At 35.5% G+C, this 110,579-nt stretch overlaps 2 protein-coding genes and 4 long non-coding RNA genes across 8 annotated transcripts; 1 reads left to right on the forward strand and 5 right to left on the reverse strand.

Annotated features, from left to right (window-relative positions):
• Nucleotides 1–20,835: 20,835 nt before the first annotated feature.
• On the reverse strand, nt 20,836–28,452 carry LOC147842653 (uncharacterized). Of its 2 annotated transcripts, XM_087264835.1 has the most exons (3): nt 28,025–28,452; nt 25,337–25,494; nt 20,836–25,180 (listed from the first exon to the last, which is right to left on the reverse strand). In XM_087264835.1, the coding sequence occupies exon 3, from the start codon at nt 24,969–24,971 to the stop codon at nt 23,469–23,471; it is 1,503 nt and encodes a 500-aa protein (XP_087120961.1). In that variant the 5' UTR covers nt 24,972–25,180; nt 25,337–25,494; nt 28,025–28,452; the 3' UTR covers nt 20,836–23,468. The 2 variants fall into 2 exon arrangements, with proteins under 2 accessions (XP_087120961.1, XP_087120960.1); XM_087264834.1 differs by having other exon boundaries at nt 20,836–25,494.
• A 250-nt stretch (nt 28,453–28,702) lies between these two features.
• Nucleotides 28,703–106,499, reverse strand: LOC147842654 (uncharacterized). The gene is made up of 2 exons (XR_015498019.1): nt 106,353–106,499; nt 28,703–29,221 (listed from the first exon to the last, which is right to left on the reverse strand). It is a non-coding gene; the product is annotated as an uncharacterized LOC147842654 (long non-coding RNA).
• Nucleotides 32,781–37,505, reverse strand: LOC141375640 (uncharacterized). 2 transcript variants are annotated; one of them, XR_015498017.1, is made up of 3 exons: nt 37,403–37,505; nt 33,405–33,546; nt 32,781–33,063 (listed from the first exon to the last, which is right to left on the reverse strand). It is a non-coding gene; the product is annotated as an uncharacterized LOC141375640 (long non-coding RNA). The 2 variants fall into 2 exon arrangements; XR_015498018.1 differs by lacking the exon at nt 37,403–37,505 and adding an exon at nt 36,843–37,071 and having other exon boundaries at nt 32,797–33,063.
• Nucleotides 36,589–105,577, forward strand: rhocb (ras homolog family member Cb). The gene is given in 5 exon segments (NM_001002445.1): nt 36,589–36,649; nt 96,178–96,335; nt 97,797–97,917; nt 99,878–100,008; nt 105,022–105,577. Coding segments are annotated over 4 exon segments (582 nt in total). The 5' UTR covers nt 36,589–36,649; nt 96,178–96,179; the 3' UTR covers nt 105,196–105,577.
• On the reverse strand, nt 53,109–55,425 carry LOC147835655 (uncharacterized). Its single transcript, XR_015498015.2, has 7 exons — nt 55,310–55,425; nt 55,004–55,041; nt 54,687–54,706; nt 54,448–54,507; nt 54,020–54,136; nt 53,810–53,914; nt 53,109–53,231 (listed from the first exon to the last, which is right to left on the reverse strand). It is a non-coding gene; the product is annotated as an uncharacterized LOC147835655 (long non-coding RNA).
• Nucleotides 75,879–88,163, reverse strand: LOC110440015 (uncharacterized). The gene is made up of 5 exons (XR_015498014.1): nt 88,114–88,163; nt 87,228–87,369; nt 84,197–84,263; nt 83,183–83,333; nt 75,879–77,795 (listed from the first exon to the last, which is right to left on the reverse strand). It is a non-coding gene; the product is annotated as an uncharacterized LOC110440015 (long non-coding RNA).
• Nucleotides 106,500–110,579: the final 4,080 nt, after the last annotated feature.

Genomic DNA, 110,579 nt, shown 5'->3' on the forward strand with positions numbered 1-110,579 from the left:
ATCAAATCAAACTTAAAAGTGATCCCTGGGCCCATATGGAACCTGTGCATGCAGAATTCCGCAGACTTCTGCAGATATTTAGCCTATTCCAGGGGTCACCAATCTCGGTCCTGGAGGGCCGGTGTCCCTGCAGGGTTTAGCTCCAACTTGCCTCAACACACCTGCCTGGGTGTTTCAAGTATACCTAGTAAGACCTTGATTAGCTTGTTCAGGTGTGTTTGATTAGGGTTAGAGCAAAAATCTGCAGGACACCGACCCTCCAGGAACAAGTTTGATGACCCCTGGCCTATTCAGTCTATTTATTGACTTTTGTAAATAGGTGTAAATTTATTTTTGATCAGTTTTTAAATTAATTTCAGTAATATTATTGACTAATATGAAAATGTTCATATGATTTCATTACAATACAGTTTGTAAAGTAATATTCTTTGTCTTTTTGTAGAAACATTATATGAGACTTGCTTTGTTATACCAAATAAGTGGATCTAGTTTGGTTTGCACTGTGAACATTAAATAAAAATTAAAAAGGTATTATTTTTCATTTCATTTATTAAAATTTAGTTATGCTACTCCCAAAATCATTCCACATAAATTCGCAATTTTTTTACACAATTCTTCGCAGAAATAGCAAATAATGTCTGTAGAATCTGTCTGGCCCTAGTAATCACTGATTTTCCAGGGGTCACCACAGTGGAATGAACTGCCAATTACTATGGCATAGGTTTTATGTGGCTAATGGCTTTCCAAATGTATGAGAAACACCCACATTCATTCATTATGGGCTATGGCCAATTTAGTTTGATTCACATACTGCATGTCTTTGATGTGAAGGAAACCGGAGAACATGCAAACTCCACACAGAAAGGCCTCCTGTCCCAGCCAGGACTCAATCCGGTGACCTTCTTGCTGTCAGGCGACAGTTATAACCATTGAGCCATCATGCATTTCCCTATGCACAACAGTGTGTTATTAAACAAGTAAAAACCTGACACCCAGAGAGATTCGGAGAAACAGGATAACATTAGAGTCCAGAATGAACCATTAAACCGAGGATTACTAACACAGTATAATAAATGAACAAAATAAGAGTCAGGTGGAAGTAATCAAACATGGCAACAGAAAGGAAATAAAAGAAGATACAAATGATACAAGAGTCAATGGAAACTAACCAGAGTCCAAACTAAACTTGACTTTTAAATTACATTTTAGTTTCATGCATATATTTTTCCACAAACGTTTGTCAAACTCACTCTTTCAGACCTTTAATTTAAGCAAAAGGACAAACGGAGAGTGAAAATGTCATCGTAGACAGTTTAACCCCTGCAGTCAGACAGTAAAGGATGGTGTTGATGGTGGTGTGTCAACCCCTCTGTCAACACTCATCAGGGTCAAACTGCCATCCACAACACCTCTGCGCCAATATAGACACTTCAAATCAAGAGCTACACATGCAATTAATTAACCACGCAAACTCTCTGAGCCAGCCTTCTGCCTTCATGTACTTCATGACACAAATAATAAGACCAAAGCTGTTTGTCAGCTCACTTTCAGGCGGTTTCATTACAGTAATTTGATGACTTGCGTACTTAAACTAATCATATAAACAGCAATAATAATTCTATGCATGTTGGGATAACTAAAGTCAGACGAATAGAGAGAAATCACAAAAATAAATGAATATTTTCTTTAATTTAGATTCATTCAAGTTTAAAAATCTTTAAAAGAGTGTTTAAGTAGTTCACCTGCAATTTCAGTCATATGCTTTTATTACCAAATTATCGGTGTTATGCAATTTTTGCTTAATGTCAAGGCACCTTTATTTCTGAAGTACTTCCTCTCATTTTTCACAAAAGAGCGGGCACAGCCATTTATAAATCGAATGTGTCTGGCTGGTGTCATCTGCTTCCAGCTATTTTTAGCTGTACAAAACAGCTTGTTATGCTGCTTAAAATTGCATTTCTTATCAGATTTTAGTTGACATATTAATTATTCGCACACTCCACATATTGTAATAAAGCATTTTAATAAAACGTTGGAATAATAAAAATATTAAAGCTGAACCACCAGTATTGCTTGAGCTTAAAAATCTGCAATAAATGAAGGGTTATTTTCAAATCCAATTAACATTCAGAATGACTAACTTTGACTGGGCTAATAAACATAGATTTAGCCAATATCATTATATAGTTAAGATTTGACCATCAATAAAAAATGTAAGTATATATACAATAGTTTTGCTGAATCTGACTGGCTAATAGTTATGCAATATTCTGCAAATAAAAGCACTCGTACCGCCTCTTCGCCCATGTGTATTACTCCGCCCACAGACAGCAACAAGCAGAGGACACTCTAATATTGCTGCTATTGTACAACATAATGTACCTTTGTGGCTTTTTTAGTTTAGAGTGTGGTTGTTTACATTGTAACTATGCAGTTTATTTATAAGGATAGTGCCTATTTTAAAATGTTTATAATTTTAGACCATCGGAGTCCGTGCATCGGCCTCCATTAGCCTGAACAGACCAAAGAAATCTGCGCAGGACTAAATTTTGAATCCCGCTCCCGCCTGCACCCGCCAGGTTTTAGTTCGAACCCGACCGCTCCCGCTTATGTTTAGCATTCGTTGTCCCGCTGCCCGACCCGCTCCGTTTTCTACCCGCCACGCCCAATCCCGCTAATGAGCGAGAGGAGAACAAAACCGAAAACCACCCAGCTATATAGTCCAGACAGCCTATTACAAACTCTCTGTATAAACACACACACACATACACACACAAACCTCTCATTCGCGCACACACACATACACATACAGCAACAAACAAGCTAAATGCAGCATCACGCTGTCTCATTTACACACATACACACGCGTCCTCGCGCGCTCAGGAGTCGGGAGCGATATTGTTAGATCACCTGCTCCTGTCCAAAAATACACCAGTTTCCGACCACTCCCGCGCTTTATTCGGAAATTTATTCCTGCGCCAAAAGAAAACTAGTCAGGTCCTATGGCTCCTGCGGTAAAGCTGCAGAAATGCAGACTTCTAGACTAAAGAAAGTTACGTATGACGTTCCGCCATAAGATGACAGAGACTGCATAAAAAGTCCTTAAAAGAGAAAAACAGCATTTTCTCAGTGCAAGTTTCAACAGCTGAACAAATCATTATAAGGCAGGTAAGTGACATTCTGAGTTTATCACTTTCTTTTGTATTTTGCAGTGCTGTATTTATACCACAGAAACTGGTAGTGTTTGCTTTGCTCCTGCTTTTTCAGGGTTAATTATTGTAAATTCCCAATTGCAACAGAGAAATCTCTGTAGATTGCTGGCAATCCATGCTGTTCAACCTTATAATCTTAAAATGTGAGCAAAAATGACCTGTTTTCTCATCACTTTAAACATTAGAATCATTCAAATACTAGCTCTAAAATGATATTTGTGAAGTAGCAACGGATTCTGCTGTTCTGACGGTCAGCTCCAAATGTGAAGGAATTGTGGAAGAAAGTAGTTCCTCATTCAAAACGGTTTTTAAACTCTCCATGTTTCATTTTCTTTTCATATACACGATTGTGTCGTACTGTTGTATAAACGCAATATCACACTCGTAGCAGTGTGATATGGCTGTATATTGTAACTGGTGAGACACAAAGGCACTCGGTCTGTACAGCCATATGACACTCGTGTGATATTGCTCATATATATTTTTAAAATTATGTTAAAAAAACTGTTACCAGACAATAATTAGTTAAAGCTACTTAAAATGTTTTGTAATTCATAGTTTTACTGCTGAATTCAATTTATCAACCAATCAGTTAATCGATCAATCAATTAATCAATCAATCAATAAATAAATAAATCAATCAATCCCTATTGATATAGCATCTTCCTACAACCAAGGTTGACCAAAGGGTTTTACACCAGTATAAACAAATAATACAACACAATTAAATCAAACATTCTATTGCTTATTTTCTTATAGCAGTTAGTGACTCAGGAGTCTTGCCCATAAAATAAGTTAATCACAATTTAGATTGTTTCAGACAAGCTTTACTGTGGTAAAAAACATATCACAAGACCCGTTGACTATTATAGCTCAATTTAGTTCAGAATAATTTTAAACCCCAAAACATTTAAATAATGGCATTTGATTAAGGTGTGAATAAAATCATGCATAGTAAGACATTAATATGTGCTTTATTAGTAGTTATATGCAAGTTAATAAACATGTGAGAAATGGTCCCCATGTTAATTGCATTACCAAAGCTTTCATTACAAAAACGTTCCATGATTATTACAGTCCAGATATATTTTACTGAAGATTTTCTTAATATTAATTGCCTAACCTTTATTTTACATATTGTTAAAAGAGGAACTTTCCAGAACAGTTTGGAAACACTGACATCAATGTTGTCAAGTCGGTTCAGAGTGGATTTAATTCAGCTTAATAAGAGTTTGTCAATAACAACCTTTTTTTGTCTGTTTTTGAGGATCTTTTGAAGTAACATCTCATTTGAAATGAATCCCACAGAAACCCAAGTTTTAAAACTTTTAATATATTTCTAGTTATCGTCCTTGGTGAGAACAACCCGTAAATCTCCTGAGCTGAATGAAGAGAAACCTATGAAAAGCAGGATTGTATTTCTGCTTCAGCCCAATCAATGAGTTTAAAGGGAGGAAGGGGAGAAAAGTTCTTTGCGCAATTAATAATTCAAGCAGTGTTGTTGTGAAAACCTTCCTCGGTGTCACCAATTATTGTATTCTTACACCTAAGCCAAGCAGCCCCACCACTTGCTCTTCAGAGCATGCAAGTGAAAGTGTGAGATCAATCAAATCTGTTGCTTTGAGATTTAATTAATGTGGTGTGCATACAAACTGTTAAAAGATTTATGACAAAATTCAGAATCTTCACATGTACTGACATGCATACTTTCAGCTTCTAAAGATTTATTTTGATCATTAAAATGATCAGAAGTGACAGTACAGTGTCATGTTTGGTTTCTGCTCTTTAAATGTTAAGATTGTACTGTGTTAGTTATTTATGAGCTGCGTGGAAATGCTCCCTATCTACAATTTAGTGTGTTTATAGCTTTATTGCTCTTTATATTCATTCTTTATAGCCATACACATTAGATTAGTGCAGTTTCACTGCTGTCTGAATTCTAAGTGAAAAATTCTGTATATCTGAAAACGCATACTCATTTGAGAAGGTATATTCTGATGAAACAATTTTGCAACTGCTAAAAAAGCATATTCTATAAACTCTAAATATCTGTAGTGTGAAAGTAATATGAACTTATGTCCATATGTAATATATAATATGTAATTTGGACTTTGACAGGTAGGGTTTTGCTCACTTGTTTTGCTCACAATGTTTACTCAAAAATTCTAGTTTTACATTTATAATTAAAGGCAGGTTTACCTCAATACTCAGCTTGAGGACTAACTGGAAACTCCCCAAAAATAATATTTAAATAACGTATTTTTTCAAATCTAATCTGTTCTTGTTTGGATTTTTTTTTTTCAATTATTTACATGAATATTTTTTTATTCGTTTTAATGAATTTTCTGTTCATTTTATTGAATTAATGAATTTCCTGTTATAATTAATAAACAAATGTGACAATAGTGTTTTTATTCTTTATTTTTAAATAAAATGAAAAAGTAAATGAAAAGCCTGACAATCTACACTGTAAAAAATGCAGGGTTCCACACAATTCATTCATGTTGTCCCAACACAAATTGATTAAGTAAACACTTTTAACAAATTTATGTGGATTGAACGTAAAAATTAAGTTGTCCCAATAAAATCTCAAGAATTGTGTTGTTTCAGCTTATTATAAATAAGTAGTTTCAATGAGCAAAAAATAAATAAATAAATAAAATAAAATTTGTAAAGTCTATTAGTAACCAAATTATTTTAATCAATATAGCAAATGGCCAATGATATATTGTTATTATGATTAGTTGTGTATAATATATAAATTTGGCTAATTTTCATAAAGCCAAACAGGACATATTTTAACTGGGTAGGTTTGAAAAATTCATATGATTAAGATGACAATTTTGCAAAGAACCATGTATGATAACCTTGGGAACCCAAGATGTTCCCAAATTCCAGAAGTTTGACAAGAGGAGAAATGGTCGGGCCAACCTAAGTCTGTTTCACTCGAGGTTTTTTATCCTTCACTTCTGCCAATTGGTGAAGTTTTTTTCCTCGCCGCTGTCGCCACTTTCTTGCATGGTTCAGGGCCTGTAGAGCTTAAACTCTGAAAACTGAACTGACGCCGTTTCAAATCACTAAAATCTTCTATGTGAAGTTGCTTTGACACAATCTATATTGTAAAAGCGCTATAGAAATAAAGGTGAAGTGAATTGAATTGAATAACTTCACTGACACTGATAACAATATGTTTATTGTATATCAGTCTTGTAATAATCTACTTCAGGGTTTTTTAACAATGCGTATTTCAGTCAATGCCCTATAAAGGGTTAAAGGGATTGGTGAATGGGCGAGCAGTTTTAGATACTGTATGTTTACTCAATGGTTCATTGATTGTGTTCACCTGTGCCTGGTTTAGTACTTTTCACCTTGTGTTTCCATATCATCATTAGTTAATTCAGAGTATTGTCCATTATAGACTGAATAGGTAATCTTAACATGTCATGTGTGCTAGATATTCTATCCGTGGTTGTTTGTTTACTTAGTTTATTGATAAATTCTTGGATTTTGTTCACCTGTGCCCGGTTTAGTTTCTTGTCATCTTGCATTTACCATCAGTTAAGTCAGGTTATTGTCCATTATTAACTGAATATGTAACCATAACATGTCATGTGTGCTAGATATTGTTTCTGTGATTGTTTGTTTCTTCTGTTGTATTGATAAATAAAATAAAAATATTTAACATACTCAATATAATACATCAATACAAACAATAAATGAACGATGAGCTCCAAAATCAAATTCAAGTCTCATATTTGAGGTTTTGTAGACTAGCTATAAATTTGTTTACAAATAATAAAATAAATATAACGTTTTGTATTGCTTTGAAAAGTCTGCATTTGTAAAGCACTTCATACAATGAATTGTTTGTTAGTAATGAGCAGACTGTTCTCTGTCAGTAACATCACATTTACATAAATAAGAACATAATGTCTAATAACAGATGGCCAATCAAGAGGTTTCGTTTATTTATTAATGTTATTGCTTTGATTTCCAGGTGTTAAATTGAACTGGTTTAACCTCCAAACTAACAAAGTATCAAACACTAAGCTAATACAGAAAACAGAAAAGACACTCGTGATGGCTTTCATTTTAAGATGTTTTGTATACCGAATTGCTTACATTGAAAGTTATCTATCTCCCAATATCCTGCTGTCAGGTTTCACGTCCAGCAATATCTCACAATAATTAAGAAAACACATGGGGCCGGAAAGTGCTTCGGCAATTGTTTCTTTATTCAGCTTTAAGTGTTTACTCAAATGTCTTAATTTCTCAGAGAAGAGATTTCTAGGCTTGTTCCATATAAAACAAGAATCTGAATCAAATTAGAGCTAACAAGGGCTGTTTTAGGGTTCTAGACATTATTTTAATACCTTGTTGTTTTCAGAGAGGTGCTTCAGGACAGATTGTTAGCAATTGTCTAGCAATTTACCTTCGTTAGCATTAGCAACTCAGCCCAGAATAATCCAGTGTTGGCATGAACAATTTAACAAACCTCAGCACATCCCTTTCTGCCATCTGTCTTATACTCACCTTGTATTAAACACACACCCACAAACAAAAACACAGTGGAGTAAAGAAGCTGAAGCTGAAGTTTAGATATGTAATAAGAATATTACATAAAAATGTGAGTGTGTGTGTGTGTGTGGGGGGGGGGGGGGGGTATTTATTGTGATGTGTGATTTATTATTAGAACACTGCATGATGTAAAGCAATATAATCTTTGAAAAATGGTATAGGAATACAACTTGTAATTATTTTTTCCCTAATTGTTTACCTGCTCTTGCTTGTTTCCATCTTGTGTATTTAAGCTTGGGGTTTCTTAAATTTTTGTAAAGCCGTCTATGTTAAAAGTATGTTTAGATGCTTCAGAATGTTTATTAAAATCTATATTCCTTATACGTTGTGTGCTTTTCTGGATTTGTTTCTAAACAATATTTATGGGTATATAGAATTACATTAAATAAGGCACTCTATTGCTCATAATATATCTCCATTAAGATGTTATTATTGTCTTCTATTAGTTGTCCTGTAGGATGGTCGGGACATTTCAAGCTTTATGGTCAGGCTTCACTCTATACAGACCACAAACATTTGTAAAAGCACACACAAGAAAGCTGTTCTTTCCAAACAGATGTGTGTGCGCGCCAAGTGAGTGCTTTAATAGAGGAATGATGTGATGTGATGCACAGACAGATACTTCAGTTGCTGTCAAGATAAACAGCATCTCATGATTCACACACACAAACACACATGCACAGTCTGATACTGAAACGCTATCATTAAAGTAACCGATTTTATCTGAGACTGAAAGCCTATGTCTGTGTGTGTGTGTGTGTGTGTGTTTAAGAAAAGAATATGTTATATGTGTGTGTGTGTGTGTGTGTGTTTCAGACCGATAACTGATCATTAATGTTTTAAAATCAGTTACAGGAAGGTAGCATATTTTAGCATACGAGTTCACCGAGTTCCTTTCCGCTCATTCTTTTCCCTCATTAGTAATGATATCCAGGTCCTGTCGACAGTCACCATGTGCATGTCAAGATAAAGCACACTATTAGAAAACAGCCGTATAAAGAGCAGTAATGCACACACAGCTTTAGAAACCCACAAGAATTGCAGTTTTTTTTTTTTTTTTTTTTTGCCAGTAAAAAGTTGAAGAAACTTGAAATAATTAGAAATGGCCAACTAGCCTGGATATTTCATACTGACACTTTGTTGTTAAAAGTGTCATAGAATGCATAGATGCATGTTTGAAAATATTCTCTGATATCTACATAGTGGCATTTGGCTTAGGAAAGGGCAAAAAAATCTCCAGAAAAGATTTTATAGGCCCATCTATATTCTTAACAAATTGTCCCTAGAATGAAAACTCAGTGTTTACCTTATTTGGAAAGGTCATGAATATTAATGAGCTCTACTCTCCGCTTATGTCTCTGATGCTCACACAGCATGAGGTACTCTAAAATACACGTGCAAAAGAATCATACTTAGCTGTCAAAAAAGATTTGAACAAACTGAGTTGTCAAATGAGAATAGGTTCAAATCAGGAGCAAGTGACATATCTTTAACTAAAAAGTCTGCTCCTCTATTATCTCTTTTCTGTTATGTGTTGTGAATCAAATATAGACCTAGTTTATACCCAACAAATGATACGAAAAAAGATTTAGAGTTGTATTTTGTAGATTTAACGTACATGAAAACGTAGGTATGAATCAATATCAACCTCTGCGTAAACAGATGAGTTTTATAGTTATTTTTTTTATATTTATTTTTTTATAGTCAATTATTTATTGATATACTATAGGGGCGATGCAGTGGCGCAGTAGGTAGTGCTGTCGCCTCACAGCAAGAAGGTCGCTGGGTCGCTGGGTCGCTGGGTCGCTGGTTCGAACCTTGGCTCAGTTGGTGTTTCTATGTGGAGTTTGCATGTTCTCCCTGCCTTTGCGTGGGTTTCCTCCGGGTGCTCCGGTTTCCCCCACAGTCCAAAGACATGCAGTACAGGTGAATTGGGTTGGCTAAATTGCCTGTAGTGTGTGAATGTGTGTGTGGATGTTTCCCAGAGATGGGTTGCGGCTGGAAGGGCATCCTGTGTAAAAACCTGCTGGATAAGTTGCCGGTTCATTCCGCTGTGGCGACCCCGGATTAATAAAGGGACTAAGCCGACAAGAAAATGAATGAATGGATAATATTCTATAACTCAAAATTTCAGCTGAGCTGAAATTTCACAATAAGCACATTTAACTGAGTATTGAGGTAAACCCGCCATTAATTATAAATTTAAAACTAGAATTTTTTGAATAAACATTGCAAAGTGAGCAAAACCCTACCTGACAAAGTTCATATTACATATCAAAATATTCAAACAAACCTTGTGCTGAATAAACGTATAGTCTTTACAGAATTGTGTGTAAATAAATAAGGAGGAATGGAGGAGGGGGAGCACATTTATAATTGTTGTAATCTCTCCAGGAAATATTGTGGCTAATCAAAGGCTGCTGAGAACATGCATATTAATGATTAGATCATCAGTCTGTGACTGGCCTGTTTTTCACAAGGATCTTACACTCACTAGATTTAGGCTACATGACGGTATGTCATTTCCATGTACTGAACTCTTATTCAGTTACACCTATAGGCATATTTAGATTTTCATTTTAAACCCTCCAGTTTTTGTTTGATTATTTTTAAAGAAATATAAATATTTATAAACGCTTTACATGCACTGTGTTAGTTTCTTGTGTATTTTTTAGATGAAAAAAAGTCAATTTAGATTTAAAAAATTACCTTTTATTAACTTATATTCATAGATATATTGGTGACCAAAAATTATTCTAAAATACATTTCCCATATTCAACCCAATTTTGGGACAGAATTTTGTTATTAAAGACGAATTTGATAAAACATGCAACATGAATTATTTATTGATTTATATTTATCTATAAATTGAACATTTGGGCAAGTCAATTTTATAATTTTTTTAACATTCATTTATGTTGTTTTCTTATAAATAAACTAGCAGGTTTCATTAAATTTGACTGTTTTAAGCATTAATATGCTGTGCTGGAGATGCTGCTCTAAAACTACTCATCAGTCAAACTACCCTTTTAAATGAGAACTCTGTAAAAGCTACTACCTTAAGAGTAGGAGTACATTTATTAAAACAAACTTTTTTCACAGTAACATATATTACAAATAGGTGATTAAGTATTCATGAAGAAGGTTTTACATAAAATATTCAGTACTTAAAACAGTGCAAGGCTTTTGATGTTAAACCTTAATGTTTTATTACACACAACAGGCTGTCAAGAGTCAAAGTACAAAATTGCAACAAATGTACCATTGCACTAAGAAAATGCAAGTAATTTTGATTAAACAAATTAGCACCTCCTCAAGAAAAAGAAAAAAAAGTAAAGTTATGCCAGTCTGACCTCACAAGGAAACATACTTAAAAGTATTTTACGTTTTGTCAGTATAATGTTTCATTCGTATAAATTCACATTCAGGTTCAGTCAAACGAAAATGTACGATTTTAAAAAGGAGGCGTGGCACCTATCCTCACCCCTAAACTCAACTGGCATTGGGGCAATAAGCAAATTGTACTAAATTGTATGGATGAGGTTGTACAAACTCGAATTAGTTACTTAATCAAAAAGTTACAAATTGCCATGAGATTGCATTGGCTATGCAGTAAGTTATAGTATTTAAAAGTTGCATTGTGACAATTTTTGTATATTTTACAGTAAAAGCTCTAGCCAAACTAGATTACATTAAAGTTGCCATGGGTAATTTCCTAATTTCTTTCATAATTTGTAAAAAATAAACAGAAAAACATCACTTTGAATTGTATAAACTAATGCAGTATAACTTTTTAATGACTTCACTTTGGTAAGAAATATATTAAACCCTCACACAATGTTCTTACTTAATGTTAATAAAATAAAGTATATAGAATACTTTATGGATTGCATTTTGGATATAGCTATACCAATAGATGCCTGTAAAACACTCATTTTGTATGTGATATAGCTACACTTCTAACATTTATGTAAATTACACAGTATTTAACTGTAATATTGTATTTTACTGTAGCACAGTTATGCCAGCCTGCTCTCATGAGGAAATGTAATTATTTGATGTTTTGTCAGCTTAGTGGCTAATTTGTACAATCAAAAATATATATATATATATTTTTGCTCGTTCAAACTACTTATTTAAAATGAGCTGAAACAACATACGTCTTGAGATTTTATTGAGACAACTTAAACTAAAATTTTTATGTTCAATCCACATAAACTTGTTAAAAGTGTAACTTAATTAATTTGTGTTGGGACGACATGATAAAATTGTGTGGAACCCTGCATTTTGTTAGTTTATGAATTCACATTTGAGCGAAAATGTATGATAGCCGGAGGCGTGGCACCCAATACCACCCCTAAACCAAACCGTGATTGGGGGATAAACAAATCATATTAAATTGTACAAATGAGGTTGTATGAATTCATACAAATTAGCCACTGATTTAAAAAGTTACTAATTGCCTTGCGATTGCGTTGGTTTTGCAGTGTCATTGTAGTTTAAAGTTGCATTGTGAAAATTACTGCATATTTTACAGTAAAAATGCAATACGGTAAATACATGTACAGCAAGATAGATGATGATGTAAATGTAAATACAGTATTTTTGCTGTAATTGATTTACTGCTATTGGCGAAGTAAGTTGTTAACAGTGTATTGTCAAGGTATTTGCTAGAAAAAAAGTTTATAAGTTAAGTTTATAACCAACTGAGCTACTGTCAAGCTATTTGGAAAATGTAGTTACACTAAAGTTAAACAACAAAAATGATAATCACTTATTATTAATAACTGATAATAAATTATTTGTATACCAATGGGTTTAATACAGGTAATTCTCACTCAGAGAATATGATTTTTTTAATCATGATTAACATTTAAATGCTATATAATTTGCCTATTTAATCACTTTCAATTAAGAATTTTACAAGTGACAACCATTCTGTCTTTTGTATTGTGATGCTTTCAGCAGACTCATCCATGCTAATATTCTGCCTCATCTCGTCCCATTTTCACAGTGATCCACTATGATTTAACAAGGTGTGACAATTTAAAACACATCTACAATCTGAATGTCTACCATTGTGTTTGTGTGTGTGTGTGTGTGTGTGTGTGTGTGTGTGTGTGTGTGTGTGTGTGTGTGTGTGTGTGTTTGCATGCATGCAAGATGCTTCCTTTCTGCTCTAACAAACAGCAAAAGCATCTTTCCCTCCATTTATATGACTCATGTTGTTTGATATTCAACAAACCGCCTCCAAAAACTGACATAATGGCATTCTTACACACACATACAGATAGAGAGAAAGAGAGACAGAAAGAGAGAAGTGGGGAAGACTGGCACTGCTAAAATACCAGCATTAGCATATGAAAGCTGCATCTGCGTGTCTGTTTATGTCTGCGTTGTGTACGGCGCTTTGCTGTGTGTAGTAATATTTTACTCTGGGCTGAACATGGCTGTGCGTGAGTCACATTGAGCTAAAGGTGAAGTCTCCTGGGACTCCTCAAAAAGCCTGTCCGCTCACACACACACATCGACACACTCAGACAGTATAAACCATGCCAACATCTGCCTGACAAAAGGGCATTTGTGGAGGATAGACATTCATCAGCATACCAGGCTTATGTCCAATTATTCTGGCATCAGGATCATGTAATTCATGGCTTCCTGAGTCAGGAGCTGGAGCTGTCCACTGCACTGTGGTGCTGAAATCCAACAGGAGGCGCCTGCAGGGTTTTGGCATGGTCAAAGAAAGTGTATGAGAACCATGAAGGGAAAAGCTTCTCTTCATATTAATATTTTAGGGTAAATGTTAAATGTTTTATAACCGCACAAAGAGAATGGTGCCCTAACTGGTTATATTTCTTTTTGTAGTTCACAGACTTGATGTGACAAATGGATTTTAAAAAAAAGTGGAAATATGACTTGCTTTTACTTTCAGTCACTTTGACTCAGGATCACATACTGAGATTTATTCACCAAAAAGGATGTCTCAGACTTTTCTAATTGTGTAAAAGTTTACTGCAAATGGTCTTTTGCTTTTGCGATTTATTTTAAAAATTTAATTCAGGGGTGTCTAAATTTTTTCGTATGAAGTGCCAAAAACCAAATTTTACTGACAGCTGCCGGTCAAAGAAAAATATACCAAACTAGATTACATTAAAGTCGCCATAATTTCTTTCATATTACAAATAAATGGAAAAACATCACTCTGAATTAGATTAACTAATGCAGTATAACTTTTTAAATGATAACTTATTGCAATAAAAACATAAACATTCACATTTAAAACACAGTGAAGTTCAATGCTGAATACACTAGTCAAGCAGAATCTGCCTTTGCCTTGATTTGCTCAAAGTCTCAGCATTGTCCACTATCTGTCGGGGGACAGTTTGTACATTTTAAACTAAATTACAGCATTTAAGTTTAAACATTTGGTCACACTTTTTTTTTGATGGGCGTTTGTTGAATTTAAGTTACATTGCATCTACATGCCAACTTATTCTCATTAGATTATAAGTAGACTGTTAGGTTGGGGTTAGGGTTAGTGTAAGTTGACATGTACTTGTAAAGTTTCTTATAATCAGTTAAATGTCTGTTGAAGGAGCAGTATCGACAGTCTACTAATACTCAAATGGACCATCAAAACAAAGTGTTACCAAACATTTAATTTAATTAATGTAGCTTAATAATTAAACAAACAAAGAAAACATGACAATCTCTAAACCATCTACATCATTCTGCCTCTCTTCTAAGATAGGATGGTGTGCCAAATCAAAGGTTACCATGGGCCAACTTTGGCCCGCGGGCCCTAGTTTGGGCATCTCTGTCTAAGTGGTTTAATGAACAACCAGATCAAAATATCAGTTTTCTCAGTTCTCAAAAACAAACAAACTAAAACATTTCGGTGAAATATTCTTTAAGAAAAATATTGGTTTCTTAAATTTTAAGTGATCTAAAGAAGAATAGAAATGTACGTGTTAAATATTCTATCAAAAATAGTTAACATGTTTTTGTAGGTTTTATTGGGGGGCATTAACGTAAAATGTTTACTGTTTTTACTTTATTCATTTTACATTTTACATTGACTTAGGAATCCAAATAGGGTCAATTTGGCCCCCCACATAGCATCTGTACCCAGAAATAAAATATTCAATTTAATTCAGGTTTATTTATATAGTGCTTTTACAATGTAGATACATAGAAGTTTTAGTAAATTGAAACTGTGTTAGTCCAGATTTCAGAGTTGAAGTTCAGTTTAGTTCAGTTCAGTGTGGTTTAATTTTCACTGCTGAAAATCCAAACACTGAAGAGCAAATCCACTGATGCGCAGCTCCACAAGTCCCAACTTAGCAAGCCGGTGGGGACAGTGGCAAGGAACAAAACTTTACCAATTGACGAGGTGGAGGAAAAAAACATTGAGAGAAACCAGGCTTATTTGAGGATAAACACCGCTGGAGGCTGGAGAACACTGGACGTCCATCGTAGAGAACTCCAGGTGAGAGTAGGTCACTGACGGGAGGTCAAGCTGGCCCACGGAATCAATGCGACGACTCGTCTGTGACTGTTGTCATTCAGGAATTAGTCTCATGCACTCCACTCCTCCATGACCACCACAGCATCAGCTCAGGATATGGCCTGGTCCAGGATTGTGGATACCTTGACATAATTTCTTCACAGGTCTTGAATTGCATCAGTAACACTGCATAATCTCTAGAGGCCTCGGGATGAGTATCCCAGGTGGAAATAAGGAATAAAGAAAATAATTAGCATAGCTGATGTTCATAGTGTATTTAAATGAGATGCACGAATGAAGTGCTATATTATAATGAAAGTAATAGTTATATAGACAAGCATAGAAACAAGCATGTAAATCATATGAGTATTTCTAACAAAATGTGTCCCACAGGTGGTTTGTCAATCCTACTCACCTGTGTGGCGCACATTTATGGATCATACTGTTACAGTATGTGATGAATTGAGTGTATGCTAGACTAAAAAGTTAGGTGTTTAATCTAGTTTTGAAGTGAGAGAGTGTGTCTGAGCCTCGGACATTATCAGAAAGGCTATTTTAGAGTTTAGGAGCCATAAATAAGAAGGCTCAACCTCCTTTAGTAGACTTTCTATTCTGGGTACTACCAGAAGCCCTGAATTTTGAGATCTTAAAGAGCGGGTTGGATTGTAGCGAGGTTGGATTGTAGCAAATATAACATGATGGCAGACTATCTGTTCAATTGCTCAGGATGCTGCCTTTCCCTAGTTATGATTCCTGCATCTCACAGGCTTTCCACCGCAAAACTCAATTTCATTTAGACACTAATCTCCTAATATCGTTCCTTTCATATATCCGTCCTTCTATTGTCTCATCCTTCCATCACTGCATCCTCCCTTCTTCTCCTTATCCTCTCATTCTGCGCGTTTACCTAATCCGTCTCTTGTTCTCCAGCTTGTGGCACGAGGCGGCTGTTTCTGCGTTCCGGTTTCTCCATAATCCAAAGCATTTCAGGAAAAAACAACTCAAATCTGGGATTAAGTTTTTGGTGGCCTTGTGGTGGAAGACAAATCTCTCTCTCGCTCACTGTTTATCGCACTGCTTTCTTCACAAAAGCAGCTTTTGTACTTATCAGGATAAAATCAAGCGAAGGCATTTGAAAGTCTGGGGGGTGAAACGTACACACACACACACACACACACACACACACACACTCTCTCTCCTGTGGGACTCACATGGGCAGCTTTTAATAAAAGAAGATGCTAGTGGACTTATTTTCTTATAAGAATCTAAAACAAAGAGCACATTCATCCAGAGATCAGATGGATTATCAAGACAAACAGACCATTTCATTGGATAAATTGGTTGAAACATGGGACTTTTAAGATAACAAAAGTTATGATCTTAACTCTCAGCTTGTTAGGGGAAACATTCAGATCAGTTTGGTCAACATGCTCAAAAAATATCAGTTAAAAGCAACAGCATATGAGTCAATGAAATTATATTTGTGTACATATTAAAATTAGTGCTGGGCAAAGATCAATTTCATCCAAAATAAAGGTTTGTTTTGACATAATATATGTGTGTGTGCTGTGTATATTTATTATACATATAAAAATACACACATGCATGTACAGTTGAAGTCAGAATTATTAGCCCCCATTGATTTTTTTTTTTTTTTTAAATATTTCCCAAATTATTTTTAAAAGAGCAAGGAAAATTTCACAGTATGTCGATAATATTTTTTTCTTCTGGAGAATGTCTTATTTGTTTTATTTCGGCTAGAATAAAAGCGTTTTTAATTTTTTTAATTTTTCAATTATTAGTATCTTTAACTTTTTTCAAAAGTCTACAGAACAAACCATCGTTATACAATAACTTGCCTAATTACCCTAACCAGCCTAGTTAATCTAATTAACCTAGTTAAGCCTTTAAATGTCACTTCAAGCTGTATAAAAGTGTTTTGAACATTGTTATTAAAATATTATTTACTGTCATCATAGCAAAGATTTAAAAAAATCAGTTATTAGAAATGAGTTATTAAAACTATAATGTTTAGAAATCTGTTGAAAAATAATCTTCTCTTCATTAAACAGAAAAATAAACAGGGGGGCCAATAATTCAGGCGGGCTAATAATTCTGACTTCAGCTGTACATAAGGAATATAATACACACACGTCTACAAAAAAAAACAAAAAAAAAAAACATTTTGTTTAAGATTTGACTATTCATCATTAATCATTGCTCAGCACTAACTAAATTGCAATTTTTACATTCAGTCACTTGAAAATACATATTACTATGATGAGCTTTATGCAAAAAGCCTTGTACTTACGAGAATAAAATAGCGAAAAAATTACTTTGTAACTAATTAATTAATTAATTAAATGTAACTATTTGTTAAATGTTGTTATTAACCGTGTTTATATCCTACAAAAGATATTAAATTTCTATTTTACTGTTATTTATATTATTAATGAAAATAATAATTTGGATCATGATAAATACTTAAAAATATGGAAAATATATTTATTTCTGTTTTGCGAATAGCTTAAAGTTTAGGGGTGCAAGAAATGCATTTGCTATTGTGTTATTCCCAGCAGACACACAACGTCAAAAGATGTTAATATTAGGTTAGATTTAGGTCACAAGCTTCTAAGACAATGTTATTTTGACATCCAAAACCGATGTGAAATGACGTTGATATTTTGTTCATTTTAGGGCGTGTTGGTAAGTGACCAAAATCCAACGTCGAGCCAACATCTTAAACAAACATCATATTGATGTCAAATACTGACATTTATTTGTCAGGTGTGGCAACCAAAATCCAATGTCTGATAGACTTAATATTGGTAACGTCCATACAACGTCAAGCTGTAACATCAATAGACCAATAATCCTACATTGGACATTGACGTCGGCCTGATGTTTGGTTCTGATAACCCAGTGGGTTCTATGCACAGCTAGAGTTTTAAAGCCAATGATAAACTTCCGGTGAAAGCTTAATGTGACTATTTTCAATTTCACAAGCTTGTTTTTACAGCATTGATCTAGTATGTAATTAAAATACATTTAGTGGAACAGACTTAGGCATTCATTTAGTTGTTCAAGTGCTAGCGCAGTCAGTAGCAACAGACTAGCACAGAAATTATATTGAAAATACCCAGGTAAAATGAACTGTCATATTTTAATGGTGGGGGGAAATGGAATTTAATGCAGTGTGTTTTTGTCCAATCTGAGACCCACTTTACATAACATCACATCACATAATCAGTGAAGATCACAGATTTTTTTTTAAAAATCTGATTTTAAACATGACAATTTTGTAATGGAAAGAAGCCATTTCGCTGCCTGGCTGAAAATTAAAAGTCTGTGTGCATATAGCCCATTTTCATTTCCACCTGAAATGCAACATCCCATAACATTGGGGTACAATGTCAATCTGATCTCATGTTGATGCCCTGTGCCTGCTGGGTTTCTTCTTTGGTTAAATGCATGACATTTACAGTTATTAATTTTAACATAAAAACATCAAAAAGAACTTTAAACTAGAACTTTTATTCCATAAAATAACCCAATATACCATTAAGCACTTGCAGACATAAAAAAAGAGTATTTCACAAACCTTTCAGGCTGCTTCCATTATATCATCTAGGTCATTAAAGTCACGGGAAAAAACACTCACGCTTTTGCACAAAACGCATAGTGAGAGCACTTGAGCGCCTGCCACTTCAAACCCTCAACTGTGCTAAAATGTCCAAAAATAATCCGTCTCCAGCTGTTAAAAGTCAACTACCGGCTCACTCACAATAAACCCACCTGTGTGGCATTCATCAGCATCAACACAATGCAACAGCCACGCTTTTTTATCTGCAGACATCTGTTCTCAGCCCTCTCTGCCTGCACTGCTTTTATGGATCTCTAATTTAATGTGTCCCTTCTGTTCTGCAGTATAATATCACACACAGCACTGCTTACAGCTGGATCATCATCACTTAACAATGGGCAATTATCTCAGCTCCAACCAGCTGCACTCTCCAAAGGACAAAGAGGAAATCCAAACTGTCCAAAAGCTGCTAAACAACACGTATTACTGAACTTCGGAAAGAATGACTTTTGCCCACCAATTAGCGGTAACCATATGTTGCCATGTTACTCATTTATGGAACTGTAACTGCTGTTGATATTAGTCTTTTGGCACCTCAGGGTATATTTCTAATAAGCACCACATAATAACATAAAATAATATGTTTAATCACTAATATGAAGTTATCATGCAACCTGTATGAAATACCAGGTACATTGTTCAAACATCTGGATCTGAAGCCACAGAATTATCAAAGAGAGAAAGAGAGAGAGAGAGATTGCACATCTGTCCTGTATAAATCTACTGCCACCTAGTGGTTTTCATTGTAGTTTTGTAGAGCAAAATGTATTATAGTTGTTTTTTCAACTGCTAACAAGTAGCTTTGCTTTCATTTAATTAGAATTGGTTATTAAAACCAATTTACAACACTATTATATTTATCTCAGTTCATTAAAACAAACTTCTGTTACAAAACACAACCCATTATCACAACACCATTCAATCTTAAAACCATTAAATGCATTTATCAATTGGAATTAATCATTATTACAATATTATTGATTTAACTGTGTTTTTGAAAACTGATGAAAATTTTGATTCATTGGATTGGAAATGAATTCAGTAATGTTCAACTTAAAATATTTATAATATTATGTCTAGGGGCCCCAACAGTGCGTGGGCCATTAGAATCATCCAACCTAGGCTCATTCTAAAAACGTACCGCTATAAACATTTATGGAGAGTGCCAAATATGTCCCAGGAGGTTCATTTTTATTTTATTTTATTTTATTTTTTTGGACTTTTTGTTTTTGTGAATTCAGCAGAGGCCGCTCTGTAGGTTTTTTGAGATCTCAAATTTCTCTAGCAAGTGCCATTTGCGCCTGCTGTTCTCACGTAAATCCACCAGAGGCCGCTGTTGACTGACTGACTGACCCACCCTCCTCCTTCCCTAAACCCAACTAATAGTGTTTTTAAAAGCACCGATTGATCCTCCCACCCACTTCCCTAAACCAAACCAACAGTTTTAAAAAGCAATCCAGAATGAAAAAGCCCTCGTCTGATTTTTTTACATTTTTCAGATTATACCACATATACCAGTTTATTTACTTGTTTATTAAATTTTTTTACTTTTGTCTTTGTCTTACCCACTTTCTAGAACCGTTATTCACCAAACTCAAACGCCGTCCATAAATACTTGTAAGAATCAGCTCTTTGGTTTAAATTATGTTTAAACTTTGGGGATTCGAATCAAAGATTCGAACATGATTCACATAGAATTATTTAAAGCTTACACTTAACTTAAGTATTTGTCCAGCAAATAGAACGTTTAGTGTAAAGCAATCCTGTATTATATTATTACGTGGCCAACAATAACAATATAAAAACAGTATCTAATTATTTAATAAGCAAGGTAGCAGTATCTGAAGCTGAGGCATTAACTTATAAAGCACACAACACACCAACACGGATCTTAAAACGAAACAAAAGTTTATTGCTACTCTATAACACAAAGTACTAATCTACGTAAAACAAACAAACGCACATACATACACACACGCACAAGCAGTTTGAGGAGAGTTTTGACTGAGTGGATTTAACTTCTAGCCTTTGCTAAGTTCTTAGCATTGCTACCTGAGAGAAACCATAAAAGCAGAGAATTTCGCTATTCTTTACTACTTAAACATAATTCACACCAGATTCAGTAATGGGTAGAAACCTTGTTTGTGCTACTTGCGTTCTGATGTAATTTGGTTTCCTCGACTGGTCCAAAGGGAAATCCCGGCGAAGCTGATTGGTCAGCGTAGCAACTTCAGTGACGTGATGGAATTCCCTTGTCGGTGAAGAGGGGTTTCCTTAGTCGGTTGCTAGGGATACGGATGTTGGACAAGGCGGCGTTCGAAGTCCTTCCTGGGTTCCTGTAGTTATGATGAGTTTCAGAGTTTGGATGTGTTGACCCAATGGCTTGTTATTGAAGCGGTTGCACAAGCAGATCGGGGGTCGAGCCGGCAGCAAGTGAAGGTCGCGGTCTGCTCCGTGATGTAACGAGGCTTCCGGCGAGGCGATGTAACGGCCACAGCACGAGAAGAGCGACGTCCGGGCAGCGACGGCGGTGACGACTGGCAAAGATGACCGGCAAAAGACGACGATGAAATTCCTTTGTTCAAAGTTTTATAGGCTTTGGTAGAGGCTGGGTCTACACAATACTTGTCCAATCAGATAAGGTGCGGGGTGGAGTCACACCCCAATTCTGCCCTCTAGGAGGCCGGGTTGACACCTGGTGTGGGTGCTGCTTTGATAGCATAGTGGTTAAAATAAAGTCTTATAACATCGACACTTTTCATAGTATGGTTTCTTTATATAAACCAATGCATTTGAAATGTTCCTAGCTTTCAATCGATACCAAACATGAAGTATTTCACAAACATTCTGTAGATTTCATTTGTCACTGAGGGCTATTACTCAATAACTATCCATAACAGTTTTGTTAAACACATGGAACATGTACACACAAAAACCTACAGAAACATAAAGCAAACATACATTACTCAAATAAACTGTTTTACTTAAATGTCCATTAAACTTTGGAAGTGTTTCTGATCGCTTCTGTGTCTGCCTGAGAATGTGTATTCCTTGCAGACGCCAAAGGGCACGCGAACCAAAAGGTACTTCTCAAAAACCGGTTTGGTGGGTTTTTGATTGTAGAGCCTCTTATTGTTTTAAGGTGTAAAGTTAATTAACACGCAACTGTGATGTTGACTGGCTAGTTATCCTGTGGATTTGCCTTTTGCTGGGTGCCTGTGGATTGCTTTGAAAATGAAATCAATCTCAGACTCGTAGGCACCAACCAATCTTTTAAGGATAACATGGTCTGTGGCTTGTTCGGTTCTGTAACGATCCGTTGACTCCCCACATCCCCCATTTGGATGGTGATGTTCCTGGCATGAACATCGGCAGACACTGGAACAAGAGGCATAGGTAGAGAGAGAACAGACACACAAGACACAAACCACATTTCCATTCCATAGACTGAGTTCTGGTGCAGGTTTTAGCTTAAATTGTTCGGGTTAAGAACACAAGGTGTAGTGTAACATTGCCTGAAATAATTCAAATTTAGTTATTTAGCTAGTTTACTTCATGGCGAGTATGGAGTGGCGCTAGCTTCAACTTAAATAAGCAATAATTCTGCAGCAATTGACACTAATTTGGGAAAAGGAGTCAATCCTACTTTTAGGCCCTGTGCATGAATTTGCAGGAGTTCCCTGTAGAGGGGACTGGAACTGCAAATCAGTTAGGGAGAGAGAGAGAAAGAAGGAAATCAAGAGGCATAGTGATGTAACAAAACAAGGTAGGTTAAAAACCAGCAATAACAGTGTTGCATATGTGGAGTGGCTCCTCTCTTACTAGAGGTTGTTCTAGCAGTGCTGTAGAGGAGAAAGTATTAGTGTTGTGTTCAACTAGGTGTTCCCTAGAATGTCAAAGGTTATGTTAGTATGTAGAGGGTAGAACAGTTGATCTGTGTCAAGTTGTGGTCCTCCCCCATTTGTTGTTCAATGATGATAGAGCAGTCAAATGTTCATCCAGTAACGGAGGTAGCGGAGTTTGGCATGGGTCAGGAAGGGTTTCAGGACTGAACTGAGGTTTGTCGGAGAAGTGGCAGACGACCCGAACGGCACTTTTGGGAGCCTAAGGGCTTTCATCTGCAAGTGTTTGTTGGTTCAGGTGATTGTTGCTTCTCCGCTCGGCGACTAGTCAGGCTGAATCTGCTTTTTCCTTTTCCCATTTCCTGTCCTCTTCTATGCATTTGAGAAACTCTTTCATCATCAATTTTACCAGTTCTTGAGGGTCAAATCCCGGTGGGGCATTTTCCTCTTGCTGGGATTGATTCTGAGCGTTGTCAGGGTGGAAGTTTTTGGAGTACCTTCGTTGACTCCTTGGACTTGATGATCCAGGTTTTTGATGTCTTCCCTTAGATGGTGACCAGCTTTTGTTTGACCCCCATTGGTTTCTTTCCCGGTGGTGTTCAGGTGAGCGTCGTTGTCCACGCGGTCCATCCCAGTGACTGTTCCTTTGTTTAGGTCTTGTGTCATCGTAGGAGTTCCGTTGTCAATTGGACGAAGACGCATTCCACGCTGGGGATGGTGGTCTCACGCTGTTTGGGCATTGGGCACCCTCTAGTGCCAGTTCTGGATTCTGGGTGTTAAAGTCAAGAACTTTTGCAGTTTTAGTGTTCTTCTCTAACACCATCTTTTGTTTGTCGTGGGCTTTCTGTGTCAAATCTCGCAATTGCTGGATGCTCATTGTTCGTGGGCATGCGAGGAGTACTCCGAGATGTTGGCTTACTGCAGGATGGAGGTTTCTCAGGAAGAGAATCTTAAAGTTCAGGTCTTCTTCCATATTCGGTTCGTAGCGAGTTCCGAAAAAGGCTTGCCTGAGTCGGTTGTAGTAAGCATGTGGGGACTCATTGCGAGCTTGTTTTGTCTCCAGAGCACTTAACAGTCCTTGATCTGATTCAGGGTTTGCAAACTCTCTGATGAGGGCTTCTTGGAGCAAACGGTAATCGTTCTTTACCTGAGCCGGCTGTCGGTCCAGGAAGCTGCGCACCTCAGTGCTGGATGTGGCTCGAAGCAAATACAGTCTTTCTTTATTAGAGACATTAGGTCTCATTTCCAGATGGAAATCAATGTCTTGCAAATAAGCGTGGACCTCCAAACCACCTGACACACTTGGATTAAACTTGCCAATGTTTCTGGCCAGCTTGTCAAGGTCTTTAAGGTCCAGACTGTATGACGATCTGTGACTGGCTATCACAGGCTCTCGTCGCTGTGGGGTAAGGTAAGGCTCTTCAGAAGGTGTTGGCGAAGATCTTCTGCATGGTTTCTCACCTCTTTCAATAGGTGAGAGCTCAGGAACAGGGGATCCTGTCCTGCTTGGCAGGGGCGAGGCTGGTGCACATCTTGTCTTTGGAGGTTCATAGCGCAGTGCATAGGCATGCCTGAGTTCACTGGCGGACTCCTCTTTGATGTCATCCACTTCCTGCATTAGTCTGTCGATCTCATGTCTTGCTTCGCTCAGGTGAGTTTCAAGGGCTTTGATTCTGGCCTTCTTGTCTCTTAAGTCCACCTTCGCTTCCTTCAGTAGCTGTTCAGCATAATCTAGCTTGTTAGCGACGTCAGCGTGGTCTGCTCTGGCTTGTTCTCTTTCTTCTGTGACGGCTGTTAGGGCTTCTTGTAGTTTGTCGATCTCCTCTGTGGTACCTTCATCCACCTCATGTGGTTGTTGAAGACGTTCCTGAGCCTCTAGCTCTAGCTGCTCGGTGCGGGCTTGCAGGCGTGTCAGCTTGTGTTGGAGTTGGGAGGCGTGTCTGTCACTCAATTTGAGGGTGGCTATGAGTGTGTGACTCAAAGTACCAGTGATTTTGGCCAGCTCCTTGTGGTTGAAGCTTTGACTTGGGTCTTGCTTCATGATGCTGTCTATGTTCTCATCCAATTGGTTTTGCGTCAGGGGCTGCAGTGTTTCGGCAGCTTTAGGGAGGAGACTGCCTGTTACAACGCTCAGCCATGTTTCCAGGTCCTTCCAGTGGCCAACAGGATCTTTGGAGTGAGCCATGTTTTGCGGCGGGGGGAGGACTTAGGATTTTAACTGACACAGACCTTGAAGAGAGATAGAGAGGAGAAAGAAAAAAAACAAGGTAGAACAATGCAAACAGAAAAGGAGAAATGTTAATGTGCAATGTTAAGTGTGTACTAATGTTGAGTTAAGTGTGGTTCTCTGGAACTGTGGTCCTCTGGTGGGTACGCGTGTCTAACTGGTAGTCTCTGTGGAAAGAGTCAGTAGCACAGACACAGTGAGAGAACAAAGAAAACAAAAGTGATAAGGAGACTAAGGAGTAGGGTGAAAATCTGTAGTTTCCACTTTCCTAGAGAGAGGGTTCCTTTAGCTTTTGTTAAATATAAAATAAGATTTCTAAATACCAGGACTGAAGTTGCTATTAACTTTCTTCTGAAGTGACAGAAAGTAGGACAACAATAACAGTATTGGCTTCTGAATAGGATTGACTCCGTACACCAAATAAATTGTTTCTGGATGCGTGTTTAGAATTGGATCTAACGACGCCTATCCTCTTGTTGACCTGATGAGTGAGAAAGGAGGGGTGAGATCAGACAATTTTAACAATTAAAAGTGTTCAAGTGTCCCAAACATCTATTAAATGTTTCTAAAATTCTCTGCTTTTTGACTCTCACAAGCACAATCCTTAAACCAGCATCAATAGTCCAGTAAAAGAAGATAGTTGAAAGAGATAACAAAGGAGTTATTTTCTCTTAGCATTAGGTGTAATTAAGGATGTCAAAACAATGGCACTGTTGAGTTGATACTTCAAGAAGTGTTGGTTTTATAGTGTTGTATAGTAACCGCTTAGCCTACGTAGTAGAAAAATGTAATTTTCCTTTTGAATTTTGGCTAATTGGAGGGCTACTGCTCTAAGACTAGGCTCAATGATGACTTAGGTTGGTACTTAGGTTGGACTGTCCAATTGCATCAATAAAGCAGCAGGGGGAGCACTGTCTGTTAGCAGGCTTAAAATAACTAAATTTAATAGACTAAATTCAATTTTGAATTGAACTTAACTTTAAATCTTTAACGTGGTAATAACTTTTATAAGTTATCATTAAGATTGATAAGAACACTTATGACTAAATTAAATGATTAATTATTGCTAAAATGATAAAGCCATGCATAAATGAACCTTTAATGAAATTAAAATTTCAAAACAATGAAGTTGGTTAGAGTAACATTTAATGCAGTTTATCATTAAATTAAACAATTATAATTCATTTAATCAGTGAGTCTTATCCGTATAAATAAACAGTTATAGGAAATGGGTGTTCCTAGATGTTGATGAATGGAAAAAGTATTTATACTTGTACAGGTCAGAGAGCATTAATTTATAAAATAAAACCAACAGCTTATGTGAGTTCAAACTGATTAAATTCAACCGGCCAGGTACAGCAGGAAAAACAAAAATAAAAATAGTAGTGATTAAACTCAGCAGTTAGATCGTGCACACTTTGATTAACTTTGCATTTGTTAACTTTTCCAAGGTGAGTAAAGAGAAATAACTGAGATGCAAGAGTTATTTCAAACATCAGCCATACAATGCATTTAAGACCACTAAATGCTACGTGCTATCTATTAGCCTTCGCTGCTACTGGAAATGCATAGACTTCAATGCAAACGCGTTAGCGTTAGTTTAGCTTAGCTTCACGCTATGCTCTTTGTTTACAATTCAAGCTGGCGCTGGCGCTGGCGGGCTGCACATGCACTCTTGAATGTAATTCCGGCAAGTCTCTCTGTACTTCCGGACCAAGGTTGCTGCTATGGCAACGACCACAAAGTGGAATAATAGCAAATTTCACAGTATCACTTGAGATGACGGCGCATCTCACACTGTTCAAGCAAAAAGCACTAGTTAGATTTTCTATCTTAACAGTACTGAACGATTCTCAACTTATGAAAGTGAGATAAAATTAATCAACAGGATTTCTTAGATTAATACAAATCGTGACAGAGATATGGGGGATCTCAGCACTCTGTGTTAAGTCTGTCTAGACTGCAAACACATCCGTGGATTCAAACCACAATTTCAATTGATCAATTTCAAAACTTCTCCTATAAACTACGCTAGGCAGCTCTCTCTGAGCACAGCGTTTTAAATAATTTACTAAGTCTTAGCAAATTACAGGGCAACAAGAATTTAGTTAGCTATGCTAAATCGGTTACCAGGAGAAAACACAGCTGAGTTTCCAGCCGGGAATCGCGGCGTACGAAATCATACTGTGAAGGCCTTATATAACGTTATGAGATAAGCACAAAGGAATACGCTTTGTCTTTCTCTACATGCGCTTTAGAGCGGCTTACAGTTTGTCTCGGCGGACAACTTAAATGAAGTTTTACTTTCTTAACAACAGTAAATGCAGTCAAGCAATAAAACAAATGGTACCACAATGAAATTGTGCAGTAGCAAAACTTTTGTTCCCTCTAATCTATTCTTTCCGGACAAAAATAGAAAAGAATTACAACGTGATTTCTGGGTTTTGTGCTTTAAAAGTTAGATCTGCGTGCCCGCATTCTCCACCACTATGTAAGAATCAGCTCTTTGGTTTAAATTATGTTTAAACTTTGGGGATTCGAATCAAAGATTCGAACATGATTCACATAGAATTATTTAAAGCTTACACTTAACTTAAGTATTTGTCCAGCAAATAGAACGTTTAGTGTAAAGCAATCCTGTATTATATTATTACGTGGCCAACAATAACAATATAAAAACAGTATCTAATTATTTAATAAGCAAGGTAGCAGTATCTGAAGCTGAGGCATTAACTTATAAAGCACACAACACACCAACACGGATCTTAAAACGAAACAAAAGTTTATTGCTACTCTATAACACAAAGTACTAATCTACGTAAAACAAACAAACGCACATACATACACACACGCACAAGCAGTTTGAGGAGAGTTTTGACTGAGTGGATTTAACTTCTAGCCTTTGCTAAGTTCTTAGCATTGCTACCTGAGAGAAACCATAAAAGCAGAGAATTTCGCTATTCTTTACTACTTAAACATAATTCACACCAGATTCAGTAATGGGTAGAAACCTTGTTTGTGCTACTTGCGTTCTGATGTAATTTGGTTTCCTCGACTGGTCCAAAGGGAAATCCCGGCGAAGCTGATTGGTCAGCGTAGCAACTTCAGTGACGTGATGGAATTCCCTTGTCGGTGAAGAGGGGTTTCCTTAGTCGGTTGCTAGGGATACGGATGTTGGACAAGGCGGCGTTCGAAGTCCTTCCTGGGTTCCTGTAGTTATGATGAGTTTCAGAGTTTGGATGTGTTGACCCAATGGCTTGTTATTGAAGCGGTTGCACAAGCAGATCGGGGGTCGAGCCGGCAGCAAGTGAAGGTCGCGGTCTGCTCCGTGATGTAACGAGGCTTCCGGCGAGGCGATGTAACGGCCACAGCACGAGAAGAGCGACGTCCGGGCAGCGACGGCGGTGACGACTGGCAAAGATGACCGGCAAAAGACGACGATGAAATTCCTTTGTTCAAAGTTTTATAGGCTTTGGTAGAGGCTGGGTCTACACAATACTTGTCCAATCAGATAAGGTGCGGGGTGGAGTCACACCCCAATTCTGCCCTCTAGGAGGCCGGGTTGACACCTGGTGTGGGTGCTGCTTTGATAGCATAGTGGTTAAAATAAAGTCTTATAACATCGACACTTTTCATAGTATGGTTTCTTTATATAAACCAATGCATTTGAAATGTTCCTAGCTTTCAATCGATACCAAACATGAAGTATTTCACAAACATTCTGTAGATTTCATTTGTCACTGAGGGCTATTACTCAATAACTATCCATAACAGTTTTGTTAAACACATGGAACATGTACACACAAAAACCTACAGAAACATAAAGCAAACATACATTACTCAAATAAACTGTTTTACTTAAATGTCCATTAAACTTTGGAAGTGTTTCTGATCGCTTCTGTGTCTGCCTGAGAATGTGTATTCCTTGCAGACGCCAAAGGGCACGCGAACCAAAAGGTACTTCTCAAAAACCGGTTTGGTGGGTTTTTGATTGTAGAGCCTCTTATTGTTTTAAGGTGTAAAGTTAATTAACACGCAACTGTGATGTTGACTGGCTAGTTATCCTGTGGATTTGCCTTTTGCTGGGTGCCTGTGGATTGCTTTGAAAATGAAATCAATCTCAGACTCGTAGGCACCAACCAATCTTTTAAGGATAACATGGTCTGTGGCTTGTTCGGTTCTGTAACGATCCGTTGACTCCCCACATACTTTTAGCTACATAATTCGCGATCTCCAGAAATTTATATAGGGCTACATTTTCAGAATAAGCATGTTGAAATTGTCCTAACTAAAAGAAAGGGCTAAACCCATAATGTGAAAAGAAGTCAGGGTAAGGCAGAGAAGGAAGTATTTTAGTTTGGAGGACGGTATAGTTTTCTGCAGCAGGAAAGCTTTGTACTCTTACACAGACAGTTCTGTTAATGCAACTGTTTATCAGAAGTTCCTTCAGACAAATGTGATTCCTTCTCTGTGTTCATCTGCCAGCAAGTTTAATGCAAGACAATGACTCCTGTCTCACAGCAAAAGAAGTAAAGCAGATCTTTGAAGGCGAAAACACTGAATTAATGAAATGTCTAACTCGGTGTCCTGATATAAACCTGATTTAAAGTCTGGAAAAATCATTGAGTGCTATCACCTTCAGAAAGTTTAGTTGTAATCATTCTTTGTGCTACAATTGTCTATTTTCTGTCAATGTGGTGTGCTTTCCACAAAATTATTATTATTATTATTATTATTATTATTATTTTATTGAAGGGCTTGGTTATTTTGTAAAGCCATGTCTACTTCCTTGGTATATCCCCAACCAAAACCCCTTGAATGATGAAGATTACATTATTTATGTGAAAGTCAAGTGTTTTTAAATTGTTCTCTAATTGTTATCTCCACCATATGTATATATCCCAACATACCATAGTCTCACACAGGACAAATGTGGTCTCAGATATTGTAAAATAATTGACTGTTGTGTCTGTGTTAATTAAAACAGTTTAACTCTAGTTGACACATTTCACATGTTGTTTAAATTATTTTGCCACAGATTGTCTTACATATGGAGATAACATGCTTGTATACATACAGTGAGTAAAGTAAGTACTAAATATGTCATCATTTTTCTCAGGAAATATATTTCTACAAGTTGACTTGAAAATTTAATTAATAAAGCTAGTCATTAACAACCAAAGTACACATACACATAAATGTGTAATAAAATGAAATGACAGAAAAAGTATTTAACACATGAAGAAAGAGAAGTGTAAAAAGGCATGGAAAGCCCAGACAGCAGCTGAAATCTTCTCTCATTGTAAACTAATGTTAGCTGCTTACATTGTAAAAAAACCCTGGGTTCCAGAAAATTCCTTCATGTTGTCCCAACGCAAATTGATTAAGTTAACTGAATTGTTTCTTTTACAAATATAAATAGATTGAACATAAAACAATTAAGTTATCCCCAAAACAAACTCAAGAACTGTGTTGATTTACTACATTTTAAATAAGTAGCTTGAACAAGCAGAAAAAAACAATTTTAAGTGTTGGTCCCAACACCTACATTACCAAGATTACCACAACACAGCCAAGAAAACGTTCACCTGGTTTCAGAAAACAAAAAGATGCTAGAATGACCTCAGATTTTCATTCATTAATTTTCTTGATGGCTTAGTCCCTTTATTAATCCAGGGTCGCCACAGCGGAATGAACCGCCAACTTATCCAGCAAGTTTTTACGCAGCGGGTGCCCTTCCAGCCACAACTCATCTCTGGGAAACATCCACACACGCATTCACACACACACATTCATACATTAGGGACAATTTAGCCTACCCAATTCACCTGTACTGCATGTCTTTGGACTGTGGGGGAAACCGGAGCACCCGGAGGAAACCCACTCGAACATGCAAGACAACATGCAAACTCCACACAGAAACGCCAACTGAGCCGAGGCTCGAACCAGCGACCCAGCGACCTTCTTGCTGTGAGGCAACAGCACTACGTACTGCGCCACTGCTTCGCCCCGTCTCAGATTTTGTAATGCTCAATCATTCCATTGTTCATTAATTTTCTTTTTGGCTTAGTCCCTTTATTAATCAGGGGTCGCCACAGCAGAATGAACCGCCAACTTATCCAGCACATGTTTTCTGCAGCAGATGCCCTTCCCCATCACCCACCACCTATCACTGAGAAACACCCATACACTCTTACGTTCACACTATGGCCAATTTAGCTTATTTAATTCACCTAAAGTGCATGTATTTGGACTGTGGGGGAAAACGGAACACAAGGAGAACATGCAAACTCCACACAGAAATGCCAACTGACACAGCTGGGGCTCAAACCACCGACCTTATTGCTGTGAGGCGATCATGCTACCACTGCGCCACCATGACGCCCTCATTCCATTGTTATATCTTTTTTTCAAGATCATTTTGTTTTGTAACATCACGTCACACTGTATACAAATATAAACTCACAGCTATTTCATTCGCCGTTCATCCTTTTGAAGAATTTAAATCGTTGATACACTGTTAATCAGTGCAATGCACTTTATGTTGATGGACAGTACTAGATGGTTTCCGGTAACCTTATATATGTACGTATCACATTAGACAATACTGTATATACATATGCAATAACTGAAAACATAGAGAAAACCTTTGTCTGCATGCAGCAGCACTTAACTTTTGTGATGTTTTCATTCTTTGCAAATGTTTTGTTCTGTTTACTTTCCCCGAGGATGGTGCCAGTTCTGTCTCTGCATTTCACATTCTCTCTGCATTTCATATCTTAATAACATCTGCCTGAAGCTGAACAAAGACATTTTTCAGACATTTAAATTGATAATTGCAATCGAATTGCTGAGAGATATATGGATTGTATATTCTTAAGGGAGATAGAGATGAGAAAATGAATGTTGATGATGAAAACAAACCGAAGAAAATAAGGTTTTGTTTGTTATTATTGACTTTATCACTTCTTACCCACTGCCACATAGCATAATGTTTTAGAGACTAATTACAGTATGGCTTATTGTTGAAATGTTTTTGCAATTTGTTTGACTTACTATTTGACAGTTTAACTGGTACACTGCACATATAGGGGCGGTATCTTTTTAAAAGGTACAAATTTGTACCAAAAAGGTCCATATTAATACCTCAAGGGTACATGTTAGTACCAAAAAAGTATAAAAGTGCTTTTATTAAAATTTGTAGGCACTATTATTAACATTTGATGTATCAATATGGACCCTTCAGGTACAAATATGTGCCTTTTGAAAAGATACTGCCCCAGTGACAGCTCGCGTACCTTTATTTCTGAGAGTGCACAATACTTATCATTTATTTATTTTCCTCCGACTTAGTAATGAACTGCCAACTCATCCAGCACGTTTTATGCAGTAGATGCTTTTCCAGCATTCATGACAGTATTTATTTAATTTGGGTGACACTGTGGATCAGTGGTTAGCATGATTGACTCACAGAAAGAAGATCGCTGGTTTAAGCCCCTGTTCTTCCCCTGTTGGTGTGGGTTCACTCCACTGTGGTGACCCCTGATGAAGAAAGGAAAATTAAAGAGTTATTTATTCAAATTTGTTAATTAATGAAAATAAAGGAGTTAATTTATAGTTTGTGTTAGCTCATGGTACAATAATAACAAGAACAATTTTGCATTTAAATTTTGAACTATAATCAATAAATGCTGTATAAGTACATTCATAGTTTATTTGTCGTTCATTCATAGAACCTTATTATAAAATATGACCATTTTTTTTTTTGTCACATTCAACCATCCTCCATACATAGCGTTTTATTAAATAAAATTAATATTATTACATTTCCCTTGAACATTTCACATAAAAATTGCTATTTCTGTGCATAATGTATGAATGTATGAGTATTCATAAGCTCCATCTCTTGAGACAAGAAACTTAAAACAGAAGAATATGCAGAGAATATTATGCAAACAATCAAACAAACATTCCTTGGTGTACTTATTTGTTTAGATGGGAGTCACTTTTGAACAGCCTTGAAATCATCTTGAGTTTGGTGTTATCAAGCCTAAAGGAAAATCCATTAATAAAGGTGTTTAGACACGTACAGTAACAAACGTACAGTAAAGTATGCATCAAAAAGCAATTTCGCTCCTGCGTCAGCTTGTAATTACGCTAGACTGCCTCTAGATGTCACTAAACTCTCTTATTTTTAAAAAAAGATGAGAATTCACTGACGGGGACACCCAAGAACACACTCAGGAGGAACAAGTTGTACAGACAAAACTGTCAGCAAGTCATCTTAACGTTTGTTTACCTTAAAAAATCTTCTTTTAAATAATTAGAAGAGCTTTCTTCTTCAGCACTACGTAGATCAATTAGTTACAGTGATAAACATGATGACGTTACCTTTAGAAACGCCTGCAAATGATGTTGCTACTTTCAGAAATGGAAGAGCAGATCTTCAGGCCTTGTTCATCATTGGATGTCTGCAAATCTGCTGTTGTTGGATAAGCCCAAAATGGACATTAGATTGAGCAAGTCAATTAGCCTAGCAAGAAAACAGAAAACAGGCGGTCAAAACCCTTATAGCCAACTCAACTGCAAAAGCTAATATTGCACTTTCAGTTAACACAATTAGGATATCTTCAATATTGTCTTTATGGCTATCGGTCAATAGCAACATACAACCTGTTTAATTAGAACATGACAATTTCCTGTTTTATTACTGCACACCAGGTTGTCATCTTACGGAAATATAAAGTCATCACATCACACGAGATTTTGTAGTTGTACTTACATAAACAGTGGTCAGCAAAAGCAGATGCGAGCAATAAAAAGTTATATTTTATTACATTTGTAATTATTAACTTGTTCAGTCGAATAAGCATTATTTTTAAACTTCTGTTTTAAAAGTTGCAGTGCTGCAGTAAACACCTTTTCATGGGGTCTCTGCATTTGCTGTGTAAGGGGAAAGTGGTTTATAGTATATTCATATATTCATGGTTTCTATGGAGGATTTTCCATCAGATAATCTTGGTTTCTCACTTGGGTAGAAAATAGGCTTGTTTAACTCGGCTAATTCCTTTTCAAAGCATCATAAAATAGGAGTTGTAAGTTATACAGTATGCATTGCATACTGTAGGTTATATAGACTCTTTTCAAATGATACAAAAATTCTTTAATTAATTGCAATGCAAACCACAAGCTAATGTTTATCAAGGTTTGGCTGTAAACCACAAATCTAAATTCACACACGTTATCTCCTTATTGTAAAATTGTAATTTGTATTGTAAACTCTATTACTTGAAAACTCAATGACAGTTCAGTTTTGATACACAAAAAGATCTTCATTGCTTTATTGTGTATCTTTGTTATCAAATGGTCACAAAATGTGACATACAGTTTCATATTTCAGCACATATTGCCTTTTAATACATCTTTTTCAGTTAAATCATGATTTAATGTGTGTTTACACTGGTAATTTGTAATTCATATATCTCGCAATAATGAAAAACACAAATTACTTCACATTGATCTATTTCTACACCTGCATTGAAATGCATGGATCAAACACTGAAATGCATGGGATGAATACTATGCTGAGAAACACCAGACATATTTGCATACTGTCCTTTTTGAGTTAAATCCTTTGTCCTATTGTTATTTGGTTAATTTGGTCCATGCTCATGTTCATTCACTCCAACCGCCAAAGAATGTGTGAAGCAGACTTTTCATCATTCTCTGTCTGCTATAGTGATAACAAAGGCTTCGTGTTCAGATTTAGTTGAATACACCAAACTAATTAGGTTTTTGCACATTGCAACTAAGATTCATCATAAAAACTTATTTAAGAATAACTTAAAATAACTCGTGTTTACAAAAAAAAACACACACTAAATGTTCATATACAATACAGTTTTTTCTACATTTTTAACAAAACACTGTATAATATCTTATAACACCAATGCCAGTGGTTCACTACTGTATATGATTCACTCACTTGTTCTCAGCTTGTTACGAATCGGATCCTCTCAAGTGAGCTTGGATGAATGAGTCAGTGAGTTATTCACTCAAGAAATGATTGGATTGACTTGTAAATGATTCATTCAAGCAGTTTTTATGGGCCATTTGACTGACATACAAAGAGATTCGACTTTTTTTCATTTATTTGTATTATTTGTCTTTATGTATGTAATTGCATTTGATCTACCTCTTTACTCTAATAAAAAGTGTTTATGATTCAATTAAAAGAGTCATCTCTTAAGAGACATTTGTTTATGAATCAGAATAAACTAATTGTGCTGTTTGTTTATGATCGTTTATGATTCACTAAAAAGAACCAGTTCATAAGAGTCATTTGTATGTAAATCATGTCTTAATTTTCATGATCGATTTCTGTCCTTTCCATACAAACTTATTGATTAACCTTTTCTGATTTGATTGATTCATTTGTTTAATAAATCAGACCAGGGTGGCGCGGTGGAGTAGGTAGTGCTGTCGCCTCACAGCAAGAAGGTCTCTGGTTTGAGCCTCAGCTGGGTCAGTTGGAGCTGGAAGGGCATCCGTTGTGTAAAACATGTGCTGTATAAGTTGGCAGTTCATTCCGCTGTCACGACCCCGGATTAATAAAGGGACTAAGCCAAAAAAAGAAAATGAATGACTGAATGAATGAATCAGACCACATATGGCCATTTATGATTCAATTAAGAGCCAGTTCGTAATAGCCATTTGTTCATAAATCTGAATAAACTGAATGTGCTGTTTGTTCCTGATCGTTTATGATTCACTAAAAAGAATCAGTTAAGAGTCATTTGTTTGTGAATCATGTCTTGTTATGATTGTTTTCTGTCCTTTCCATAAGAGCTTATCGATAAACCTTTACTGATTCGAATATGATTCATTTGTTCATGAATCACACACATTTGACTGTTTATGATTCAATTAAAAGAGTCCATTTTTAAGAGCCATTTGATAATTAATCAGAATAAACTAATTGAGCTACAGGTTTTTGATCGTTTAAGATTCACTAAAGAGAACCAGTTTATAAGAGTCATTTCTTTGTGAATCATGTCTTATTTTTCATGATCATTTTCTGTCTTTTCCATAAGAACTCATTGATAAACCTTTTTTTTTTTATTGATTCATTTGTTCATAAATCAGACGACATATGACCATTTATGATTCAATTAAGAGTCAGTTCATAATATTTGTTCATAAATCAGAATTAACAGAATGTGCTGTATGTTTCTGGTCGTTTATAATTCACTAAAAAGAACCTCGTCATAAGAAAAAAAAAATAGAAGATTCGACTCTTAATAATCCTTTATTCACGAATCCCAATGAACTGCATATGGTGCAGTTGGCACTCAATCAACTGGTCCTCCTTGCTCTTCGCCCACACCTCAACCCCCTGCCGCCTTTCATGCCAATGATGTCATTCTATCTTAACGGCTTAGGGGCGGAGCCACAGAAGGCAGCTCCGCCCTCTGAGCCAATCGCGATTGAGCACAACAGCTCCAGCAGCGCGTGTCCAGAGTCTGTGGGAGGATCTAACGGCAGCGCTCCGCTCCTCCACCGCCAGCAAACACTTCAACACACTGCGCCAAGCAAAATCGAAACCTTCAGCGCTGAAACTTCTGTCCGATAACAAGGTAAGAGTTAATTTATAAAGCACCGCGGGCTGGCATTAGCTCCGATTAGATACTGGATCAAGCAAGAGGCATTTTTAACGGCCAAACACTTCTGCAGAGAGCAAAGAAGTAGGTGTTGGCTTCAGAAAAGCGTCTTTTATGAAGATCAACAACTTGACGGGTTTCTTTAAAAGCGCAGAAAGCGAATACAGACCTGTTTTAATTGTGATCTAAGAGGACTCAAAAGCGTCGCTGAAGTTGCTGTGTGTTTCGTGGCGGTCACCACCTGTTTTCAAGCGCTGCTTGGTAGGGCAGTGTTTGTTTTTGGCCACAGCTCTAGATTCAGATGGATTTGGCTTGGAGTGAGACAACACCCCTGTTGAACACCCCACACCGTTGTTGTTAAACATTATTAGGTTATAAATTAGTTCAGAAATATCAACATAACCATAGACTTGGCTATGAACACATGCGATACCGTTCATTCATTAGTAAAACTTGAGGATGAAAGACCGCGCCTTGAAACAAAACAACTTACGTTAACTTTCAGTCTGTTTTTGAACTTTGCAGCACAAAGTGTGTGATGAATGATATCAGGCTAACTTACAAATGTGTGCACTATGCGTTCATCCTAAACTTTTAAAAAATGTCAGTGACGTGGTGCCTAATTTAAATGATTAAATCATTTTCTTGAAGGGACTATTCAAATTGCCACATTTTTTTCTAATGGCTGCTTACAGATACCTTTGAGGAAATACTGAAATATGCACTTACCTAAGTTGAATTATATACTCTTCCTAATTTATTTTTTAAAGCATATTTATGCTTACGTTACATTTGATCACGTCTCCCTGTTGAACGCCGCCATGTTGGTGTCACATGACATGCTTTTAGATAAGTTGCATTCAGGTCATATTTTGATTAATGACCATAACTAACGTTACAAGATTCCGACTAGTAAAAATCGTGATAATTTCTCACATTTTTTTAGAAGTGTGAACTTAGTTTCAGAGAGATTATGTAATAAGATCTAGAACATATTTATATAGTGCTTGCAGTTATTTATAATGATTGACTTTATAGGCCTGGGCCGGTAAAAGATTCTGACGGTATGATAACCTTGGATATAAATATCATGGTTTCATGTTATTGTGATTACTGCTCTAAAATATATTATTTTTAATTTTCTGAGTAAAAAACAAAATTTTTTCCCCTTTGTACAAAACATTTTATTTTGAGAAACAATTTAAAAAAAAAATTGGAGAAGTAAACAAGTTCATGTCGTTAGGAAAAGTATAGCAGAAAATTGGGCGGTTTTAAAACCTTGACTTTTCCAAACCGTGGTATATCTTGAAAATGGTTATGGTTCCATGCCTAGTCACTCACAGCCTTGTTTTCTTCAGTTTTAAATGGATGGTTCACCAATGAGTTGAATATCTTTAATTATGCTCCCTCATGTTGTTACAAACCCCTAAGACTCTCATTCCAGTATGTTTGTAACACAAATTATTATTGTTGATAAAAATCACAGAGCTCTCTGACCGTCCAGACAGCAGGCACCATGAAACATTTAATGCCTAGAAAGATACCAAGAACATGAGGGTGTGTATTTGATAGAAGAATTTTCATTTTTGTGTGATTTACTATCCCTTTAAACACAATATGAAGGAAATAATTTGCCCATTATATCAGTATATAACATATAGAAGGTGGCACTATGGTGTAGTGAGTAGCGCTGTCACCTCATAGCAAGAAGGTTGCTGGTTCGAGCCCTGGCTGGGTCAGTTGGCATTTCTTTATGGAGTTTGCATGTTTTTCTCATGTTTGCGTAGATTTCCTCCTGGTGCTCTGGTTTCCCCCTCAAGTCCAAAGACATGCGCTATAGGTGATTTGAATAGGCTAAATTGTCTGTAGTGTATGTCCTGGTCCACCCGGTTGGGGGTTAAGTGTTGGACTAATGACCCTCCTCATAATTATGAGATATTACGGAACACCAACATGGTGCGGCTAAATATCGACTTCGATATATGTAAACGGCCCAGGGAGTAAGTAGCTAACAAATAGAACAAGGCGTCAGTTGATTCTTTCTTTTTTGTGTGTGTCACGTTGTATCCTGTGTAGACAGTATCCATAAAAATAATGTTTTTTATTGTTGTGACTTGTGAGGCATGCCACTCACATCTGGTGTTGACATGGTGTAGGATCTTAAGATCCATACAGCTGACTCTGGTTTATGGACATTTGTATTATGAAAAAAAGCAACCATAAGATTAAAATCTTGCAATTTGAAGGGATTGTTTATGTTAAAACGTTATGTTATGTTTTATTTAAAAATGCTACTTTTTAACTTCGTAATCTGAAAACTAATTAAAAGTAGAAGGTTCCGTACAGACATTAGCTTATACATTATCCTTGATCATTCAATAACTTGTAATTAATTAACTGCTATTTTTATCTGTATAAAAAAACATTTAATAAGCCATCACAGAATAGATTTTCAAGAACCTGTTATTATCATCTGGGATTTCCTTGTTTGTCCTTGACCCAAGAATGTTTTGGTCAGAAACAGCTGCTCAGTTTTGTCGGCTACTGAAAGCGAAATGTTCATCTGTTTCATTTAAAAACTTGTTAGACAGGAATGATTCAGGTGTTTGTGTTTGAAGCAGTGCCTGTATGAAAACTTCCTTGCTTGTGTAGTTGTGTTCGGGAAGGAAGCTGCAGGAATTTCCGAGGTATTCTATCTGAGAAATACCACCTCCACATTAGGACGTTGTTTACATCTCCAGATATTTTTGGCTTTGATTCAAAATGTAAAGACCAAGCATTTCTGGGACTGCTAAAGAGTCAAGCATGAATTAAAATGACTCGCAGCCTAACTATTTACCAATTATTTTAGATTTTTTAATCTGTTGACTGTGAGGGTATATTGATTAGAATGTCTCAGTGTGCCAGTCAGGATAAGCAGGCAGTGCCAACAGGTGTGTGCCAACAGCCACAACACACTCTTTTTATGAGAGGTGCAGGTCGATATCTGGGTCATTATTCAGTTCAAACATCAAAGTATGGCTCACCCGTTTGATTCAGAAGCGGCCTTCAGGGCCTTAGTGGACATGAAGCTATAGATAGCAAGGTTTTGTGATGTAAACTCTGCCCATGCTAAATACTTGTAAAATAATAAAAACTGAGCTGACATTCTGTCTATTAATGAATTATTTATGTGTTTACTGAGTGTTAAAGGACAGGGAGGTTTGTTTGTTTATGTTTGTCTTTCATAGGCAGCATGTTTTAGAGAGCTGTTTCCTGCATGCTAAAATCAAGTAGTCCTCTGGGCCGTTTTCTTCTCCAGATGTGTTATCAGGCCGTTTGTGAAGTAGAGGAATGCTTGCTTCCACCCTATCCAATTTTCTTCAATTTGTAAGTTAGAAGTGTGAAGTTTTTTTTTTACCACCAAGTGCCATAAGTAATGGATAAAAAAACAAGTTTTAGACTTTTTATATTAAGTGCCCATGTTATGGAAAAAAAAAGTCTCGAACAACAGACTAATATGCAAACAGGGTCAAATACTTTTTTTAATTGTCTTTTAATATGCATTTTTATTTACCTAGTTATCCCAATGACTCCTTTATGTTTTGTTCAGCGAATAGTTTTCTTTTGTTGAAAGACGGCATCTATATTGGGCTATGGTAATTTCAAGACTGATTTGAATCCAATGTCTTTAGCTCTTAACATTTACTTGAGATATTACTGACTGGTTATGAGGATACCCATTGGGGGTCCATTCTTTGTAGCTCATTAAAAAAAATTTAAGATGATCTTTCAGATCATTGATGTTTTAACCCTGTGTGAACTGATATTTGGCTAATAGTTCTTCAAAAATGTTGTGAATCAGATTAAATTGTTGGGATGAATTGGTTTGAGATTGTGTTTGGTATGTGCTCGTGTTTGATGTGAGGGACAGGTCAATTGATATTCAAAAGCATGATTAGCAAATGATTAGAAGTATTAGCAGCTTAATGACATCATCTCATTAATTATCATTAGCCATTGTAGCAAAATTACAAAATTTGTTGTAAATGACAGAGTTTGTTAAATATGATATTCAAGAACTGTCCACATTTGTTTTGGGCTATTTGTACAGGCCTTTCACATTTTTTGGGATTGCATTCAAGTTTGTTAATCCCGTGGCATGAAGCCTCATTCACACTACAAGCGACTCGCAGCGGCAAAGCAACAAGTGAACACTCATTTAATTGGGCAACTTCCGGCAACTTCCATCTACGTCAGTGACCACGATCATTGGCAACCAGGTGGACATGTCGAGCAACGCGACTAATGCAGAGTTCAGACTGTATGATTTTTATAGTTGTGGTGTCACAAATGTTTTCTCACTGCATGACTATCTGGGGTAGTGTTCTTTCTGTGCTGTGTTTACACTGTAGGATGGATTGGCTACAGGGGGTTTCTCACTGCATGACTTTAAAATTTTATCTACACAAAATGCATGTGAGCTTGAACTACATGCCAACTAGAAATGGTGGATGCGGTTCTCCCGTTACAGGACACTTTCAAAACTAGGGCAGCTGAAGCTCCACAGAAAAAAAAAAAAATTAAAAAAAAAAAATATATATATATATATATATATATATATATTACAGTATTATCCCCTTCAATACATGTCTTATTTCTATAAAAATTTTGGATCAGTTTTTAAAACTATAACCTACCTTTTTCTATATTGTAGACAGCAACAATAAAAAACACACATCATACTCTGCATTTCAGTTATTTTATTCAACTGACTTTTTTACCAAAACTAAAGAGAAACATGGCTTCTGGTGTGTGACCCCCTATACTCAATCTGCGCTCAGGTCTCTTCTCTAGACCGCAACTCCTTGCAGCCATAACCAATCAAATATCAGACCACCGCCCAAATACCAGCATGAGCATAACCAATCAGAAAGAAAACAGTTTAATTTTAGAGCCAATTGATCATTGCTTTCATGCTTGATCATCTCTGATGCAATAGAGTAGTAGATTAATCAAATAATTGTGCAAATCCCTAAATTATAATAGAAAGAATCGCAGACAACTTTGTCCAAGCTATGTCTCAAAACCAAACACACATGAGAAGTGACATGAAAGCAATGCAAGGTCACGTAATGTATCTTTCGTTATTAACTAAGTAATGGAAAAAGAAGATTTTAGTGGGGCAAGAAATTTACTTATTTTGCTCACCTGGCTTTTTAAGAGAATTAGCAATTAATCCTCAATTTTTTTTTTAATTTTTGACCTGGTAGTGGTCATGCTCAGATGACACATCAAACAGGCATGCTCCTGTCAAATGTCCACTAGGTTTCCCTACATTTCTTGGGGCCAAATAAACTAAAATGAGTGCTTTTGACTTCTCCCCAACCTCCTGCTGGCCTGCAGATACTAGTGGATGCTGCTGCACTTATTGTCTGTAGGTAATCAGCGATGTTATTTTCAATCCGAACACATTTCACACAGTATGATTTGAATTGCAGACAGGTCCAGATATTTAGCATGCCAAATATCTCACAGGCGTCGGCGACTCATCTGCGATTCTCTCCGATGGCGTCTTTGATAGTTCACACTGTGTGAGTGTCACTCGCGTGAACGAGCACCATTTTGCATGTGATTTCAGGTATTTGTCTGCGATTTCTCAAAACCTGTGGTCGATCAGGGCTAAAATCATTCAGTCTGAACTCTGAACTCGGCATATGTTGAGAATCCTTTAACTTTATACAAATGAAGAGCGACTTTCTTGAGCGATAGGCAATAGGAGCACTATTAGAGCTCACGTGATCCTCTCTCTGCTTGCTCAGAGGCTGGTGTATTCTTCGTGTTGTAGACCTACACAGTCCTGCATTTGCAGCTGATTGCCACCCAGAGCGACAGTCAGTTAAAAAGTCACTGCTTATGCGAATGACTAAGACATAGCTGTTTAAATTGATTTAACATCAACAAAGCATTTTTGATATTTGAGAAGTGTCTGTATCTCTTGTGCTGCATCAAATAACCATCATATTAGCTCTCAACTTCCCATCAATTATATGATTATTCCATAAAAAATAAAAAAAACTCTCAAAGAGAATATTACCAGAACTTATGTTAAGCTGCTTTGACTCAAACGATATTGTATACAGTAAGTGCTATATAAATAAACATGAATAGATACGAATTAAATATTAGCCATGCCTGTAATCATGCACTTTTAGAAATTCTACCAAACTGGTGTGAAATCTTTTTAAGGTACACATTTAAGTTCTACAGCTCCAGCCAGGTATATTAAAAGTATAATTCTCTACCTAAGGTGTACATATTAGTCACTAAAAAGTACAAAGAAAAGGTACTACACTTGACCTTTTGTGGCAACTTTTTACTTTAAGTGTAGATTAATATAACAGTTTTAATTTTAATTTATAAAATTAAAAAAAAAAAAATTGTTGCAATATTTTTATTGGCCCTATAATGATAATTTATACAACACTCTTGTACGAAATGTCAGCAGGTACATAAGTATAATTGTTGCTTAAAATGACAAAAATAATCTAGTTTATATGAAAAACAGGTTTGAGCTCATAGACCTGTTGCTATGACAACAACTCTTGGATGAGTTTTGAAGAACGAAACTATCCTGGATTGTGTCATCATCAATATTGTATTTTTGCATGTTGGGGTTATTTGTCTGACATCAGGCTGCACAATGTATCGTTTGAGCATAGATATTACAATTATTAGATAATTTATTAAAAGTTAAAGCATTTAGATATTGTTTTAAAATAGTTTATGCAATAATGACCATCGATGTTGTTTTTTTTTTTTATTCTCTACCCGAATACTGTCAGACTCTCCAGAAAACCATAAAGTACCGTTTATTTGAATTTTATTTTTGCTTTGTTGTTATTGTATGCTTGCCTTATAATTTATTATTATTTTATGCAAACACACTGTATAGAAAAAGATTTGATCAGTCCAATTGATCTAAATAAATGAAATCTTTCCAAATAGAGCTATTCAATATATGTTGTGAAATTTTATTGCAATATGTATTCAGGAAACAAAATATCACAATGCAAGACCTTTCCACAAAAGAGACCTCAATTCAGCATTCACATATACTGAGAGAGGCAGCTTCATTGCTTCAACTGAAAAGACTTAAAATGTTATGAACTTATCCACATTGAGTTGTTGAAACCTCTGGATAAATTAAACTGCCGTGGGACAGATACGACTGGTGGGCCATAACACCATACTATTTAACAAGGGTCCTTGAAATCGTCAATGTCTGCTCCATTCAAATTTGAATACAGTACTTTTTTCATGTGAACTGCTTGTAAAACCTTCGGATTTCATGGGTTTTTGTTCTGGGAAGTTGAGACCCTTCAAGAATGAATCGTGAGGCTATATTGGTGGACATAATAGACAAAAAAATTCACACCAAGCTCAAATTTAAGGCACATACACACCTCATTTTAATAGTTAATGTTTGAATGTCTCACTTAAAATTATTGTTACTAATCGATTACATTAATTTTAAATGAATGTAGTTGCACTTTGAATGACCCAAGTTTGAATCCTGATTCTTTGGCCTGAATAAGGTTAAAAACCCCCTTGATTCAACAATAGGTCAACAATAGGTCAACAATATTACAGCTGGATTTCAAGTGTTGTGCAGAAAAGGAAACCAGAAATAAATGTTTTTTATTGTTTATTTTTAAGCTCTCAATAGCTTACTGAAATTTACTGAAATCTCATTCAGTAAATAAGTAAATATAAACAAACAAAACCACGGCAAAAACAACTGGGCATGTCCTGACTAGCATCTGCCAACTTTTTTCCTGACTGCTTAAAGATCATAATGTTGTGTGTGATGTCACTGATTTTGAGTTATTGTGCATGGGAAGCTATTTTCGGGTCAGTGTGAGCCTCTGGGCTACACTCCATTTAGTCTCTGATGGCGATTTGATCGTGTGAGAAAAAGGGGAAAAAAGAAGAGAGGACAGTCTTTAATTAGGACACCCTCTTTTCTCCAACTCCCTCTCTCTCTAGGAACAAGAACAAACATTCAAGTAGGTCAAACCCTTCTGCATTTTCTGTCCTTTTAGTATTGAGTAATCTGCCCATTCTATTTAGCTATAGCGTGAGTCTTTTCTTTTTTCTTTCTTTCTTTCTTTCTTTCTTTCTTTCTTTCTTTCTTTCTTTCTTTCTTTCTTTCTTTCTTTCTTTCTTTCTTTGAAAACAGCAATCACACTCACTGTTTAGAAATGTGCTGTTTACATTATTTACACGCACACAATATTAATCTTTGTTTCCATTAAACTTAAGCACAGGAAGTTTAATTAAAGTTGTGCTATATTCGTTCCAGATTGTTCCGCCTTGATGTGTGTGTGATACACTAGAAGTGTTTCCTCTCTCAGTGTGATAAGGAAGCCAAACATCGGGGAGGCCTCAGGAGGCCTTTAAATTAGAGTTTAATCTTCTGTGCTCTGCTCTATTCTGCCGTGTGGAGAATCTGATCTAAGGATCCGCTTCTGCTCCACAGAAGCGTGAGGCAGTTGTGTGTCGTTTGCTGTTGATTGGCTATCACCCTTGGGGTCAATGAATCCTGTAATAAAAGTGTTGCTGTAGCAATCGGACAATCTGCAGCAAGTGTCGCTGGGATTGTGCTTCAGCAAGTGGTTTGTAAAATACCTCATATGGCTTTCCTCACACAACACACACACACCCATTGTCAAAAAATATTGTACTCTGTAAAAAAAAAAAAAAGAAAAAATGAAATCCAAAATATTTAAACCCTTTTTTATACACAGAAATTGTGTAGATTAATTGTTGGTTGTTGTGACTAGTGTGAGGTAATTAATTATAGATTAATGTGGCTGAGAGCAGATTACACCAAATGTGTTTTTTTTTTTTTTTTAATGTCGCTAGGCAATTAAATGAATGAGTTGCGTATTGTACACGAGTATTGCTGTTGATTTTGGTATAATTTTAATATTGAATAATATTGTGATATTCAAGATTTGTGAAGTTATACAGCTCTGGATAACTCAAAACCGTAACCACTAGTTTTTTTCCTCTATCTTCAAAATTTTCTGTAGTCATTCTGACAACACAAACACTGCTGTCACCTCAACGGAAACCCCGCCTCTGCTTTCATTTAATTGGAGAATGAAAAAGATGACTGACGTAGCGCATTTGGAGTTGACTTTTTTTTTTTTTTAATTGCTCATGGCACTATGACAAAAATGCGAGGAGCAACCGGCAGTTCAAACACAAGGTGTGCAGGGCACATAAGCAGCGTGCAAAATGCTTGCTGTCATTAGTAAATCATGTAAATCAATCTGCACCTCTCAACGCAAAAAGTGTGTTTGGTGTTATCGGCCCCTTAATATAAATTTGTTGTGGTATATTTTGTTGTCATAGCTTATCTAGAGTTATTGGGTAACGTTAACAACAAAAATGTGCAATTTTCTAAGCAGATTTTCACCTGAAATTTTATAAATCAGATTATTTATAAATCAATGAGTTATGGAGGATGGGTGCTTTAACTAAAGAATATGATTGGTTACCAACCTCATAGATACCTTCAGTCTATCTGTATTGGTTTATACAGGGTTTCCGCGGTAGTAATGCACAGATCAGCTGAAATGACACCTAAATCCGCGGCTTCATACTAATCATCCACCGCCACCCGCCCACACATACACCCGCCCACCCAACCTGACCTGATCGTCACTTTAATAATTTTAAATCTTTGTATAAATGTGTCTGAATGTAGAAGCAGCCTACTTAAGCAATGCACTGCTTTTTTGTGCTTTAAAATTAGAGGTGTGAACCTACACTGGTCTCACATTTCAGTTACGATTTAGTAGTTAGTTTCAATTCGATATCACGGTGCATTGACAATGCTTTCCATATACAGTTTTATATTGTCTTCACAGCACAGCAATTCTTGTTTTAAAATGTATAAATATATTTAAATTTATAAACTATTTGTAATACGGTTTTGTCCTTTTAATACAAACTGTCAGATATATAAAAACGTACCTTTAAACAACACGAGCATTTATAGCGAATAAACAAAGCTAAATATCCCACTCACTTTCTGAGCCTTGTCTACCAAGTTCTTTTTTTACACCCCTTTGATTGGTCACACACTCAACAGAAAGGTTTGTGATTGGCTCTTATGCGCTGGCGCTCTTCACAGATGAAGATTTACAGATGAAGCAGCGGCGATCACAGCTGCTCCATGATGGACGCAGTGGAGAAAACTCTGCAGACACATGCTCGTGTCTGGATCCAGAAGTAACACTATAACAGCCGAGAGGAGAGGAAAGGTCACGTCAGCAGGTCAAATGGGCCACAGTGAGATAGAGAGAGAGAGAGAGAGAGAGAGAGAAATGGAGTTTACTTTCATTCTCTCAATCGCAGTGAATTAGGGGCTTCTGCTGTAAGTGTCAGTGAAAGATTGTCCAGCAAACACACATGCAGTGAAATTGTGCACAGTTTCTGCGTTATTAAGTAGTTGGAGCATTGTAAATACTCCCACTCGCCTCCATCGCCATAGTAAGCTACGGCTAAATAGCTCATATGAGATAAATGACGTCAGTACATAATAACCGTTTATGATTATTACTGAACCCATACTAAATTGTCCGCATCTGCATCGCGGTGCACCGAAGAAACAATTAATTTTGACGCATCTATTTAAAATACAACATTTGAATGTGAAAAAGGGGCTGCATTGTACAATGCAGTGATATTATATAGTTTCAAAATACAACATCTTAACATTTTAATATTGAAAAATACAGCATATGGGCTTTATATGCTGTCTTGTCATCACTCATGCTGCAAGTCTCTCCGGCCCCTCATTTGGGAGGCACTTCATGAACTGGCCCTCATGACAAACTAATTAAATAACCTCGCCATAGAGCGAAACAGATGGCTAAATAGGATAATGCAAGTTTGCTTACTCCTGGTTGGAGAAAAATGAGTGATTTGAAACCACTAAAAACAACCACGAAATTTATTCTTTCATGGTTTGTTTCCTCCGAGCGTATCTAAGTTCTGTTGCATGGTTGTGCACCATGCATTTATTTAACTACAACTGATTATTAGCAACCGTTTATTAAGTTAAAAGTTTAAAACTGATAAAAACTTGAAGAAGCGATGAGGTCTTAAAATATTCTGAGAAGGTCTTTAAAAAGTCTTTCAAATGTATCGAACTTACCTTTAAGATCCCTGCATATACCCTGTTATAAGTTACACTTGTAAATCTCTTTCTCTGCCTATGGAGAAAATGTATGCTATGTGTACTACCTGACTTTTGCACTCTGTAAAGTTCAAAATATACTTCTGCACTCTATGAAAACCTGATAACTATTTTCAGCTTCAGAAAGCTTGCACTGCATGCATGCATACAGTGTCTGTGGGAGGACCAAGCTCCCAGAATGAATAGTTAATGCATTACTGTACACTGTTTTATTTAAGGCTGTGTCATTATTACGTTGCTTCTTGTAGTGGATGTTAATCTGAACCATAAACATTGGTTTAATCTGTTATCTTTTTAATTCTGTAGAGACTTTGTACCCTCGACGTTCAGCTTTGTTTGCCAGACAAATTACTTTGATTAAAAGCTCAAACTGTGACAAACCAGCAAGTTTCTCTCCACCATAACACTTTTTATATATTACATATTATTGCTTCTGTGAGATTAATCAGTGACCAATAAAAACTCAGATTAGACACCATAAAGAATGACCCAGCTGCTGTTGAAAAAGGCAATTCAATTCCAATCAAACATCTAGCCAAAGCAAAACAATGTTAGCCTTTAAATGAGATTTAAAACCAGTCTTTTGTGTCTCAAACGTGTCTGTGAAGTTTCATGTCAAAATACCCATCAGATCATTTATTATACCTTGTTGAAAATGTCAATTTTTGGGTCAGAGAGAGTTGTAACTGTTTTTGCACCTATGCCTTTAAATGAAAATGTGCTGGTTCTCACCGCCCACTCTTGGGACATATCAGAGAAGGATAACCGGGGTCGGATGTCAGGATAACTACAGCAAAATGACAGACAGCAACTGAGACAAGATGAAACAGATTCCCACAGTCATAAATACCACAGAAAGATGAATGAGCCACACACAAGTGCTGTTACACATACAAATGCACATACACACAGGCAAGTGCACATATGCTGTGGTGTTTTTCCTCATCTACTCGCTGCAAATGGGATGGGATGTTAATCAGATGGGTAAATATGCTACAAAAAGACAAAAATAAAGTGAAAAGATGTACTTCTACCTGTAAGCAAATATAAGGTGCAGGAAGTACTTAAACGTACAAATCATTGATACTAAATATGAATCATTGAAGTCGGATGGCATGATTTGTTAGTAAGGGCTTTATTATGTCGCTAATTTTGCCACTTTTGTTCTCTATCATACTGCTAAACACGTAGCATTTTCAGACATCATGCCTGGCAAAACTAATGTGATGGACATTTTACATTGGTGGAGTCTGCATTTTTGTCTTCAGACTAACCGCCATCATCGATTGTCTGCACATGAGCACAACCCTCACATGTGCAAGGATATCAAGTATATGACTATATTGTATATGATATAAACTGTAGCCCAATGATACTATTCAAAGAGGTAAAATAAGCAGCAGCTTCTAGTTTGCTATTAACACTTAAAAATAAGAAGACAAAGTAGCATGAGTATTGTCAACAGTAACATTTGTCATAAAGCGAATTGGTGGTCCAATATGGACATAATTACACATTGGTCCAAAAAAAAAAAAAACAGATTCTCAGAACCCATCCCTATACTTAAGCAGTTTTAATTTAAAATAAATACAACATGTAAAATATACTAATTGTCCCTTTATTATTTTTTTTACCCTATAGATTTCTATAACTAATGGCTTAGCTTACCTTGGGCCAAATTCTGGAACACTAAGAGGCCAACACACACACACACACACACACACACACACACACACACACACACACACACACACACACACACACACACACACACACACAAAAGTTTATATGGTTAAGCTGAAACATTCTTAACCTGCCAGCAAGTGTGCAGATTCCACACAGTCCCGACCTCCCATAGCCTTCATAGACTGAGTTAAAAACAGATGAGAGCTGTCTAGAGGTCAGAGATTTATTAGAGAATAAAAAATTATTTAACATCTGCATTTATTAAATGGTTAAATGTGCTCCAAGATAAGCATCTTTAATTGTTGCACACAACAGTGAAAGCAACAGGGGATGAGCTATTTGTGTTTGACTAGCTGTTCTCTAAACTCTGTTTTCTTCTCTAAATTGCTGTGAGCATGTTACACGCAACTTGCCATATTTTAAAGAATTCATATTGATTTGGAAAGACTTTGATGGGGTTAAATGATGACGGAGGTTTTATTTTAGGTTGAAATATTGTGAGTACATATTTTTATTCATCCTTGCTGTGTTTTCGGCATCAGAGGCACTCATGGGTGTACAGTTACACAATGTATTTATGTTTGTGTTCTCGTTATAGAGCTCCTATTTTGCCCCTTTTTTTAAGATTTAAAAAGTCTTTTGTGTCTCTAGAATGTATCTGTTTCAGTTCAAAATGCACTTTGAATTGTAGCTGTTTTTTGTCTGTGCTTTTAAATGCAAATCAGCTACGAAGGCTATTCAGTCTCATGTTCTTGCGCTATGTTTAGGTTCGCTGTGTTATGATTGGTTCCATATACTGCGGGAAATTCAGGCTGTTAGGCAATTTAGAAATCATGCATGTTCTAATCGCCATCTCGATACGGTTTCAATTAATCACACAGCCCTAGTGTGCGCTTTGTTTCACTTTTACTGCTCAGTGCGCTTCATGTCATGGCTGCCGTGACTTTGAGGAAAAGAAAACGCGCGTCCTCTCTGGTAAACACACAGTTCACGGTGCACTCTCATTTGATTTTGGGACTGTAAATACATTATTACATAAAGACATAAATTAAAATTTTTTTTGGGTGAATGATACCTTATGTGACTGTTTCAACACCATTTAGAGGTGTCTATGTTGCTGAGCAACGTATATAAAACAATGTGAAGACTTGTGTGATCACCTTTACGCTTCTCTCCTGATCTTTAAAAAAAAATAGGCTGAATCATAGAAATGCTGGATTAAAATCGTTTGGGGGTCCAATCGATATCGCAATCTTTTTTTCGATTAATTGTGCAGCCCTAGTGGGCGGGGAAATTTGCACTGCTACTTCATAATGGGATGGGCTCCAAAATCAGTTGAATTTTTATTCTAGTGTGATTTAATCAACCAGAGGCTGGTTTTGCATGATAGGTGCCCTTCGATACATTTTTAGTGTTTCAGAATTTTCTCTGTGGCGATGACATTATTTATGTTTTGGGTAATAAATGGAAAAATAATGACTCAAACACTGGCTATTTCCACTTATTATTATTATTATTATTATTATTATTATTATTATTTTGTAGATATTCTACTATAAAACTTGTCTAAATGTAGCCATCTACTGCAATTTCTGTAGCCAAATTCGTCAGTGTTTTGTCAATGAAAAAATGAAAAACATAATATTTGAAGCAGATTTTCCTGATCAGTGGCTGTGTTTGCTGATTCAGACCAGCACCTACTAGACAAACACAGCAAGAGATTCTCCTTATCTGAAAGTGCTTTTGTGCTTCAATCAAAAAGTAAGGCAAGTAAGACAAAGATAAGAAATGGTGGAATTAAGAATCTCGGCTGAAGCTTGTGGAGGAACTTTCATCGAGCAGGAATGAGATTGACCTAACTGCATGGGGTCATTAAACACACAGACACATCTGCAGGACTTTTCACTGGTTAAATTCAGTTTTTCCTAAACTTTTTATTATTTTTTTATCTTGTGATCCAGTGTGGAAAGAAGTGTGTACTCCTCTGTTTGTGCGAGGTATCTCAGTCTCGAAGGCTCGCCTAATGATCTCCACAGGTCATTAATTGTGAGATTAACTCTGAATTGATGGCAGAGCTTCACCTTATTAAATAAATGCTTATAGCCCATTAAATATTTCTAATGTGCTCCAGTGGGTTTAAATATATTGAGGCTCCAGTCAGCTTTCCTGAAAAGAGAGATTCGTCTTCTTTACCTGTTCAGATGCATATCATTTATAGTGTAGCAAGATTCCTGCTGAAAATGACTTGGTCAGCAAATGCATCATGATTCATTTTGAGGCTGACTCTGTTTACATCATGTAAAAAGATACACATTAAATTTTTGAATGTTCTCTTTAGAAACACAATGTGCTTTCCTAGTCAGATGCAAACAATTATTTTATAAGGTCTGTATAGTCAGGGTAAAATAATATCCATTCATTCATTCATTCATTTATTGATTGATTTTCTTTTCGACTTAGTTCATTTATTAATCAGGGGTCGCCACAGCGTAATGAACTTCCATTTAAAGAATATGCTGGGATTTATTTTTACATTTTGGATATTTAATTTGTGTTGTTTGGATTTAAAATGCAATTGTATTTTATGTTATTTACACTGTAAAAAATTTGACCTTAAATTCACAGTAAATTACTGGCTAATAATTGCATTACTTTCACAGTAAATTACTGTATGTAAATTCACAGTAAATTATTGTGAGGTAGTTCACAGTAATTTACTGTGGTTTTGTCACATTAAATTATTGTGAAATTACAACCATATATTGTAACTTTACAGTAGATAATAAAGTCCGTTACTGTGATTTCACAGTATTATCTTGTAGAATTAACTATATTTTACTGTGAATTTGCAAAACGATTACTGTGATTTAGCAGTAGGTTGCGGTTTAAATACCTGATTTAACTGTAAAGTTACAGTTATATCCCGGATTACTGTAATTTTACAGTTTGGTGCTGTAAAATTTCAAAGCAATTTTAGGTCACACAAAAATGAAAATTCTATCTTGATTTACTCACCCTCAGGTTGTTCCAGCTCTGTTAAAAATGATTTTTTTGTTAAACACAGGAATAAAAATATCAAATATTCCTCTTTGTGTCCAAACAACCCGAGGATGTGTAAATGACGACAGAATCTTCATTTTTGGGTGATCTGAGAAGACTCTAAAATCAAAATAAAAACAAACACACATACATTTTTACAGATTTATTTAACAGCTTAATGACATCTGTGTAAACATTTCAGAAAACTTTCAAAAGGTGAAGGTGAAGCCTCAAAAAATACTATAAGAACATATTAATAAAAAAATCTGACATCATATGTAGCATACATATAAAAAGCAGTGCTTCAGAGTGCGCTCTCTCTCTCTCTCATTATATATATATATATATATATATATATATATATATATATATATATATATATATATATATATATATATATATATATATATATATATATACACACATGAGAGAGAGACAAAACTTCTTGCTAAATTAGGCAGTCGTCTATTCAAGGTCAATCATTTTCCTGATAATTTTACACACTTGCTGGTTGATGTGTCTTCTCTGCTTCTTTGACTTCGTCTGTCTTCCATCTCCAAACTGGTGCCCAAAAAGCACCTATAAGCAAAAGGGCAGACAAACAGTTAGCTTCATACAACACTACTGGGACACTACTGCTGCACTACAGAGCAAAATTACTGTTAGCTCAGTTTGAACATGCTGACAATACTGTAGCTCAGTCAAACTGCAATCATTTAAACAAAAACATCTGAAAAACATTTCCATCACAAACACACATTCAAGAACAGTCCAACAACAAATAGTGGTTTTAATGACCTAGGCAGAGCATTTTAAAACAGTTGATTTGATTTACACCTGTTGTTTACAGACTATAATCTAATGCTGGGTTCACACTTATTGCAAAGTTAACACATGCATCACAGTACTTGCTGTTGAATACTAGCAGGATGTTTCTTGCATCAAGCTCATTTTTCATGATTTAAATATTAGGAAAATTTTGCAAAAAAAACTTAATTGAAGTGATACAGCACTTGTGTTGTATTAATTTCAATCAAGTTTTTTGCAAATATTCCAAATATTTTTCAATGTTTTTTGAGTTTCACTTAATTTGTGCTGCCCAGTAAAAATTTCCCACTATTTATGCATTTGCAATGACTTGCATGTAATCCACTCACCTGAAAAGGTAACTTCACATATGGTATAAGAGCCCCATCCTTTTAAAGACAGCTTCCCCTCTGGTCTCCAGCAACAGACAAACAAATTGTGTCTGCAACACGGCCCTTTATAACAAGGGGACAAGGGGAGTCATGACTTGTGCTCCTATACATTCCTTGTTTAACCCCCCAAAACAAGCCCTCAGTTACAATATTTATTGTAGACATTACCTTAAATTCCAGAGTGCAAAAGGCATCTTCAGCATACTTCAGTTTCAGACCAGATCCAAAGTCAGTTGTGAAACCCAGGTGAGGTCCCATGACCACTCGACCCTCCAAGGAATAAGACTAAAAGGGGGAAAGAAGGACTAAATTAGAGGTGTTTGTGAATAATTAAATTTGTTTGTAGAAACAAAGTTGACATTCCATGCTCTGCCTATTAAAAACCAAGCAAACAAACACACATGCCCAGTAAAATTGCTCATAAAAATAAAAACTATAGTTTAAAAAAATCTGTGTCTAATATTTACTTCTACTGGAGGTACTGGTGGAACTACTGGAAGAAGAAAAAGAGTTTGTACAAGAAACTGCTCACAACAAATCTGTGAAAAACTTGACATTTAAAAATCTAATAAAAATGACAAAGGCATCAACATTACCTTTAATAATCAAGCGATGGTTGATTGGTAGCATCAGTGTTTCAACATCAATGGCTGTGGCTGCAAAAAAATATGAATATAAGAGTAGAATAAGACTCAACCTAACACACACACACACACACACACACACACACATATATATATATATATATATATATATATATATATATATATATATATATATGTTTAGATTGTGATAATGAATTTAGGTTATATTTGTGTGCTCAGAATTTACTCACCTCACACTATTCAGGTACACCTGAACACCAAAAAATAAAATCTACAGTTAGTGACAATATACAATTAGTTCTCATTAGTAAATGTTAGCACAGCATTAACACCAGTGAGAAATATACAATATGTACTGTGTTAGTGTTAGTTTAAAATACAACTGAATTGTATTATAAGCCTCATTTAATAAAACAGTTAAGACTTGTTTCATAATGAGTTTAGTTTATTTAACTAGCTTAACGTTACAGTGAACAAAATTAACGTAACTTACATGATGGTGACTAACGTAACCGTAACGTTAACTTAAGTGAAGGTCAGAGCTTACCTTAACGTTAGTCATTTCACCTTTACTTCAGTCTTGTACTGAAACAGAAAATGCAGTTAACAAGAAGTTAATTAAAGAAAATTCCCTTTCTTTTTTCAGGAACTAACGTTAACGTTATGCTAATAACGTTACCTCAGAAAACACTACAATCACCATCTGGCGTTGTTTTAAAAAAAGGCGCGCTTAAACCCTGTACGTGCGAGTACAACTAAAGTACTCGGTAAATTCCTGTTAAATGACATGCACTATACATAAATACACATACAACAATCATTTAACGGACAAAAATCATATTTTAACACTTACCGAGGATGATTCCGTTGGGTGAAGAGACGACGCAGGTGTTGTCTGTGGTGATGGCGCTTGTTTGCGTTCGAGTCGAGTCAGTTCTGTTCAATGAATCGGCTCCTTTAAGTGAACAGTAAAGAGTCGAATTCGCTTGAAAACGATTCCGTTTTGTATAATATTGTAAGACGCAAACATATAATTCATTAATATTTCATCATATTGCTTGGTTCGTGTACTGCTTGTACACGAATTGCTTGTTGATGACTATGAGCTTATGAACACGTCTGATAAAATATCTGAATCTGATTCAATGTCACACGAGTCCTGAACCGAAGCAGTGCAAAAGTAATATATTGATTGAAATATAAAGTTAATTATTTTCTTCGCCATTCAAAATATTACATATCTCTTCAACAATAAGAATAAAGTTCGTTTGGAGTGTATTGAGAATTATTATTTTTTCCTCCCAGGATTCATTTCGCACCAAGCTGCATCAAGCTGTAATGGTGGATGAGAAGGCACATACTATTGCTTGTAATATGTAATGAAATAAAGTTTTAACACTTTTTCATGCGAGAATGTAGTTATTCAAAACTCAAATCTGTGGATTGTTAGTAAAGATTGTGTGTAATTTTAAGTGTGTTTTGCCGGCAGCGGAGATCTATGACCTCCAGGCGTTAACGGCGCTCATTACTCATGTATCCGCCGAGAGGCGCCTGTCTTCAGGCTAGACATTGGGACAATTGCCCCGTCTTCGATGGCTCTATATGCGTCCGAAAATGAAGTTTTAACTGTTTTTCATGCTAGAATGTAGTTGTTTAAAACTCTAATCTGTGGTTTATTCATATAGATAAAAAAATAATAACTTATATATATATTTAATTCTGAGATTAGTGACCTCCAGGCGATGACAGGTGCCCAATACTCATGAAACCGTCTAAAGCAGACATTTACCCTGACATTGAAATAATTGTTGGCTGTTTAACAGCCTTTGGTTTCATTAATTAATTACTTTTTATTCCAGTTTATTATGTTTTGGCTAAGCACACAGTTGTTCATTAAATATTATTTCCTATTCTATGTTAACTGTATAAAATTAAATAAAGGTGCAGTACAACCAAAAAGATGTTGGTAACCAAATCGTTTTGGGGGCTATAACATTCTGTTATTACCTGTTAAAAGTTCATTTGTATTAATTTCTACGTTGAGTTAAAAAAAGGTTTGAATTTCTATAACTAACGTGCAAAAGATATAGCCCTTTTCACAGTAATTTGCTGTAATCATGCTACCTGCCGTAATTTCACAATAAAATTATGAATACAACATATTACTGTGAATTTTTCAGTTAAATACTGTGAAGGGATACTAATGTAATTTACTGTGAAAAATTACAGTAACTTGTTGTGAAAACCTGGAAATTTTTTACAGTGTACTTGGATTATATATTATAACCCTAGTAAAAATAAACAAATAATGATCAGAAGCAGCTTTATAGAAAATAATGGATAAAACAGATAAAAAAAATTGGGAAGAAAAATCACTAACAAAACAATTTGGAAGCATTGTAAATAATGAAAGAATAATTCGTCGTGGCAAAGTTTAGAGCACATATTTGATGCATAAGAAGTTAAAATGCACCTTTAAATCTATTACTTCTTACTAAAAGGAAATTGTATTTAAGTTGTATTATTAAATTTTCAAGTTAAAAATAATTTAAGGGTTTTCTCTAATTTTTCTAATATTTCCAGCCAGGTTTTAATGAACTTGTAATATTGTTTCTATTTTTTGTTTCTGTATTATAGAGACTCTATATTTCTATATTGTTTCTATTCTTTGCAATAAATACTGCTTGTAAACTCATTTATTTCTATATATATATATATATATATATATATATATATATATATATATATATATATATATATATATATATATATATATATATATATATAATGTAATTCCAGTTATTATTAATAAAATAACTGTTTTTTTGCTGGGGTGTATTAAACACTGGTTACTGTATGTCAAAATAAAAAAGCATGACACATTATGCAGCTCCTACTGCTTCACAAATGAATCTCACAATATTTTTTTCAGTCAAAATAATTTATTTTTAATCTTATTTTGTTAAAATCCTAGACCATATTCTGCTAATTTCTCCCAAAATAACACATTTTCTGAATATTTACTTGCAGGTCATTCAAGATACATTTGACTCTCATCTTTAGTTTGTTGAGGTAGAAATAAAGTTTTTGACGGAAAGCACACTAAATCTGCATTTAAAAAAATGGTTCAACCCCATTTATTTACATTTTATATACTTTTTCTTAGGCTAAAGCAAGAAAGTCATACAGCCCTTTTCCACAAAGGCATTTTAAGTGCTGGTCCACCGCACCAGCTATGAATAAAGAAAATTAGTTCTTATTGTAAGCAAGAGCTATTCAATTAATTGAAATACGATTTTGATTTCCATTTTAGTCTCCAACATTCATGAAAAATATTAATCAAGATAAAATGATTTCCAACAGTCCATACTTGTTCCTTTGCAAAGTAGCATCAAAACATGAGCTAGGAGAAAGAACCACTTGCACTGGGGGTTGAGGGTGTCCAGTATTGTGAACAGAACATTTTGAGTATAATTTCTGAAATGACAGCAGAATGCAATGCTGAACATGTTATTTTTGCATGCAATTTCTGTCTATTAAAACTATGGTGTGCTGCATGAATTTGTTGTATTGTTAGCTTGAATTGGATGCTGATGAGGTTTGCAAAAGTGTTAACAGTAATAGCAGCACACAATTGATGTGTTTAAAATTGGCACTAGACATGGACCGGTATAAGATTCTGACAATATGATAACCTTGAAAAAAATATCACAGTTTCACAGTATTGTGATTACTGCTCTAAAATATATTCTTTTTAAATGTCTGGGTAAAAAACAAAAAATTTTCCGCCCCTTTGAACACGATATATACTATTTTGAGAAACATTTAAAATATTTTGGAGCAGTAAACATGTCAGGCTAAATAATGAAAATGAATAATTGACTTCGGCCTTCTTCATTAAATTCAAAAACACAGATTTATTTACAATTTAAAATGGCTATTTGAATATCATTTCAACTGGAGATACTGTTGTTTAAAAAAAAGTAAATAAAAATCTTACACGTACCTAATAGGCACGGTATTACAGAAAATTTTGATGGTATTAAAACCTTGACTTTTCCAAATTGTGGTATAACTTGAAAGCGGTTATTGTCCCATGCCTAATTGGCACTTCCACATTTGTGTTGAAAAAAGATGAAATTTTAAAGTGACATCATGTCCAACACATGGAATATCAAGATCAGCCAGCTCTGAACCAGCAATAGCGCTAGCTCAACTTTCAAGTTCATGCCAGTGAAAATTTTGTAATATACATCTCGTATGACTTGAGGCAGAGTAAATAAACAGAAAACTTTCATTTTTGGTTGATGTACTCTTTTATGACCGCCTTCCGGACTAGTCGATTTTGACAATATGTCTTTTTGCTCATTGGTAGTAAACAGGGTCATCGTGCAGGCAGCTGGTTTGAGCCTCAGGCAGAGACTGAATGCTGCAGAGTGATTTTACAGCTTGCCCGTGAGGCTCAGACACATGTTTCACAGAGCTTTCAATGCCGAGACTCCCACTGCAGGCATCATATATTCACATCGTCCTCCAGTGCTCGTATCACCCACAGCTTCCTGGGGAATCACAGGAACCAGGCCAGCGGGCATCGCTCAGCACCGGTTCATTTTTCTCATGTACCCGATCTGTCTGAGGTCTTTGTGTGAGCAAGACAGAGACTGAGAGTGAGTTTCTTGGTTCAAGCGTTACAGTGTCCCTCTGTGAACAGGCAAACTGATAGATGACTGCAGGCTCAATGGAGGTAGCAGCTAAAGAAGACCCTTGCGGCCAATGTTTATCAAAGCAATAAATAAAATGAAGGAAAAAACAGAACATTTTTTTTGCCGGATTTACTAAACATGGCAATGTATTGCAAGTGTTCAGTTTTATAAATGCTCATATTGGAGAGCAAAGTTTTGCAAGTGTAATAAAAAAAAATAATAATAAATTAAATAATTCTAGCGGTTCATTTCTCCAATGTGATAATCTCTACTGTAGTGCGAATTAGAATATGTTTTTAGGGCATTAAATAATTGTGTGATTACTCAGTCTCCCTCGTCATATTGCCTGCTTTATTAGGGGTCGCCACAGCTAAAGGAACCGCCAATTACTCTGGCTATTGTTTTACACAGCAAATGTCCTTCTAGCCACAACACACTCTCCCATTCACAGTGAGTTGATTAGTCAATTTAGTTTATCAGATTCACTTGTACCACATGTTTTTGAATTAGGACTGGGCGATTTGGCCTAAAATCAAAATCTCAATACTTTTTTTGCCCTTATAGTTCACTGACAGGTTTTGTACAGTGAGAGATTTTTAAATGAAGGGTGCATTACTTTAATTATTGAATGAAATAGCACTATCTACTATCTATGATTATGTATTGACAGGATTTATACTGTTATGGAAAGCCTGAAAAAGTCATGAAATTTTGACATGGAATTTTCCAGGCTTGGAAAAGTTTTGCCAAACAAAAAAATCCACAAAGTTTTGGAGAAGTCATGGAAATTAGTGTAACAAATATCTTTATACTTGAATTAGGGCTGCACTGTATTGCAAAAATCCGCCATTATCATAATTTTGTATTTCTGTGATATATATTGCGAGGTGAATACAAATTCACCAGATAATTTAACAGGTTTATTTGACTGATTGGGATTATGTAGAGGGGTGAATCGCAATGTATAACAAACAAATTACAGGCATAGATAAATAGAATAAAGATAAATTTGAATGATAATTTTCAGGCATTCACTATTCGGTTACAGATATTGAATGATCAACACTGCATAGTCTTCATTGTATATTATTTCTTCTTTATTAAAGTTACAAAAATGTCTTGTGACTGGATGTTTTAAAATTTGAAGTATTTAAACGTTTGCACAGTCACAGGTCTTAAAGGGACAGTTCACTCAAAGATTAAAATGTACTCACCATTTACTTACACTTCACTTGTTTTAATACTATAGGAGTTATTAAATTATATTCTTTTTGTAAAAAAAAAAAAGAAAAACCATAAATGTTGAAACAAGTGAAGAGTGTGAAAATGGTAAGACATTTTTGGGTGAACTATCTCTTTAAAAATGCATGCAGATTATAAACTTTTACTCCAGTATGATTAAACTGTACACATTGCGATATTGATGCTGAAACGATATATTGTGCAGCCCTAACTTGAATATAGGTTAGTTGTTTTTACTTGTATTCTGTCCTTGGCCAAAAACTTGCTCTCACATTTTTAGTGCTGTGTAAGCATTATCAAAATCAAGTTTACATAGATATAAAAACAAATTTAAACACAATAGTTTGTTGCGTGTTCTATAATAGCTGTAAAATCATGGAATTTTAGTAGTAAAAATATGTATGAACCCTGATTGAACATCATCGTTGAACAACTGAAAATTAAAACACACTACCTAAAACCAGAGATGATCAAACTGGGGCTCACATTGTAACCATTGTAACCTTTGATATGGCCCATCATCCCATCTGAAAAAGGAGTATGACTGATGGGCAGGGTTGGGGCGAATGATTTTAACAGAGATTGTCATTTCTAGTTTAAAATGATCTTTTTTGTTTGCTTTATTGCTGAGTGCCTAAAAAAAGCCAACTGAAGTTAATAGTTTCATTTAAATGTTAATTGTAAATACTGTGTAAAACTGTAAATAGTCGCTGGACAAATCGAGAACAATGCAGAAGACGTCTGTGAGCAAATCAGGGCAAAATCAGGCACAGCTTGACTAGCGTAACCCCATTCTGTTATAAATTAGATTGTTTTTACTGTAATAAGTTCATTAAATAAAAAAAAAATGTATACTGCATTAGTTAATACAAAGCAACATTTTCTGGTTATTTTTAAATATTCTAAAATAAATTACGAAGTACCCATGGCAGCTATTTTTACCTTCCGGTTGGGACTTGACCAGTTTCCTTGCTATGAGGTGACAAAACTAACCACTAGCCATTGTGCTGCCGAATGTGTGATTTAATTTATATCAAAAAATAAGGTCAAGTTCAGATGCAAAAAAATAAAAAATAAAAATTGCATCGATGTTTCACTGTATGTAAATCCTCAGAGTTTTTAAATGTATCAAATGATTTGGGTTAGAGTAAAGGGGAAAATAATTGTGAAGGCAGAAGCTGTAGTAAATCTGATTTCATGTCTCTGCAATCTCTGGAAATTATAGGTTTACTTTGTATTTAAGGAGAGAAAAAAAATGACCAGACAAATAAAGCTCTTGTCATTTGTAAAGGCTGCCAGTAACAGCTAATATGCTTGGCAAATATGACAAAAAATAAATCTGAAAAGACATGAGATTGACTGAAGTACTTTGTTTTGGTAAGCTTATTTAAATAGAAAACCCGAGTCAAAAATAGAAAACTGGGGGTGCAGCTAGAGGCGATTGCATTATTCCTTTTATAAAAATGTCTTTTGATCAAGCTTGTTTTTCTTTTAAAGCATCACATCAGTGGAATTTGATTCCACAATCTGTTTGAGAATGAATCTTTTAAGTCCTTTAAGTATAAATTTAAGTAATGGCTTCTTAATAGTCAACACTGTAAACACTAGGTTTTTTTGATTTTGTTGTGGTTGTTTTTTGTCCTTCAAAAATTACCTATGAAAACTAGTTTTGGGCTAATTTGGGTACAGTTATGTTCTTGGGGAAAGTTGATTTAATGTACCCTGTACCTTGTTGTGAAATAAATAAACATATATTTGATTGATTGATTGATTGATTGATTGATTGATTGATTGATTGATTGATTGATTGATTGATTGTATTTTCAAGATCAGGCAACCTTCCAATCTTCTATTGTCTACTTTTGGTGTGTCTGTCTGAATTGTACCCCATGGTTTGGGGCACCATTGTGCTTTTCTTCTGCTACTGTAGCTCATCTGTTTCAAGGTTTGATGCGTCGTTTCTGCAAACATTGGCTTTAAAGAAGTGTTTTTAGAAATTACTGTTGCTTTCCTATCAACTTTAACCAGTCTGGTGGTTATTATTCCCTGAGCTCTGGCATCAAAAAGGCATTTCTATCAACAGAAACGTTGCCGGCTGTATATTATTTTAAACAACTTCTAACTTTACTTTCTAAACCCTAGATATGTTTGTGTTTTGTAAACCCCAGTGTCTGCTGTTTCTGACTCTGACCAGCCCCCAAGGCAACATCAACCATCCCATGTTCAAAGTCACAGAAATCACCTCTCTTTCCTTATTCTGAGACTAGATTAGAAATGGGTACTAACGAGCAGCTGAACAGATATATCAATAAGTACTGTTGGAAAGTTTGAAGGGTTTTTTCCCCTTTAAATGTAATGTCTATTTTAAAAGTCCTTATATTTACTGAGAGACAAACAGGAAACTAGTTTATCGACAAAGGGCCTTTAGGATGCTTAATGGCCAAATTAAAAGCACATTAAGATCACTGTGAAGTTCACGTGTTTCTTAATTTGATATCATTTGCCAAGTTGTCACAAATCTGTCATGAATATTCAATATGCCACCCAGCCATATTAAATACTCATTAATCCACGGCTGCTGTGGCTCAAGGTCAATTGCAAGCATTTAAAGTGTCCACTCGTTCACTGCACACCCCTGAAACACTCTCCCGGGCCATGTTTAGTGTGTGTGTGTGCGCGTGACATTTCTGTGGTGGGTTTGGAGAGAAGGCTGTCGTGATGGACCGGACTCAATTATCCCATAATCCCTTATGGAAATCTTTAAAGCAGAAAGACTAAAACCTCTCCTAAATTCAATTTAAATCTCATTCACTTTCCATATCCAGGTTGTATCGAGCTGTTATAGCTTCTTATCAATCATAATGAAACCCGCTTTTTCTCATTTTCTTCTGATTAACTCCTGCTGATTCAGCACAAGGCTCGACTTGACTGGTTTTTGATTTTTGTGGATGTTAGAGATGTTGAAAATGACATTTTATAATGGACTAATCATTGATTGATGAAACTATATACTATATACCTGTATACTGGTCTCACTGTTTGCTTCAATTTACAATTTTTATGTCATAAATGCATTCCACAATGGGCTGCATCCCCAATTTTTAATTTTACTTCACATGTACATCATTTTATCTTTATATACAAGCAGTCAGAAATATGATCTCGGCCTTTAATTACAAAGAAAATTTCTTAGAAAACACTCTTCTTAAATGTGTGGTACATAAGCAACACATTCAGCAGTGTGTTATGCTGCTCATTGAGTGGGAAAGTTGGGGGATTTTTATAGTTTGCAGTGAGAGGGGATCTTGGGTTCTAGTGTGTTGTTAGTCAATGTTGGTGCTCTGTAAAAAATATTAGTTGACTTTACTTAAAATGAGTAAACTAGTTGCCTTACATTTTTTATGTAAATAAACGGTGCATAATTAAAAATATTTAGTTACTGTAAATCAACTTAAAAGTTCAGGGTTACAATGGGTTTACATCCTTTTTTTAAGTGGTCAACTTGTCGCTTTTAATAGCGAGTTCAGACTGCATTATTTTTTGCCCCGATTTTGCCTCGCCGACAGGTTTTGAGAAATGAGTAACAATCACACAGTGTGAACTATTAAAGTGACGTGATCTGAGAGAATCGCAGTTGAGTCGCCGACACCCGTGAGATATTTGGCATGCTAAATATCTAACTCAAGTTAAAAGCGTTTATTTTTGGTCTACTTGAACCCAAGAAATGAAGGAAACTAATGGAAGTTTGGCAGGAACGACTATGTCTTTTTGACATGTCATCTGAGCAACACCACAACTATGTCGAAAAAAGCAAAAAGTTTGAGTACAAAAAGTACTTTTCTACTCCACTAATGGCTTCTTTCTCCTTATGTTGTTAATAACAAAAGATATACTTCATGACCTTACGTTGTTTTCATGTCACCTCTTGCATGTTTGGTTGTGAGACGTAGTTTGTAGACCAAGACACTGTTGTCTGTGATTTTTTTTTTTTTTTTTTTTTTTTTTTTTCTGTGAAATTTTTGTACCCCTTTGTTTCGAGTGTGGTCCTGAAAAATCTCCAGTTTCAAGGGCTATCCAGCTCTCCCCTTAGCCCTAAGCCTTCAAGCTAAAGAGAATTGGGACACCCCTACTCCTTTACAAGAACTCACAAAACGAGGGGTAGGGGGTTAGATTAGGCTAGTAATAGATACCAAATAGTCCTTGTCTTTATTGGCATCATGATGCACCATAGAAACTATTTTTACACCCCTATTTCATTGAAGTCTAGTTTTAATGTCAACGTGTCTAGTCTGCTAACCGGCTAATCATATTGAATAAAATTAATATGTCTGATGTTAATGACATCCTTCAATATGCCTCCCATGACAGCTAAAGCTGGCAAAATAATCCAGATGTTCTCCGCATTTATCCCGGGGAGGGGATGGACGTCCAGCGTTATCCAGCCTCCATTGTCTAGACTGCAGCTCTGCACAGAAGTTGGTTTCTCTCAAGGTTTTTTCCCCCTCACTTTTGTAAATTGGTGAAGTTTGTTCCTCGTCACTTTCGTCACTGGCTTGCTTAGTTTGGGACTCGTGGAGGTGCGCATCGATCGATTTGCTCTTCAGTGTTTGGACTTTCAACAGTGAAAATTAAACCATTCTGAACTGAACTAAACTGATCTCAACTCTGAAAACTGGACTGACACAGTTTCAATTTACCTCTATGTTGAGCTGTTTTGACACAATCTACATTGTAAAAGCACTATAGAAATAAAAATTAATTGAATTGTTTATCTGTCTGCAAATTGAAATTAATTGAAATCCAAATATCAATATATTAAATAAAATCTAAATATTTGCCTTAGATTAAGATAAATAAGTAAGAGCTAAATAGAAATATAATAAACAATAAAAAATAACATAAGAAATGATAAAAGCTATAGGCAAATTAAAAAAGAAAAAAACTGACAAAATAAAATGATGCAAAACGACAAACTCGCAGTGAAAATGTATATAAAATATATTCCATGCAAACTATTTTGAATTGTCACTATTTTATAAATAATAAATGTATTTACTACGATAGTATATCTATGAAAAAAATACATTTATGTAAAAAATTTTATAATCTAAAAAAATGGATTAAGTGCTTTAATCCAAGATGCACCTGTGGGATTTCACATGGCTGAAGTCTATTGATTTAACAGAATGTTTATGAGGCTGTATGTGAAGAGGAAGGGAGTTGTCAGAGCAGGAAGTGATCTCCTTCTCTTCCTGCCTCCAAAAATTGAGGAAATGTTTCCACATTGTGCCCTCAGAGACGTGACAGCATTCCCAGAGCAGACAAAAAGAAATTCCCAGGAATAAATATAGATTTGCTTGGTTTTTAATATCGACTGATTGGTTGTGAATTGAGACATCATTTTTGCTAAGCCAGTGGTGTTTAGGAATGGGCAGAACTGGGTGTGTTTGAAGGACTTGTGAGATGATGGCAGCAAAGATTAATGTGTGTTCATGTGAGAAACCAGGCTGCCGGATCCAAGAACGCATTTCTCTCTCCACTCCAGGGATGTGCGTTCAAGAATAGCACTGACCTGCTTCGGTTCTTTTCTCTCTTTGAATGTGTCCTGTGATTTGTGAAGCTCAATGTGTGTGTGGGGGTATGTTTGAGACTCCACTGTCAACTTCCTGCGAGCATAATGTCCAAATGTGTCATTATGCAACTACACAGTCTTGACTAGTTTAAAATGGTTCAAAAAATTTTGTGAGTCATTCAGTAAGTCTGTCAGTCTTTTCATTTAAAGGTACATACACTACTTTTAAAAAGTTCTTTTTTTATGCTCACCAAGACTTTTTTTTTTTTTTTTTTGGTAAAAACAGTAAAAAAGAATAATAATTTGAAGCATCATAAAGTTCATAAATTTTAAATAAAAATAGTTGGATGTATTTTTTAGCATTGTCATTGATATGTGCTCATCTGCAATAGATGAAGTGCAATGTCAAGTCAGGAGTATATTTGAGTCAGAACAACTGTTCCAAACACATTCATTTACACTAATATGTTTCAGATTTAAAATGCACAAGTTATGCTACGATTACAACATCCGTCTACATTACGCTGGAGTTTCAAGCGCCAAAAACCAGCAGTTTAAAAATGCTGAAGAGGCTGTTTTCCTTTTAAAATGCTGCTGCTCCGTTTTAGTGTGGATGGGCGGAAAACGGAGACCTCTGAAAATGGATGCAGGCCTGCAGACATTCGACTATAGGATTGTGGCTTTTCCCTCAATATTAAGTAGACTGCAAACAGTTCTGTCTTGCATCCTTTCTATATAACATCCTGGCTACTGTTTCACTTTCTTAACAATAAAATGAAAACATGATATAAAGAACTGCTTATTTTTCTGTTGATATACTAGCAACTTGACAAAAACCAAACATTTTGAGGCGTTGTGTAGCTACATATTTATGTGACCATCATCTTCACTGTATGCATATTTATAACAAAACGGAGCCTATAACATTACTGCCTTTAGGTTTCATTGAATACAAAACATACCCTCTTTTGCTGAATATCAATTTTAATAATCAATAAGGGCTATTATAAAAGTAAAACATACAATAAGTTTGAACAGTATAGGAGATAAAGGCAAGCAATCAGTCAAATGTGCAGAATCAGTGTATGCAGTTTAACCTAACTTGTCTTTGAGCTCAGCCAAAACAGGTTACCTGAGAACAAGTAAAAGATTCAAAAGACTAAAGTCGGAGAATATGTAGCTACTGTAAACCTTTCAAGTGAAATTGAAACATTCAAGAAGCAGACATTTTGATATTTGGAACTTAAAAGTTGATTGTACTTATTTATATGAGGAAGACAATGTTTTATTTGTGCCTGTGTGTTTTTAGACTCCCCAGAAAGTTGTTTATATATTTGTATTTGGCAGTCACAAAGTTTATATTTTGTTGTATGTTATATTGCATAAATTAAATTGCGCTAAATGATATAATTGTAATTTTAAAGACTTTTTATTCCACTTATTATATAATGCTAGAGTGACGATATAATAGCATCACAATATAATACATGCTTCCAAAGAACACATACTTTTATAATAATTTTATTCTCAAGAATATTTAATTTAATTATAGCCAATTTAACAACTGAATATATAGGCTTTGAAATCAGAATGTGAAAGTGCATATACTAAATTATAAATTACAAAAAAAAGTGCAAGGTAAAACGTAACAGGCTGTGATATCTGCTACCAGATATATTTTCAGTATTTTCAGTCATCAGACATCCACATAAAAACATAATAAAGTAATTTGTAGTAAACACTAAGCAACAATACAGTTAGCCCACGGTTCAATACATACCACGTTTTTTTTAACACGGTGTTCAGTTCGGTTCTCATGGCTTGACACTTTTTTTTTTTATTCTACAGGCAGTAGGAACAGTAAGAGCTTACGGAGAAAAAAATAAAACAATTTATTGCAATACTCATTTTGTTTTAAGCCAGGAAAAGTACACTAGTTCCTAGTGTATTGTATAAAAAAATGAACACTGAAATCTCACAGCTGCTGGTGGCCCATGTACAAACTGGGGAACACAAAGTCCTACACTTTAAAAATAAACATACATGTGAAGTTAATAAAGATAAATTGGCCTATTTAAATTAACATATTTGTACTTAAGTAAACATGAATAAACCAGACTGTAGTCTGTAACGCGGATCAAGTGCTTTTATAAAACGACGAAAGCCCACATCTCCAATCACCGAAAACGGCTGCAAATCTTTAGCAATAAACACCTGCACTGCCTTTGTTATTTTTATGTGTCTCTCGGAACCAGTTGGGGATGTTTGCTCAAAAGATTCAGCGAGGGATTATTGCTATTTGGAGGACTTTATTACCTTCTTTGCTAACCTTGCTGGGTGATGGCGCTGCAGATGTGCAGTCATTGTTATATTTGTAAAACAATGCTTGCACACAAATTTTTGTTTAACATTTTTTAAATTTATTTTTTTATTATTGGCATTATACTTACCGGCAAAATCGAAATGTCCTTACACTGCAGATTTGAAAGATGCCGGCGCTTCCTCGTACTGTTGCTTCACATCGCCGGCGCTTTCTTGTACTGTTGTCTCAACCTCACTTTACCACCGCTCGCAATGTTAAATTGTGGAATGATGGTCAAGCACCCTCTAACTTTGCTGTTTAAGTCATCTGGTGGAATTGTATTGCAATATATATTTTTCCAAATATCTTTTTTTTTTATGTTTTCAAAATACTTGTGATATCATTGCTGAATTTTTAGCATAATTTCTTGTACTTTTTGTCATTAATTGTTTACTGACTTGGAGCTCGATTTATTTATTTTAAATAAAAAAAATCTGTATTAATGGATGAGTAAAAGCTTATTTGTTTTTTGAAAATCTTTACTGTTGAAACTAGTGTAAAGTTGAAAAAAAAATGTAAATGCTTTCTAAATTAAAGGTAATATTAACCAAGGTAAATAATCATTAAACATTAATAAATGCAGCGGTAATTGTCCAAATAAATATGGTATTTGTTAAATTTATGTTTATAATACATAGAATTGCCACAGTAAATGTATAAAATAACGTGATTTTATGTAGTATGTTTGTTTATTTCTTCTTTGCCACATCTGATCTTTGCACACAGGCTACTATATACTGAGTAATACTGTATAGAAGTGCTTCTGCAACACTATATGCAAGCATGTCCTGCTTAAAAGTGGACAGCTGGTCGGATTGGCACTATTTAAAGAAAAATGTGTGCCTGTTAGTGTATGTTCTTTGGCGGTGACGTTTTTGGGCCATCGTGTCCTTATTATTATTTTTTTCTTCTCCTCCAAATTGCAGGAAAAAGGTGGGGCAGGATAGTTCCCCTTTTACTTTTATACTGTATTTTCCATTTTTACACTCTGAAAAAGACTGCTTGTTTGTGTCTGTGTTGATGTTCCCAAATAAGGCCTTAGACAAAATGTGCTCTCTTTTTCAAGTGTGATGTTCATTTTGTAGGTCAGTTTGGTCGTTGATCAGCATTTTTGCATCTGATTCTGCATAAATGCAGGATTGACCTTGGAATAGTTTCTGCTGGACTGTTGTGTTTCTCGCGAAGCTACATAGGTTCATTTTAGACAGTTATTAAGGGCCGAGCAATGGTGTGCAGGCCCTATTGGAATTGCACCATTCTTCTTCTTTCTTCTTCTTTCTTTTTCTTTCTTCCTCTTCTTCTTTCTTCTTCTTTAAAATATATCACTTTTTTGCTGGTCTAAACATGCTACGTTTGTTATTGGTTTCGGAAGTGTGTGTGGCAAATGGCTCTACAGCGCCACCTATGGTTTGACAGAGTGGCCCCCGTAAGTCCTGCTAGGGATTTTATCCGACCAACACCAAAATTGGGTGTTGGAATCTAAAGGCCTTGATTATTAAATTGTGAAGATTTTCAATGAAGGGCATGTCTGAGGTTGCCTCACAAGCTTGTATGTTTTGCCACGAAACAGGAAGTTGTTATTACTCAGACATGCATTGTCGGATATGCCTGAAAATTCACGTTCGATGAGATTCCTCTCCTGAAGACATCTATTTGCCAATTTTGAATTACAGACATGGCGCCACCTGCTGAGAGAAGCAAGTTTGGCATAAATCTGTGATTTTTTTTTTTTTTTTTTTTTTCCTCAGGTTTTTAAAATATTTATCAGCTTAATTTTTTATTGTCCACTGTTAAATGAGCGACCTGATGCAGCTGCTAAGGATACTTTGAAGCAAGTGGTGAACAAATGGAAGAACAAATGGCAAATTCAAAGCGGTGTTGTCGCGCGAGTTCTTATCAGCTGTGTTGTCGCGCGCGTACTGAATAGCGGTGTTGTCAGCACACTGTTCAGATTGATGCAGACATGAGATCTCTATCTTACCCATGGTTTGTCCTCTCAAGTGGGGGAAAGACAATGCACAACGTTACCCACTGCTGTCAACCTGGGCCAAGTCATATCTCTCTTGTCCCAGAAACCTCAGTCCCAAATGAGAGGGTTTTTTTTCTGTTGCAGGGGACATTGTAAATGCCCAGAGATACCAGCTTTTACCAGATTATATTTATATGATAATTTTCCTTTAAACCCATCTCTATCTAAGTGAGTGAGTAATTAAATGTTGAATGTGATGAGTTTTCAACAATACTAAATTAAAAACTTTATTTTTTTTACATGGTTTAATATTTTTTTGTTATTAAAATTGAAGTTCCTGTTTCAAAGCTTACAGATAGATGGCTAATTTGTATGTCATTGACACTTTTGGCACTTTTTTGGAGTATTTTCATAAGTTTTGTTTTTTCCTGTAAATGATTCAATAAATACCGTACCGTGACATTCATACCGAGGTATTACCGTACCGTGAAATTCTGATACCGTTACATCCCTAATGTTTACATTTTAAACAAATGGCAAGTGGGAGTAGTGGAGTAGTGAGGTCAATTGGAAAATAATACATTATATGAAATCCAACCTGAAATCTTAGACAGAATTTCAAGACATTTTTAAGGCTAGATTTGATCAAAACACGTTTTACTGAACTGTCCTGCGTTTAATGATTCCAGAAGCCTTTTCTTACGAAATGAACTAGGGATGCGCAATATATTGGCGGCCATATTGTTATCGGCCGATAAATGCTATTTTTAAGATTATCGTTATTAATCTGATGTCTAAATAAGGCCGCTATCTTTAAGCCGATAAATTACGTAATTGTACAGACATGCCTGACACACACGCGTGGGCGGAACTTGTTTAAACTTGTCCAGTGCACTATAATGGAGCTTTCCTCACACTGTTTATTCCTTCAAAGTCCGCTGGGCATTAATAGCTCAGTAAGTAACCATGTTCGTTATCATTGTAGCTGTTTGATTGAGTGCCATTGTGTATTTTACTTTAAATCACCTCAGGAAAAATAGTACATGTGTAAACATCACAGCACCAGTGCACATGTGCTAAACAACTTGTTGGGCTGTTTGTAATCTAATATGATTATTTGTTATTATCAACGTGTTTCTTGCCATGTGTTGTTGATGTAAGATTGTATTCAGTTTGATCGGAATATTCATATTGATTATAACAAGCCCGCGTGAGGACTGTCACCACACACACACACACACACACACACACACACACACACACACACACACACACACATACCTACTTAACAAACCAATGAGGACACATGACTCAACACCCTACCTTTGGGGACTACCCTTTCTGAAGGGTCTAGAGACAAAAGAAAGAAATGACTGCACTACTAAAAATGTGCTTATTATGAATATCAGTTGATATTTGCAAAAAATTACTTCTATAAAGACCTGACAAATTACCTTCAAAATGAGGACAGTATTTTATAACTCACCTTTGGGGACATGTACACAAACTCCGGTATAGTCACACTTTGAGGACCGCAGTTATACACAAACTCAGGTTAAAGTATACTTTAAGGACTCAGTTATCTGAATATTTCTAATATAATATTCTTAATAATTATAATAATGTTAGTGCAGAGAGACATATGATAAAGTAAATAAGATCACTGAAAATAGACAATTACATTTTTTCCTTCACAAATAACTCAATCTGGTGTCAGAAGGTCATTTGGTGTCAAGTATTTTTTCATGAAATGACATATTTCTCTCATAAATAGTATGTGACAGACAGCATGTTAGCAGAATAATACATACAAACTAATTTTAAAAAACAGTAAGGGAGAAGTAAATGGATGACCTTACAGTGAGTTTATGAAGCTCAATAGACACATTATTATCCAATGATATGAGAAGTGATGAAACTCTACTGATAAGTCATATGATGGTTAATATAGTACACCTCAAATCCATTCACACTAAAACCCATACTGTATAAAACAAGGGTTGTGAAGTTCAAATTCATATACACTACCTACTTACATGCGCCATAAGACACGTTTCTCAGTGAAAACAATTACTGTGAAAGTCTTTATACAAATGATCAGTTGAAAGAGGAGTGTCTATAATTAATTTAGTTTAGACTACAGTGGAAATACACATATTTGAGGACTCTGTTGATACACACACACACACTGCTTTAGCTACACTTTGAGGACTCTGGTGATACACACACGCCTACCTTTGGGGACTCAGTTGATACACACATACCTTTGGGGACCTTGGTGATACACACACACTGCTTTACCTACACTTTGAGGACTCTGGTGATACACACACACCTTTGGGGACCTTGGTGATACACACACACTGCTTTAGCTACACTTTGAGGACTCTGGTGATACACACATACCTTTGGGGACTCAGTTGATACACACACACCTTTGGGGACTCTGTTGATACACACATACATTTGGGGACCTTGGTGATACACACACACTGCTTTAGCTACACTTTGAGGACTCTGGTGATACACACATACATTTGGGGACCTTGGTGATACACACACACTGCTTTAGCTACACTTTGAGGACTCTGGTGATACACACACACACCTTTGGGGACCTTGGTGATACACACACACTGCTTTAGCTACACTTTGAGGACTCTGGTGATACACACATACATTTGGGGACCTTGGTGATACACACACACTGCTTTAGCTACACTTTGAGGACTCTGGTGATACACACATACATTTGGGGACCTTGGTGATACACACACACTGCTTTAGCTACACTTTGAGGACTCGGGTAATACACACACACACCTTTGGGGACCTTGGTGATCCACACACACTGTTTTAGCTACACTTTGAGGACTCTGGTGACATACACACACACACACCTTTGGGGACACTGGTGATACACACACACTGCTTTAGCTACACTTTGAGGACTCTGGTGATACACACACACACCTTTGGGGACACCTACAATGATAAACACATAAGAAACAAAGATGCATTAATGTCCTGTTTAGATGAGAGAAGGACCCCCGCGGATGACTATTTCTCTGTGATAGAGTTTTATTTGTCCATGTTTTGTTCAGTTGAGTGCGGCAGGTCTGATCATAGTCACATAAGTGATAATCAACAAGCTTACATTTGTATTTGCTAAAATCTAACACAATGTTGTGCTTGGAATAATTCTGTTTATTGTTTTCTGAGTTTCATTTTAGACACAGTTTTGCTGACTTGTTGCAGCCATGGCTCTAATTGTATTAGATTTTTGACTAGACCTACAGACAAAACTATTGACTGAGCTCAGTAAAATGTTCTTTGATTATTTATTAATAATCTGTTTAATAACTAAAGCCAAAACAAATGGTAAAATAGTAGTTGTAAATTTATGTAATATGGTTTAAACAATTAAATAAAACATTTTAAATATATAAATATAATATATTTTAAAATAAATAGGTCATGTTTTGAATAACACCCATGTCCATGTTTATCATTCCATCGAATTAAACACAAATAAAACAAACATATTTATTTCAGGGTATATACAGAACTTCTTAAGTTGAATTTAATACCTTTTACTACCTTTTTTAATACCTTCAAAAAAATGTAATACCAGCACGACTTAGAGCTGCAACTGTAGTGGCGTAAATTAAATCTTTCTAAATGCCATAACATATTGCAGATAACATATACATTTAAGTAAAGCAGAGGGATTAATCTAGATGTCACAATGGGCCTTTGTTCATAGTTTTTAATCAATGTTATGCATGTCATTAATATCAATAGCCGCTCTTCTAAGAACAGTTCAGTACGGTTATGGTTGTTTCTCCACTGAGCCTGGATCAGTGCGGCACAATTACAAACCGTTCTCAGCACGGTTAGACAATCGTGCTGAATCAATGATGACAATAATACTAACAAAGAATTACATTTGTGATTATCATGCTGCCTTGAATGTGGGTTATCTGCTATATAAAGTCCTACTGTTACTTCATGAAGAATAAATGTATAGTTTACATCAAACAAAAATATGTTTTTTTATATGCGAGTTAATTTAATGAATAATATTTCTACTACAAAACAAACAAAAGATTATAATAAATCATTCAATTCAAGGCTGAAAGCTGCAAACAGTCATCAGTAATTAAATAGAAAAAGAATATACATCTCAAAAAAAAAGTCTCACTTCTGCCACTCTTTGAAAGTTTTGATTTTGGTTTGTGTCATTGTAAATGCTCACACTAGTTATGAGCTGATTTACATTTTTCTGTGTTTGTGGAATAAAGCAGGCGAGTCAGCCGACCCAATAAATGAGCAGGCAGAGCAGGATTCTCGCGATGACCAACAGCGCAATGCGGTTCTTTGTTATGAGCTGCAGTTTCAGTGTAAACTTAGAAGGCCTGCTTCTTTGGCTATGATGTGTACAGTATTAGATTTTACATTTAGCGGACATTTGCGCTGAACACGCAGTGAATGCAACGCATCCAGATACGGCCACCTTCTCCGAAAACACTCGATCTCGGTTGGTGGATCAACATTCACCACATGATAGTGGTCATCTGTGCCATTATTTGTAACTTTAGGTGGGATTTGCAAACCTGTGTACTTTTCACTCTTCAGGCGTTTGCAATTCCTGCAGTCACAAAAGCTCCCTGTCACCTGACAGCGGAAAGCCTTAAGTGATTGACTGCTAATATGAACCATTATAATGGCAGGGAAAAGCATTTCAGCACATCTTTAGAAAAAATCTAAGAAGGTCGCACTACAACCATTATATGCAGTCGCACACATGCTCCCAAATATATTATGAGGTTGCATAGCTTAATTTTTGGGCGCATATGCAACCAGAATAGTCACAATTTCGAGCCCTGGTGTGTTGACGTTGCGGCTTTGTTGCCAAGTTACCATACCACCTCACGATATCGCTCCGGTCCTACTCTCAACATTTAAATAAATCCACGCAAATTTTAGAATAAAGGCCTGTACTCAACATAAACTGAAAATGTATCTAAAAATCTAAAAATTTATCATGAGCTCGAAAATTTAATACCTCGTCAGATGACATTAACTACTTTTTAATACTTTTTAATGCCCTTAATTTTGACTAATTTCATTTACTACTTTTCACAACCCCCGCGGACACCCTGTATATTCTGGGTATTTGACAAATCAGTAAATATATGCACTAAAAACAAATTTAAAAAGTCCATTGGCTTCCTTTACCCGTAGGCAAAACTAAAATAGGCTATTAGTAACAAATATAAATAAAAGATGAAAAACTTTTTGTGAAAGCAAGAGATAATCGTGTGAGAGTGCTGTTATAAAAGGAGTCTCAGGTGACCAACAATTGTGCATTACTGCAACACCATTTATTCCAGAACATCTGAGCCACTTTCAGTTCTAAAGTTTTCATTTTTGGTTTTATTCTATTTTTTTAAATCTATTTAAAGCTGCAGTAGGTGATCATCTTCAGAATCATGTGTTGTGCTGGTTGAAAGTCTCTTCACAGTCCAAAAGTAAAGATTAAAGAAAATGATCTAAATGTTTTTATATGTATTTTTATATTCTGGGTAAGGCATAAAACTAAAACATGTTCATCCAATTAAATATTGTCGGGCTGACAATTCCCATAATTCTGATAAGCAGCTCAAACTGTCAGCAAATGTAGATTTGAACCACTGGGCATCTCTTCATGCAGATTCACCATTTGCGTGTGGATGCGTGCATGTGCGCCGCGCGTTTATGTGCAGACGAGCAGTCACAGTTGCAAATCAAATGCTGAATAAAAACCTGTTAAACTCCTGAATCAATATTGGAGTGAGTTTTGCACGCTGGAAGAAAAATAATACCATGACTGAAGTATTTCTGTTAGGCAGGTCATGTTCTGTGTTGAACTCTTTTAGTCACGCAGAGCTGATGTAGATTGTGTTGTTATGAATGGGTTATCTGCACAGAAGTGTTGTTCAGCCACTGAAATCTCCCCGTGAAAGATTGATGCGACTATTTTCAGCTTCATAAGGTCCTTTTACAGCGTTGATAAAGTAGATTTATATTTAGTTTAACAACAAAACATCAGTAAATAGAGCTATTCGGCCTAGCCTACTTTACTGAGCTGAAGATGCTTTTGTATTTATATTGGGTCATTTCTGAACAATGACAGCCTGTGATGCGCTCTTTATATTGTTCACCACTACTCTGAATATTCATGTGAAATAGCATGCAAGTATGGTTTAGTAATAAGTGTAATTCCTGCACGCCACCGGCTAAACACTAGCTACATTTCTAAATGGTGAATGACATGATCTAGTGGGTTGTCCACTGCCATCTTTACGATGAGCATTCGTGTTTCAGAGGCGTGGCTTTGGATGGCAGGGGAGGGACTGTGTTTCAAAGATATTATGCCAAGCGGTTAGCATTTTGGCAGATCACCTACTGCACCTATAACTTGTTTGGTAAATAAATCCTGTTTTGTTATTTAGCTTATTATTTTTAAGGAACAGTGAAGTTGCATATTAACTTGATATGCAAAGAATGGGAAATAAATTATTTTTGACATGCTGATTTTGGTAAAAAATTGTGAATATAGGTAATACTCGCCTTGCAATTTTAAAATCATTGTTTTTTTTTTCTTTGAGCAGGCAATTTTTAATTTAAATGATTGCTGCTGCAGTCTGAAAGTGTCGGTTAGGCAATGCTGACGGACACAGCTAAAGCTGGACAAATTACAGTTAATTGATTATTAATTCTGATAAGAATAACATCAAAAACAAGATAATATTAATAATAGGTCTTTTATTTAAAAATGAATTTAACACATGTAATAGGTCTACATAAGTGTGAAACGAACCAAACATCATCTTTAAAATAGTCAGGCCTCAGCTCTCTGTGATATCTCTTCCTATCATCGATACACAACACTAGTGTCAATCGGCACAACCCTATCTTGTAGTAAACATAACTCCAAACTGCAATATGGTCATTTAAATGTTGTTCGCGCATCGACGTTCAGGGGTTCGAATTGAGATCGCCATCTTTTTACGATTAACTATGCAGTCCAACTATCACTTGCCAGTAATTAACCAATCTTTTATAGTAAAATCTGTATGTGTACTATTGGTCATACTGTATGAATTAACTCCAGAATATCTGGCATGTGAAAATACATAATTGAGCTATCCTTTCATCTTTAAATAAATTGCTTTAAGACACAATTGTATGATGTTATATAGTTAGAACTAGATTACATTTTAAATAAACCTGCCAAAGGGTCTGTCTTACCTTGTTCTGGTTACTCTGCCCTGTTCACTTAGCAGCAAATATCACTAGATAGGCTACCTGGTGCCTGAATGAAAGGGTTACCGTCTTATTCCCTGATCTTCTTGCTTTGTCTGACTGTTGTGGCTCAGTTTGTTTGTGAGGATCACTCATCTTCATGTTGTCCAAAACAGGTGAGAAGACAGAAGCATTATGGGACTGGATGTCAGAAAAAAAACAGAGAATATCGAAATCAGAAATATTTGTCAAGACAGAACAAGTATATTCTTCTTTTTCTATATTCAGGGTTTCTGCAGATATCATAATGTCAAATTTAAGACTTATTAAGACCTTTTTAAGACCATTAAGTATTAAATTTAGGACCTATATCGCAATATCAAAAACACGCATACACATAAAGAGATCAGAAGAAGAAGAAACCGACAGTAAAATCTGACAAATAAACAGAGAAGTAAAAAGCTTCTGGAACTAGGTCATATCATTAATATCATTCAGGATAATCGTTTTTAATTATTTTATAATTAATTATAAAGATTTTTATAACCATTCAAGATTTTTTAAATACATTTTTTATCTAAATGATGCATCACATGCTTTTGTTCATATCTCAGACAGTTCTACCCATTAAAGTTAAATATTAATGGCAACAGATCTTGGGTTGCTCTACAATTATATTTTTTATTAAGGCAGAAATAAAAACAGAAAACAAGTACACTCACTAAAAATATTGAGGTTTTTTATTTTTTATTTTGCCCACTCAACAATTCACACATCACTTTCTGACTAGTTTAGTTATCACCAATAAAGCCTAGAAATTGGGCATCAATATACTGTAAACTGATACATATATTTATATATTCCTTTCCAGTTGAAGTCAGAATTATTAGCCCCCCTGTTTATTTTTCCCCAATTCCCGTTTAATGGAGAGCAGATTTTTTTCAACACATTTCAAACATAATAGTTTTATGAACTAATCTCTAATAACTGATTTATTTTCTCTTTGTCAAGCTGACAGTAAATAATATTTGACTAGATATTTTTGAAGACACTTCTATACAGCTTAAAGTGACATTTAAAAGCCTAATTAGGTTAATTAGGTGAACTAGGCAGGTTAGGGTAATTAGGCAAAATTTTGTTACTTAATTTTAGTTTGTAACTTGTAAATTGTTTTAAATTCGAGGTTGTAATATAGGTCTATACATTAGTGTAAAACCTATGAATGATGGAAAAACATATTCTGTAATATTAAAACCAACTGGGTCTCCACTTTTGCATGGCCTCTTTTTTTAAACAAACTTATCCCTCAGGTTTTTACAAACTTTTACAAAAACTGTCCTCCTTTCTTACTGCTTTTGCAATTTCTAGCCAAAAAGTATTGGTCATCTGGTTCTACTTCTCCCTATGATCACGCATGGACTGATCATAAAGAAGATGTGTGTATAGGGCTGGATGATATGACAAAAATTTATATCACGATATACTTCTTAATTTCGGTCGATATGATATCATTTCGATATCGATATGGACAATATTAAAAAGACATTAAAAAACTGCCAAGAACGCACACAATAGATGTCTGTACCTACAAATATCTGCAAACTGAATTTGCAAAGTCTATAATACCTCCAGGCTCTTATAACTTTTCTTTTAATAAAAAAGTTTAAAAAAATTTTAATTGTTCACTTTTTAAAATGTTAACTCTCTTTTTTGTATTTAGCCTTTACAGACAGACATATATATATAGACATATATATATATATATACACACAGGGCTTTACATTAACACCCCCCAACCTGCCAAATTCAGGTAGATTTCAGCTTTGGCGTGTTAGACAGTCACTCCCACAAGCCACTTTGGCTGGTTGAAAATATTTTTTTTTCAATTTTGTAGTTTTCCTAAAAGCAGGGTTCGACAATATAAGGATGACCCAATATGCATGCAAATGTGATCTTATAATCAAGAAGTAAAATAATTGTGATCACGCGAGCAGAAGAAAGCAAGTGAATACCAAATGAGAGGATGATCATTAGCCACGACAGATTACTGTAAATATTTTTGATACATGACAATAGTTATTTTTTAAAAGTCAATTGCTTTTCTTTCTTTTTTAAGAAATGTTTTATTAAATAAAAAGTATAGTATACAGCTATATTTTGCTTGTTTTGACACATTAAAAATTTGTGTCTAAGAAATAATTATTGTTTTGTATGGTTATAGAGATACATTTGGTAAATCGTTAATTTTGAGCTCTAAAAAAGTCATGCTAGTCGTGCAAACAATGAAACCATGACTCCTTTGCTCATGCTCATTGAGCAAGCTCATACTCGACACACAAAAAGTGAAATGATTGAGGACAAATGTGGACATAACACAAAATTTAAATCCAGTAATTTTAGCATGTCAATGTCAAACTTATGCATATACAATATCTTTTTCCAACAACAAAATTGTGGATAGTAAAAATGCAGAGTGGCTAGTAATGTTGGAAATCTACTAGCCACAGTGGCTGGTGATCAAAAAAGTTAATGTCAAGCCCTGTATATATATATATATATATATATATATATATATATATATATATATATATATATATATATATATATATATATATATATATAGTTTGTTCATTCACATCTGTATTCAGGGCACACTTCAGGGCAAACTTTCTGCCACGGAGCTAACCAACTGCTGTGCTAGGCGCTGGCAGCGTGTCTGTGATGTCACATGCGTGATGACGTACATCATGCTCTTTCTGATGGCTGAGCACTGACCGTCACTCAGTGACAAATGATGCAATCTAGGGATGTAACGGTATTGTAAATACCGTCATACCGCAATATTAATTTTTTCCGATATTAGCGTAGTCGCATGACTCGATAAAACTATAGGTCTTCTGAGAAAATTTGCTCAGGCGAATGAAGCGAACGGGAGGTAGCGAAAACTACAATTCCCATCAGCCCAGGGGTTGCCATCATTCTTTGCGGTCTGTTGTCGCTACAGATCCAGTAATGCGGAAATGGAGTGTGCTGCTAGATGCGAGGATGAAAAAGAGCTGGAAATGATCGAACATAAAGCAGGTGTTGTCGCCGCACGCGTACTGAATAGCGGTGTTATCGCGCGTGTACTGAATAGCGTTGTTGTCGCGCGTGTTCTGATCAGCTGTGTTGTAGCGCGCGTACTGTAAAGCGGGGAGGGGGGGTTGAGCGCGGATACTTAAGAGCGGTGTTGTCGCTCGCCTACTGAAGGGCGGGACGGAGGGTGTGTTGCATCGCGGGGGCACTTTTGATCATTTTGGAAGGGCACTTTCTATGCAAGACTAAAAAGGGGATGTGCTCTGCACAGGTTGAGCCCTATGTGTGCACGTGCCTGCAAGTCGAGGAAAACGACTAAAAACAGTCATGGGGACTGCAGAAACACAGCACACTGTTCAGATTGATGCAGACATTGACTTGTACCGCAAAGAGACCTCTATCTCACTCATGGCTTGTTCTCTCAAGTGGGGGAAAGACAATGCACAACGTTACCCACTGCTGTCAACCTGGGCCAAGTCATATCTCTCTGTCCCAGAAACCTCAGTCCCAAATGAGAGGGGTTTTTTCTGTTGCAGGGGACATTGTAAATACCCAGAGATACCAGCTTTTACCAGATTATAGTTATAAGATAATTTTCCTTTAAACCCATCTCTATCTAAGTGAGTGAGTAATTAAATGTTGAATGTGATGAGTTTTCAACAATACTAAATTGAAACTTTATTTTTTTACATTGTTTAATATTTTTTTGTTATTAAAATTGAAGTTCCTGTTTCAAAGCTTACAGATAGATGGCTAATTTGTATGTCATTGACACTTTTGGCACTTTTTTGGAGTATTTTCATAAGTTTTGTTTTTTCCTGTAAATGATTCAATAAATACCGTACCGTGACATTCATACCGAGGTATTACCGTACCGTGAAATTCTGATACCGTTACATCCCTAATGCAATCTATAAGATCTTATAAATATATATATATATATATATATATATATATATATATATATATATATATATATATATATATATATATATATATATATGCAAATTTATATCGAAATACCGGAAATGAGTTTAAAACTCATATCACGTTACTGAAAACAATTCTATAGCGATATATATTGATATGTAATCATTGTCCAGCCCTAATGGGTGTATGCATGCATCAAGTTTATATATGCGCAAGTTTCATACATGTTTTGAACATAGTATAGGTTTATATGCAAGTAATTTATATGCTTGTGTTGATAAGCAAAGATTAATTTAGATCCTACACAGCGCCTCATAGCCATCTGTGTCGGGAAAGTGGATGGTGAGGTGACAGGTTGACTTAAACTGAAATGATGCCTCATCTTCTGTCATTGCTTCTGACTCTCAGTATGTTCTATCGGGTGGAACAGATTTGATGTGTTTCCGCTGTTAGTCGGCAGACTCTGCACCACTCTACCGCACATTTTGCAGAGCACCGAAACTATACGTTTATCGAAACTTAAAAAGCTGAATCACTTCCACACCACTGCATTCATCTTTCCTCTCTCATCAACTAATTTGTCTGCATTCTTAGTTGTGGAAGCTTGTTCATTCACATCAGTATTCAGGGCACACATTTTGTAGCATTTTGTTGCATTCTGCGACGGAGCAGCTTAACTAACTTCTGAGCGCTGGCAGTGGCAGCGTGTCTGTGATGTATGTCATCACGCAAGTGACATCACGCTCATTCTGAGCACGAAAAGTCATTCAGTGACAAATGATACAAGGTATAAGATCTTATCTATAATAAAACAGATGTATGCAAATGTATATCGAAATACCAGAAATGGGTTTAAAAATCATCACTGTTATTGAAAAAAATCTATTGCGATATATATTGATATCGAATTATTGTCCAGCCCTATGTGTGTACAGTCATACCTGTTTCAGACAAAATCTCTTCAAAGTGTTTCATATTTAATTCAAATCAAATGCGGCACCGCACGAACTGAAAAAACATTTTGTGAGCTCTGCCAGCCAAAATCATGTCGCGGCGGACCTCCATAAACAGTGATGACATCACATTTACCGCGCGCACTGAGTTCAATAACAGAAAGCTGATTGGCAATTGTCGGTATAGGGCATGTCGGTCTTATTTGTAGTTGTAATATTGCAAATTACAATTGGACTAGTGAAATAAAGAACTACAACACCCTGAAAACCTAGCAACAACAACAAAAAAAGAATTTAAATGAGTTTTAGATGTAGCGTTACATAGACATCGCAAAAATAAGACCTGTGCAAAAATATTTTAGACTTAGAATAGTGAATTTAGGACTTTTGAAGGCCCTAAATTTCGATTTTTTTTAATTTTAAACTTTTTAAGACTCCGCGGAAACCCTGTATATTCCTTCTGACCAGACTTTCTACTTATACATGTCAGTCAGTATTGCTATTTTGACTGTCAATATTACAGAATAAAGCATCCGTATAATTATGGTTGAATTTTATGTTTCATAATATAGACAATTGGTAAGTGAACCTACTGATTTCTGTAGACTCATACTACTGACCCCTACTCACCATAACCAGAATCTCCATAATTGTAGGTTATATCTTCTCCTGGAAGTATGTTGCACACAGCAAAGATATGATTTTTATTTTGCAGTTAGGAGCTTTGTGGTCATCATTTACAAGTCTCCCAAAAGACCCATCTTCTTTCGATGCATCCATGCTGTAAAACATAAAACAATCACTAAGCATAAAATACAAACAATTTTTAAAGTTTATACATTTAAGATGTACTATTTTTTTTTCTGTGACCATCTTCAAAGAGGTGTTAACAATAGCCGAGTATCGAGAATGAATTCTATTTTAAAACTTGCTAATTATTTCACTAAAAACTACAGATTTGATTAGAAGTGTTAATTTACATTTCACTTCTCAATTCCTGTAATATATTTTTTATGTCTGTGAGGAACATTTTTTATGAAATTGCAATCAAATATGGGAACTGATTGTAATCAGAATGATCAGAATCAGAAATACTTAAATTTTGAGACGCTTAATATATTATCGGCCATATCGATATCAGCCGATAAATGCTATTTTTTTAATGTTATGGTCATCAGTCTGATATCAAAATATGGCCGATATATTTAAGCTGATAGATTACAGAATTGCCTGCCTTGCACATGCGTGGGTCGAACTTGTTCAGAGTTGTGCAGTGCTTGGACATTATTGTTGGGTGATACACAATTTTCATATCATCCACCTTTGAGATCACCTATCATGATACTATAGCATAGGCCAGGGGTCACCAATCTTATTTCTAGAGGTCCAGTGTCCTGCAGGGTTTAGCTCCAACTTGCCTCAACACACCTGTCTGGGTGTTTCAAGTATACCTAGTAAGACCTTGTTTAGCTTGTTCAGGTGTGTTTGATTTGGGTCAGAGCTAAAATCAGCAGAACACCAGACCTCCAAAAACAAGTTTGGTGATCCCTGGCATAGGGCACGGCAGTGTTATGTTTGCTTATTTGCTCACTTATTTAACCACATCTAAACATATTTAATAACCTTTCGGCTAATCATACTCACCACCCAAACTTGTACTCAAGAACAAAATCCCCTCTGAATAAAGCTTCAGTGGTGAAAACTCATCCTCCTAAACAAAAGACGTTCATTAGCTGCATTTTGTTGAAAATTAATTATCATTGGTACATAATTGCATTTTTAGAGTTTGCATTAAATTCTACTGACTTTTGTGTTTTTATTTGAACTAATTGTTCTACTTGTCCTGTATGCTTCTCAAGCTTTATGAGAAGTGTCATTCATGTCTTTTTAGGTGCACTCAAAGGGCAATCACCTGTTATGTCATGTCATTAAGTTTTTGATTGTTAGCATGATGTAGGCCTTTGAAATAATATTTATACAATATAGTTATAATGACATGTATAGATGATTAAACCAGTGTGTTTAAACTAGTTTTAAATTTGTTTGTTTTTGTAGTTTAGGCCAAAACAAATGTTTGTTGCAATTTTAATAGTTTAAGTTCATTTGATTGACTATTTAAAAATCTGTGGATATTATCAATGCATTTATTGGATAAAATAACATTGCTACCTTTAAGTCCCCATCCCCAGAAGTGATTAAGGTTACACAGTCATATATATAAATGTGTAAAAGATGAAGCACTATGAATATATATTTAAAAGAAAATATGTCAAATAAATGATCAGATCTCTGTGTGGAGCACTGGCTGTTGTCAGACTCCTTGTGCAAACAAAAATTTCTCTGAATAATTACAATATATAGCTAAATGTATTTGAAAACATAGACATACTATTGAAAATGAATACTTTAATTCATTAGAGTCGTACTTCTGTGGGTATTTTGGTTAAAGTAACCTAAAAGTAATACAAAAGTAGTGTAATGCATTTCTGAGATATTAATATTGTCATGTAACCAATTACAAAAAAAGAAATGGCAGTAACTTTTAATATATATATACTGTAATGCATTACATTTTGGAAGTAACTTGCCCAACTGTGTTCGCTATTGTTTGTTAGCACAAAGATTAGATATTAACGGGGATTTGGAACAAAATTGTTTATGCACAATGGGCTCTCTGCACAGCTAGAGTTTTAAAGCCAACGATAAACTTCCGGTGATAGCTTAATGTGGATATTTTCAATTTCACAAAGTTGTTTGTACATCATCAATGTTGTAATGTTATTACAATACATTCAGTTAAACAGACTAAAGCATTCATTCAGTTGTTCAAGCGTAAAATTAGATGAACGATGGTATAACCACTAGCGCCGTCAGTATAGCAAAAGGCTAGCGCAGATATTCCATTGAAAATACTGGGTAAAGTCTAAATCGAATACGTGGCCGGCTGGTATGTGCTATGCACATCCATATAGCAGCATTTTTATGACATTGTATAATAGGCGATGCGGTGGCACAGTAGGTAGTGCTGTCGCCTCACAACAAGAAGGTCGCTAGTTCAAGCCTCAGCTGGGTCAGTTGGTGTTTCTGTGTGGAGTTTGCACGTTCTCCCTGTATTCGCGTGGGTTTCCTCGGGGTGCTCCGGTTTCCCCCACAGTCCAAAGACATGTGGTACAGGTGAACTGGGTAAGATAAAAATTGTCTGAAGTGTATGAGTGTGAATGAATGTGTATGGGTTTCTTAGTGATGGGTTGCAGCTGGAAGGGCATCCGCCGTGTAAAACATATGCTGGAATAGTTGGCGGTTCATTCTGCTGTGGCGACCCCAGATTAATAAAAGGACTAAGCTGAAAAGAAAATGAATGAATGAATGTATAACAATAATGAATATTTTTACAGTACTGTGACGGTTGGGTTTAAGGTTGGGGTGGAGGTAGGCTTTAAAAAATAAAATGTATTGGGTATTTTAATAGATAGCAGCATAAATAATACTCAATACAACTACTGTTTTTACGTTACTGTGACAGTTGGATTTAGGGTTGGGGTGGGGATAGACGTTAATAAAATACAACAAATGTGAAATTTAAGAAATAATATAAATACTTTTCGTTAACTTTCGGCTGCAACCATATCTGATCTAGCAACAACCAAAATACAGGGTAAAAAAACTGTCATATTTTAAAGACATGGCGGGGGGAAATGGACTTTAATGCAGTGCTTCTTGTCCGATCTGAAACCCACTTCATATCATATATATAACAGGTAGTGAAGATTACTGATTTTTAAAGAGATCAGATCTTAAACGTGACAATTTTGAAATGGAAAGATGTCATTGGAAGCCATTGGAGTGCCTGGCTGAAAATTAAAAGTCTGGTAATCTGTAAAATATTTTACAACATTACAGATACATTAAAAACTAATTTAAGTGTGTGTATGGTTTGCATTGGTTACTTTAACAATTATAATAGCAAAAATAATTAATGTAGTGCTTTGTTGTATATACATGTTCAGAGTTAATAAATGTTTCAACCCAATTTAATTGCAAAAGTATGATAAAGTACAACAGGTAACACTTTAAAATAAAATTAATGGATTAAAGTCAACGGTAAGAAAAAAGCCAGATTCATTACAGTTACTGTGTTAATATAGGATAAAATAATACAACTGAATATTATTAGTTATTATCCCCATTTAGTAAAACGACTAACTTTAGTAAAACGATTGTAATCAGATTACTATAATTTTAACACATACATCAGCATTAAGAAATTATCATCACCTAAGATTAACATTAAACTTTACCAATACTTTTAATTAACTAATGTTTACTATTGAAGCCTTCTTGCACAGAGTTAATGTACAGTACAACTGACCTATAAATGTTTTAAATTTTAGTAACAGTTTCAGTTAATATTTCAACCTGTAGTAGGCCAGATGAACTTGAAAATATTATTGAAAAACAATTAAGTCTCTTAAAATGTTGCACTGTTAACAATACCACTGCAACACAACATGGATTTTACTAAAAAGAACTGTAAAAGTTTACATAATAAATAATTATTCAATGTATTTTGAGTTCCCATAATGTCAATATTGTACATGTTCATTATCATTCTATATTGAACCACTGCATAGAGAGATATAGACAGAGAGATAGAGTGTTTGTGAGTATAACTTACCTTTGTAATTGTTGATGAATTGCACTTGCAGGTTTGTCACTTTTACAACAAATGTAATGTTCTGCATCCTCTTGAGGTATTTTACGCTTTCTGTTTTTTCTTAATCCCAGCATGAAGACAAAGGGCATGTTTCCTATAAAGACTTTACGAAAAAATAAATATAATAAATTATATTATGCTAATAAATAACATAATAATAATAGCATAATACATTTTATATATTGTCAATTGTTCTGCTGAACCCAAATGATTTCACATAGATCTAGTAATGTACTTCTATCTAAAAATTTAAATAAAAAATTAAATCATAATGTAATTAAAAACAGAATAAATAGGATGTAAATCACATCCAAGATTAATTTTCCTATATTCGTTAAACAAAGCTATAAATACATTGTTATTTAGACTGAAAACAGGGCTAGACCCACATGAACCATTTTCATGTTTTTGTAACTTTACACATCTCAAAATTATATATACTTTGATATAATAAAGACGTTATATATATATATATATATATATATATATATATATATATATATATATATATATATATATATATATATATATATAAAATGTTCTGTGCGTTTGGGCAAGCTAATTAACATCATTAAAAGGCTCATTTACTTAAAGTAATTTAAAATAATCACCATATTAAACAAAAAATAAAGATTTTATTTTTGGGGCAACCACACAAGCACACGCAAGCACTATTTTGATCAACAGAAATGTAGTGTGTTAAACAGTATACAGCTAACATTGCTATTAAATACATTTCAACAAATATAATCGACAAAGGAATATAAGCACTAAACATACATCTTACAAAGGCAATGTTTTGTCGTGTAAGCAGTAATTATGCATTTAAATACATAAATTGATTTACCTGCTCTCCCAGGAGAGATGAGTTCGCGGGAAAAGGCGTCTCCAATTGATTGCGTCATTAGCACGTGTTTGCAAATGCCGCGCGTTCATGAGTTGAATGAGGCGCTGTGAGGGATGTGTGCTTAACACACACACACATACACATGAACAGAGGGGTGGGGGAGGGAAACTGCAGCAGGTTCAACTTGGAGTTTGCAAAATGTATGCATCCACGTGTTGAAGTGTTCACATATTTGTTTTATGTTGAACATGCTCTTTTCATTTGACTTTTTTTTTTAGAAAACCTGATTTTCTTTGATTATGGTGCACTTTAATTTAATCTCCAAATAAGTAAATAAATAAATATATATATATATATATATATATATATATATATATATATATATATATATATATATATATATAATAAAAAATAATTATAAAATAAAAATATATATATATATTTTTAAAGTAAAAAAAAAGTGAGGGGAAACCTGATAGGTGTTGTAGACTAGAGTTACGTTAACAAACTAATTTTATATTATTGTCGTCGTCATCATAGTCATAGTCTCTACCCCAGGGCAGCTCTCACGAGGCGTCTGTGAGTTGACAGTGGGGGATGGGTGCTCAAGACACACACACACACATACACACGAACACAGGGGTGGGGGAGGGGAGCTGCAGCAGGTAACACACTTCAACTTGGAGTTTGCTAAATGTATGCATCCACGTGTTCAAGTTTTCACATATTTGTTTCACATTAAACATGCTCTTTTCATTTGACTTTTTTTTTTAGAAAATCCGATTTATTTGATGGTGCACTTTAATCTCCAAACAAATAAATAAATTATATATATATATAATTTATTAATTAATAAAAACAATTGATATAAAAACAGAGATTTTTAGCGTTTTAACACAATCTTAAGGCATGTTTTCAACATGCTTCCTGATCCATCAAACATGTTTTTATTACTATATATATATATATTTATTTTTTTTTTTAAGTAAAATAAAAGTGAGGGGAAACCTGATAGGTGTTGTAAACTTGAATTACATTTACAAACTAATTTAATATTATTGTTATAGTCGTAGTCTACCCCAGGGCAGCTCTCTTGAGGCTTCTGTGAGTTGACAGTGGGGGATGGGTGCTTAAAACACAAACAGACACACACACATACACACGAACAGAGGGGTGGGGGAGGGGAATTGCAGCAGGTAACACACTTCAACTTGGAGTTTGCTAAATGTATGCATCCACGTGTTGAAGTTTTCACATATTTGTTTCACATTAAACATGCTCTTTTCATTTGACTTTTATTTTAGAACGCGATTTCTTTGATAACAATGCACTTTAATTTAATCTCCAAACAAATTAATACATTTCTTTATTTATTATCTATTTATTTATTAATAATAAACAACTGATATAAAAACAGGGATTCCTGATCTATCAAGCATGTAGTTTGTATTTCTTTTTTTTTTACTATATATATTCATTCATTCATTCATTCATGGGGTCGCCACAGCGGAATGAACTGCCAACTTATATAGTAAAAAAATGAAATACAAACTACATGCTTGATAGATCACATACACATTTTTATTATAGGTTTTTTAAGTAAATAAAAGTGAGGGGACAGCAGACCCTCAATTTAACCTCTAAACACATCTGATCGTACTAATTTGAGCTTCCAGAACTGGTTTGACACAGTATCACCAGTGATAAAATCAATCTCTAGTAACTCACTCACTCATTCACTCACTCACTCAGTATCCTTCAGCATAGTTACTGATTTATCAGGGGTCGCCACAGCGGAATGAACTGCTAACTACTCTGGCATGTTTCCTACAGCAGGCCCATCTGCTACACCACTGCCTAATCCCTACCCCTAAACCTCACTCACTCACTCACTCACTCACTGTCCTTCAGCATAGTTACTAATTTATCAGGGGTCGCCACAGCAGAATGAACCGCTAACTACTATGACATATTTTTCCTACAGCGGGCCCATCCGCTACGCCACTGCCTAATCCCTACCCCTAAACCTACCTCACACACTCACTCACTCACTGTCCTTCAGCATAGTTACTAATTTATCAGGGGTCGCCACAGCGAAATGAACCGCTAACTATTCTGGCACATGTTTCATACAGTTGGCCCTTCCGCTACGCCACTGCCTAATCCCTACCCCTAAACCTCACTCACTCACTGTCCTTCAGCATAGCTACTGATTTATCAGGGGTCGCCACAGCGGAATGAACCACTAACTACTCTGACATGTTTTATACAGCGGGCCCATTTGCTACGCCACTGCTTAATCCCTACCCCTAAACCTCACTCACTCACTCACTATCCTTCAGATAAGTTACTGATTTATCAGGGGTCACCACAGCAGAATGAACCGCTAACTACTCTGGCATGTTTCACACAGCGGGCCCATCCGCTACGTCACTGCCTAATCCCTACCCCTAAACCTCACTCACTCACTTCAGCATAGTTACTGATTTATCAGGGGTCGCCACAGCGGAATGAACCACTAACTACTCTGACATGTTTTATACAGCTGGCCCATTTGCTACGCCACTGCTTAATCCCTACCCCTAAACCTCACTCACTCACTCACTCACTCACTCACTCACTCACTCACTCACTGTCCTTCAGCATAGTTACTGATTTATCAGGGGTCGCCACAGTGGAATGAACCTCTAACTACTCTGGAATGTTTCATACAGTGGGCCCATCCGCTACGTCACTGCCTAATCCTTACCGCTAAACCTAACTCACACACTCACTCACTATCCTTCAGCATAGTTACTTATTCATCAGGGGTCGCCACAGCGGAATGAACCGCTAACTACTCTGGCATGTTTCATACAGCGGGCCCATTTGCTACGCCACTGCATAATCCCTACCCCTAAACCTCACTCACTCACTTACTCACTCACTCACTCACTATCCTTCAGCATAGTTACTGATTTATCAGGGGTCGCCACAGTGGAATGAACTGCTAACTACTCTGACATATGTTTCCTACAGCAGGCCCATCCGCTACGCCACTGCATAATCCCTACCCCTAAACCTCACTCACTCACTCACTCACTCACTCACTCACTCACTGTCCTTCAGCATAGTTACTGATTTATCAGGGGTCGCCACAGCGGAATGAACCGCTAACTACTCTGGCATGTTTCATACAGCGGGCCCATCCGCTACGCCACTGCTTAATCCCTACCCCTAAACCTCACTCACTCACTCATTCACTCACTCACTATCCTTCAGCATAGTTACTAATTTATCAGGGGTCGCCACAGCAGAATGAACCTGTAACTACTCTAGCATATGTTTCATACAGTGGGCCCATCATTTTCACTCACACTAATACACTACTGCTAATGTAATTGATCAGTACCACTATAGCGCATGGGTTTGGACTGTGGAGGAAACCTACGCTGACACGGGGAGAACATGCAAACTCCACACAGAAATGCCAACTGGCCCAGATGACACTCGAACCAGCGACCTTCTTGCTGTTAGACAACTTCTTGTCGGCATAAACCTAGCCATAACTGTAAATTATTCTCAATATCAGAGAGGATGATTAGTCGTACAACAATGATGTAGAAGCATGTAACCCTCAATGTAAATCAACCTTAACATAAAATGTGAACTTATTCATCAATCTGATTGACTAATAGAAATGTTGTTCCAGGTTCAACAGGTCAAGGGTGTCAAACTCAGTTCCTGGAGGGCCACTGCCCTGCACAGTTTAGTTCCCAGCCTGCTTCAACAAACCTTTAGGTTTCAAACCATAGACATTATAATAGAAAGCTAAACGCCTCATGGTCCGCTTCAGTCCGTTGTTCCGATAAGTCAACGAGGTTAATCCGGTTATGACTGCTCTATAAACAGAGGCAACTGAACAGAGGAGCTGCTGTTTTGCCTGATATAAAATATAAGAACAGTGTATTTTCTTAACTGATTATAGTTTTATGGTGTCAAAAAAAAAAAAAAAAAAAACTTCCTGGCAAGTCTGTTGGAGCTAAATTCAGCAGGATTGTGGCCCTCCATAACCAAGTTTGGACACCCCTGGTTTAAAGTGATCTATTGTCTGGGTTGGTGTTGTATATCCAATTTAAACTAGCTTGTAATAAGCTGCCAGTACATTTCCTGTTATTTTACAGACGTATTTCTCTAGATATTATTTCTTATACACTATATCATTCAAATACTGAAATGTCAATTAAAAGTCACTTTGTTAAACTGTAGAGTTGAATTTTCAACATCAAAAAAGTGGACAGAGCAGAGATCAACATCCCATAATTAATTTTGTTATGAGTTTAGTTTTTTGTAATGCATATAGTGTATAAATGGCTCTAAATAGCTGTCCCACAGTAAAAACTCTTCATGGTAAAACGGTATAGTTGTTGTACCAAACAATGAATTAGTTATAACAAAGTTATACTTTTCAAGTTCATAAAAGTGATATCAAGCCTTGTTAATGGGGCATCTATCTATTATAATGTCTGTTTCAAACAAGCCTGGAGGACTCAATTAGTTTGATCAGGGATGTTTCATTGAAGTAAAGCTGAACTGTGACCTGTAGCCTTCCAGGAAGAGTTTCACACATGTGAGATGTTAATCCAAGAACATGTTCCACTAGGTGAAATCACAATATCTGTGTATTCAGCACTCTCATTATGCAAAAAGCACAAGTTTAATAGAAACAGTGAATGCAAAGCAAGGCAACTAAAACTTCTGTCAATGAGAGACTGACTGTCTTCATACAGAGCTCAGTCTGAGGCCTACCCTCTGACCAGGCTGATCAGGCTCTTTCATCCTCCTCATCCTCCTTCTTTTCCTTCCCTCTTTTCAGGTTGTCGCCATTGTTCATATCTAAATTTGTAACACCTGTGTCTATTCTGGCTCATATTTTGCACATGCAGCTGTGAAAAAAATAATACAGAACTGGCACACATTCATACAGCTATCGTATCATTCCAAGTGTTTTATTTGTTTTTAACTGTCACTCTTTTTGTGTGGTGTTTTGTAACAAGAGCATCACAGTGCAAATCTGTTATAGTGGACACACATCTGTTTAGACTTTTGTGTAAAGAGTGTCTGAAACTGCCTGAACTTAAGTTATTACAGAAAGACCATGGCTTTATTCCATTAAGAATTTGGCTGAAAAATATAAAATGCATGTAGTATTAATACATTATTATTATCAGTGTTGGGTAAACGATTTAAAAAAAGTAATGAATTACTACAACATTAAAGTTGTATTTACAGCTCTTCCAGAATACTTATCAATATTTCTTGAAACTAGTAACTGAACACACAAACAAATATCCACAAATACACTACAGCAATGGACTTGTAGTTTTGTAGAATTGGTGTTAATAAGGTAAGAGTGAAGAGTTTCAGTGAGTCTGTGTCAGTTTTCACGTTTAGTGTCTGAGCAGTTAAAAAAGGCTGTAAATTGCTTTTCTACCATATCTAAAATGTAATTAAATTACTCAAGAAGAAATGTAATCACTTCACTCAATACTATCAGAATCTCTATAAATCTCAGTGCATAGGAAATATAAATCAACACTTTTTATTCTTTAAATATAATTTAAACCTGTCCTTTTAGCTTTCCTAACTTAAACAAATACTTTATTATCAACATGTTATTTAGATAACAAACAGAACTCTGGAAAAAGTTAAACATATAAAAAGTTTCCAAGTGATTTAACTATATATTATACACAGAACTGGCAAATGTCTTAATTCATTGTTTACATTTGAATGAAATAAACAGGCTTGAAGTATTTCTTATTTTATTTTTTACATTTTTTAAGTTTTAGAAAAAAAATATATTCACTTTGTGATTTCGTTACAGTAAGTTAACTGATTATTTTGGACTATACTCCCATCACTGATTATATTTATCTTTATCTAAAATGTAATTAAATTACTCAATAAGAAATTTATTCACTCATACTATTTATAATATATGTAAATCTCAGTGCAAAGGAAATATAAATAATACACTTTTCATTCTTTATAAATGATTTAAACCTGGCATTTTAGCTTTCTTAACTTAAACAAATACTTATTAACATGTTATTTAGATAAACAGAACTCTGGAAAAAAGTTAAACATGTATACAAAAAGTTTCCAAGTGATGATACCATTTATTATACACGGATATACATCAAATTATATATTATATTCTGCCTAATTTCCTCCCGGTTGGACTCGGAGCTCCTCTCCTCCTTTCTTTCCCGGGCAGCTGAGCTCTTTGTAGCCGGAGGGAGCGTAGCTGCGGGCGGGGGAGGTGCGCGGTGCGGTCGCTGACAGTGTAGGACAGACAGACAGTTCAAAGAACACACAAACCAGGAAAACATTTGATTCTGTTGCGTGTCGCTCTCGCGGGCCGTTTCGCGCTATTATGCCACAGTATTTCTCGGATCTGCTACTGTACCGCCTAAACTAAGTTACATACTGTACTTCCGTGTTATCCGTTCCCTCGGGGATACAACGCGATCTGCGCAGAAACAGTACGATTCAAACCTAGAATAAAGTACCGTGCTTAAGGACACCAAATATAAGGCTTTCTTGACGCAGTTTGGTCATTTTCATTTAAATACTAATTAAAGCCCAATTTTATTCATACTGTCTCTTTTATTCTGTGAAGTAACCATAGTAACTTGCTGCCGCCATCTTTATTTTTACGCACTTCGCCTCTGATTCGTCAGATCAATAGGGGGCGTGACATCCTCCTTGTATCTTTCTGATTGGCCAGATCCCAAAAGTGTGTATCATTGCGTCATTGCAGTTCTCCTAGAGGGCGCTGTGTTATACACACTTTTGGGGTGGGGGGATACACACTTAGATACACAAATCATGTAAAAGTGCATTTTGAGGACAAGTGAGATTTTAAGCCAGGACACCATTTTGAAGCATGCTGAATACTGCTATATGGTCAGACAAATGAGGACCAAGAAAAAGTCCTCATTTGTCAAGGTGGTCCTCATTTTACTGGTGTGTACTCTGGCGAAAGTCCTCATTTTGGACATAAGCAAGTACACACACACACACACACACATACACACACACAGAGATCTAACAGCCTTCAGTGCAGCATGGGTGGAGAGGTGTGGTGCACCGGTCACTGAATCCAGCATTGGCGCTCTCAACTCGCCGCACATTCTGTTTTTATATTATGCTCTGTGTTTGTCACAAGTCATCTGAGCTCAATGCTTAGCTGCTCCGCCTTAAGCCCCTTTTACACATACAGATCATTCTTAAAAGTGTTCCTCCATATGTTTCTATCGAAGTTGTTCACAATACTTAACCATCCACATAGTTTGTAATGCAGTCAATATTTACAAATTTACAAAGCTGACGTTTCAAGCTTATTTTTGGTTGATTTTTGTCAGAATTTACCAGTGTTTTGGAATAAATGTTGATCGATCTTGCCTGTGTGAGCAGCACTTTTTTTAATTTACTGGTAAAGTCATTTCCGCATATTTACCAGTGTGAAAGGGACTATTATTTTGATGTGATATTTGACAAAATGACAACCTAGTTATATTATATTCATTACTTCGGTTATAGATGCTGTACTAAGTGTATACTAAATAATTAATATTAATTATATTATTTATATTAGTTATATGCAATATTAATGTATTGTATTCAAATGCAAACAGTACAATACAGTGACTGAATTAATTTTATAAACAGGGTGTAATAAGTACAATACATATATGTTGTACTTGTTACTGTACATCCCTGTTTATAAAATTAAATCAGTGTACTGTATTGTACTGTGTGTGTGTGTGTGTGTGTGTGTGTGTGTGTGTGTGTGTGTGTGTGTGTGTGTGTGTGTGTGTGTGTGTGTGTGTGTGTATATATATATATATATATATATATATATATAGTATATGACAATTTATATAGAAATACAAATAACAAAGCTAAAAAACATTCTAAGTGGAGTCATTTACAGATTTACAGGGATTCGTTATAGAAAATATATTTTTGTGCTTTTAGTTTGAACAATTCCTCTTTTTCTTGTGTGTCTTTCTCTAGTAATGGCAGCTATCCGTAAGAAGCTGGTGATTGTGGGAGATGGAGCCTGTGGAAAGACCTGTTTGCTGATTGTGTTCAGTAAAGATCAGTTCCCTGAGGTCTACGTGCCCACAGTGTTCGAAAACTACATTGCTGACATAGAAGTGGACAGCAAACAGGTGGGTTGTTATTATACTGTGCTGGACACGTTCTTCCTTTTTTTGTGGGCACATACACTGAGAAGCTGTCTGTTTGTTCATGTGTGCAAGCATATGTGCGTTTATTTTTATGTTGTTGGCATATCGGATTTGTTCAGTTTGTGAATTTTGTTGAGGGCAAAATTTATGGCTCACTTATAAGGGCATTTTAAGGAGTCATATTTTGTTTGTTTGTTTTTTATAAGAAGAAAATATGGTCTTATTACTTCAAGATAATTGTTGAAATTTGATGCTGGCTTGTAGAATACCATGAAGACTACTTTTGTGTTAATAGTACAGCAACTCGTATGCAATTTTATTTAGTAATGCATTTTTGAAAGTATGTGGGCTAAGGTTTTACTGTGATTTATTTTTATATTACATATGCTTTTAAATATATAAAAATATAACAATATATATTATATATATTATATAATATATAATTATATATTATATAATATATAATTATATATAATATTATATATATATATATATATATATATATATATATATATATATATATATATATATATATATATATATAATATTTTTTATTTATTTATTTACATTTTCTTTTGTGTCAATAATATTTATCAACAAATACTATTTTAAAAGTATTAATAGTATTGATTTGGCTTCTTCGCTATCATAAAAGCCAAGCAATACTCTTAAAGATGTACAACCCTACAATATCGTTTGGGAATAAATTCATATAAAGCCACATTATTAAAACCAATCTATGTTAAAGCAGTGTTTCTCAACCATGTTCTTGGAGGACCACCAACACTGCATGTTTTATGTGTCTCTTTTTCTGTCACACCCATTACAGGTCTATCAGTCTCTGCTAATGGGCTGGTGATGTCATGTGTGTTTGGTTAAGGAGAAACGGTAAATGTGCAGAGCTGGTGGTCCTCCAGGAACGTGGTTGAGAAACACTGTTAAAGGAATAGTTTGAAACCAAAAAAATTATATTTTCTGATTTCTGCTCAGCCCCAGGCCTTCCATGTTGTTTGACTTTTTTCTTCAGCTGAAAATGATTTCATATTTTTTTAGGAAAACATTTCTGTATTTTTTTTTAAGTGATTCGAGTGACCGGCCATTTTTAACATTTTTTAGATTTATGCCTCCTCATAGTAATCGACAAAGCCCTATTCAATTAAATAAACGTTTTAAGGGGAATACAGAGTCATATACGCTACTATTTTACTTCAAATGTGGTTTAATGTTTGTACTTCCATATGAAGACTTTTTGTCCTATGTGTAGTTCAGTCAAGCTTTAATAACTTCAGATTTATAATTTTTTTACAATTATTTTTATTATTTTAATAATTTTTAAATATACATTTATGGGTACTGACATTGATCTTAATGCCAGTCAGAGTTTAGAGACGTTCTTTTGGCTGACAAAACACTGAATGGTCTTCATATCCATCTCTCTTTCAGGTGGAGTTGGCTTTATGGGACACAGCTGGCCAGGAAGACTATGATCGGTTGAGGCCATTGTCTTATCCAGACACAGATGTTATCCTGATGTGTTTCTCTGTAGACAGTCCAGATAGTTTAGGTACGTAACTAACTACACGCGTAACTGTATTTTTTAAAGGAATGTCAGGAAGAGTTCATTTGAAAGAAAAATTATACTTTGTACAAGGACACATTCAATTAATTATAATGTATAAAAATATTTTGATTTCAAATAGAAATTAATCTTATATTATATTAAAGAACTGTTTTCAACACTGACAAGAAGAAGAAATACTCCTAGAGCAATAAATCAGCATTTTTAGAGTAATCTTTAAGGGTCATATGAAACTGAAGACTGAAGTTTTGAGGCTTAAAATACTGTTTTGCATCATGGAAACAAGCTACACTTTAAAGTGTATCAAAGGGCACCTATGATAAAACATCTTTTGTAAGCTGTTTGGGCAGAATTGTGTGTAGGTGTGTCATCTATCATACTGGAGTCATAGAAAGACAATTTAACGACAGTTTAACAATAGAACGTAAGAGTGTGGTTTCCCCACCCACCAAATAGATTGACAGCCACATATTAACATGTCTCTGTAGTAACATGTATAATCATATCAACAAAACAGAATGTGCGTAAAGCGACCGGGATTAAAAGATCTGTTCAGCTCTCTTTGATTATCAATCATCATCAAATGTGATCAAGAATGAGTTTTACATGTTTAAAGGGTTTTTAAAACAGTGCATGTTTGTAATGAATTACAGCGATTTTACCGTATTTACCTTATCACCACAAGCCGCATGTCAGTACAGTTATAAAAGAAGCCGCTTGAATCCCAGTTTGTGATTGTTAAATCTGGTTTATTTTTTACATAAACATAACAGATACCCATACAACAGTGGATATTAACTTGTATACTGTCACATTTGCCATGCAAAACATTACAAAGTTAAACACACGCTGTGTGTGTGTGTGTGCGTGTGCGTGTGCGTGTGTGCGCGTGTGTATGCGTGCGTGAGTCCGCTGCATGCGTGTGTCCGCTGCGTGTCTGTGTGTGTGAACTTTGTTACGACACTGTGTGTTGCATCATTGCAGAAAGGCTTGAATTAAATCCATAACAAATACATCAAATAATCATTGGGAAAGATTTTACTGTAGTATTTCTCACAAACGTAACATGAGGTCTGCTTTCTTAATGGCTGCCACTGTGATGTTTATCTGACTGAGGCACACTATGACAGGCGGTGGGAACGGTGGGTATGGAGAACTAGCATTAAAATTACCGCCAATAAACAGATACATTGTGTTCAGAGCAGCAAATTCCAATATTCTGAAAGGTATAATACAAATCTGATGAGTGTTTTGTGCTGAAACTTCAGACACATTCTGGAGACAAAAACGATTTATCTTAAATCTTGAAAAAGGGGCAAAATAGGTGCCCTTTAAAAAGGACAACACTCATTTTCAGTTGTAGTAGTCACAATTCATTTAAAACTAAAATCATAAAAATTACAACTTATAACAACATAATTGCATTAGAAACATTTCACAAATTCTTACTCTAATTCCAAGTTTGGAACAGTTGGGTAAATTGAAGTTAAAAAAACAATAAAACTGAAGTGGTAAATTAAGTTTGTAAAGGCTACATTAAATTTAAGATAATTGAATAAAGGGGTAGTTCACCCAAAAATTGAATTTGCTGATCATTTACTCACACTTAAGTGGTCATAATCTGAATTTGTTTCTTCTGTTGAACTTAAAGCAAGTTTTGTTGTAAAGAATGTTGGAAAAGCAGCAATTGATATCTATAGTAGAAACAAAAAAGAACAATGGAGGTTAATGGCTACTGCTTTCCAACGTCCTTTAAAAATATCTCCTTTTGTGTTTATTGAAGAAAGAAATTCAAACCGCTTTGGAACAAGTGGAGGGTGAATAAATGTTTATTTTTGACTGAACTATTTCTTTTAGCACTGTAAAATATTTTAATGTAATAAATAAATTCAGTTCATTGCAATACTGCATCGTCAGTAAGTGTTTTTTTTCTGTTCTTTTGCAGAGAATATTCCAGAGAAATGGACGCCAGAGGTAAAACATTTCTGTCCCAACGTTCCCATCATCCTCGTGGGGAATAAAAAGGACTTAAGAAATGATGAACACACACGCAGAGAGTTGATCAAGATGAAACAGGTATGTGTTTTTGTGTGTGCGCACGTTAAGCAGGTGTTGCCATAGTAATGTGAAATAGAGTTTTGTAAAACACAGCGAAGGCCTTTTGTTGGCCTTTGCTTAACAAACAGGACACTTCCTGTCTCTGACAGCCACAGAGGAAAATGGAAACGCAGCTGTTTCCTGTGGGGATAAAGCGGCCCTCTGGGATTGCATCATGCTGGAGGGTGTTTGCAAGAACCGGTAGCCAAACCTCCATTTTAGTCAGAATGATACTTTAATAAATTTAGCAGTTGCTCTTTTTTTTTTTTTTTTCGAATATGATTTGCTAATTTATTTGAAACTGCTTGCATAGTTTCTTATGCCTCTTTATATTCTTTCAAATTGCATGGGTATTTTTGCCTACAAGCATTGTTGTTGAACGGAACTGTGGGTAGAGATATTTGAGAAACCATTTAAGGTCGCTTACAAACAGTGGCGTTAGTGTCTAGGAATGCTCATTGAGATCAAACCTTGATTCTATCTCCACAGGAATGTGGCAGTTTGTTAGTCATGTGTTATTTTTCAGCATAATACAGAAAGAAATATCTACTGCAATGTAGACTACTGTTTTGATTGCTCCTTATTACAAAAAAAAAAAAAAAATATATATATATATATATATATATATATATATATATATATATATATATATATATATATATATTAGGGGTGTAACGATACACTCAGCTCACGATACGATGTGTATCACGATATAGTGTTCACGATTTGATATGTATCACGATATTTGGAATAAAAATTGAAAATTTAACTGAAATGCAAATTTTACCAAGTAAACTATTTTTTTTGTATTTCTTTTGTTTTAACTTGTTAAAAGGAACCTTCTTTTAGAAAATATATTAAACAGGCCTGTCTCTGGAAAATAAAACAATTTAAAAACTTCTTAAAAATATTATTGAAATGACAGAGAAAATTAAGGAACAATTTAAGTAAAGGTGCAAAAAATAAGCTTTCTATTCAATTGAATTTAACAGTAAGAGCTTAAGGCTTTGCTTGGTCAATTGCGTTTTTTGTGTGTGCAAAAAAAAATCCACATTTCCAGCTAATCAGCAGTTCTATAAGATAATGCTGAACTTATGTGTATCTGTCTGAGAGGTTTTTATGGATGGCTGTCTTCATGTTGGGCATGATGAGTGACAGGGTGGCCGTCTTATCATTACACAGGACAGTCGTGACTCTTTTTAGCAGTTTAGGCAGGTTTACTATTTCTTCGGCGTCGCTGATGTCGGCGCTATCAAGTGTATCATGTTGCATTTTTGTGTACCTTTGTACTCAAATTTAGCTTCAAAGGGTTAGCTCGTCGTAATCATAACTCTAAAATGCGATATGATTGTTTAAATAATGTGTACGTTTTCGGTTTCATTTACACTGCTAAGTGCTGTTCAAACTTCCCACGCGGCTCCTGAAAGATCACTCTGTTCCACAAACTGAATATTGTTTACTACTTTATTAGTCACAACCTGCAGGTTCTGTTCACTGAAGCAGACGCGCGCGTGGCAAGCCGTTTTAACATTTAAACCTTTGTTCTGACTATCCATAAATATATTTAATTCATATTTAATTAAATTCATTTAGAGATATCTCTAATTATATTTTGACTAGTCGAATTATAATTATGACTAGTCAAAATATAATTAGAGATATCTCTAAATATATTTATGGATAGTCAGATCAAAGGTTTAAATGTTAAAACGGCTTGCCATACGCGCGCGTCTATCATAGTCCGCCCTCTGTAGTAACAGCTCACGTCATGTGTGATTTTGCGGCCGCCAATACATCATTATATGAAGACAGAATGATATTTTAGGGTGAATTGTACCTTATAAATACAGTATGTGACTCTTTCAACACCATTAGGTCATTGTGCAAAGTATGTAAATCACTGTGAAGACTTTAAAACTTAGGATGTGTGACCCAGTATGCGTGTCAAAAAGCGGACGAGTCTAAAGCAATGACTGTACAACCGAAATGTTGCCAGACGTCTGATTTTGAGAGGATGGGCCATCCTCTATTTCAGCTCCACTCATCTTGGTCTGCTAACATTACTGCTGCTGCAATCTGAACTCACGTGTGACAGCAGGTGGAACGTAGCTCACGTGCAAACAGCTCAACTAATAAGAGAAAACGGACGTCATATCGTAATCAAATCGTCATAACGCCACGATGCATATCGAGACATTTTTGCATCGCAATAAATCGTACAACGATAAATCGTTACACCCCTAATATATATGTATAGAGTGAGTAGGGAAAATTGCTAAGTACATTTGCTAGAATGGCATTTCAAACACCATTAGGATATATTCCTGTTTTGTCCTGGATGATGTTAATAGTTTTTATTGGATATTCTTAAATTGTGGAGTTGTAACCTACCTTTGCTTAGAACTAGTAAGTTTTTATTAAATAAAATTTTTATTACCATTTAAATTTTAATGTCAGTCTGAATTCAGCTCCATATGTCATTGCCAGTGTCTAGGCAATTATGGAAGGTAATAGTGTGGCAACAATGGAAGTTTGCCTTGGATAAAAATAATATATAATGATGGAATTTTAGTTTGTTTGAATGAACTGTTTAAGTAAGGGATAAAGTGCATACAGGCGGTTGTTATTGCTGATTTCTTTTTAATTAGATACAAAACATTGTTCTGAGTTGTAATCATTTATATATATATTTTTAAATTAAATTACGCTGACAGAAGCAAAAACGGCTGAATGGAGCATACACTAACCCAGGGGTGCCCAAACTCATTTATGGAGGGCCAGTGTCCTGCAAAGTTTACTTTCAACCCCAATCAGACACACCTGGGTTAGCTAATAAAGCTCTTACTAGGCTCTCTAGAAACATTCGTGCAGGTGTGTTGAGGCAAGTTGAAGCTAAAATCTGCAGGACTCCGGCCCCCCAAGACCGAGTTTGGACACCCCTGCACTAACCTATGTATTATTACACTGTTGTCCGAAATACTTGATTCTGATTGGTCAGTCGTGGCATTCCGAGGCATGTTATTCTGAGACAATCTTTGAATAAGATACAGACTCAACTTCGAATCACCTTGACCCTCAGTGAATCTGTTCACATCCATATATACACCCATATTCATTTACATCTGCTTGTCTTTCACGTCACTGTCTTTGAAAGTTTTTTTTTTTTTATTTATTTATTTTTATTACTGTTTCCATCTTGTGACTGAATAATATCTAGGTTAGCGAATGTTCCATTCAGCAGCATTTGTTTTTGGTGACTTAACTAAATAATTATTAGGTTAGTGTATGCTCTATCAGCTTCATTGAGCTGTTTTGTTTTCAGTCACCTTTCCATTTAATTAAAAAATTTACAAACTATTATGGCTCAGAACAATGTTTTTTGTAATTTTAATGTTTTGGAGCAAGTAGCTGTGTAATAAGTAGGATAACATGCATTAAGGAAGTTGTTTTCACAGAATAACGCCCTTAAGTCTTATACAACAGCCCTCCAATTCATGTTGGGCTGCTGATAAACCTCCTTGATGTTCTTTATCTCTTATATAACATGTCTTGAAATGTTCTGTCTGACCAATCAGAATCGAGTAATTTAGAGAGCCATGATTTTTTTTTTTAACAATGGTGAAAATTAATTAAACTGAAACCATTTCCTTGACATGCCAATGAGGTTCCAGCTGTCTATCAGGAAGTATCAGGAAGAATGGTTTTCATAGTTTCTGCACAACCTGCTTGAAATCATTTTGCATTTTTAGTGAATTGAGTTGAAATATGAGACCCAAAAAGACAACATGAAAATAAATGTATTTAGATAAATATTATAATGTAATAATACATATTTAATTGGGCTTTTAGGATGCATACTGTAATATGCTTTGGCATATCAAAGCAGAAGTAAACATTTTATTCCTAAAATGTTCAAAACATGTTATTAAACACAATATAGCACTGCAGATGTAGTGGAATTGTTCAATTCTATACACAATACTGTTTTTGCTAAGGAAAGTAGTTGTAAAAAGAAAGCTGGATCAGATAAATCTTTGAGCATCACACTGCCTTGTTTAATTTCTGAATGAATCTGTAGTGAAACAAATCATTTATGTCAGTGAATTGATTATAACAATAATAGCTTTGTTTCTAAATGAATCAGCATTTGAGTTTTTTTGTCCCTAATTTACTGTTGGTGGCTGTTTTTGACCCATTGACTTCCATTATAACCACAATTTTTTTTTTATTACAACACCATGACACCATATAATCATGCATTTTTGATTGTTGGTGGATTTCCTGGTTATGAAGAGGTAAAATTTGTATTTTTTACTGTTGATCATCAGTTGGCACCATTAAACTTGTGCAAAAAAGCTGGATTTTATATGGAGTATACAACAAATTAAAATGTGTCTGAGTGTGTGAAAGTGTGAGAGTGACCTTTACACACATTGATGTGTCTGAGAAAATCAAAATATGCATCTCAGCTCTCTCGGAACTAAAAGTAAATAAAAACAAAGACTGTGTAAATATGCACCATCAAATGTGGTTATAATAAAAGTCAATGGGGCAAAAACAGACAGTAAATTAGGAAGAAAAAAAATGAAAATCTAACAATATGTCAAGGCCAATGTTGTTACTAATTGTTCACATGTTCAAGACTGTAATAAGAAGACAAACTGTAATATAACAATTACTTTTTATGTTGTAAATATGATATTTTGTGTTTTTTCACCAAATCAGTGACATCATTTGTTTAATTAACAGATGTTTGCATAGAAAATACGTATCTGATGTTACCACTTCATTCACTTTTTCTGCAATACATTGGTAATACATTTTTCAGGGTTATTGGATAGATACAAAGTTCAATAGAAGTTATAGAACAGAATTGAAACATGTCCTTGATAAAATAATTATGGTAGTCTGAACTTTGTTAACAAAATGAAACTAGCGTGAGAGATTATTTGCTGAAAGAATGCTGCCTTTTATCTTATGTGTGTGTTTCAGGAACCTGTCAAACCAGAGGAGGGCCGTGACATGGCCAACAGAATCAGTGCATTTGGATACCTGGAGTGTTCTGCAAAAACTAAGGATGGAGTTCGAGAGGTATTTGAAATGGCCACCAGGGCGGCGCTGCAAGTCCGTAAGCGCAAGAAGAGAAGCGGCTGCCTGCTGTTATGAGCGACACACTGAAACACATGCGCGCACACACACACACGTCTCCTTGTACCTTTCAGCAGCTGATCCCAAGAGACACCTTTAATACCTACCACAACCCAGGTGTGGATGACAGAAAAATATTTATAAAGAATCTGCACCATGTGTGTGTGCGTCAGTAACCAATACCTCTCCATTCTGCCATCTTTCTCTTTACTTTTCTTTTCGCCAATATACTTTTCTTCTCTGGACTGACTGATTAATTTTGTATATGTACATAAATCCTCTCTGTCTCTTTTGATTCTGGTTTACAGTTATTCTATGCCTCTGTATATGATGCTCGGTGATTTAAGTTTAAAAAACAAAACAAAAGCAAATATACATTTATCATTCATTTAAACTGCCAGTTTGTGGTATGTCTTTCGTTTATTTGACTGATGACTGTGTTGAAATGCCAGCTTATCCTGACCATAGTCAGAATATAGATGCCCTATTTCTTTCATATTAATGAAAACAGCATTGTGATGAATAGAAGTACAGTGTTTGAATAATTCGGCTTTCTTCTATAAACATAAGTATTGTTTTTTTTAGCTAATGAGTTTTTTAGTTTTTTCTTTTAACTCAAGTATAGTTGTGCGTCAAGTTTAAACCTTATGTAATGGCTTTAGCAGGCCGAAACAGTTAGCAAATTATTGAATTACAATTGAATTAGCAATATGTGCTAACTGAATTAGCTTACTCGGCCTGTCAGATTAGCACAATACAATTATCCCACAATTTCAGAAGTGACATGAAATCAGGACAGTTTATCAGCTTTAGTTAATACCTGCTATAAAAGCAGCTCTGTCTGTCTTTCCAATTTCAACCACAAACTAGCCATAGCTTTGCTACTCTAATAGTAGTGGTGTTTGTTGGGACTGTGGTTATAAATGATAATCTACCAATAAATGAATATGCTCATTACAACATTTTAACTATTCTTAACCAAGTGTTGTAACTTTGAAACCTTCAAAAATGAATCAAAACACACAAATACCTGTATTTGTACTATATCTTTTATTATTATTATTTTTATTTATTTATTTTTTTTGAGCGATGAAGGTAGTGGAATGAATGAATAAAGTTCTGGGGTCTGTTCTTCGTCCGTGGATTGCTCCGGATTTGCTTATTGAAGATTGGACCCGATCCAGGATCATTTTGTTTTTTAAATCATCCGAGAGTTGTTGTCATAGCAAAAGTTCTGGTAGCTCAAACCTGCTGGGGAAGCAGGCTTATTTCATATAAAGAAGATTAGATCGGGTCATTTCAAGCAAAGGTAATACTGAAAGTGTGTATTGAATATGGTCTTACAGTAATAGTTATATACACTTGGGAAAGCAGTAAAATAGTTTTAAAAATTATATAAATCAAACTTATGCAATCTGCACTTCGAAATAAAAGTACAAAAACTGCTCCCCAAAGGGTTCAAAGAGAACATTTATTAATATGGACTTTGATACAAACGCAATCTATTTTAAGGTTCCAGCTTTAGTACAATTTGTGTATGATAATAGACATATTTTTAAAGGAATTATAATTTATGCAAGTTGCAGACACCTTAACCAATATCAAAATGCTTTTTTTTTTTTGGTGCAAAATTAACTTAAACAGCCAGCTATTAAGAGACTTGAATAGACCTAGACTACTACACTCTCAGAAATAAAGGTACATGAGCTGTCACTGGGGCAGTATCTTTTCAAAAGGTACATATTTGTACCTGAAGGGTCCAAAATGGTCCCTCAAAGGTACTTTTTAGGTACATCTGGACACTTTTATGCACCTTTGAGGTACCACAGTGGACTTTTTGGGTACAAATATCTTTAGAAAAGGTACTGCCCCACTGACAGCTCATGTACCTTTATTTCTGAGAGTATATAATAAAGAAAATCTGCTCTAAATGTAAAACTAAATAAATTGCTAAATATTCTTGACACATGAAAGTGTAAAGCCTGCAGCCCACATCAGAGGTGGAAAGTTATTGCGTGTCATTTAACAAACAGTTTATTACAAAATGTATATAATTTTGCCCACCAGGATAATTGAATATTAATCAGATGATGTCATTACGCTGCTGTGCCCTCAGCCAATTCTTGCATTGCTAATCATGATTTCAAGGATTTATAGATCGGTCCTTCACACCAAGTGCAGCGATCTCAGTTCAGTTCATCCAGGTATTTTTTTCTGTTTCACAAACTTGTTTAAAGAACCAAATTGGCCACAGATCAGTTATCAAGATTAAAAGATCCAGGATCTGTCAAATCATTTTGGGAGTTAGCCCTAATGTGGTGAAGTATGTATATTTTAATATATGCAATTTGCGGCATTTGTAAAGTGCTTGAAAAGTCCTTATATTTGTTTTTGGAAAAGTTCTAAAAACCCTGAATAAAACAAATTAACATTGCAAATGGCATGCAAAGTCAAACATTTGACCTATGAACTCAGTCAAGCCCAACCAACCTCAAGTATCATGACACTTCCAATGAGAAAAACATATATACTCTACTTTTAGGGGGAATCCCTGCTGCCAGTCTTCAGTGTGTTCCGCTTGGGAAGAGTTAGGTTTAACTGGACAAACCCCTCGACTAAGTCTACATCATACAGTATGTGTACTCCAGGCACTTATTTGTCCCACAGTTCAGTACGATTGTGAGGTCATGACAGCAGCTTCCATCCACAGTGCATAGTAGTTCCCAAGTGCCCAAAGACTTACGGTCGTCCATTTAAACCCAAGTTCTGCCAGTAGTGGACACTTGTGTAACATAGTCAACTTTGCAAGAAGTTAATGAGAAAGGGGTCTGGATGCAGACCTGGTGCAGTGCAATCTGAGCTGCATCCAATGCTTTTTAGGCTCATTCCCAATTCCACCCCTTAGCCCTTCTCCTTACCCCTACCCCTCGTTTTGCGCCTTCACGCCAATGGGAAAGCGGTGTCCCAATTCACTTTAGCTTAAAGGCAAAGGGCCAAGGGGAAGGGGTGAATAGCCCTTCGAACAAAGATTTTTCAGGGCCACACTCTAAATCAAGGGGTAAGAAAATTTCCCAGAATACACCTGCCACAATGGCAGTATTGCTGAACCCGGAATTGAGGAGATCCACAAAGATTTTTTTTTTTTGTCATTGTTACAGATTTTTATGACAAACAAACACGTTTTAATATATTCATAACCGTGTTCATGTTTTACTGTCATGCTTTAAAAAAAATAATAATAATTCGCAATCTATAATCCATAATCATAACTCCTGTATAGCAGTCCCACAACATTCTGACACATGATGATGCTTGAATACCCTGTCAGAAAAGTCTAGTGGCTGAGAATGAGCTTTTTACGGTGTCTGCTATATTGTTAATGTTGTTTTTTTGTTTACATAGATGAATATGGCCACTGTGTAAATACACAGCACAGTTACCCTCTTATTATGACATTAGATCGTTATGATAACATAATATTTGCCTTCAGTGATTTTTTTTTGAAGATAAATACCAAAAAATAGCACGACTGTAATAGCTACAGCAGTCGCGATCGTCTGATCTCATATGAAGCATGAGATCGCGATGACATATGATGACGTGTGCAGGTGTTGTATAGTGCTGTGTCCCAATTCTTAGGGGTAAATTTTGAAGCCCTTCCCCTTCACCCTCGGTTTTAAGGGCTAAGGGGAAGGGGTCAAAAAAGGAAATTGGGATTGGGGCTCACCTAACCCCACTCCTAACCCTACCCCTTACAATGACATCATTTGCTCCATTTGAGAGAATTGTGTCTGATATTGCATCGCTGAGTGATGCTATCTCAGCTTGCATCATAAAGGCTGCATCCAGATACTATTGGTTAATGAGGGAATGGCATAAAACATTTGTACTGGAACACAGCCAAAATGTCAAATGTAAAAACAGCTTTACAATTAGACATGGGCTGTGTTTCACTCCGCTTTTAGACAGACCCTCTTAAACTTCCCCAAGCACTTCTTCTCAAGAGAATCCCCGATGCCCTTTTGAAGTGTGTTCCACTTCATCAAGTCAGTGAGGAAAGTTTTTACTTCAAAACAGATGCTCAAGCCCCTGATTTCTGGAGGGAGACTGCCCCTCCAGTCCAAATTTACATGGCCTTTCCTTGATAACTCGCTTCCATCTCATTGGCATGGGTTTTAATGGGCTGAAATAGGTTTAAATGAAATGCCTTAAACCTTTAAGCATTTGGAAACTATATGCACTGCAAATGCAAGCTGCTGCAGCCATATTGTATTGTAAAACTGTATATGGTGCCAGGATTGTTCATACAAAGACTTGCTCCCTTGGTCAAAATAAAGGCTTTGATGGTCTGTTGACTTAAACGTCCCTAATCTACTTGACAAAGTGAAACACACTTCAAAACATTACCCTGGACCATATATAATTCTCAAAAGTGAGCCATTTAATCCTGTCTCGGTGTTATAATATTGGTAACAATTTACAGAAAAGTTGCATTAGTTAATGTTATTTGTTTATGTTTATGTTTATATTATGTTATTTTACTGACATGAAACAATAATCAATACATTAATTACAGTATTTATTCATCATTTTCTTATGTTAACATTAATGAATAAAAAAAAAAAACGTAATTAATTTTTAGTCCTTGTTAACTCACAGTGCATTGAATAATATTATTACAAGGCTCTCTGGAATACTGGATTCTGATTGGTCATTCACGATACTTCAATGTTATACTCTGATACCGACCAAGCAGGTACTTTGAATTAGGGCTGCACAATATATCGTTTCAGCATCCATATTGCAATGTGCACATTCACAATATTGACATCGGAAGATTTGGAATGTTGAGTTTGAATTATAGTTGACCAGGAGCCACAGAATTGTATTTATTAACTGTATTTATCAGTAATTTTTTATGATTTATGAAAAGAAAATGAGGTTTTTGTCTTGTTTCTAGCCCAAATATCTACATTTCAAAGTAAAAACACGTTTTTTTTGTTTGTTTTGTTTTTGTTTTTACTTGCCTCATTGGCAAGTTTACATGTTTTAGGGAAAAAATATATAATTTTTGACTTTTTTTTTCTTCTGAAGGTAAAAACAATACAATATGTTCACTTTATCTAAATTATTATTATATTTGGACTAGAAACAAACAAAAAAAAAGGAAGAAAAGCATTTTTAGCATCTCGATTGTTTAATTTCTGTACCTGAATACTGTTAAACTCCTCAGAAATCTGTCAAATATTCAAACTATCTCGTGAAACCATTCATATCGCAATATGTATCGCAGAAAAATAAAATATCACAATATATTTTTTTTTCCAATATCGTACAGCCCTACTTTGAATCACCTTGACTATTAGTGAATATATTTGTATATACTACATATCCATATCTTG

The sequence above is a fragment of the Danio rerio genome, chromosome 8, assembly GCF_052040795.2.
Source record: "Danio rerio strain M-AB ecotype USA chromosome 8, GRCz13ab, whole genome shotgun sequence".
Classification (NCBI taxonomy): Eukaryota; Metazoa; Chordata; class Actinopteri; order Cypriniformes; family Danionidae; genus Danio; species Danio rerio.

Bases quoted from the DNA above. Each gene is read 5' to 3' on its own strand.
- LOC147842653 (XM_087264835.1), bottom strand. From the start codon at position 24,971: ATGGCTCACTCCAAAGATCCTGTTGGCCACTGGAAGGACCTGGAAACA.